Source organism: Talpa occidentalis, unplaced genomic scaffold, assembly GCF_014898055.3.
Source record: "Talpa occidentalis isolate TD23 unplaced genomic scaffold, MPIMG_talOcc4v2.1 talOcc4.3, whole genome shotgun sequence".
Taxonomy (NCBI): domain Eukaryota; kingdom Metazoa; phylum Chordata; class Mammalia; order Eulipotyphla; family Talpidae; genus Talpa; species Talpa occidentalis.
This window is the reverse complement of record NW_023603184.1, coordinates 49,964,952-50,109,130: the sequence shown is the minus strand read 5'-3', so window position 1 is coordinate 50,109,130 and position 144,179 is coordinate 49,964,952. Positions and strand designations below refer to the sequence as shown.

General features: G+C 38.6%; 3 protein-coding genes across 9 annotated transcripts in view; all 3 read right to left on the bottom strand.

The window, feature by feature from the left end:
* Positions 1-5,894, bottom strand: part of CCDC81 (coiled-coil domain containing 81) — a 78,171-nt gene extending 72,277 nt beyond the window's left edge. The window contains exon 1 of the mRNA XM_054699586.1: positions 5,854-5,894. The gene's annotated coding sequence lies outside the window, so the exon portion shown is untranslated. The remainder of the gene's footprint in view (positions 1-5,853) is intronic.
* A 26,250-nt stretch (positions 5,895-32,144) lies between these two features.
* Positions 32,145-81,909, bottom strand: HIKESHI (heat shock protein nuclear import factor hikeshi). Of its 4 annotated transcripts, none has more exons than XM_037523104.1 (5): positions 81,731-81,909; positions 76,866-77,103; positions 42,379-42,530; positions 33,139-33,257; positions 32,145-32,224 (listed from the first exon to the last, which is right to left on the bottom strand). In XM_037523104.1, the coding sequence occupies exons 1-5, from the start codon at positions 81,758-81,760 to the stop codon at positions 32,170-32,172; spliced, it is 594 nt and encodes a 197-aa protein (XP_037379001.1). In that variant the 5' UTR covers positions 81,761-81,909; the 3' UTR covers positions 32,145-32,169. The 4 variants fall into 4 exon arrangements, with proteins under 4 accessions (XP_037379001.1, XP_054555560.1, XP_054555559.1 ...); XM_054699585.1 differs by lacking the exon at positions 81,731-81,909 and adding an exon at positions 81,066-81,191; XM_054699584.1 differs by lacking the exons at positions 76,866-77,103; positions 81,731-81,909 and adding exons at positions 57,133-57,269; positions 58,822-59,682.
* A 13,443-nt stretch (positions 81,910-95,352) lies between these two features.
* Positions 95,353-130,783, bottom strand: EED (embryonic ectoderm development). Of its 4 annotated transcripts, none has more exons than XM_037523103.2 (13): positions 130,426-130,783; positions 125,758-125,910; positions 123,955-124,047; positions 113,999-114,064; positions 112,501-112,626; positions 111,809-111,890; positions 109,169-109,260; positions 107,051-107,184; positions 104,754-104,859; positions 103,538-103,612; positions 97,217-97,375; positions 96,082-96,155; positions 95,353-95,687 (listed from the first exon to the last, which is right to left on the bottom strand). In XM_037523103.2, the coding sequence occupies exons 1-13, from the start codon at positions 130,537-130,539 to the stop codon at positions 95,561-95,563; spliced, it is 1,401 nt and encodes a 466-aa protein (XP_037379000.1). In that variant the 5' UTR covers positions 130,540-130,783; the 3' UTR covers positions 95,353-95,560. The 4 variants fall into 4 exon arrangements, with proteins under 4 accessions (XP_037379000.1, XP_054555558.1, XP_037378999.1 ...); XM_054699583.1 differs by lacking the exon at positions 130,426-130,783 and adding an exon at positions 129,556-129,641; XM_037523102.2 differs by lacking the exon at positions 103,538-103,612.
* Between the last annotated feature and the right edge of the window lie 13,396 nt (positions 130,784-144,179).

The window sequence follows — 144,179 nt, the reverse complement described above, 5'->3', positions numbered from 1 at the left end:
TTTTTTTTTAATCTTAAATTTTATTTTATAATTCCCCATACAATTGCAAACGCCCCATTCTGACCCCAATCCTTCCCTCCCCCCCCCCCACCCCCACCAAAAGTGTCTCTGGTTCATAGTTTTTTGTATTTTGATTTTCATTTCACTTTCTTATATTCATTTTCCTGGTCCCTTATTTAAGTTTTCTAGATTCCTGCTATGAGTGAGACCATCTGGTATTTTTTCTTTTCTTTTGGCTTACTTCCGCTGAGCATGATCCCTTCCAGCGCCATCCATGTTGCTGCAAATTGCATGTGTTTATCTTTTGAAATGCTGAGTATATTCCATGGTATATATGTACCACATCTTCTTGATCCAGTCATCTACCTTTGGGCATTTGGGTTGTTTCCAAAGCTTAGCTATTGTAAACAGTGCTGCTATAAACATAGGGTGCAGGTGCTTCTTTGGAATTGATGTTTCTGTTCATTTGGGTAAATACCTAGGAGTGGAATTGCTGGATCATATGGAAGCTCTATGTTTAGTAGGTCCAGAAATCTCCACACAGCTCTCCATAGTGGTTGGACCAGTTGCACTCCCACCAACAGTGCAGAAGAGTTCCTCTTTCTCCACATCCTCGCCAACATTTTGTTGTTGCTAGTTTTTTTAATATGTGCCATTCTCACTGGTGTGAGATGGTATCTCATGGTAGTTTTTGATTTGCATTCCCCTGATTGCAGTAATGTTGAACATTTTTCATATGTCTGTTGGCCATTTGCATTTCTTCTTCAGAGAAGTCAGCTCTTCTGCCCATTTTTTGACTGGATTATTTTCTTTGTTGTTGCTGAGTCATCATCAGCTCTTTGCAGATTTTGTGATCAGTCCTTTATCATTAGTGTTGGGTGCAAAAATGTTCTCCCAGTTGGTGGGGTTTCTCTTTGTTTTTTATTGTCTCTTTTGCTGTGCAGAAGCTCTTTAATTTGATGTAGTCCCAGCTGTTTATCTTGTCTTCACTATCACTGCTTTGGGTGATGTGTCTGTAAAGATGTCTTTGATATGCAAATCCCTAGTGTTTCGCCTATATTCCTTCTATGTATTTTATGGTTTCAGGTCTTATGTCTAGTTCTTTAATCCATTTTGAGTTGATTTTTGTGTATGGTGTGAGGTAGTGGTCAAGCTTCATTCTTTTGCATGTAGCGACCCAGTTTTCCCAGCACCATTTATTGAACAAACTTTCTTTGCTCCAATGCATAGTCTTTGCTCCTTTATCAAAGATTAGTTGACCATAAATCTGTGGGTTTATTTCTGGATTTTCTATTCGATTCCATTGGTCTGTATGTCTGTTCTTGTTCCAATACCATGCAGTTTTGATGATTATGGCTTTGTAGTATAGTTTGAAGTCTGGGAGTTTGATGCCTCCATTTCCTTCTTTTTTTTTCAGTAGAGCTTTGGCTATTCGGGGTTTTTGGTGATTCCATATGAATTTCATAAATAATTGTTCTATTTCTTTGAAGAATGCCATTGAGATTTTGATTGGAATAGCAATGAATCTGTATATCGCTTTTGGTAGGATGGCCATTTTAATAATGTTTATTCTCCCAATCCATGAGCAGGGGATGTCTTTCCATTTCTTTGTGTCTTCTTCTATTTCTTTTAACAGTGTTTTATAGTTTTCTTTGTATAGGTCCTTTACCTCTTTTGTTAGATTTATTCCCAAATATTTGATTTTTTTTGTTTCAATAATAAAGAGTGGTTTTTTTGATTTCTTCTTCTTCAGATTTATTGTTTTGTGTATAGGAAGGCTACTGACTTTTGCGTGTTGATTTTGTATCCTGCCACTTTACTGCACTGACTGATGAGTTGAATTAGTTTTTCTGTGGAGATTTTGGGGTTCTCTATGTATATTATCATATCATCTGCAAATAGTGACAGTTTGACTTCTTCTTTTCCTATTTGGATTCCTTGGATGTCTTTCTCTTGTCTTATTGCTCTGGCTAGGACTTCCAGTATTATATTGAAAAGCAGTGGTGAGAGTGGACATCCTTGTCTTGTTCCAGATCTTAATGGAATTGCTTTCAGCTTCTCACCATTGAGAATGATACTGGCTGTTGGCTTGTCATAGATGGCCTTTATGATGTTGAGGTATGTTCCTTGTATCCCAAGAATTTCAAGGGCTTTTATCATGAATGGGTGTTGCACTTTGTCGAAAGCTTTCTCAGCATCTATTGATATTATCATATGGTTTTTATATTTCTTTTTGTTGATGTGTTGGATAATGTTGATTGATTTTCGGATGTTAAACCATCCTTGTGCCCCTGGAATGAATCCAACTTGGTCGTGGTGAATTATCTTATGGATACATTGTTGGATTCTGATAGCTAAAATTTTATTGAGGATTTTTGCATCAGTGTTCATTAGGGAGATTGGCCTATAGTTTTTCCTTTTTTGTGTTGTCCTTATTCGGTTTGGTATTAGTGTAATATTGGCTTCATAGAACGTGTTTGGTATTGTCCCTTCCTTCTCAATTTTTTGGAAGAGTTTGTGAAGGATAGGCACTAATTCGTCTCTGAATGTTTGGTAGAATTCATTTGTAAATCCATCAGGTCCTGGGCTTTTGTTTTTGGGGAGGTTTTTGATTACCATTTCAATTTCGCTGCTTGTAATTGGTCTGTTTAGGTGTTCTATTTCTTCTTATCTAGCTGGTGGTGATTGTAGAGTTGTAGGAATTTGTCCGTCTCCTCTAGATTGTTGAACTTGTTTCCATATAACTGTTCATAGTAGTTACTGATTATTCTTTTGATTTCTGCTGTGTCCGTTGTGATTTCTCCTCTTTCATTTATGATCCTGTGTATTTGTGCTTTCTCCCTTTTTTCCTTTGTGAGCCTGGCTAGGGGTTTGTCTATTTTATTTATTTTTTCAAAGAACCAGCTCTTGGTTTCATTGATCTTTTGGATTGTTTTTTTAGTTTCAATTTCATTTATTTCTGCTTTGGTTTTTATTATTTCTTTTCTTCTACTGGATTTGGGGTTTTTTGTTGTTCTTTTTCTAGATCTTTGAGCTTCAAGATTAGGTTGTTTCTTTGAGTTCTTTCTTGTTTTTTGATGTGAGCTTCTATTGCTATATATTTTCCTCTTATTACTGCTTTTGCTGCATCCCATACATTTAGGATATTGGTGTCCTCCTTGTCATTCAATTCAAAGAATTTTTTAATTTCTTCTTGATCTCCTCATTAGTCCAGTGGTCTTCCAGTAGTGTGGCTTTTAATCTCCATGAGGTAGGATAGTTCCTTGCCTTCTTTTTATGATTTATTTCTAGTTTGATGCCTTCGTGGTCAGAAAAGATGGTTGGTATGATTTCAATCTTGGTGTATCTGTTGATGTTTGTCTTGTGCCCCAGTATGTGATCGATCCTGGAGAATGATCCGTGTGCGCTTGAGAAAAATGTGTACTCCGTTTTTTTTGGGTTTAGTGTTCTATAGATGTCTGTTAAGCCCAAATGCTCTAGGTCCTTATTTAGAGCTTTAGTTTCTTTACTTATTTTTTGTCTTGTTGATCTATCCATTGTTGATAGTGGTGTGTTGAAGTCTCCCACTACGTATGTGTTTTCTCTGATGTCTGTTTTCAGAGAGGACAACAGTTGTCTGATATATTTTGGTGCTCTTTCGTTTGGTGAGTATATGTTAATGAGTGTTATTTCTTCTTGAAGTATTGTCCCCTTAATCATAATGTAGTGACCATTGGGGTCTCTTTTTATTTTGAGTTTGAAGTCTGTTTTATCTGATATAAGTATAGCTGTTCCTGCTTTCTTTTTTGGCCCATTTGCTTGTAGGATTGTTTTCCATCCTTTGACTTTGAGCCTATTTTTATCTTTTGTAGCTAAATGTGTTTCCTGGAGACAGCAAAAGGTTGGGGTTTTGTTTCTTAATCCAGGCTGCAACTCTGTGTCTTTTTATTGAAGAGTTTAGTCCATTTACATTTAGAGTTAATATTGATATGTTAGCATCTGTATTTGCCATTATGTTTGTCTTTCCTTTGATTTTATTTATTCTTTTAATAACTTTTTTTTTTTTTGGTCTTCTTTCGTTGTTATTCGTCCCTCTGAGGTTCTGGCTTTAGGATTCCTTGTAGTATTTTTTTGGAGTGGGGGTTTATTCGTAATGAAATTCCGGAGTTTCTCTTTGTCTGGGAAGGTCCATATTCTTTCTTCATGGAGGAAAGAGAGCTTTGCGGGATAGAGTATTCTTGGTTGGCATCTGTTTTCTTGGAGTCTGTTGACTATGTCCCTCCACTCTCTCCTTGCCCGTAGTGTTTCTTCAGAGAAGTCTGATGTCAGCCTGATTGGTTTTCCTTTGAATGTTATCTGTTTCCTCCCTCTTGTCAGCTTCATTATTTTTTCCTTGTCCTGGATTCTTGGGAGCTTTACTATTATGTGTCTTGCTGTGTTTTTCCTTTCGTCGTGGAAGTTTGGTGTTCTTCTTGCTTCTTGTATATCAATTTTCAGCTCCTTCTTCTCATTTGGGAAGTTCTCTTCAATTATATCCATGAATATTTTCTCTGTTCCTACATCTCTCTCCTCTCCTTCTGGAATTCCTATAACTCTTATATTTCCTTTCCTCATGGAGTCAGATAGTTCCCGAAGTCTTTCTTCATTCTTTTTCCTTCGTACTTCTCTTTCCTTTTCTGTTTTGGTTCTTTTTATTTCTGTGTCTTCAAGATTACTTATTCGTTCTTCCATTTCATCTATTCTGCTTTCATTGCTTTTCCTAGAGTTCTTTAGTTCCTCCATTAATTCTTTGATCTCCTGCATTTCTCTTACTTCCCTCTTTAGGGACTCAATTTCCTTCTTCTGATCTATCACTTTTTTAATCATGGCAATTTTAAATTCTCTTTCTGGAAGGCTCAGAAGTTCTTCCAAGTTGCTGTCGTTGCAATCTGCGGAGTGGTTTTCTTTTTGTGGTGTGCTTCTTTCCTGAGGAGTTGTTAGGTTGCGTGTGGTTCTTCTACTCCCTACTGTCTGTTTTCTAATTTGTCGTATGCGTTGGGACACTGTGATGCTCGGACTGACTGGCATCTTGGGTGAACTTCTCCGCTCCCCTCTGGCTCTTCCAGGAGCCATCTCTGCCTTCTGGGGGAGCTTTCTGCTGGTTTTAGGCAGTTTTTACTGAAGAAATGTCCCTGTTCTCAAATGGCGAAGCGGGATGCAGTCCCTGCGCCTCCGGTTTCAGGCACACTCTTCTGCGCCCCCGGTCTGCCCCGGACGTGGGTGCCTGCTCCCTCTGTGGGCTCAGACTGCTGGTCGGAAGGGGCCTGGCGTGGAATAACTTCCCGGCTGGCCACTGCAGAAGCCTTCTGCCCTTTTCAAGCAGTCTTAAGAAATTTCCTGTTCTATGGGGTGTTAGTGACTTTTTTTTTCCTGGTCACTAGGTGGCGCCAGAGATCTCTCCTATTGTCCTTGGGGGGCTGTTTTTCGTCCCCCCCACCCCGTGGGACAGGGAACAGAGCGGGAATGGTAGGGTACACCTCAACAGCTTTGGGGTGCTGTGTCTGCCTTGTGCCCCACCGTCGTGGAGAACCCACGCCCCGAATTTTCGTGCCCCGGGTCTCAGTTCAAAGCCCTCAGGTCCAGGACGCGGGCTGTAGCCCAGTTCAGTGGCGCAGGAATGGCGCCTTTTGCCCCGCTCCCGTGCCCGGGTGCCTGGTTCCTGTTCACTCAGGGAGGGACCTTCACCTCAGTGAGGACCTCCGCGCGTCTCCCCGCAAGCCTAGGTCGTCTCCCCGCAAGCCTAGGTCGCAGGCGCGGGTACCTGGGCAGCCGCGATTCCGGTCTGCACTTGCTTTTCAAGCTCCCCGAGCGCGCCGCGTTTCCGCGCAAGCTTACCGGCAGCCCGGGCTGTGTGCGCGTCTCCCGGGGTCTTTGTTCTTCTCTAATGGCGCCCGGAGCCGTTCGCTCGCCGCGGCGAATCCTGCAGGGTTCGCCTCAGCTCCCGTTCACGGGGTGTGGTGGCTGCAATAGTTCCTTTCCACTCACGGTCCCGCTTGCTGCGTAGTTTGTTCTTGTTGGTCGTTTTGGTTTGTTGTTTCCCTCCTCTCTGCCGGTCGGAGAGTGCCGCCTCTGTGGGCGGGGGAGGGGAGCAGGGTTCTGCGCTTCCCTCCCTTCTGGTCCTCTTTTATGGCCACTTTCTTCTTCGGGTAGTTTGCTGGAGTCGTCCATTTATCTTCCGTGTCCCAGTTCTCACTGGGACCTGCCGCTTTTCCTCCCTATTAACTTTTTTTAATGGGAGATCTTACTCGCAGCGTCTCCTCGCCGCCATGTTGCTCCGCCCCCGAGGATTACTTTTTAAAAGAAAAAAACAACCCAAAGTTCAGGGGAAGCAAAGGTAAGTAAAATGATCATAAATAAATTTAAAAATAAAGAACTCATCGGATGACTCAAACAATAAACTGAAATAGCATTTTTAGGATTATTGAACTTTAACAAATCAGCCAAATAGAACTTCAAAGAAAAAAATATGTTTAATAAAAAAACCTAACAGAGTAAGAGAAATGTGAGATATATGAAGTTCCAGAAAGAGGAGAGAGAGGAGGGAGAATAAGAAGAAAAGAAAACAGTCATTTGAGAAACAATGCCTGAGAATTTAGCAAACACACGAAGGACTTGTAACCAGTTTCAAGATCAGCAAGTTCCAAAGAGGGTAAGTACAAAGGAAACCACACCTAGGTATCTCATATTCAAACTAAGGAAACTAAAGATAAAAAGACAATTTTAAACCCTCCAGAGAAAAAGAAAACAGCAAGAAATACTACTCACCACAAGAAAAACAGCAACGTGCAAGACAGTGGAGTGACAGCTTTAAAGGATTGAACGAAAAATCTGCCAAACTAGACATCTACACCGAGGAAACATACCCCTCAAAACCAAAGACAAAATTTTAAATTTTCTCACAAAAGCGAAATCTAAGAGATAAACTGAGGATTTTCTCAGACTGAAGGAAAATCATCCCAGATGGAACAGTGAAGACCCAGGAAAGAATGAACAACTCTAAAAAGGGTAAATAATGGATAAAAATGTAAGATTGTTGATTGTTGTGAGCAGCAATTAAAACTATAGCATCTGAAAGTTACAACATGTGTAAATGTAACAAACTATGTGACAATCAAATGAAACATCAGAAAACAAAGCAATAGCTGAGAGGTGGGAAACAAATGAAGTAAGTTCTATTGCCCCAAGCTGGGGCTTAGGGAAAGTTTTCAGATCACAGCAGCCAGGGAGAGAGCCGCAAAAAGAGAGACCCAGAGATTGTTAGAGTTTCCTCTGAAGTATTTGGTTCCGTCCTGATTATTGTGTGCACGTGAGGACGTAATTCAAGGTCAGGGAAAGAACTGTGACCGGGCAGGGTGAGCTGCACCCACCCAGAATAATCAAAGAGAATGATATCTGAAGCTCACGCAGATCCCCAAACAGTGTTTGTTACCAAACAGAGTAGAAAACCTGATAATTCATGGAGTGTTAGATAGAGTACTAAGAAGAATCTTGCCTTGATAGTGGGAAAAATCAATCCTCGGCTACATGATTCCCTGGTCCTCCACAGACTTCAAAGGAAGATCTAAAAGAGCCAACTTGATTCAAAGTAACTTGACTGCTCAATATAAAGAACAAAGCTCCATAATATTTATATGAGGACAAAGGTATCAGAAGTCAAAGTCACAATGTCTAACATTCAACAAGTAATATCGGACATGCAAGGAAACAGAGAAGAAATTCATTCAATTGAAATGAACCCATAAATGACAAAAATAATGGAATTTGTAGACAAGAACATTAAAGTGGTTATTACGTTACTATTTCATATGTACAAGAAGCAAAAGAAAGACTGGCTAAGTAGTAGGAGGCTAAGTAGTAACAAAACATTTTTTAAGATTTATTTTCTTATTTATGCATCCAAGAACTGGCGGGGAGGGGGTGAGAGGCTTCACCAGAGACAGAGCAGGGAACAGAATAGGTGGATTGACTGAAACACTGCTGAGGGGAGCAGCGGGTGAGTCAGGAGAGGTCTGCTGCACCATGTGGGTTGCTCCCTGGCTGGCCGGGCATGGAACTCGTGCTACAGAGGCTGCGGACAGCTTCATAGGGCTGTGCTTAACCCCTTGTGCCACCAGGGAGGCCCCTAGCTTTGCTTTGCTTTTGAGAACAATGGGAGTGCCCTGGGGCTAGCTGGTTCCTTCTTTGCAGACTTTTTGTGAGCAAAGGCAGAAGTTGAGAGCAGACCAGGATGGAAAGCAGTGAGCAAGACCTCACTCTCCGAGAAGTGTATTGTCTTAGCAACATGTCTAAGCAACGATATGCTCTGTGGCAGCCCTAAACTCGCCATCAAAGCAACCAAATTCTCTGTCACCTCCTGTATATTCCTACTAAGTAAGGACTGGAGGTTGTGAGAGTCAGGGAGGGGGTAAATAATTTCTTGGGCTCCCTGGGGCAGTAACAGACATTCCTGGGAATCAGATATGATATTGGGGTGACCACGTGACTCTCTCCAGAGCCAATCTAAGATCACCTGGGTGCTCCTTGTTGAACTGTGGAGCAGGCGTAGCTCTCGATGTGAGTTCTGCTCTTTCCAGATTGCTGGAGAGCCCGTGAGACTGTAGTGAAAAAGCCCAGAGACCCTTCTAAAAAACTAGCACCATTCTGACTGATTCTCAGTCTTTCCTTCTTTTTCTGATGGTTTCTGGTTCATCTTCTCAGTGGGACATGGATTCTCCAGAAATAGAGTTTAAATTTATTTTGAAATATTTGCCATATACAAGAAATTCATGTTTATGTTTCATATGACATTCATATCTCATTTTCAAGAAATTGGGGATAAATTAAGATCTTGGAAAATATCATCTCCTTGTGAAAACCAAAACCCTATTCACACCTTTTCTTTCTTTGACTCCTTCGGAACCCATCAAGTCGGAAACCACTAGGAATATAAGGTCATTTTTGTCAGGGAAGCACTTATTTCTCCACAAAGTACACTACCTTCATATCTTGTTTAGCCTTTCAAAACATCTTATTGAGCATCTTCTGTTTTCCAATCAAATTAAATGTCAGTTTAAAAGATAGTTCTTGATCTCAAGAAGTCTCTCACCTATCAGGCAATAACAATGTAGTGTAGGGTCCTCCCTGGCGGCACAAGGGTTAAGCGTCAGCACTCTCAAGTGATCTGCAGCTACTGCAGCACAAGTTAAATTCCCACAGGGGCCCGGCAGACCTCTCCTGTCCCACCCGCTGCTCCCCTCAGCAGTGTATTTCGTCAGTCTGCCTGTTCTGTTCCCCACTCTGTCTCTGCTGAATCCTCTCACCCTCCTGTGCCTCTGGCCTGTACCCCAGTTCTTGTATAAATAAATAAATAAATCTTTAAAAAAAAAAAAAAACCAACGTAGTACAGTAACATGCCACAGAATACTGTAGGAGAAAGAGTCTGTCTAGTTCTGGGGAGTCAGAAAAAGGTTCTTAGGGAAGTGAAATATATGCTGAGACCGACGAAGGATTCCCAAGGCAAAGGAAATGAAGAAGAGCATACCGAGCAGAGAAGAAAACATGTATAAGACACTTCTAGCTAAACACACATGGTCAAACATAAGCAAGCAGGGTTAGGGGATGGAAGCTGGAAGAAAGTGAGGTGTGAGTGTTAGGGGCTAAAGAGGTAAGGAGGACATGTAGTGATTCCCTACCTAATTCACAAGTCAATGAAAAATTATTGAAGGATATTAAGCAAGGAACTGACATGAAGACACTTACACAGTAGAAAGATCACTCTGGAATTAGTCAGTGAATTGGAGAAAGGAAGAATTAAAAGCAAGGAAACTTTTTAAAAATTTATTTTTCATCCTTACAATGTTTGTTTTCTTTTCTCAGGTGTAGTCCCCATAGAATTCCCACCACCAATTCACCCGTGCACCATCACCACAGTCCCTTGTGTTCTTCCTGCCCATATTTTAATCCCTTTCCCTCTCCCTCCCTCTCCCTTGTAGAATGTCTCTGATTTATAGTTGTCTGTTTATTTTTGTTTTGTTGTGTTGTTTTTTTTGTTGTTGTTATCATTTTTTCCTTGATCCCCTATATGCCTCCTATAAGTGAAACCATCTGATATTTTTCTTTTTCCTTCTGACTTATTTCACTGAGCATAATTCCTTCTAGCTCCATCCATGTTGCTGCAAATTGCATGTGTATATATTTTTTGATTGCTGAGTAATGTTCCATTGTGTATATGTACCACATCTTCTTTTTTTAATAGAGGCATGTTTTATTTATTTATTTGTTTGTTTGTTTGTTTTGTTTATACAAGCACTGGGTACAGTCAGAAGGGCAGAGGGTGAGAGAATTCACCAGAGCCAGAGCGGGAAGCAGAGCAGGCAGAAGGACCGAAGTACACTGCTGAGGGGAGCAGCGGGCAGCAGGAGAGGTCTGCGTGCCATGTGGGACCCTCCTCCGGTGGCTGGGGAGAAGCCGGGGATGGAACCGGTGCTGCAGAGGTCGTGGGCAGCTTCGCAACCCAATGCTCAACTGCTGCGCCACCGGGGAGGCCCATGTACCACATCTTCTTGATCCAGTCATCTATCTTGGGGCATTTGGGTTGATTCCAAGTCTTACCTATTGTAAATAGTGCTGTAATAAGCACAGGGGTGCATGTATTCTTTTGATTAATGTTTTTGTGTCCTTTGGGTAGATCCCTAGGAGTGGAATTGCTGGGTCGTATGGTAGCTCCATCTTTAGCAGGTTGAGGAAACTCCACACAGCTTTCCAGTTTGCACTCCCACCAGCAGTGCAGGGGAGTTCCTTTTTCTCCGCATCCTCACCAACATTTGTTGTTGCTAGTTTTTTTAATATGTGCCATTCTCACTGGTGTTAAGGTTAGGTATCTCATTGTGGTTTTAATTTAAAAGCAAATAAACTCTTGAAGAGACTCTCAAGGAAATTCTAAACCCCTTCTATTCAAAGTGTGGTAAATGGAACAGTAGCAACTTTGATGTCTGAAGCAGAATTTCCTAGAAGCTTGTTGGAAGTGCAAATCAATAACAGCCCAACAGAATCAGCATAAACATTTACAATGTCCCCAGATGGATGATTTGTTGGTACATCAGTTTATGAAGCACGGGTCTAAACTATAGTATATGTAGAATTAGAAATGTGACTAGATTTAAGAACATTTAGAGGAAGACATGACAGAACTTAGCATAATCATTAACTGGATAAGGTGAGGAGGAAGTAGAAAGCAATAATGGTATTCAAGCTTTGGGCAGCTAGTCTGATAGAAATTAATGTCCTTTTCCAAAATAAGAAATACTCAAGGGCAGAGAGGCTGAGGAGAGAAATGAGTTGCTTTGCATATTTGAATTTGAAACTGCTATAAGAGATGAGGCTTTTCAGGAGGCAGCTGGAAATAAGATTCTGGAGTTCAGGGAAGAGCTCTGGAGTAGTCAAAGTGCGCCAGAATTAATAAGAGCACTTTAGAACTATGCTTTCCAATATGGTAGTTTCTAGCCTTGTGTGGCTATTGGGCACATGAAATGGTGATCGATCAATGCAACTGAGAAGTGAATTTTCAAATTTTATTTGCTCTTAATTCAAATATAAAAGTTAAAGCAATGTAAAATGTTTTCTTAAAAAACAATACTTCATTATTTTTAATACTAGATGTCACTTTAATCTTTGAAAATTGACATCTGAATTATGATGAAATATAATTATAAAATAAATACAAGATTTTGAATACAAGACCAATAAAAGTGGAATATTTTATTATTTACTGGTTATAAGTTGAAATTATTATCTTTTGCACACATTGGATTAGATACCTATTATTAAAATAAGTTTTTTTTTACTTAATGTTGCTACAAGAAAAAATTTTAAGTTTATGCACAGCTCACATAATATTTACATTGGAAAATACTGGTTTAGAAGTATAGAGAAAGAAACTTTGAGGATCTAAGATAGTAGTCCATGGGTTTCCATAGAATGACATAAGTAGACAAGTCCTTGAATAGAGAAACATGAAAGAAATATGGCAGGTATTATGGGAATAAAGACAAAGTTCAGTCATTTCAAGGATATCATGAAACGTGCAATGTTGAGTAAAATAAAGCCTGACGTGTCCAGAGAGGCCCATGATGACTTTGTGGAGTAGTTCAATTAAATGCTCTGCCTTAAGTCAGATTGCAAAAGGTTGAGGAGTCAATGAGCTCTAAGGATGAGGAGACAGCAACTCTACAGAAATCTATAAAGGACAGCATGCCAAGTCAGGGCAGGGCTATGTCATAGGAGAACTTTTTAAGAGAGGAGAGACTTGAATCTGTTTCAACATTGTTGGGAAGGAGCCAAAGAGGGATTTTATTATTGTTGTTGTTATTATTATTATTATTATTATATTTCTTACATCGTTGTAGTCCCCAGAGTTCTCCCACCACCTTATCACCAGTGAACCATCACCACCTTCCCTTGTGTTCTTCCCTCCCTTGTTTTGCTCCCTCCCACCTCCTCCTTTGCTGTGTGTCTCCATTCTATGGTCTGCTTGCTAGTTTTGACTTTTCCTTGACCTTTGGCTTGGTTTCTCTATAGTCCACATATGAGTGAGAACATCTGGTATTTATCTTTTCCCATCTGACTTATTTCGGCTAGCACAATCCCTTCCAGCCCCATCCACATTGCCACAAAAGGCATGAGTTTGTCTTTTTTGATGGCTGAAGATCAAAAGAGGAATTAAATATTCAAGAGAAAGGAAATAGTAACAGGGAGATCCCTGAAGAGTTAAATCAGGATGGGGTTTAAAAAAAGATGAAACTTATGTAGGTGGAAAGAATATTCACCCACTGTGAAAGGAAGCATGGTGAAGGATACACACAGATGTTGGGCTCTAGGGAGCAGAAAGCACTTCCACCTGATAATGTCTACTCTCTCAAAAAATGATACGATACCAGTTGATGAGAGGGATATAATGGGTAGGAAACATAAAAAGAGAGTGCTGGGATTTTAAATCTGTTGTGGGAATTTTGGTTTCCTTTTAGGGATGTAGAAAGCTAGAGAGATGCTGTCAAATTTACAATGAGGAAAAATAAACAAGTCCACAGCATTCTTGAACCCATCCAAGTGCTGAGGTTGCCAGTCACTTAACATGGAGCTAGGTTGTGACACTGGTTTACCTGGAAAACATACAGGTGAAAAGGGGTAAGAGCTCAGCTAGGGTGACTGCCTAGAAAGGGAAAAGCCTCTGGGGAGTCTCCACCCTGTTTTGAGCTCTTTTCTCCATGAAGCCCACAGGACACTCAAAAAACATTTGGGGAGTGCAGGGTAAGTCGCCATGCTGTATAAACCTGGGGGAAAGGGAAAAGCAGCCCTTGCCAGGAGTAAACAATCCTTTGCTGGGACTCCTTACACCTAACCAGCCTAAGGAACAAAAGTCTTAATCTGTGACAAAACCTTTTGCTCATAGGGCACTGTTTAAAAACAACATTACAGGGCCTCCCCGGTGGCACAGCGGGTTGAGTGCCACACCATGAAACTGTCCGCAGCCTCTGCAGCACGGATTCAATTCCTGACAGGCCACAGAGATACCCACATGGTGCAGCAGACCTCTCCTGGCTCACCCGCTGCTCCCCTCAGCAGTGTATTTCACTCAGTCCTCCTGTTCTATTCCCCCTATTTATTTCGTCAGTCTGCCTATTCTGTTCCCTGCTCTGTCTCTGGTGGATCTTCTTACCCTCCCACGCATCTGGCCTGTACCCCGGTTCTTGTATAAAAAAAAAAAAAAAAGGATATATCTTAAAGGCAGCCAGAGAAGAAAAACAGCGTTATGAAGGATATGGAAGAGTTTATCAAAAATTGTAAGTTTGCTGGGCCTCCCTGGTGGCACAGGCGGTAGAGCGCAGCGCTGTGAAGCTTTCCTCAGCCTCTGCAGTGCGGGTTCCATCCCCGCTGGCCGCGGAGATACCCACATGGTGCAGCAGACCTCTCCTGTCTCACCTGCTGCTCCCCTCATTAGTGTATTTCGGTTAGCCTGCCTGTTCTGCTCCCCACTCTGTCTCAGGTGAATCCTCTCACCCTCCCACATCTGGCCTGTAGCCTGGTTCTTGTATAAAATAAATAAACCTTTAAAAAAAATTGTAAGCTTGCTGAGCAGCACAAACAGCAAAGTTGAAATTATTTAGATAGTGGTTACAGGATTTTCTTCTGTAACACTCAGTGGTCTTTTACAGCAACAAAAAAAGAAGTACGTTTGGACTTATTTAGAATTAAGATTGTTCTGGTCAAGGTGATAGAAAAGAGATGCGATAAAGGAACTAAGGTATTAGATATGCTAAATAATCAGTTGAAGTAAAGAATTTGAGAACGTGCAAATTTACAGGTTACAGTATAAAATTATATCATACTTTGCTTTTAAGAAACAATGTTCTGGGCCTCCCCCGGTGGCGCAGCGGTTGAGCACTTGGCTGCGAGGCTGCCCGCAGCCTCTGCAGTGCCAATTGGTTCCCCGGTGGCCGGCAAGGGTCCCACAAAAAAAAAAAGAAAAGAAAAAAAAAACTGTTCTTAGTGTAATTAATTTTCTGTACTGATTCCTTTTACTACTGAGCAACAAAGGATGCAATACACTATAAATTGTGGAAGATAACTTTGAGATTTTCCCAAAGACTAATCAAAGAGATTAGACTAACTTTAATATTATGTAATGAAAGAATTTTTTAAATCAATCAAAAATTGGTAAGCAGCAGACACTACTATTCCGCCAGCATACTTTTATAAAACTATTTTAAACTTAAACACTTTTGAATAATGGCCTTTCTCTCAATTTCGATTGATGTGCACCAGAAATCAAGGAGATAAATTTCATCAGCCCAACAATTTCACGGGTTTTTTTTAAGATTTACTTTATTTATGCATAGAGAACTGTGGTGCATGCCAGAGGCACAAGTAGGGGGAGGTGTGAGAGAATTCACCGGAGACAGAGTGGGGAGCAGATTGATTGAAATACACTGCTGAGGGGAGCAGCAGGAGAGACAGGAGAGGTCTGCTGCACCATGTGGGTAGATCCCTGGCTGGGGATCGAACTCGTGCTGCAGTGGCTACTGATAGCTTCATAGTGCTGAGACTTAACCCCTTGAGCCACAAGAGAGGCCCCTCACGTTTGGGTTTTTTTTGGTCTAGATTTAACACCTAATCACTATTGTAATGCCACAAAATATGTATGTATGTATATATGTATGTATAAATAATGATTTCTTATAACAAAACAAACCCATTTAAGAAAAATAGAAACTATAAAGGGATGTATTTAGAAAGCCAAGAGATATCCTCAAACGTCACAATTCCATGACCTGATACATTTTTAAGATAGAAAGAAAAAACTAAGGCAAAAATAATACCCCACAAAATATAAAACTTAAAGATCACCACCTGAACTTATGCATAAATGTATTAGAATATAGTTATTTTCTTTTTAAATAAATGGATATTTTCTTAAAGTATTAAGAATTGAAACAGAAACTCCAACCTGCAAAATGTACATGGCTTACAAAAGAGAGAAATTATATCAAATATTAACATACGTCTCTTGCCAAGATGATGCAAAACTAATCCAACTCCCAAAATGTTTCCCTAACTTCCCCTACTTGAGAGCCCCTATTGTTCTCCTCGTGTACATTTTTCCTTGTTGCATACTCTAAAAAATTTAACTTTGAGGGCATCCCTAGTGGAGCAAGGGGTTAAGTCTCAGCACTATAAAGCTATCCGCAGCCATTGCAGCCTGAGTTCAATCCCCGGCCCACCAGGGAGCAACCCATATGGCGCAGGAGACCTCTCCTGTCTCGCTCGCTGCTCCTGTCAGCCAGGTACTTTGGTCAATCTGTCTGTTCTGCTCCCCACTGTGTCTCTGGTGAATCCTCTCACCACACCACCCCCCCATACCTCTGGCTTACAGCCCAGCTCTTGTATGCATAAATGAATAAAACAAATCTTCAAAAAAAAAATTATCTTTGAGTAAGAGCTTGTTCCTAGTGGTTTTCACTTTGTGTATTGAACAGGGTTAGGACCCACTGAGAGCCCGGCTACACCGGCTTCTACCCACAATTCTATACTATACAGATCTAAAATCCTTTTAGTTTCCACCTGCTCAAAATGGCAGCAATCAAGAGATAAGAACTAGTGTTGTCAAGGATACCGAGAAATTGGAACCCTCATAAATAGCTGATGGAAATGCAAAATAATGCAATTCCCTTAGAAAACAGTTTAATAGTTCATCAAAATTTTAAATAGAGTTAGCATATAAACCAGTAACTCCACTCAGAGGTTCATAGCAAGGAGAAATGAACACATATACTCATTTAAAAACTTGCACATGAATGTCCATAGTATTATTGATAATAACCAAAAAGTGCAAACAACCCAAGTGCCTACCAACTAATATATGGATAAAATGCAGTATATTCATACAATGTAATATTATTAGCAATAAAGGAATGAAGTACTGATACATGCTATATAACCTGGAAGACTCCTGAAAACATTATGGTAAACAAAGGTCACTCATGAAAGCGCACACTGTTTGTTTCCACTTATGTAAAATAGCTCAAAAGGGCAACTCTATTATAGAGACAGAGAGTAGATTAGTAATTGGTTAGAACAACTGGAGGGTGTGGGGGTTGCAGGCTTGGAGTTAACTACTTGTGCTTTTAAGGAGAGTAAAAATGTTCTAAAATAAGATTATGATGAGGGTTGCTCAAATTTTTTAATATACTTAAAAACACTGAATTGTAGGCTTTGAATGAAATTGTTAGTATATAATGTCAATAAAACTTTTTTTTTTAAGATTTATTTATTTATTCAGAAGTGCAGGAGGGTGAGAGGACTCACCAGAGCCAGAGCGGGGAACAGAACAGGCAGACTGATGAAATACACTGCTGAGGGGAGCAGCAGGTGTGGCAGGAGAGGTCTGTGCACCATGTGGGACCCTGGCTGGCAGCCAGGGAGCGAACCAGTGCTGCAGAGGCTGCGGGCAGCTTCACAGCCCAGCGCTCAACACTGCGCCACCAGGGGAGGCCCGTCAGTAAAACATTTGTTTAAAAAATAGCTAAATATTGCGAGTTGGTGTGTATACAAAAATTATGGTAATTGGATTCAGACTGAAAATTTTTGATCTTTTTAATGGCAGCTATAAATCTAAATATAAAAATGTCTTATAACAATGAAAAAAGACAGCTTCAATAAAACTATTTTGTTGTCAGTTTTCAATTAATTCTTCCAGTGTTATATTCTGATGAGGCAAGAACAAAAACCAGAACATAATGATAGGGTATAAGTTATTAGAGATGTATTTGAAATTTAAAATCAGCATTTACAAGATGGATATATTTCAGTTTCATACATAAAAACAAATGTATGTTAATAATATTTAGAAGACAAACTTATCAGGTACAAATACCATCAATACTATGAAAATATGGAACACATACTTGGGTTCACTATTTTCTCACTATTTAAAATTTTAATGAAGTTGCTTATACTCATATCTCCTATTATATTTTCATTAGTATATATCTACTGCTAAATGACTTAAAAATATTTTTTCAATAGATTCATTGGGCACAGGTGGTAAATAGTGTTACTATTTTTCCACATATTATACCCATACATAGTATACCAAATAGATACAGAGACTATTTCTCCCATTTGTGTATTTTTCACTTATGTTAAAATTTTGTCTCTGACAACCCTTTGATTTTGCCTTTCCCAAATCCAGGCATAATAAAAATGTTAAGGGGCCTCCCTGGTGGTGCAAGGGTTAAGACACAGCCTATGAAGCAATCCACAGCCACTGCAGCACAACTTCGATCCCCAGCCAGCCAGGGAGCAACCCACATGGTGCAGCAGACCTCTCCTGTCGCGCCCGCTGCTCCCCTCAGCAGTGTATTTCAGTCAGTCTGCCTGTTCTGTTCCCCACTCTGTCTCTGGGGAGTCCTCTCACCCCCCACACCTCTGGCCTGTACCCCAGCTCTTGTATGCATAAATAAATAAATCTTAAAAAATATAAATAAAAATGTTAAGATGTCTCATTACAGTAATAAATACTTAACAAAGGAGGTGAAAGACTTATTCAATGAAAACTATAGACATTACTAAAAGAAATAAAAGGAAAGATATTCTATGCTACTGGACTGGAAGAATTAACATCGACAAAATGTCCGTTTTACAGACACTCCACCTACAGCATAGCAGAACAGAGGTGGGAATAATCCCACACCTTAAAAACAACTATAAAAAATTAGTATTTGTTCACAGGAAGATGTAAATGCTCTATGCTGTCATGGAGATTTCCCATGGAGAGAGCAAAATGAAGCTGGTGGCCCTTGAGTGGGGGAGGGAGAAAGCAAAGGCAGCTTGACTGGGCTGGGGGGAATGACCTGGGCCGTGGTGAGACCCACTGGAAGAACTGCTGACACACAAGGCGGTGCAAAGCCTACATGAGATACTGAGAACTCTGTGGGTACAGACTCAGAAAACAGGGACTCTGGATCAAAGAGTCCAAAGCTCCTGTCCTTCTACCTTCTCGGAAGATATCAAAGAGAAGCCAAAAAGCCAGGCTTGAGTCCATAAAAAGCCCAAGAGCAGAAAACACAAAACTCACAAATATTGTGGGAAAGTAAACAGCACAAAGATATTGAAGCCCTTCAGATGTGGCAGCAAAAGGCAGGGGCAGGTGAGCAGCCAAGTGACAATTCGCACATATGCCCCCCACACACAGCGCTGCCTTCTAGCCAAATGCAAACTGGTCCAGGAGCACTGGCCTGGCATTCCACACTTAGCTCCTCACATCAAAGATAAGCTTCATAGACCACAGTCCTAGAAAGAAATGTGCAGCTGGGAGGCAGGATGAGAAGTTTAGAGACCACCAAAGCACAGAGCACAGCTTGTTCCTGGGGATATTGTCTTGGTGCCCAGAGCTCCTGCTTGTCAGCGAGGTTAGGGTCATGCAGGGGGGCTCTCAACAAGGGCCAACGTCCTGGTATGAGGAACATACTGGGACATCAGTATCTGCTGAAAACAGCAGGCAGATATTAAAATAGAGATAATATGCTCTGACTAGCAGGAACAATGGAGCCCCCAAGCAATAGTCCCTGGTCACTCCACCCTAGTTCACATCCTGGATAACGCCTCCCTCACGAATGTAAACTCCCTATGTACTTGCCCCATTTTTGTACTAATAAATTCAAGACTGCCTTTGGATGGGGCCTGCACTTACTTCCGATGTAGCATCTCTAGGCTTCTCATTGCTCCATATGGACTTTCAGTTATCTTTCCCTCATCCTGTGCCGCTTCCAATGCTGCAGGTGACACTGGAATGAAAGAAGAGGAGGTATAGGACTCCTCAAACTGAGATCAACTAACCCCAGCTTCCCTCCTAATGCCCCCTTAAGCCAAGGTAAACTGAGAGAAACAAAACTAAATCCCCAGTACCACAAACACAAATTGAAAATAAAGCTCAACATATGTCAAAGAAGCAAGAAGCATCTGAACATAAGATGGGAAAGCAAAATGAGAAGAACAGAAGTCCCGGGGCAAATATAAAGGATACAGAAATAGAGGAACTATCAAACAAAGGCTTCAAAACAACAATATTAAAAATGCTAAATGAGCTACTGGAATACACAGGTGCATGATCTTAGAAAGAATACCCAGGAATAAAGAGAGTTCTTCATCAAAGAGATTGTATAAAAAGATCACAAAAAGAAATGAAATGCAGAGAAATTTAGAAAGTCCTTCAAAACTAAGCTGGCAGAAGAATTTCAGATGTAGAAGACGCAAACGAAAAAATCACCCATTTAGAGGAGACAATCAAGACAAAGGAAAAACTGAAGAAATTTGACATGAAGTATCAGACTTAATTAGAAGAGGAAACTTAAAAACAATTGGGATCCCAGAAGATAAACATAAAGAAATGGGAGCAGAAACCCCATTCAAAAAATAATAACTGAGAATTTCCTAAACCTAAAGAATGAATTAAACATGGATGTCAAGGAAGCAGAGAGAACACACACATTTTTAAATGCAAAAAGATCTATACCTACCCAGATACATCATTGTCAAACTATTAAAACTCAATGATAAATGAAAAAAATTGCAGAAAGGAAGAGAAATATAATAACTTACAAAGGTTCCCAAATTAGAATTTCCTTGGACTTCAGCCCAGACACTCTCCTGGTAAGAAGAGAGAAGCAGTCACAATCCTAAAAAACAAAAACTGCCAGCCAATATGATGATACACAGATTTTCCCAAACAGAAGCTAATGTCCCACCACCAGACCTGCCCTTCAAAAAAAATGTTGAAAGGAGTTCATCTACAAGAAAAGAAAAAAATGAAACACACACACCTAAGCAAAATGACAACAGCAACACAACTCCAGAAGTACAAAAAATTAATACTATGAGTCAACAACAAAACACAAAGGGCGGGCCAGAGGGGGAATGTGTTGAGAGGAAATAAACAGAACCTGTAAAGTTATATGTTGGAGAGCAGACACAAAGAACTGAATATATAGGGATTTAAGTAAAAACTCCAGTGGTGGTAACCACTAATCAAAACTCAAAATAGAGACCATAAGATGAAGAAACAAAAAAATTAATAAAATTACCAAGAAAGTCATCCAAAAGAACAAAAAGAAACAGAAAATAAGTCAAAATCAAAAAATAAGTTAACAGAAAAAGTATCAATTCATATTAAAAATCACCAAAATGGACTGAATTGACCAATAAAAATACAGAGGTTAAAAATGTGGGTGAAAAGTCTCTGTTATCGATACTTTGTTTGCAAGAGACCCATTAAAAATTGAAAGATAAAAACAAACTAAAATAATAGGTTAGAACAAAGTCAAACAGGGGGGCTTCCTGGTGGCCTAAGGACTAAATTTCAGTGCTATCACCACTAGGCTCTGAGTTCGATCCCTGGCCAAGGCTGTCTCACCCTCTGCTCCCCTCAGCAGTGTATTTCAGTAAATCCACCTGTTTTGCTCTCCACTCTGTCTCTAATGAATCCTCTCATCTTCCCCTCCCCCCACACACACCTCTGGCCTACAACACAGTTCTTCTATGCAATAAATAAATAATTTTTTTAAAAAAAGGACAAGGTCACACAGGCTAGTAACTCTAGGAGTAAAGCAGAAACTGCTATTTTCATCAGATAAACTAAAATTTCAACTAAAAAAGGTAATCAGGGACAAAGATGATAATTACATAATGGTCAAGGGAACAATTCACCAAGAAGATATAAAAAAAAACTATTAATATTTTTGCATCCAATAGAGGAGCACTTAGTTACATAAAAAAAACTATTAACAGATCTAAAACAACATACTGACAAAAATACAATACTTGTTGGAGACCTTAACACAACTGAAATGAAGAGATAGATTATCCAGACAGAAAACTAACAAAGAAATAAAGTCTTAAATGAAATGTTAAACAGATGTATCTATTGGACATTTATAGAGCTTTCCATCCCAAAGGAAATGAGTATATTTTCCCAAGTGCACATGAAACATTCTCAAGAGCATATAATAAAATAGATCATATACTGGGATATAAAACATGTCTCAGAAAATACATAATAGAAATTAGATCAAGCATCTTCATAGATCAATATGCCATATAGCTAGAAATTTATCACAAAGAATCCTGGAACAAATCAAAACATGTGGAGACTAAGCAAAATGCTTCTGAACAACTCCTCGATCAATGAAGAAATCAAAGAAAAGATCAAAAAGTATCTAGAGACAAATAAAAACAGAGACAAAATGAAGACAGATGTTATGGGATGCTTGAAAAGCAATATTATATGGGAAGTTTATAGAAACACAGACCCACATGAAAAAAGAGAAAAGTCCAAAATATCAGTGGAACAAAGAATTGGTTCTTTGAAAAAAGATACAAAATTGACAAGACATCAGCCATGCTTATGAAAAAAGTAAGGGAAATTCAAATTGAAATAAATCAGAAATAAAAGAGGCAAATTACAACACAAAAGGCAGAAATACATAGGATCATAAAATCTGTTACAAAAGTCTCTCTGCAAACAAAGTGAACAACATATAAGAAATGGGCATATTTTTATTCATCCAACATCCCAAGATTGAACAAGGATGAAATGGAGAGCATAGTCCAATCATAAGTGCTAAAATTAAGAGTAGGGCCTCCCTAGTGGCTCAGGTGTTTGAGTGCCGCACTGTGAAACTGTCTGCAGCCTCTGCAGCACGGGTTAGATCCCAGCCGGCCGGTGAGAATCTCACATGGTGCAGCAGACCTCTTCCTGACTCGCCCGCTGCTCCCCTCAGCAGTGTATTTCTTCAGTCTGCCTGTTCTGTTCCCAGCTGTCTCCATATGGACTTTCAGTGAATCCTCTCACTCTTCCCATGCATCTGGCCTGTACCCCGTTTCTTGTATAAAAATAATAAATCTTAAAAAAAATAAATTAAATTAAATTAAGAGTAATAAAAGGTCTCCCTAAGAACAAAAGCCCAGCACCAAATAGCTTCTCCAGTTCTATCAAACCTTCAAAGATGATTCAATACCTATCCTACTCATTCTTTCTTTTTTTAAAGATTTATTTATTTATGCATACAAAAGCTGGGGTATAGGCCAGATATGCAGGGCGTGAGAGGATCCACAAGAGACAGAGTGGAGAGCAGAAAAGGCAGACTGACTGAAATACACTACTTAGGGGAGCAGTGGGGAGACAGGAGAGGTCTGCCATGCCAGGTGGGTTGCTCCCTGGCCTGCCAGGGATCGAACTCAAGCTGCAGAGGCTGTGGATTGCTTCATAGTGCAATGCTTAACCCCTCGCCCCACCAAGGAGGCCCCCTACTCAAATTCTTTTAAAAAACTGAAGAGGGAGGAAAACTCCCCAATTCATTCTGTGAGGCCAATGTTACTCTAATTCCAAAACCAAAGACAGTATGGAAATAAAATTATACACCAACCTCTGATGAACATAGATGCAAAAGTCCTCAGCAAAATCTAGCAAACTGAAAATGGCAACATATTATGAGAATCATCCACCATGGTCACTTAGGCTTCCTCCAAGGGAGGCGAGGCTGGTTCAACATATGTAAATCAATCAATGTCATTTACCAGATTGACAAAAATGAAGATCAAAACCATGTGATCACCTCAATAGATGCTTTAAAAGTATTCAAAAAGATTCAATGGTCATTTATGATAAAAACACTAAAATCAAAGGTAATAAATGGAACAGCTAAACATAAAAAAGCCTTATGTGACAAATACACAGCCAACATCATATTCAATGGTGAAAAGCTACAAGCATTTTCACTAACATCGGGAACGGGACAGGGAGATGCACTATCACCGCTATTATTCAACATAGAATAGGATGTGCTAAGCAAAGCACTTAGACAAAAGGACATAAAAAGAATCCAAATTGGAAAATAAATTAAAGTATCACTACTTGCAGATGACATATACTTAGAAAAACCAAAGGACTCTAACAAAAAACACTTCTAAAAATAATAAGTACAATTAAGTGGCAGGATACAAAATCAATACACAAAAATCTGCTGCATTTCTATAGTCAAACAATGTATCAGAAGGAAAATAAGGAATACAATCCCATTCACAATTATGTCAAGAATGAGATACCTGAAAGTAAACTGAAACAAAGGCGGTGAAGGAACTATACACTGAAAACTATAAAAATCTGTTAAAAGAAGTAAAAAAAAAGGTACAAAGATATGGGAAGCTATCCTGTGCTCATGAATTAGAAGAATTAACATTATTTTAAAGATTTATTTATTTATGCATACAAGAACTGGGGTACAGGCCAGAGGTGTGGTGGTGAGAGGATTGACCAGAGACAGCGTGGGGAGCAAAACAGGCAGACTGACTGAAATACACTGCTGAGGGGAGCAGCGGGCAAGACAGGAGAGGTCTGCTGCGCCATGTGAGTTGCTCCCTGGCCAGCCGGGGATTGAACTCGTGCTGCAGAGGCTGCGGAGAGCTTCACAGATTGTGTCTTAACCCCTTGTGCCACCAGGGAGGTCCCAGAAGAATTAACATTATTAAAATGTCCATATACCTAACACAATTTACAAGAGTCAATGCAATACTTATCAAATACTTATCACTTTTGCAAGTAAAACAGCACAAATATATTAAATTTACTTGGAACCACAAAAGGCCCTGAATAGCTACAACAACCCTGAGAGAAAAGAAAAAAAGTATAAAAGCATCACACTTCCTGATTTCAAACTATATTACACAGCAACAGTAATCAAAACTAGTATGGTACTAGAACAAAAACAGAAACTCATACCAATGGAATAGAATTGAATAGAAATAAACCCTCATAAATATGGAGAGTTAGTTTCTCACATAGGAGCCATGGCCTTACAACGGAAAAAGGATTGCTTCTTTAATAAATGCTGTTGGGAAATATGGATAGCCTCTTGGGGAGAAAAAAAGAAACTCCACACACAAAAATTAATACAAAATGGATTACAGGTCTGTATATAAGAACCAATATTATAAAGGACTTGAAAGAAAATATAGGGGACACACTATATGACATCTACTATAAATATCTGGGGACTCAACACCAACAGCAGGGAAACCAAGAAGGAAAATAAACAACTAGGACTATATCAATCTTAAAAGATTTCCTACTTCAAAAGAAACTATCACCCAAAAAAAGGCAACCTACAGAATGGGGAAAATTTGTATACCACACATTTGACAAGGGACTAAACTTCAAAATTCACAAAATTCTTATACAATTCAACAACAAAGAAACTACCCAATCAAAAAATGGGTAAATGCTTCTTTTAGGCAAACAATCTGTTTGAATAAGAGGTAATTAAATACTATCCTATTTACAAGTATACCAGGAAAAAGAAAACAAAAAACCTGGGAATAAACCTACCTAAAGTGGTGAAAGGCCAATAAAAAGAAAATTAGAAAACAATGATAAAAGAAACAGAAGACAAATAAATGGAAAGACATTCCATGCTCATGCATCAGAACAATTAACATTATCAAAATGGCCATCTTAACAAAAGCAATTTACAAATTCAATGTAATTCCATTAAAAATCTAAATAGCGGGCCTCCCTGGTGGCACAAGCAGTTGAGTGCTGCACTGTGAAGCTGTCCGCAGCCTCTGCAGCGCGGGATTGATCCCGGCCGGCCGGTGAGAATCCCACATGGCGAAGCAGACCTCTCCTGTCTTGCCCACTGCTCCCCTCAGCAGTGTATTTCTTCAGTCTGCCTGTTCTGTTTCCCGCTCTGTCTCCGGTGAGTCCTCTCACCCTCCCGCGGATCTGGCTTGTACCCAGGTTCTTGTATAAAAATAAATAAATCTTTAAAAAAAAAATCTAAATAGCAGTCTTCATAGAAATAGAACAAATATTGCTGAAATTCATATGGAACCACAAAAAAACCTTGAATAGACAAAGCTCTCCTGACTAGAAAGAGGAAGAATGAAGATTTTATACTTCCAGGCTTCAAACTATACTACACAATCATAATACTTAACACAGCATGGTACTAGACCAAAACAGATACAAAGACCGATGGAACAGAATTGTAAACTCAGAAATAAAGCCACATGTGCATGGTCAACTAGCCTGTGACAAAGGAGCAAAGAATATGCACTGGAACAAGGAAAGTCTCTCAATAAATGGTGCTGAAAAAACTGGACTGTCACATGCAAGAGAATAAAACTACATTACTACCTCACACCGAGACAAAAACCAGCTAAAAATGGGTAAAAACCTGAATGTAAGACATGACACCATAAAATATATAGAAGAAAACATTGACAAAACACTCCATGACACATTATCTCAGAAACACCTTTGAGGACTCATCCCCAGAAGCAAAGAAAATGAAGGAAAAAATAAGCAGCTGGGACTACATCAAACTTAAAAGCTTCTGTATAGCAAAGGAGAAAAAAATAAAAAACAAAAGAGATACCCTACAGATGGGAAGAAAGTATGTGCACTCCATACAACTGATAAGAGGCGGATATTAAAGGTCAACAAAGAGTTAACAGAACTCAGCAAAAACAAACTAAACAACCCAGTCAAAAATGGACAGAAGAGCTAAAAGACACTTCTCCAAAGAAAAAATGCAAATGGCTAACAGGCATATGAAAACAATGCTAAATATCACTTATAATCAGGGAAATGCAAATCAAAACCATAAGATACCACCTCAAGCTGGTTAAATGGACTGTATTAAAAAAAAAAAAAACTGGCAACAATAAATGCTGGCAAGGACATGGTAAAAAAAGAAACCCTCTTACACTGCTGGTGGGAGTGCAAACTGGTCCAACCACTATGCAAAGCTGTGTGGAAGTTCCTCACACTACTAAAAATGGAGCTTCCATATGATCCAGCAATTCTACTCCTAGGAATCTACCCAAAGGACACATATACATTAATTTGAAAGGATATCTGCATTCCTAAGCTTATTGCAGCACTATTTACAATAGCTAAGATATGGAAACAACCTAAATGCTCAAAAATAAGTGAATGGATCAAGACTACTACTCAGTAAGCAAAAAAGACAAACTCATGCCATTTGCAGCAACATAGATGGAGCTGGAAAGGATTATGCTCAGTGAATTCTAAGTAAGGAAAAAGAAAAATATCAGATGGCATCACTTGTAAGAAGACTATAGGGAAGCAGAACAAAAGAAAAAATAGAGGTAAAATTTGCAGGCAAACTATAGATCTGAGGCATACAGCAGGGGAGGGAAATGGAGAGGGATCAAAACGGGGAACGGTAACACTTTGGAAACAACCCAAATGCCCAAAAATAGACGACTGGATCAAGAAGATGTGGTACATAAACACAATGGAATATTACTCAGCAATCAAAAAAGATAAACACATGCCATTTGCAGCAAACATGAATAGAGCTGGAAGGGATCATGCTCAGCAAAATAAGACAGAAAGAAAAAGAAAAGTACCAGATGGTCTCACTCATAGCAGGAATCTAGAAAACCTTAATAAGGGACCAGGAAAAAGAAAAACTGTAAGAAAAAATCAAAATCAACAAACCAGAGACACACTATGGGGGGAGAGTGGGGAAAGGAGAGATTGGGGTCAAAATAAGGGAGTTGCCCTCTGTTTATAGCAGCACTGTTTACAATAGCTAAGCTTTGGAAACAACCCAAATGCCCAAAAATAGATGACTGGATCAAGAAGATGTGGTACATATACACCATGGAATATTACTCAGCATTCAAAAAAGATAAACACATGCAATTTGCAGCAACATGGATGGAGCTGGAAGGGATCATGCTCAGCAAAATAAGCCAGAAAGAAAAAGAAAAATACCAGATGGTCTCACTCATAGCAGGAATCTAGAAAACTTAAATAAGGGACCAGGAAAATGAATAACTATAAGAAAGTGAAAATCAAAATCAACAAAAAACTATGAACCAGAGACACTCTATGGGAGGTGGGGGGTGGGGAGGGGAGGGATTGGGGTCAAAATAAGGGGGTTGCAATTGTATGGGAAATATAAAAATAAAATTTATTTTAAAAAAAAAAGAATTTCCATAGAAAAATAACATGGTAAACACTGGATCAAATAAAATAAGTTACTTGACCAAAAAAAAAAAAGGGGGGGGGTTGCAATTTGTATGGGGAATATAAAAATAAAATTAAAAAAAAAAAAAACAGGGAAGGGTAGAGCACAAAGGCCTATGGTGACGGTTAATGGGTGATAAAGTGTGGTAGGCTTATGGGGACTACACCTGAAGGAATTAATCAAATCTATATAAAAATAAACAATGAAGTAAGAAAATGTTAAAAGTTTAATGAAACAACAAAAAATAAAACAGAAAAAATTGGGCAAATGACCTTAATAGACACTTTCTAAGGAAGACAATCCAATGTCTTACAGACATAAAAAAACTGTTCAACATCACTAATTATAATGGAAATGCACATCAAAACCACACTGAGATACCGCCTCACGCCCACATGAAAATGGCCCATATAAAAAAGTATAGTATCAACAAATGATGAGGTTGCAGTGAAGGAGAAATTCTCATCCACTATTGGTAAAAATGTAAATTGTTGTAGACCCTGTGGAAAAAAGCATGGAAATTTAAAAAAAAAAAAAAAGTAAACTCCATATGACCCAGCAAACCTCTGCTAAGTATTTATCCAAATATGAGGACTCTAATACTAAATTTATCTATACCTATGTACACAGCAGCCTGTGCAGAACTGCAAAGTCATGGAACAAACCAAGTGCCCTTCAACAGACAAGCAGATAAAAAAATTATGGAGTATATACTCAATGGAGTACTACATAGCTCTGAAAAAAGATGAGTGTCATTTGGAACAAAATGGATGGACCTTGAAGTGATTAAGTGAAATAAGACTGAAAGGCAGATACTGGATGGTGTCACTCATCCAAGGAATATAAATAACAACAACAACAACAAAAAAAACCACACACTACAGGCAAAGTATAGTAAGAGTAAATATGTATTCAGTGGTAGAATATAATGGTTACTAGACAGAACAACAGGGAGGGATTAGGGTATGAGGGAAGGAAGCAGAGGGTATGGACACAGGTGATTTGGTGGAGGGTAAGTAGAACATGTGCACATATGGAAAAGCAAAATGCATAACCCCAAAATTAAAAAAAAGTTCATCATACCCAGATCAATTTATAGATTCAATGTAATCCCTATCAAAATTCCAGTGAAGTTCTTCAAAGAAACAGGACAGAATTTATATGGAATTTATATGGAAGCTGAACAGCCACAGTGATTTTGAGAGTAAAGAAGAATGGAGGTACCACAGGCTATATTACAAGGCCATAGAAATCAAAACAATACGGTACTGGAATACAGACACACAGGCCAACAAAATATCTGTGGAGAGTTAACCTACGGCAAAGGAGCCAAGAATATGCAATGGAGAAAGAAAAGTCTCTTCAACAAATGGTGTTGGGAAAACTGGTCAGCAATATGCAGGGAAATGAAACTAGACCACTCTAATACACAAAAATTAAGTCCAAATGGATTAAAGCTTTGGATGTAAGACCAGAATCCATAAAATACATAGAAAAAAACATAAGCAACACACTCCAGGGCATTGGCTTCAATTATTTCTTTGAAAACAAATTCTAATGGCAAGGAAAATAAAAACAAAAACAAAAATGTGGAACTACATTAAACTAAAAAATATCTGCACAGCAAATAAACTATCAGTTAAAAATAAAACAAACAGGGACTTCCTGGTGGCATGGGGTTAAAATATGAGCCTATCAAGCTATTGCCAACCACTGTGGCATGAGTTTGATCCCCAGCCAGGGAGCTGACCCACATGGTGCAGCAGACCTCTCCTGTCTCGCCCGCTGCTCCCCTCAGCAATGTGTTTCAGTAGATCTTCCTGTTCTGTTCCCCACACTATCTCTGGTGAATCCTCTCACTCCCCACACCTCTGGCCAACACACCCCCCAGTCTTGTGTGTATAAATAAATACATTTAAAAAAAAAAAAACCTACAGAATGGGAGAAAATACTTGCACATCGTACATCCCATAAAGAGCTAATATCCAAGATCTACTGAAACTCATACAACTAAATAACGAAGTTAAGAAAAGAATTAGGCAAAAGAACTAAGTACAAATGGCCTAAAAGCATACAAAGACATACAAATGGCCTAAAAGCACATGAAAAAATGCCCAACATCATTTGTTATGAGGGAAATGCAAATCAAAACCACTAAGATACCACCTCACTTCCTTGAGAATGGCCCATATCAAAAAACAAAACAAAACAAAACAAAACCAGAAACAACAAATATTACTGATCAGGTATAGAAGATGGAATCCTATACACTGTTGGTGGGAGTGTAGACTGGCCCAGCCCCTACAGAAAATAGCATGGAGGTTATTTTAAAAATAGATCTACCATATGCCCAGGAATTCCACTCAGGTATCTACCCAAAGAATATAAAATCACTGATTCAAAGGGATATGTGCACTCCTATATTCATTGCAGCACTTTTTACAATAGCTAAATTAAGCAAACAACCTAAATGACAGAGCAGTGGATTAAGAAGCTGCGTTATATATACACAATGGAGTAGTACCCAGTTATAAAAAAAGATAAACTCTTGTCATTTGTGACAACATAGATGAACTGAAAGGGATAATGCTACATGAAGTGAGTCAGAAGAAAAAAGATAAACATCATATTTCACTCATATGTGGAATACAGAGAAAGAAAAACAAAAGAATGGATAAAACTAAACCAAAACAAACCCTAGAAATATGGCTGCAGAATTAAGGGTGCTAAAAGGGGAGAGGATTATTGTGGGAACAAGGGAGGCCCAATGGTCTAGAGTAGTCTAGAGTAAAGGACTATGGGTGATTTATGGTTGGAGTGTTGTGTTAACATTCATGTATAGTGTTGCAAACCAATGTTAGCTCAATAAAGAAAAATTAGAAGAAAAACGAATTAATTCCCTCCCCAAGACTGTCACGGACAATATCAGGGTCTTTTACTTCCTCTTGTCAAGCCAAAGCGCGGTCTGTATTTAGCTAATGCTTCTTCTTGTACCTCTATAAAGATCATGGGACAGACAGAACAGTCTCTTAGTTAAAAGCAGAGGTTATTTCACTCTTCTCTAGAATAGACCCAACTGGATTTCTTTTGCTGCTTGGTTTTGATAAATTAGGTTCTTCTTTATATTCTAGTATAATAATAACCATTTTGCTTATTCTGACTATAGTTATCTTATTACAGTTAGTCGATGTTTTCTGTCTAGAATCTTAAATGCTGTTGTGACTCTCAAGTCACAGAATTCAACAATAATCAATTACTAATGGTTGAAGACCTGAGGCTTTTGACTACCACTGAATAATTGGTGCATATATTTTTCCAAAAATAAAATAAAAAATGATTTAGTATGATACATACAAAAAAAACTTGATACACAAAAAGCCATTAAGTAACAATACAAACCTAGATTGATCACTCCACAAAATAAGCATCCTAACGTTCAATTTAAATTGAAGTACAGAAGAAGAGAAATGAGAATTAAAAGGGAAACCACAATTTGCAGAAGTATACAATTTGCAAAAGTCATAAGCCTACAAAACTTTTACAATGCAAGAAATTACATTATGTTCAAACTTTTAACACCAGTACAACCTGATCTGTTTCAAGATAAGACCACAAACTGAATCAACAATAATTCTGATCTGTTCATGTGCTCTAAAAACACTGACTGGTGCAGCAACAATCTAGTTTCCAAATTTCATCAATTCCTGGATGGATCATCAAGGTGATCAAAAACTCGATACTCCTATATGTACCCTTCATTTGAAGATACCCCCTGGTTACTCTGGTGTACATACTCCCTTGATGCAGCAAACTAACAATCCTAGTTTTGATTAGAGGTGAGGTCCTGATGGTTTTGGTTGATGAGTGTCACCAGCAAAATTATATCAAAGGGTTCCCTTTGAGTAAGACATGGCTTTATCTTCATACACAAAGGAAATGAATCCTATATTCTATACACTAATGCCTAGCAGTCCTACCAGTATTATATAAAACCTCACCAGTGTTAATCATGGCAATTTTATTAAACAAAATTAAATGCATGTATTTGCAGATATAAAAACTGACAGGCAAACTGTGTTTATTGAAAAAATTTGTAATCTTAAGAAACACTAACTGAAAATAGTTTTATCCATACATAAAAATGCTATTTGGTATATTTTTCAAAAAGTACCCCCAATTTTGACATGCTTGATTGTAAGTTACCTACTCTAGTAAACCACTGTAAAAGTAAATCAAAGATTATAAATGCGATGGCACTTGGCATACTATTACTGTGAAAATGCACTATAATGCGCTATTTTAAGTAAAAAGTGAATCTTATCAAAACAAAATATTATGCTTCTGTATAATACCTTATGCTTAAGGGACAAAAAGTCACTCACTAATAAGGAACATGTTTTCATTATTCAATATTTTTAATATTTCATAAGAATTTTAATTTTTAAACTTAGGCTTAAACTTAAGCTTCATGATCCATTTTACTTCATACTTTTTTACATGGAGTCATTTATCTTCAAAACATGACAAATTTCAGAATCCATTAAAAATTATTTTATTCAAATTATGTTTTCCAAAAGAGAGGGTTCTGTGCTAGTCGCCTTTGAAAGTTTTCATACCTACAAAAGAAAAAACATTTGAGAAAATTAAAATAGCACCTTTCATAAAATGCCAAATGACTTATCAAAAACCAAGCAACTTTACATATCACATACAAAAAGATATGATAAAAATTTCCCAAAAAACTAAGAAGTTAATCTGGGAATTTATTCTTATTTTAAAAAAAAAAGCAAAAAAAAAAAAAAAAAGGGATTTAAGTATGACTGGCTCGCATTAAAGAGCACAAATCATAATAAATTTATCATTTATCTTCTGGAAATCTGAGAGCTAAAAGAAACCCAGGAAAAAAATCAAATCTAACTCCTCTTTCTTTATTTCACATGACACAGTGCAGTGTAACAAAGTACAAATCTAAAACATTACATCCCTGCTGCACCACGCTGCCAGTGCTCAACAAGCTCCATGTATATCCTATGACAGACATTAAAAGCCAGAAACAGAAACATGAGGATGTTGGGGAAACAGATTTACTAATAATCATGTGCAATGTAAAATACCCGATGCCTTCCTTACACATGTTAAATTTAGATCAAGACTTTCCAAACTTACAAAAAAAAAAAACTTTGATTGCTATTTCAAAACCTATAAAGTACTTAAACTCAAATATATAAAAAATTAATAGTACTTAATTACAGTCTCCCTAAAATACAGGTAAATTTATTTTCCTTTCTTTATAAATTTAAAATAGCTGCCATGCAACAGAATATTTAGGGTTAAGAACTATTCCTGGTCTGAACTCTTATCTTCAGTACATACTTTTTAATGGAATGCAAATATTAATGTATGCTGATGTCAGCAATAAAAGAATATGCTTAAATGTCAAAAAAATACATATTCACAGGTAATATATATATAAAAATACATATATGGTTGCTAAGAATTATTAATATTACAGATACAAAATGTTCCATACCATTTCAGAACCACATTTGCCGGAATGAACATTTCAGATGGACTTGGTGTCATCTGAGCCTGAGAAACAGCAAATGATGAAGCGAAATTGTAGAAGTTGTCCAGCATCTTTTGTGTGAACTGAAAAGTCAATAATGAATAATTAATGGATTAAACTAAATACTCCATTTAGGCTTTAACTTTTTTTTTAAGATTTATTTATATAAGAACTGGGGTACAGGTCAGAGGCACAGGAGGGCAAGAGGCTTCACCAGAGACAGAGCAGGGAGCAGAACAGGCAGAATGACCGAAACACACTGCTGAGGGGACCAGCGGACGAGACAGGAGAGGTCTGCTGCGCCATGTGGGTTGCTCTGAGGCCGGCAGGGATCAAACCAGCACTGCAGAAGCTGTGGACAGCCTCACAGAGCTGCGCTCAACCCCCTGGACCACTGGGGAGGCCCTAGGCCTTAACATTTTTAATTTTAATTTAAAATGTTCCTGTATGGGAAAAAGACAACACTTGCAAGCTGACCACAGATTAGAAGCAAACAGCAATAAGGGGAGGGAGAGGGGTGAAAAGAGGGGACTAAGGTGATGATGCACAGGTGCTATGATGGTGGGAGAACTATAGGGGAAAAAAAAACCTATGGGGACTACACCTGAGGGGAGAATAATGATGTAAGAAAATAAATAAAAAAAGTTCCTGCATTAACTTGGCTTTGAGGACTGTGAATTCTAAGACAGTCTAATGATGAAAGTTAAAGGAAATCATAAAATGACATTATGGCGCAAACTTACAATAATCTTCATTTAATATTTTATATCTCAAAGAATTTCTATGACTATTAAATATTTTAAGACCCTATCATTTGTCTTTGGAGAAAAAAGAAAAATATTTCCCTTCAAAGTAACAGCTCCTTAACTCTATCTCTGAATCACTATTCCATCCTCAAAAAACCTATTTTCTCATTTAAAATAGTAATCATTTCTAAGAAGTCTTTTGCCATCAATTATAAAGATAAAAGTAGCATTATTTCATTTTCTCTATTTCCTGGCCTGTTTCTTCTCATTGAGCCTTAAATGAAGAAATCTAATAAAACTTTCCAAGCTTCGTTGGTGGAAGCTAGATGTAAACTGATTCATATTTCCTGAGACTTAAATGGGTTTGAGCACTAAACTCAAAAGTAAATGAAGTACTAAAGATAATACTGCCTTCAATTCACTCTAATATTCCCAACATCACTTTCTCAGAAATATAAAACTACCCTTGAAGAAGCTTGCTGTGTCTTTTCTACACAAAAAGAAACATTAAGGGTTTTATTTTTGTTAAATAATATCATGGAAATTTAATCCAAGAGAATCACCATCAAGGTACTTGAGCTAATATCAAATTCAGTAAAATCACTAACTAAATAACCAAGCGCTGGGTTACGAAGCTGCCCGCAGCCTCTGCAGCGCCGGTTCGATCCCCGGCTGCTCCCCGGTCACCAGAGGAGGGGTCCCGCATGGCGCACAGACCTCTCCTGCCGCCCGCTGCTCCCCTCAGCAGTGTACTTCGGTCCTTCTGCCTGCTCTGCTCCCCGCTCTGGCTCTGGTGAATTCTCTCACCCTCCCGCGCTTCTGACTGTACCCAGTGCGCTTCTGACTGTACCCAGTGCATGTATAAACAAACAAACAAACAAATAAATAAATAAATAAAACATGCCTCTATTAAAAAAAAAAAAAACACATGGAGACCAATGAAAACGAAGACACCACCTTTCAGAACCTCTGGGACACAGTAAAAGCAGTGCTGAGAGGGAAGCATATAGCTAGCACTATAGACTTCTCTCAAGAAACAAGAAAGAGCTCAAAGAAAAAAATAATAGCTCTTACATCAAAGTACTAGGAAAAAATTAAAAAGCCAAAAGTCAATATAAGAAAGGAAATATTAAAAAAATAGAATAAAATAAATGAAATTGAAACCAAAAAGTTCAATGGCTCGATGAAACCCAAAACTGATTTTTGTTTTTTTTAAAAAGTCAACAATGTAGTTAAACATTTAGGTAGACTGACTAAGGGAAAATGGAGAAAATTCTAATAAAGAAAATAATAAACCAAAGAGCAAACATTACAGCAGACATTTCAGAAATACAGAGATCTTAAGCAAATACTATGAACATCGACATGCCAGCAATTCATCAGTTTGATGAAACTCAAACTCCTCCAAAAAAATGAAAAAGAGAGAATGCTTCCAAACACATTCTATAAGGTCAACATCACTGATACTGAAACACTACAAAGATAACACACAAAAAAAATTACAAGCCAATAACCCTCATGAAGATAAATGCAAAAAATTCTCAATAAATTCTTAGCAAACCAAATTCAGCAAAATGTCAAAGATGTCACAGATCGTGACTGTGTGGAATTTATTACAGGGACACAGGACAGGTCTATCATCTTAAATCAATCAATGTAATTCACCACATCAACAAAAGGAAACATATGATAATATCAACAGAGGCTAAGAAATCATTGATAAGATTCATCACCCACTTATGATAAAAACCCTCAATAAACTAGGGATGGATATAACATACCTCAACATACTAAAGGCCATTTATGACAAATCCACAAACAACATCACACTCAATCATGAAAGACTAAATCTTTTCCTCTAAGATCTGGTACAAGACAAGAATGTCTATTTTCACCACTACTATTCAACATAGTATTGAAAGTCCTACCTAGAGCAATCAAGCAAGAAAAAGATATAAAACGAATCCAAAACAGAAAAGAAAATTATCATTGTTTTCAGATGACATGATAATACACACAGGAAAACCTAAGCTAGAAGAGAAAGAAACCAAGAAAACAATCCCATTCACATTATGAAAAAATTCAATATCTAAGAGTACACTAAACAAAGAAGGTAAAGGACCTATACAATGAAAACTGTAAGACATTACTAAAAGGGCCCACTGATTTGGAGAAAATTTTTGCACACAATACTAATGATAAGGGACTGATCACAATGATCTACAAAGAACTAACAAAACTCAACAAAAATAAAATAAACTATGCAGTCAAAAAATGGGCGAAAGGACACTTCTCCAAAGAGGAAATGCAAATGGCCAACAGGCATATGAAAAAATGTTCGACATCACTTGTAATCAGGGAAATGCAAATCAAAACTACCATGAGATACCATCTTACACCAGTGAGAATGGCACATATTAAAAAAACTAGCAACAACAAATGTTGGCGAGGGTGTGGAGAAAAAGGAACTCTTCTGCACCGTTGGTAGGAGTGCAAACTGGTCCAAACACTATGGAGAGCTGTGTGGAGATTTCTGGACCTACTAAACATGGAGCTTCCATATGATCCAGCAATTCCACTCCTAGGTATTTACCCAAAGGACACAGAAACATCAATTCCAAAGAACACCTGCACCCCTATGTTTATAGCAGCACTATTTACAATAACTAAGCTTTGGAAATAGCCCAAATGCCCAAAAATAGATGACTGGATCAAGAAGATGTGGTACATATATACCATGGAATATTACTCAGCATTCAAAAAAGATAAACACATGCAATTTGCAGCAACATGGATGGAGCTGGAAGGGATCATGCTCAGCGAAATAAGCCAGAAAGAAAAAGAAAAATACCGGATGGTCTCACTCATAGCAGGAATCTAGAGAACTTAAATAAGGGACCAGGAAAATGAATAACTATAAGAAAGTGAAAATCAAAATCAACAAAAAACTATGAACCAGAGACAGTTTTTGGGGGGTGGGGGGCGGGAGGGGAGGGACTGGGGTCAGAATGGGGGTTGCAAATGTATGGGGAATATAAAAATAAAATTTATTATTTAAAAAAAATTATAAAAAATTTAACTTTCTATTTTAAGATTAAAAAAATAAAATACTAGGAATATAAAAATGGAAGACAATTTCAGATATGTAGTCTATGTGTTAAAAGGAATAAAATTGCTTTATTCATCAAAATGAGCAATGTAAAAAAAAAAAAAGGAAGGTCAACAGGCAACAATAGACCAGAGACATTCTGCAGGGGAAGAGGAGGGAGAAGAATCAGGACAGGGTAGAAAGAGCACAAGGGTCTATGGTGATGGTGCATGGATGAACTGATGGTGGGCATTTCATGGGAAATCATACATTGTACAAAAATGCAGGATGATGTTTATATATATATATATATATATATATATATGTATATATATAAAGACAATACTAAAGAAAATAGAATACAGAAAGAAATGGAAAGATAAGTTATCTGCTCATGAATTAGAAGAATAAACATTGTTAAAATGCCATCTTACCCCAAGCAACAAAGATTGAATACAATCTCTATCAAGGTTCAATAGCATTCTTCAAAGAAATGAAACAAACTTTACTGAAATTCATATGAAACCACAGATTACAATAACAAGTCAAAATAATTCTGAGAAAAAGTGGTGACATACTCCCCACTTCATACCATACTACAAAGCTATAGTAAGCAAAACTGGAGAAAAAACAGACACACAGACCAGTGGAAAGAATTGAGAGGCCAAAAATAAAATTGCACATCTATGGCGAGTTAATCCCTGACTAAAGAGCTAAAAGTATACACTGGAGCAAGGAGAGTCATTTCTCTTTGTGTATGGTTGGGAAAACTGGACAGACGTATGCAAAAAATGAAACTAGGTCACCAGCTCACACAGTTTTATTACATAAAAACTAACTCAATATGGATTAAAGACATGGATAGAAAACCCAAAGTCATTAAATACACTGAAGAAAACATAGGCAAAATACTCCAAGAGACTGGTTTCAGTGATGTGTTTGGGGATTTATCTCCAACAGCATGATAAACAAAAGTATATATAGGTAAATGTGACTACACCAAATTAAAATTATTCTGCATTGTAAAAGGAATATTAAAACAAAAGGTCACCCAATTCAATGGAAGAAATATTTGCACAGCATATATCTGACAAAGATCTACAAAGAATACTTACCACTCAACAAAAAGTAAAGAACCTATCTTTTGCAGGTTGAGGAATATCCACACAGCTCTCCATAGTGGTTGGACCAGTTTACACTCCCACCAACAGTGCAGGAGAGTTCCTTTCTCTCCACATCCTCGCCAACATTTGCTGTAGCTAGTTTTTTTTTAATATGTGCCATTCTCACTGGTGTAAGATGGTATCTCATGGTAGTTTTGATTTGCATTTCCCTGATTACAAGTGATATCGAACATTTTTTCATATGCCTGTTGGCCATTTGCATTTCCTCTCTGGAGAAGTGACTTTTTAGCTCTTCTGCCCATTTTTTGACTGGATTATTTACTTTGTTTTTGTTGAGTCTCTTCTGCTCTTTGTAGATTTTTGTGATCAGTCCTTTATAATTAGTGTTCTGTGCAAAAATTTTCTCCCAGTCAGTGGGGTGTCTGTTTTGGTTACTCTCTCTTTTGCTGTACAGAAGCTCTTTAATTCGCTAAAGATGGAGCTTCCATATGATCCAGCAATTCCATTCCTAGGTATTTACTCAAAGGATACAGAATCATTAATTCAAAAGGGCACTTGCACCCCTGTTTATTGCAGCACTATTTGCAATAGCTAAGCTATAGAAGCAACCCAAATGCCCAAACACTGATGACTGGATCAAGAAGATGTGGTACATAGACACAATGGGATATTACTCAGCAATCAAAAAAAGATAAACTCATGCAATTTGCAGCAACATGGATGGCGCTGGAAGGGATCATGCTCAGCGAAATAAGCCAGAAAAAAAGAGAAAAATACCAGACGGTCTCACTCATACTAGGAATTTAGAAAACCTATATAAGGGACCAGGGAAAAAAGCCAATTATAATAAAGAAAAAATTGGGCCTCCCGGGTGGCGCAGCGGTTGAGCGCTGGGTTGCGAAGCTGCCCGCAGCCTCTGCAGCATGGGTTCAATCCGGGATGGACAGCGAGAATCCCACATGGAGTGCAGACCTCTCCTGCCGCGCCCACTGCTCCCCTCAGCAGTGTATTTCGTTGGTCTGTCTGTTCCCCGCTCTGGCTCTGGTGAATTCTCTCACCCTCCTGCGCTTCTGACTGTACCCAGTGCTTGTATAAAATAAATAAGTAAATCTTTAAAAAAAAAAAAAGATCAAAACCAATAAATGCTGGTGCAGTTTTGGAGAAAAAAGAACCCTTTTATTTGTTGGTGGAAATGCAGACTGGTCTAGCTCCTATGGAAAACAGTATGAAGATTTCTCAAAATAGTAAAAACATCTATTATATGGATCCAGCAATTCCATTTTTAGGTTTTGGAAAGAATATGTGCACTTCAATGATCACTGCAGCAGTATTTACAATAACCATGTTATGGAAACAACCTAACTGCCTATGGACAGAGGAGTGGATCAGAAAAAATGGTATATATAGAATGGAATACTACTGAGTTATAAGAAAAAAAAAAAGACTTATCTTTTGTGACAATATGGATGGAACTAGAGGGGCTAAAGCTAAGCGAAGTAAGTAATGGTTTCAATTACAGGTGGAATATAGAAAAACAAAATAAAGATAAAACCAAGGCAGTAACAAGCCCTAGAAAACCGACTGTGAAATCCTGGTTACAAGTGTTAGAAGACTGTGGATGCTTTGGTGGTGGGTGTGGTGTGAGGACATGCATCTGAGGATGTGTGATCCCACGTCCCTGAATCACATATAATATTATATAACAATGTTACTTCAAAAAAAAAAAAAACCACTATGGCCTCCCTGGTGATGCAGGGTTTGTTGAAGTTTCAGTACTATCAAGCTATCAAGCTATCATCAGTCACTGTGACATGAGTTCAATTCCCAGCCAGGGAGCTAACGCACATGGAACAGCAGACCTCTCCTTTCTCCCCGCTGCTCCCCTCAGCAGTGTATTTCAGTCAATTCGCCTGTTCTGTTCCCCTCTCTGTCTCTGGTGAATCCTTTCACCCTCCCGCACATCCCGTTCTTGCATGCATAAATAAATAAATCTTTTTTTTTTTTAAACAAAAACAAAAACGAGAAAAAAAAATTCTTCCTCCCAGAGCAGCTTCAAGCAACCAAACCAAGAGTAATTTGTCAAGTGTCATCTATATATACTGCTTCAGGTTTCTCCTCTAATTCACTCAAACTCACTTCAAACTCCCTTTCCACCTCTCTGAACTTATCAGCCTGTAATGATTTCTATCTTGCAGAATTAAATGGTTAATTCTTAACTCTAATCTCACTAGAAACATTAGCAATATGGTATTACTGATTACGTCTTCCTTCTTAAAAAGCAGTCTTTGCTCTCTTTCCCAAACACCTCTTTTGGGGTCTTTTCTAGCACTTCTTTTCTTTTATATTTCTTCATCTCTATACTTTCTCAAGTTAGAAAGGGTCCCAACCTCAGTCATTGGCCAACTTTTCTATTTACGGTTACTTCTCTGGTGATCACAACCCTCCTATAACTTTAACTACCATCTCTACATTGATGGCTCCCAATTGTTTATCTCTAACCATACCTTTCTCTTAAAACTTAAATTTGTCATCTTTGCTCATATATCTAGGAAGCATCACAAACATAGCACAACAAAAATAAAACCTCTCATTCCACTCCCAATATATACCTATTCTTTTCACAATATTCTTGTGTTCCAGTTCTTCAAGCCAACATTTTTGGAGCCACCAGTGATGTCTCTCTGTCTCGCACTTCACATGTGATCCATGCCACACAACTCTACTAAGTCTATCTTCAAGTTATCTCCATAAATCAACTAGTTTTCATCACCTCCACTTCTGCCTCTTCACACCATCTAGATTTTCATCTCTCATCTAGATTTTCACAAGAGTCTCCTGATTTTTTTCTTTTCCATCTTTGTCCCACTGCAGTTTCTCCCCAAAGATACAAAAGTGACCAATTTAAAATGTTAGACCTTATTTTCTTTTGTTCAAAATACTCTTGTTTTCCCTTTCAAACAGAATATAAGCCAAAATTCTCATGAAAGTAAATGCATTCCTTGAATCCCAAGAATCTTTATGTCTGCTTTACCTCTAGGTCAAATCCCTGCACATTAACCTGAGGAGAGAGAGCAATCTGCCAGTCAGGTTAAGGATAGGTAAATGCAGACTGACAGCAGGAACTGCCAATTGCATTAGAGAAAGCAATTCATAAATCACAATGATGGAAACTAAAGAATTTAGTAAGAACAAAACCAAATTAAGCAATTATCCTCAGCCTTCTTCCCCAAAGACCCTTTCCTGGCCACCACTGCTTGTTCACTTTTTAAACATGTATTGGAAGATTGTAACTGTAGCTTTCTCCTAACTGCCCTTTGTCACTGGAGGAATTTCCCTTCTAGGCCTAGTTTGCTCAAAGTTTTGTTTTGCCTTTGCTTTTATTTTTGAAATCAAATGAATGTTGGGTTGTTGTGAAATGCTAAAAAAAAAAAAAGAAAAAAAAAAGAAAGTAAATGCATTCCCATATGATTTACCCTGCAGATATAATGCCCAATTCGTTTTCTCCCAGCCTTGCTCACTCTACTCAAAGCCCTTCATGTCATTCTTCAAAAATGAAACTTCTAGAGCCTCCCTGGTGGCACAAGAGATTAAGACGCAACCTATGAAGCTATTCGCAGCGTGAGTTCGATCCCTGGCCAGGGAGCTACCCACATGACACAGCAGACTGCTGCTGACTTGCCCGCTGCTCCCCTCAGCAGTGTGCTTCAGTCAATTCGCCTGTTCTGTTCCCTGCTCTGTCTATGGTGAATCCTCTCACCCTCTGCATTTCTGGCCTATGCCCCAGTTCTTGTATGCATAAATAAATCTTTAAAAAAATTAAAAATTTAAAAAATAAAACCTCTACTTCAAGGCCTTTGAAGTAAACAATAGCTCTGCCATGATCATTTTTCCTTTCAGATCTACCAAATAGAAGTTAAAAGTCAAATCTATAGAATTAAGTTACTTTAAGCTCTGTAAGGACAAAGATCTTGTTTATCATGTTCACAACCTGTACCCACAGCCTAGCGAGGAAAAAAGGAAAAGTTAATACTTAAACCCATTTTTTAAAATAACTTTATGCTATTTTATAACTATATAACAGAAGTCTTATCAAAACAATTTCATAAAGATATACCTAGAAAGCAAGCAAACTTAAAATATCCCAGAAGCCAAAAACTTGTAAGTTATCCTTCATTTTTACATGTTTCCTAACACCATTTCAAAATATAGAAAATAATTTTTTATAATGAAATGCACACCGCATTACCTGAGTGAAAGAGTCAACCGAGGATACAGCAGCATTGCCTACAGGAGTCTGCTGAGCCAGGCTGTCCAATAATTCCACTGAAATTCCAATCTGAGCAACAGATGGAGTTCTTACAATATTCATGGCTCCAAAAGGGTGCTGGCTTCCCTCTCCTGAAGGAAATTAACATGAACCACATGTTTAACTTATTTCCATGCAAATTCCTTTAAAAATATATTTAGAAAAATATATGAAGAACTGCTAATCTATATGTACTAAAATAAAAAGTCTGTCTCTATTAAGATAAACATAAAAGAGGCTACTTATTTTTTATTGCAGCAACAAAAAACAAGAAAATTAAAATGTTCCACACAAGAAAAATAGCTGCTACTTTCCTAACACTTATTAAAATTACTGTAGTTAGAAATAGAAATTAACAGAATGAGAAAAATTAATGAATGAACATTAACTGGATAAAACATTCTGAATTCTAACTCTAAGAGGATATTTTTTAAAGGTTTTAGAACTTCTTTTGACATTTTCTGATAATTCCACTAAAGAAAGACCTTTACATTGCCATGAGTAGCAATAAATGATACAGCATATTTTACTAAAGGTCATGGACTACCCCACTCAACACTTGATCTGTTACCAAATAGGCAATATGCAACTTACTTATGAAAAATATTTAGTGACTTTTGCCCTTTATATCATTGAGCATCCATAGGAGCCGCTAAGTGTCAGCTAACTTATCCTTGGGAAATGTAAGCCAAAAGTATAAATCCATGAAACACTTTTTTATCAAAAAGTTACTTTGATAAAGAGGGAAAAAATCATACACTGAAAAGAATTTTATGTGACCTGAGGTATTTATATGACTATAAAATTTGTAGTCCAATGCTAAAAAACATATCCTGGACAACACATATTTCTAGTAATCAGAACATTCACTGTGACTATCAAAACTCTTAAATTTTTAAGTATATGCACAAAAGTGTATAAATGTATTCTTCATTAAAATACACACTCATTAAACATGACTAGATTAAGACTCTCAGTATTTTTTAATCATAGGTTTTAATTTCCACATATTTGTGAATTTTTCATATTTAACAAGTTATTTCTATCAATGTGGTCAGAGAGCATACTTTGTATGACTTCAGTCTTTCACAATATACTGAGACTTGTTTTGAGGCCTAATATATGGAATATCCAAGAAAATGTGACATGTGCACTAGAATGAGTATTCTGTTCTTGGTGGTGGGCAGAATGATATATTTATGTCTGTTAGGTGCAACTGGGTTTAGTGTTGAAGTATTAAAATTTATGGATTATCTGTCCATGTGTTTTATCCACTATTAAAAGGAGAGTATTGACATTCCCAGCAATTATTGCTGAATTGTCTATTACTCCCTTCAATTCTGTCCATTTTTTGCTTCCTGCATCTGCAGCTTTTTTTAAGTACATATAAATTTATAGCTATTTCTAACTCAAATCATTATATAAAGCCCTTCTTTATCTCTTGTAACAATTTCATATAGCATGATTTTAGTATAGGCATTCCAGCTCTTTTTGCTGTTTACATATATCTTTTCTCATCCTTTGCTTTAACCAATTTGTATATTTGAATCAACAGCTGAATCATTTGTTTTTTCAATACATGTATACGGTTTTAATGCCCTTATTTCTTTTGATATATATTTTCTTAGTGATTGCACTTGGTATTACAATTTCTTGAAACAACCTAGTTTATTTTCATTACTGTACAAAAATTTTGTTCCTCTTTAGTATCTCTCCCTTGTTGTTAATGTCACACTTACAGTTTTGTTTTATGCAATTGTCTTTTACATTGGATGGGGGGAAAGGAGTGACGAAGTGTATATTAGCACTTCTGTAGAGACTTCCACACAATATGGTAGTATAGGGAGATTCTAATAAACTTCTCCCCTAAATAAAACCCTAGATAGGCCTCCCCTGGTGGCGCAGGTGGTTGAGCTCAGTGCTGTTAAGCTGTCCACAGCCTCTGCAGCGCTGGTTCGATCCTGGCCAGCCGGCGAGGGTCCCACATGACGCACCAGACCTCTCCTATCTCGCCCGCTGCTCCCCTTAACAGTGTATTTCAGTCAGTCTGCCTGTTCTGTTCCTCGCTGTCTCTGGTGAATTCCCTCACCCTCCCATGAATCTGGCCTGTACCCCGGTTCTTGTATAAATAAATATCTTTAAAAAGTGAAGTAAAATAAAATAAAATAAAACCTTTGATAAACTCAATTATGATCTCAGGAAATTTTCCCAGGTCATCACTGTCAACAGATATCTTTCAGATTGGCACTTGCTATTGGGACAATGCAGAGAGAAAGCAAGAGAGTTGAAGACAGGTTGCAGGACTTATCAGTCAGCTGAAAAAACTGGAACCAAGCATAGATTGTTTCATGTGTGGGGATTTTGTATAGAAAGGAAGGACTACAGACCTACTAGCACATGGGTGCCGAGACTGCTGGTTCAGTTGTGGAGGATCTGGCTGCTGGCAGCATCAGCAATGGCGCACCCTTTGACAGAAAGTAGAGAGAGAGAAAGACCTATTGTGCAGTGTACCTCATACCACTCTGCTATGTGGCAGAGTAGCAAAGAAGCAGGCCCTGAAATTTAGGCTCTGTGAAGCAGTGAACAGTTTGCTTTGAGACCAAGAGAATAAGAGGTAGTATAAATCCTTCTGCCAGAAATAATCCACCCTTTCTCCTCGCCAAAACTGAGTCTTTACCTCCCCCAATCACTAGCTGACATGTGAAACAAAAAAGACAAACAGAGGCCTCCCTGGTGGCGCAAGGATTGAGACACTACCTATGAAGCAAGCAGCAGCCAATGCAGCACGAGTTCGATTCCCGGCCAGCCAGGGAGCTACCCACATGGCACAGCAGACCTCTCCTGACTCGCCCACTGCTCCCCTCAGCAGTGTACTTCAGTCAATCTGCCTGTTCTGTTGCCCACTCTGTCTCTGGTGAATCCTCTCACCCCCCGCCCCCACACCTCTGGTCTGTACCCCAACTCTTGAATGCATAAATAAATAAATCTTTAAAAAAAGGATAAGCAAATTAAAGTCACAGTACCCCAGCTAGTAAAAGTAAATAAGGCCAAGCACATGCCTAGGAGTATCTGAATAGCTGAAAGAGAAGAAAAGAAATGAATAGACCTTTATAAAAGACACAGAATTGGCAGACCTAACAAAGATTGTAGAATAACATTTTGTATTTAAAAAACTCAACAGTGTTCTAGCAGTTCAATCAAATACGCACAGGTACAAACTCAGGAAAGTGATCCTGGAGCAAAATGAGTTCTTCCTGGGACTCCCTGGTGGCACAGGTTAAAGACACAGCACTATCAAGCTAGCACCAGCCAATGAATGCAGCATGAGTTCGATCCCCGGCCTGTCTCGCCTGCTGCTCCCCTCAGCAGTGTATTTCAGTAGATCTGACTGTTCTACTCCCCACTCTGTGGTGAATCCTCTCACCCCCCACAATTCTAGCCTACACCCCAGTTCTTGTATGCATAAATAATCTTTGAAACAAATTTTTAAAAAGGGAAGTACAAAGCAATACAGCCCTACATCAATAAGCAAGAAAACTCTAAAATAATGTAATATCACATCTTAAGGAACTAGAAAATAAACAAAACCAAAAATCTCCAGAAGGATATAATAAAAAGATTACAGCAGATATAGATGACACAGAAACCGGAAGGATGATACAAAAGTTCAATGAAACCAACAGATGGTTCTTTGAAAGGATAAAGAAAACTGATAAAACCCTTAGCTAGGCTCACTAAGTAGAGAGCAGAGAGAAAAAAAAAAAGCAAAAATCACAAAAGGAACCACATAAAAACAAAGGATCATAAGCTACAACTCTGAACATCTATATGCAAACAAACAGGACATCCTAAAAGGAATGGACAATTTTTTAGAATCACACAACTTTCCAAAAGAGAACCAGCATGAATCACACAGCTAGGGTAGGCCAATCACCACCACAAAAATTGAAAGAGTAATCAAGTCTCTACAAGAACAAAAGCCTAGGGCCTCCCCTGGTGGCGCAGCGGTTGAGCACTGGGCTGCGGGGTTGCCCGCAGCCTCTGCAGTGCCGGTTCGATCCCCGGCCACCGGCAAGGGTCCCACATGGCATGCAGACCTCTCCTGCTGCGCCCGTTGCTCCCCTCAGCAGTGTACTTCGTCAGTCTGCCCGTTCTGTTCCCCACTCTGGCTCTGGTGAATTCACTCACCCTCTCGTGCTTCTGACTGTACTCAGTGCTTGTGTAAATAAATAAATAAATCTTTAAAAAAAAAAAAAAAAAAAAAGAGCCTAAGACCTAAGACCACCCAATTTCATTTTTTTTAAAAGATATATTTATTTATGCGTACAAGAGCTGGGGTACAGGCCAGAGGTGTGGGGCATGAGATGATTCACCAAAGACAGAGTGGGGAACAGAACAGGCAGACTGACTGAAATACTCTGCTATGGGGAGCAGTGGGCGAGACAGGAGAGGTCTGCCACACCATGTGGGTATCCCCCTGGCCAGGGATCAAATTCATGCTGCAGTGGCCGCGGATAGCTTCATAGTTTGCGTCTTAACCCCTTGCACCACCAGGGAGGCCCTAATCACACGATTTCATTACTGAATTCTACCAAACTTTCAAAGAATATCTAATATTAATCCTTCTCAAATTCTTCAAAGAAAATTAAGGAGAGTGGGAATCTCCTCAACACATTTCATGAGACCAGCATTATCTTGATTCCAAAACCAAACAAGGTCAAAAAATATAACTATAGACTGATACCTCTGATGAAAACCCTCAATAAAATCTCAGTAAATCAACTCCAGCAATACAAGTCATTCATTGTGACCAAGGGAATTCACTTCAGGGATGCAAGGTTAGTTTAACATACACAAATCAATCAGCGACATTTATGACTTCAATAAAGAGAAAGATAAATAAACATCATATGATCATTTCAATAGATGCTAAAAAAACTCTTGATAAGATTCCACAACTATTTAGAATTTTAAATTTTTCAATCAAAGGGGAATAAAAGAAACATATAAACATAATAAGGTCCATATATGACAAACTTATCACTAACATACTCAAATGGTGAAAGCATTTTGCCCAATATCAGGAACACGACAAGGATGTCTACTTTCACCATGACTGTTAAAGATAGCATTGAAACTCCTAACCAGAGCAATCAGGCATGACAGAAAAGGAATCCAAATTGGAAAAGAAGTAAAACTATCATTATTCACAGATGATAAAATATACACAGAAAATCCAAAGCAATTTATGAATAATTTGCTAGAAATAATAAATGAATACAGCAAAGTGCAGGATTCAGAATCAATGCACAAAAGTCTGTTCCATTTTCTTTTTCAGACAAGGAGTTAGAAATTAAAAAAAAAAAAATCCCTTTAGAGTAGCACCAACAATAATGAAATACCTGAGAGTAAACTTAACAAAGATGACCTATACACTGAAAACTATAAGACACTGTCAAAGGAAACAGAAGAAAATACAAAGAAATGGAAAGATACTTTACTTTATGCCATGAATTGGAAAAATACGCATTGTTAAAATGACCATGTAACCCAAATTAATGTACATATTCAATTCAATCCCTACCATATTTCCAGTGTTTTTCAAGGGAACAGAGAAAACAATTATAAAATGTGTATGGGGACCACAAAAGGCCCCAAGGGCCAAAGCAAATTTGAGAGAAAAGAAAAAAAATCAGTCCCTCACTTCAAACTATCCCACAGAGGAATAATAATCAAAACAGTATGGTTTAGAAAACAGAAACACAGACCAATGAACTAGACAGATGTTCCCAGAAACACAGCCAAACAAATGCGACATGTAACCCCTGACAAAAGAGCCATGACCATAAAATGGAGATAGCAGAACCTCGTCAACAAATGGCACTGGGAGCCATGGACAGCTGCACACAAACAGAGAGGAGAAAGAGAAACTAGATTAATAGTTAACTCCACACACCACAAATTAATTCAAAATGCACTGAAGACTTAGATAAGAACAGAAGTCATAAGATACATAAAAGAAAATATATGTGATACATATTTAAGGACACAAATCCAAACACAAGGAAAACAAATGCAACTACATCAAATGAAAACTCTTTTTTTTTAAAAAGGTCATGTTAATATTTATTTTTTTAATTTTATTTTTATATTCCCCATACAATTACAACCCCCTTATTTTGACCCCAAGCCCTTCTTTCCCCGTAGAGTGTCTCTGGTTCATAGTTGTTTGTTGATTTTGATATTTTCAAATGAAATTTTTTTTTTGCAAGAATAAACCATAAAACAAAAGGAAACACATGGAGTGAGAAAAGATAACTGCACAATGCAAGTCCAACAAGGGATTAACTTTCCAGATATATAAAGAATTTATACAGCTTAGTAACAAAACAGCAAGCAATCCGATCAAAAAAATGGGCAAAAGACCTAAAAAGGATGGTGGTGCAAGGAGTTAAGCATCGGCACTGTGAAGCTATCCACAGCCACTGCAGCGCGAGTTCAATCCCCATCCAGGACGGTGACCCACATGGCGCAGTAGACCTCTCCTGGCTCGCCCGCTGCTCCCCTCAGCAGTGTTATTTCGTCAGTCTGCCTGTTCTGTTCCCCACTCTGTCTCTGGTGAAGACTCTCACCCCCCCTGCACCTCTGCCTTGCACCCCAGCTCTTGAACACATAAACAAATAACTCTTTAAAAAAAGAAAGACCTAAATAGCGCTTCTCCAAAGATAGCCTGAAGGTTCATGAAAATAAATGTTCAACATCAATCACATGAGAAAAGCAAATCAAAACCACAATGAGATAGCACCTCACCCTTTGAAAATGTTGTATATCAAAAACAATGGATAAAACAAATGTTGGCAAGGATGAGGACAAAAAGAAACATTCACCCAGTTAGTGGGAAAGCAATTTGGGGCAGCCTCTGTGAGAAATGATATGGAGATTCCATATACACCCAAAAGGAAATATTGTATGATCCAGCAATACCACAGGTATTTACCCAAGGAATATGAGACTACTAATAGATTTATGCACTCCTATGTTTATAATACCATTAAACACAATAGCCATGTTGTGGAAACAATTAAATATCCATTGACAACTGAATGTAAGTTATTATGATATTCAGTGGAATACTACTCCACCATTAAAAGATGAATTAGTGCATTTAGGGAAAAAAATGGATGGATCTTGAAATTATGCTAAGTGAAAGTGAAGGACAGTTAAGGATACGGTTTCGCTTCTTTTTGGAATATAAATAACCAAGAAAACAAACTGGCTGAACAAGAATAAGTCTCAGAATCTGTGAAAAAATATACTAGTTACCAGGAGGAATAGGGATTATGGAAGTAGGGAAAGGAAAGTGAAGGTGATACGGATGTGGCAATGGAGATTTGGTAGGTGAGACATGTATACATACAGAGATGTGAAGTTGGACTCCCAACATATATAGCTATTTAAACAAATGGCAAATAGAGAGGAAAAAATAATTTAATCACTTATTAGTTACCTTTACTTGTATCCTTTTTTTCTTCATTTGAATTCTAATTACTATCTCATGACCTCTCATTTCAGCCAGATTCCCTGTAATACTTGTGGTAAGATAGTTTTCTAACAACTCTCTCCATTTTTGTTAATTTGGGACTGTCCTTCATTTCTAAGGAACAGTTTTGATAGAAAATTCTTGATTGCAAGGTTTTTACCCCAATACTTTATTCACTGCCTTCTGGACTTCATGGTTCCTGATGAGAAATCAGCTACTAATCTTACTAAGGATCTTTGCATGTGTTGAGTTGCTCCTTTTGCTATTTTCAAGATTTTGGGTGTTTTGTATTGGTTTTGTTTTGCCTTCTTTAGAAAAATGTCTATTCATATCCTCCATCTATTTTTTTAAAAAATGGACTGTTTTCCTGCTATTGAGTTTAGTAAGCTATTTATATATTTTGGGTATTAATCAGTTATCAGAGCTATGATTTGCAAATATTTTCTCCCATTCAGTAGGTTGCCCTTTTTTTGTTTCCTTTGCTGTGCAGCTTCTTGATGAGCCAGCCTCGTGTATTTTTACTCATGTTGCTTCTACTTTTGGTATCAGATTCAAAAATTTAAGACCAATGTCAAGTAGCTGACTGCCTTTGTCTTCTTTGATGAGTTTTATGACTTCAGTGCTTAAGTTCTAGTGTTTCATCCACTCAGTTAACGTTTGTGTATGGTGTAAGAGAGTGGTCCCGTTTCATTCTTTCATTCACAGGAGAGCATGTGGTTATTCCATTTTTCCATCTTTTAAGAAATGGTTCTTTACCATTGTAGACTTCCCTCTACTGTCATAAATTGACCATTAATTTGTGGACTTATTTCTGGGCTCTCCATTCTGATCCACTGCCATTATCTCTTCAAATATTCTTTCAACCTCATTTTTCTTTTATCCTTCTGGAATTATTCATATGCTGATATGCTGATATGCGTTATGGTGTCTCACAGCTAAAGCTCTGTTCATGTTTATAATTTTTTTTTCTTTCTACTCTTCACATTAAATTTAACTGGCCTATCTCTTCAAGTTTGCTCCCTTGCTTCTGCCTAATCAATTTTGCTACTGAAACTCTCCAGTAAATTTTCCATTTCAATTATTGTACTTTTTAGTCCCAAAATGAGTTTAATTCCTTTTTTAATTTCTGATATTCTCTATTTGATGGTATATCATTGTCCTGGCTCCCTATTAACTGTCTGAGCATATCTGAGATTGCTTACTGATAGCCTTTGGCTGCTAAGTGCAAAGTCTATGCTTTCCAGGGATCATTTCTATAGAAAAAGCATCATAACTTTCTTTTGAAACTTAAACATTATTATAATCTGGCAACTCTAGCAATCATAGTACCCTACCTGAGTCTGCTGTTACTATTTATCACAGTTGTTTCCTTGCTCAATGACTTTTCTGAGCCAATAATATCGTCTGCTTTTGTCACATGTGACCACAGACATTTCTATTCTACTAGCTTAGTGACTAGTGACTAGAAACAAAAATTTTCCATTTTCCCAAATGGATTCTGTTAGGATGTGCAAATGGGTTCTGTCTGCTTAGATGTATAAAACTCTTGTTTTAGTCTTTACTTCCTGCTTATGTAGAGCCTCAAGATCAGCAGAAGTGAGAGCTTGGACCTTCAAAGATCTAACATGGAACAGTCCTGGACATGTGTGGGATCCTTTAGAGTCCCAAGAATTTGACCAAGGAGTTTCAAAATCCTTATTCTCCAAAGTGTCTTATTCCCAGGTTTTCATGTCAAGCTTTTTGGTAAACCTATTTGTTTGCTAAAACTGTTGCCACTGGCAACAGTAGTGACCAATACATTTGCCTGTAAATTTTGGTTTTTTTGGCCCATAAATGTTTCTGACAAATACTTTCAGGGTAGCAATGAAGCGTTCCAAATTAGGTGAGATAAAGGCAAGTCTCTTGAAGTATTTTTCCAGAGAGCCACCAGGTATAAAAACAACTATAATTCATTGTGAATGAGATCTACTTAGTTCTCTGTGATACCAATACAGAGTTACAAGAACATGAGCTGGTATTTTCAGGGTTACCATCAAATCGAGCAGAGATTGGGAACAGGGTAAACTGAACTCATGGTTCTTATCAAGATACAGTGTTTTTTCCTAGATTAAATATTCCCCTGGTTGCTAGAAGCTTTTGGTTAGTTTCCCAAAATCCTGAAAAAGTTAGCTGACAGCTTCTGCCAATTTTGTTGTTGCTGCTGTTGTGGATGAATGGACTTGTGGCATGCCTTAATTACCATTTTGCTTTAAAACTATAATTAAGCTAAGTCCAGAAAATGTACTGCTATTTGCATGCATAATAAGCTCCAACAATTGATAAAGAGATTCCATACAACCTTTATATTGCCTTAGCAATAACTACCTAGAAGTGATCTGACAGGCATAAAGAAAACCTTCACTTTAAAATGCCATCACTTATCACACATTAGTTCTTAGCAAATGAATAAATTCCCTACTTGAAGCTAGCTACAACTCATTTTAGGAAATGGAACTAAGGAAATATTCTATTTCTTCATTTTAAAGTTCTCTGATCAAGGCAACTTAAAAGATTCAAAAGTGTCTGATGATCTTAATCTAGATCTTCAAAGAGATTCACTATGCAAATTTACTTATTCCTTTAGTCATTCTTATTTTCAAAATGGGTTTCACACAATAGTTGACACCCTTCAAATACAAAAGTCCTTGTTTACAAGCCATAAAAACAAAACAATGGAAGAAACACTGGAAAACAATACTCAATTACTGTTTAATTTTGGATCTAAATTCATAACAAAGTAAAAGAAAAACAGCATCAGTTACAATGCCTTTTTATCAAAAAGTAAAATAGCAAAGAAAGCAAAATATCTAACATAGTCTTAAAAAAAATTACATAAAATTTTCAACATCATTTCAATAGTAAATGCAGCAGCCAACTTTTTAATGCCATTTCTGCAAGTTTCCCTTTGCAAGAACCTAACATAATGCACAATTAAAGGACTATCCTCTAGGAAAATAGTACTTTATTCTAGGTATAAGAAGCAAGAAGAGTCATCATCTTTTATTATCTGGCCCTAATGGACTGTACTTAATGTATTTTTAAGTCATTTTACCAAAAACAATGTACAGAAGAAAAAATAGACATTGAAAAACAACTTTATTAGAAGTTTAATAAGCAGTGAAGCACAGCAAACCCAAATACTCATTCCACATTTCCCTGGTTTTTAAGTTACAAATTACCAAAATGGGCTACACTCTGAATACAACTGTTAACCAGCTGTCACTGATGAATGTGGAACATATCCATCTTTTAAATCTGAGTCTCTAATAGTTCCTAGTTTATCATTATTTCTGATTCTTTTTCTCGCAATTTCATTGTCAAAAACCAGACTCAAAACCTTGAAATTTTTGAACTTTTAATGGCTCATAATTTGTTGGAGAAACAAACTATTTGTTTGCAAGAACAATTTCAGTTTTAGACTTAAACACTTTATTTAAAATGGTCAGTCCAATTCACTTATTTCTATGCCTACTGCCTTCCAAAATCTCCTTTGCATATAGATCCACCTTCAGCAATATCCATTTACAAACTGCATCAAATTAAAAAGCACAACTACAAAAAAAGCAATAGAGGCATACATTCTTTTAACATGTTGAAGATTTTGTTACAAAATATTGTTATTAATTCTTCCTTATTGAGTGGCTAAATGGGTTATACTTTCCTTGAGCCTTAGAAATAATACGGTTCGATCAACTTTTTAGTTTGAGAAATTCACTTAAGAGAGTATCTGAAGTTTCAGTTTGAGATTTTGTTTATAAAATCAACTTCACCATAATCAGAGTTTTTAATTCTACTATCTGTCTCTTTGCACTCAGTTTTGGATTCTTCCATTAATTATGAAACTTATCCCTCCCTCAATATTCTTTGTCATTAGGACAATAAATGAAAAATTATGCATTACCAATTCCTTTCAATAAAAGCAAAAAGTTAACCATAAAGATGGGGCCTTCAGTCTCCCTTTACAGTTGTTGAAAAATAATCTCTTGGATAATGTAATATGAAAACTGCAGGATAATACAATTGCAATCGAGGATGCACAGGGCAATTCTGGCCCACAACCTATTTTTGTATGATCTGGAAGCTAAAAATGATTTTTACATTTTTAAAGAGTTGTTTAAATATGTCATAAAAACCATATGCAGCCCTCAATCAGCCCTTACTATCTTACCCTTCATAAAAAGTTTCCAACCTTGGGGCCTCCCTGGTGGCACAGGCAGTTGCGTGCAGCGCTGTGAAGCTGTACACAGCCTCTGCAGCACTGGTTCGATCCCCGCTCTGCGGAGCAGCCCACATGGCACGGCAGACCTCTCCTGGATCGCCCACTGCTCCCATCAGCACCATATTTTGTCAGTCTGCCTATTCTGCTCCCTGCTCTGTCTCTGGTGAATCTTCTCACCCTCCCGCGCATCTGGCCTGTACCCCAGTTCTTGTATAAATAAATCAATCTTCAAAAAAAAGTTTCCAACCTTGGCTTAGAACAATTCTATCACTCTTCCATTTCTTGTTTCAGCCTTTTTTATTTTCAAAGTTGATAATAACTGATGAGTAATGATGAAATAATTCCTTGGTGGAAATAACAAAATATGTGAAGATACAGGAAAAATAATATCACTAACACTTTCAAATGTATCACAGATTTCTAAAACAGTCAAACAGCCAATATGGTAATTGTAAAACAGAGTTTTAAAAATACGTAAGTGTTCTCTTTTATTCTTTGGAAGACCTCTACAAAAATTTAAGAACTCATGAAATATCAATCTTTATAATTGTTACTAGTGCCCCAAAAAGGAAACTGACAATGTAAAAGTGAATTAACCAGTTAAAATATTTTAGGTGTGCATGGCAGCAAAGGGCTAAAATACCAAAAATAATTCACTATGAAGGGCATTTGGCTATGATGACATATGCTAAAAAGCTCCATAGAAACAGTTTAAGAATTATGCCTGCTTAATCTTCTTAGTATTGAATATATTTACAGATCATCTATATATTTCTAAAAGTTTTTTTTTTTTGCTACCAAATTGAGTTTTATTTGCCATAAGTACACTAAATAGTGGCTATCATCTTTATTATGATATTACAATTTTTTAGCAGTTACAATGGTGAGGAATCTGACTATATTGGTAATGTAAGTACTTTTAGGTCAGAAATATGATTAGTATTTGTTTAAATGTAGACAACATATTGGGTACATATACCAAAATTGTCTAAGTACCTACACTGTATATTTTTAACTGTATAGTTCTAAAAGTTTTTTGCTTCATTTCTACTGATATCCAATAAGCCTAAAATTACACTTTTTTACTAATAAATATTCTACAAGCTGTGACTCAAACATTTATCAAAAAGAAATATCTTAAATCAATAAAAATGATTTATCTGACACTGTAATATGTCTAGAAAAGGGATAACTACTATGTACTTAAATAATATTTACCAAGAATCTAAAGTTCATCAGAGTGCTCTATAGACTCTAAAGAATATAAAATCAGGAAGCTTATACCTCAATGGTGCAAGTAACCTTTCTGAACTGATTTCATTATCTGGATGATTTTAAATATCGCTTCTAGAGCTGTTTGTCTGGAGCTTTACAAATGTAGTGACCATTTCTTAAGCACCAACTATGTGTCAGGCACCATAAAGTATAATGCATTTTCCATACTTTATCTCTAATACTCCCAAAAGTACTTGCACTGTAGGTATTATCGTACCCATTCTACCTGAATTCTTAGGTTAAATATCTGGGTCAAGGTTACACAGCGAATAACAAATATCACTGAGATTCAAGTCTCTCAAGCTGCCAAAGTCAATGCTCAGTCCAGTTCTTTTTCTTATGATATGAATCGTAACTGATGTTTTTATCCATTACTTCACAATACACCATTCAAGAAAGCAAGTCAAGATAGTAAAATGTCCCTATTCTGGCTCACTATCTCCACTTTGTGTAAGTAGACTAATAGCAACATATTGAGCTTTTGCTGTGCTTTCTAATCCCCTTGACAAGTTTAATTCAAGTTTATAGTGAAAACTAGAGTAAGTTTAAAAGTTTCTTCCTGTCTGGCAACTGAGCTTGATGAAAACATGAAGAGACATTATGTCACGTGCAGAAAAAAATTAAAACTATGACATTAATATATGGCAGCACACACAAATAATATATGAGCAGAATTGTAAAGATAGTCAAATGATAATTTATAACAAATGCTAACATTCTTAAAAATTCTTCCTCGGTGCTAAGACTTTTTTTAATGGGTAAGTTAACATCACTGTCAGAAGACAGAAGGGCTAAGCAACTATGCCAGATTAGACACTAAATAAGCATTATGACAATGCAATGCATGATGTTGAGTGGATGCTAGTAGAGGGAGGGGAAACTATTACAAAGGGCATTATTGGGATGATTGGCAAAACTTTAATGCAGACTGTATATCAGACAGGAGTATTGTTAATGTTAAATTTGCTGAATTTGATAATTATATTATGATTAAGTAAAAGAATATCCTTCTTCTATAAAATATATACTTATGTATTTAGGAGTAAAGGAGCATTATAAATCTGTGTTTCTCCAAAGTTTTAGGGGAAAAAATTTGTATCTCCAGGAAATAACAAAATGTGGCAAAATTGATGAATGTGGTAAAAAATATATAAGGACATCTTTATATAATTCTTGTATTTTTTCTCTAATTTTAAAATCATTTCAAATAAAGTGGTTTAAAATACCTAATGCAAAAGTAATTGTTAAATGTCACAACTGCTACTTTAAGAATTTCATTCCAAATTTAACACTACCTTACAGTAGGGCCTTGGCCAAAAAATAAAATAAGGTAGGACCTCACCATAAGGTACCTGGTGTACTCTAAAGGCCTGAAGTAAAAAACAATAGTCTTTTTTATAACAAAAGTACTCTAGAAAACTCTACCACATTCATTATTCCCCTTTATTCACATAAATATATATGATCCTTCTTTCTTATACCAGTTGATTTGAACAACAACTTCTTAATTCTCCTATTGAAATCAATCACATATCAAAGAGCTACAGACATAATAAAAAATATTTGTAAAGTTCCACATTTGTGTCTTTACTATATCTGACCTAATGTCCTACTCCCCCACCTGCTCTTCCATTCTTGGCCTCTTCTGTTTCCCATTCTCCACATAATTCTCCACTGTAGATGTCACAGGAATTCTCCCTGACTGAGGCATTGAGCCATTTCCTCATTGTCTCTTGAAACACTTTACAAATAGTTAACCTACAGAGAAAAGGAAGGTTTTAAGATGAACTTTGTGTGTGGGAAGGGGTATGTGGATGTGGCTTAAACAAACTCTTCAAATAGTATATGAATTTTTGAAATATTTCCCTTTAACAGATATATGCACATGCATAATTCTTCCAGTTACACATTTCTGGTAAGAGAACTTGCTTCAACCTTCCAAATTCCGAATCAAAATGATATAACTTAATTTAAAAGATGCTGTACTCATGTTCTTTATATAACATGAACCAAAATTTCTTAAGCTACTATTATAACATGGCCATCTTATTATTCACAACTATTAAGATTTTAACAGATGTTTAATTTATTATGCCTGGACACCAGCACTCAGTTGACCTACTATATGAATGCTGAAAAGATTTTGAAGTTTTCTTATGCATCTTACAGTTTAATGACACAACTCAGGTAAGACATTTTACTCTAAAATTTCAGAAAGTACTGTGAAAAAACTAAAAAAGTACTGAGAGCAAACAAGCACAAAAACAAAGCACTAAGAGATCTGACATTACAGAACAAGAACAAAATGGATTCTAATTCTAATTACAGATAACTTTTAGATGAATGAAATGAACACACAGAGATTAGTATCTCTCAATTAAAACAATTAAAGATGCAATCCATTGAGAAAATTGCCAGTTCTAACTGGACCTAATCATGAAATGCTTCTCTGCACCAGGTTAAGTTAAAAAAGTTTGAGTAAATAATTACTCAAAGAGATAAATATCTTTCATTCAAAATAAATCACCATAATGTGAATTCTGCCCTTCAGGTTTTTGTTAAATTAAATTCAGAATTTCATTAAGTGGACTGACATACCAAGGAAAACTAGAAATGAGGCCTATAAAAATGACCAAATCCAGTTTTGTGTTTGTCAAAAATAGATGTTTACTTTGTTAAAATTAATTTATAGTACACTATGAGAAGTTAATGATGCATATCACAATCCCTAAAGGAACCACTAAAAATCTAATGGAGGTAGTACGAAACTAATAGTCAACTAAAGAAACATGGAATTAAAAAAAAAAAATCCAGAAGAGGCCCCTTCCCCAAAATAAAAAAGCATGATAAAAATTTAAACCTATCCACATCAATAACATTAACATAGAAACACTTCATTTAAAAGGCAGAGGCTACGAGGTTTTTTTTTTTTTTAAAGGCAACAAACTATATTCTGTTTGTATATCGTACAAAAGATATACAGATTTATGTTTATATAGAAAAAAATAGAGCCCGAGGATACTAACCCTAAGAAAGCTAGAGAAACAATATAAAATTTAGGAAAAAAATTTCAAAACAGGAGCATTACCAGAGGTAAAGGCATTTCTTACTAAGAAAGGGCCAATTCATCACTCCTGCACATTCACAAATAAAGAGAAAACAACTGTTAGGCTTTTTATTTTCTTTTTGCTGAACTGCACTCTTACTACTTCTATTCAAAGTGATAGGAAGTTTATCAAATATTCAATATATGTTACCCATTCCACACAAAATCAATATACAAACGGATGTAGAGAAGAGACTGTCATACGTTTCTGGTGGGAATGCAAAAATGGTACAGCCACTTTGGAAGACAGTTCGACAGTTTCTCAGAAACATCCAGCAAGCAGGCGCCTGAGCATTTACCCAAAGGACTTGACAGTACCTGAACACACAAAAACTGCACATAGATATTTACAGCAGTTTTATTCATAATTGCCAAAACTTGAGCATAACCAAGATGTCTTTCAGTATGTGAATGGATAAATAAAATGTGGTACAGCCTCTCAATGGAACATTATTCAGCCAGCAAGTTCAAAAAGAAATGAGCTAGCAAGTCATGAAAAGACATGGAGGAAATATCAAGTGAAAGAAGCCACTCTGGAATGGCTAAATATTGTACAATTCCAATTATATAACATTCTGGAAAAGGCAAAATTAGAGAGACAACAAAAAATCAGTGGCTGCCTTGGGGTAAGGGTATGAATAGGCAACTACACAGAATAAAGGAGATTTGGGGGGCAGTGAAAATACTTTGTATGATACTACAATTTTGGATCTATATCACAGATTTGTCCAAAACCACTGAATGTACACCACTGAGAGTGACCCCTGAGGTAAACTGAACTTCGAGTTGTTATGATGTGCAATGAAGGTTAAAGAGTTATGACAAATGTAGCACTCTGGTGAGCGAGGCTGAGAATGGGGAAAGCAATGCACATGTGAGAAACTGATGTACTTTCCTTTCAATTTTGTAATCTAAAACTGTTCTTAAAAAAAATTTAGTACTAAAAAATATAATTGTTCTTATATATACTAGCCAAAAGGCGGTGGGGGGGGGGGAGCTGGAATAAGGAATAGGTAATCAAGCTGTAACTTATAAGCAAAATGAATACTATACTGTCATTCAAAACAAACAGAAAAAAAGTACCATATCCTTCACATCAGTGTTTCTGAAAGAAAACTGTCAACTTTTCCTTTTAAATAAATATAAAAATTTCATCTTCTATTCCCCATCCAGTCCATCTGAAGATCAGACTGTGTCTCACTTTACCTGATTAATAGGAAAAGAAGGAAGGAAAAGAAGGGAAAAACTAAACATTAATATTCTTTAAACACAGCAAAATTTCACAATCCATTAAAAAATGACTAGCTAAAAATGTCTAAAAAATAGCTGTTACAAACACATTAATTATATATATTATATATAAAATAATAGGAAGGAATTTGACCTTAGTTTTCACCCTAAATTTACTTTGGAAGGGGAAAAAATCCATTATACTTAGAACAGTGAACTAAAAATCAGAGTATCGAGATTGCAATCCCTGTTCTATCTTAGGAACATTCAAACTTTTTAGCTCTCAAGAGTCTCAATAGTAAAATTAAGGAGATTATTTTTAGGGCCTTCGAGTCTAATATTCCATAGTTTATTCTGTTGTCATACTTGGCAAGAATATGTTCTACTTGTTTTTCATATAGTACCAAGTACACTGTACCTTTATCATGACTCTCTAAACACTGCCATGACAATCATGATCCATTATCCACATTCAGTACCCTTTGTCCAGGCCTCCTATACCATTTGTTCTAAAGGCCATTTTAATCCAGGAATTCAGTTCCACTTCTAGGAGATTCTTCTACAGAAATACAGTGCTAGAAAATATGTACAAAGATTTGTGTAAGAATATTGTAGCATTGCTAATAAAACAATAAAAAAAAGGAAACAACCCAAATTTCCATTGATAAGGGTTAGCTAAGTAAATTATGGTATTGCATACAACATAAAACTGTTTAAAAGAGGCAGATCTATAAACACTGCCTGAAAGTTAGCCAATTGTCTTCTCTGAGCAAAATATTAAACTTCTCTGAAACCCAGTCTCTTGAAAACCAGAGGCTGGTAATACCTACCTCAAGTGTTTTTTAACGATCAGGTAGATTAGATAAACGTGAAGCCTTGCACCTAGCCCGGCATCAGCAGATATTTAATGTGGGTCTTTCTGTGTTTCCTTTGCCCTTCAGTCACTATAAAATCTTTCCAACTGGCTTTCTGACTCTAATCTCTAGATTCTTCAAGCAATCTCAGACAATAATTTTCCCAAATCATTATTTTAAATCTATGTTCTTGCTCAAACACTTGTCGACCCGAAAAAATGTACACCCCACATGACAATCACGCAACAGCGCTACCTGACCTGTAAAACCTGACCCCGCATACCTCCCAAATAGATGCTTATCAAGCCACTCTTCGAAGTTTCCTTCGCACTGTTGTAGACACAACGAACACAACCACTTGTGACTTTAACACTCTGAATGAAAGTCCCTGCTCCCACTTCTGTCCCATCCACGCTATTCACGCCCTAAGTTCATGCTCCGGTCTAATTTTCCACAGAGCCATTTTCAATTCTCTCAGCTCACTAACCAGCTTCCTCTGAACGCTGTCCTAGAGAGATTGTAATATTCAACACATACAGATCCTAACTGAGAGCAGTCATCACTCTGAAGAACAGGTGCTAAGAATGAAGTAGACATTCACAATTACTTGAGAAATGAGGAATAAAGCGACATCTTAAAGTAATTACTGGTATAGCTGCCAAGATTTCCCAATGTAAACAGATTTTGACCTAAACATCATGGTATAGTACCTAAACCACAGTACCTACAGCTGCCCAAATTTTCTAATAGGAGTTCCATTAAAAAAATTTCAATTTGTTGATATTCCTTCATAGGTGCTCATTTGAGTTTGCATACACTCCCTGTAAAAAACCTTATACAGAACTCCCAGCATTTTACAATTTTTACTACAATTTAGGTTAAATCTCTTCCTTATTGTGAAGACCAAGGGCAGTATCTAAAGATAAAATTGCAAAAGACTGATTTAAACTTTCAAAATTCTCTAAGGACCAAGTCTTATCATCTAAGCATGTGCATTTCTTAAGGATTTATAGATCTGACATGCATACATAAGTAAAAAAGGGAAGTTTATTCTTATTTTTTAATATAAAACCCTTCATTTTATATTTTCAAGCTTAGTACTATCCTAATTCTTAACCATCACCTGGCCCAGATTGTTTCAACATCAATATAAAAATGTAATTAACAATATAACTGCTTTTAATAACCCAACTAACAAATCTTCTCTGAATCAAAATAAACTCGCAATAACTGATTTCAAGACCCCATACAAACTGCAGCTCTCTTACACTTCCTCAACCAATACTATTCTTTTTTTATATATGTAAAGATATTAACAAGTTTTATGTCACATATAAAAATTTATATAGAAAATATAATGGAAGAATATACTGCATTCATACTGGCATCACAAAACAAAAAGTAGTGTGAAACAGAAATAAAAAAGATAAAGGACAGGGCATCCCTGTGGCATAAGGGGTTAAGTCTCAGTACTATGAAGCCATGAGCCACATAAGTTGGATACCTGGCCAGGGAGCAACCCACATGGCGCAGCGACCTGTCCTATCTCACCCGCTGCTCCCCTCAGCAGTGTATTTCAGTGGGTCCACCTGTTTTGTTCCCCACTTTGTCTCTGGTGAATCCTCTCATAACCCACCGCCCCCCAATCCTACAACTCTGCCTACAACCCAGCTCTTTGTATGCATAAATAAACAAATCTTTTAAAAAAAGATAAAGGAACTTTTGAAAGAAAACTATGAAACTGTCATGAAAGAAGTCTTGAGTAAATGATTTGCTTTGAGATACAATTATCTCTCATACTTTAATCTTTTCCAAGACAACAGATGAGTTACTACAGTCCTTTTATTATTTGCACAGAACCGTACTGAATGGGGACACCCTAACTATGCCAGCTGCAAATGGTAGATATTAGACTGCTGCTAATTTTTCTGTATTGAAAACAATGGTACAAAAGCTGCTCATACATACATTTCTTTATATTCAACGTACTTAATACCTTTCTAGAAATGTAATGTCTAGCTCAAAAAGTCTAACATGGAAATATTTTGGCAAATACTGTCAAAATTGTCTTCCAAGAAAGGTTGACCAATATATACTCCTACCAACCATGCTACAGCTTATTTTTTCCACATTCCCACCAACACTGAGTTATTGGTCTCTTAAAATTTTTTTTCCCAATCTACTAGATTCCTCCCCAATATATTTTCCCCAAAATATCTGCTTTTCCTTCCACATACTAGTTTGTCTTTATTAAAAAATTAATAAAAAGCCTCGTAGACAATGTTTATATATTCCGGACACTGACCTTTTGTTACTACACTGCAAATAATTTGGTCCAGTTTTTTTTCTTTTTCTTTCGTGGCTTGTATAGACATTTTACTTCTGGGTTTCACTCCTAATTTTAAAAAGACTGACTCCTACTCTTGTGCCTAGAAGTCAAATTCTCAATCTAAATGTAGCAACCCATGACTCCAATGCCAATCAATACTATTCTATGCAAAGTTCAGTAATCTTCATCATTCAGGAGAGAACCCACAAACACTGCTAAATTTTTAACATGACATTTGCTACAGTGAACTAACTTTCTAAATTCCCTGCTCCCATAAAATTTTTCTAGATTTGTAGCAAATTTACAATTAATTATTTAGTAAATTCTCAGTTCAATCTTACTGCCTGTAGTTACCTTAATAAGCCCTTCTCCCCAAAATGTTCTAGTTACCTGGGTTTGCCCAATATAATCAACCTTATGCCCCTAAGATTAAAAGGATACCTCAAAAGTTCAAAAATATAAACCCATTACAAGTCTTCTTTTTTATATTTTAACAATGCATCATTCCTTAGTACAAATAACAAGTTCAACTTCTCACATATAAGAATTCTAATACTTTAAGCACCCAAAAAGTGCTTTTACAAAACAAATAACAAAAGGACTGACTAAAACACTTTACCAGCATTTTATCATCCATTTAATGTTGATGAAATAAAGTATCTAAATATTTTAAGCTGCTTTATTTTTTATTTATTAAAGAATTGTATTTTACCCATCACAAATACTGCCTTAAAATTGTATTTTCATGGGTAAAACTATTAATAATCATATTATAATGAAAATTAAAACATTTTTTAAGGAAGGAGAATGAAAAAACTAGTCTTATTATTATAATGGAAATAAATTCATTTTCCCACACAAGATAAAGTATTACTCTGGGATTTGGACGAGGCTGTTTTATCTAACTCCACAATAGAGAACAAATCTCACTGAATAAATAGTATTGTTAAAATTTTGGTTTGAGCACATAGACAAAACTCATTTTTGATTGCTGAATTTTCTCCAGATGAGATAAATAACTCAATGAAGAAATGTCTGGGTTCTTATGATCCCACAATGCACCCCAACTGGAGCTGTCACAAGAGAAAAAGAAACAGATAGTCAAAGACCATTATGCAAAAAGAACAGGAGACAAGACTTTTCACTATTCCCAAAGCATCTCCTGTAGGGACTACAGTGAGGACCTTAAATTACGAAGGTCTACACCTTCCCAACTCAAAATGCTGGCAAACCTGGGGCAATGAAAAGGATTGGGATGGGAATAATTAAATGGACAATTTAATTGGTATGTCTCCAAAACAACCAATAGGTCCTAGTCTACTGACTGGTGATCAATATTCACCTTAATTAATGCTTATGAGTTTGAGGACAAAATAAGCCTACACTTTCCAACTATGCAAAAGGCAAACAGCTGGTTACTAGCCTATTGCTATAAAAACAAAGCCTACCATTTTTTTAAGGCGGTTTACCATGTCCCACAGGTTCCTCAATCCTCAACCAAAAACATCCTTCCTCTCTTTCCCCAATCAGTTGCTGCTCCTCCTGGATTGATTACTACAAAACTTTACCAATACTCATCTAATCTTCCAACATGTTTTCTAACTAGTGATTCACTATTAAAAACAAACCAACAGCATCTTTCCATTTCTTTCCTTCCTTTTTAAATTGGTAGATAGTCATTTATGTATGTTTCTATTTTACTTTAAAATGGAGCAATCTGAGAGCTTCCAAATGAATATCAAGGGAAAATGCTTAACGAGGGAAGCAAAAAAAAATGTGTCATTACTTCAATCTTTTCAATAAATGGTACTGTAACAGTTGGATATCCACTTACAAAATTTTTTAATGTCTATCTGTATAATGCACTGAACACAAAAATTAATTTAAATTGGGTCTCAGCAATAAATGTAAAATCTAAAACTAAAAAATTTTCAGAAAACCTTTGTGACTTTGGGTTAGGCCAAGATTTCCTAGACACAACACCAAAAGCACAATCTAAAAGGAACAAATTGAAATACTGAACTTCACAAAATTGAAAGCTTCTGATATACAAGAGGCATTGTGAAGAAGATAAGTCAAAGAGCCAGAAAAATATTTTCAAATCACATCTCCTTTAAAGAACTGGTATCAAGACTGTATAAAAACTCTCAAAACTCAGTAAGAAAACAGCCTACTAAAAAACTCAAGCAAAAGATTTGAACATAGACTTTACCAAGAAAGGTATAGATAGATAATAAGCATATGAAAAAAACGCTCAATATCATTAGTTAGTAGGGAAATTCAAATTAAAAACAGCATGGGGGGCCTCCCCTGCAGCTCAGCAAGTTGAGCAGCGGGTTGAGCACAGCATTGTGAAGCTGTCCACACAGCCTCTGCAGCACGGGATGGATTCCAGGCCAGCCAGGGAGAAACCCACATGGCACAGCAGACCTATCCTGTCTCGCCCGCTGCTCCCCTCAGCAGTGTGTTTGAGTCAGTCTGCCCGTTCTGTTCCCCACTCTGTCTCTGATGAGTCCAAACCCCCCCATCCCAGCCCGGCATCTCTGGCCTATACCCCAGCTCTTGTATGCAAAAATAAGAGTTATAATTTATTGAGTTATAATTGATATATTAAGACTGTTGATAGCAAAAAAATTAACTTCTGTGTTGTTTGGAAGATTTCTTAAGAATGGATAATTTGGGCCTCCCCGGTGACGCAAGGGGTTAAGATGCAACCTATGAAGCTGTCTGCAACCACTGCAGCACGAGTTTGATCCCCAACCAGCCAGGGAGCTACCCACATGGCTCAGCAGACCTCTTCTGACTAGCACGCTGCTCCCCTCTGCAATGTATTTCAGTCAGTCTGCCTGTTCTGCTCCCTACTCTGTCTCTGGTGAATCCTCTCACCCCCACACCTCTGACCTGTACCCCAGTTCTTGTATGAATACATAAATTTAAAAAAAAAAATGGATAAATTAGAAAATGTTATCTCCCAAAAAATAAACTGGAAAATTAAACTTAGATTCAATTAATTATGATAAACCAACAGTTACAACACATCAAATATACATACAAACACATATCTACAAATTCATAATGCTTTTAAAAAATAGTTATTTTGAGGATGTTAGAAAATCTACTCATTTTTTGAACACTGTTATGTATGTAAAAAGAATTAAGCATTTACCCTGCCTATGATTCTACCCCTGTGTAGCAAAAAGATATCAAACATCTCTTTGCAGTAAATAAATGAAAACGATAGAAATAGAATATCATCACTTTGAATCCTTATTGAATAAACAAATCCACACACTGCATAGAAATGACTGCTAATTTTATAAAAGCGATAACCATAATTGTACCACAAATTCCTACCACTACCTATTTTAGTAAAAATAAACTCAAGTTTGATCAGACCTATAAACCTAAGTAATTTACTAGAAATAGAGAATGCAATTAATCCTTGATTTTTATAAATGATACTTGAGATTTCTATGAGTCAACTGCAATGTACGAACCTTATACAGACACTAGATAAAAGTATTTGTAAACTTTATATATAAACATAAAACTTCTGAGACCTTTGGAAATCTTCACAATTGAACATACTCAATCCAGTATGAAGGTAATATTTGTTTTAGGTGGGGCAGCAATATTATGTTTAAAAAAGGAAAGATACTGTTTTTTCGAGATGGGTACGATATAGTTACAGATTACATATTGTGATTAAGGAATCTACTTCCCAATAGTATGTGAAAGGTGGAGGGAGTGGAAATAACATCCATGAGTGTGTAATTTTTCAAGCCAGTTGATAAGGGGCTTAATATCAATATTCCATTTGGCCTACTTTTCAATATGCTTAAATTTTCCATAACAAAAAGTTTTTAAAAATAAGATACCTTCAAAGGCTGTTGAAGGTCACCAACCTGCCTCCCCCTTTTGGAACTGAGTAAAGGCAGAGGGAGGGCCCCACAAACAAAGGTGGGCAGGCGGCCTCAGGGAAGCAGCTGCTGGTTCACAGGGCTACTGGAGGCCAGTGTCTACCAAGCACCCTTCTGGAACCAAGTAAAGGCAAAGGGAGACCCAAGCAAACAAAGGTAAGCAGTGAGATCTAGGAAAGTGTCCTTCCTCCCCTCAACACATGACTGTGGGAGGCCGGCGACACCCCTGTACCCTATCCAGAACAGCAATTAAAGCCAGGAAGGCACAGGCAGAGCCCAGCCCCCACAGGGAGCAGCAACTGCTTGGAAAGTGCCTTTTGGACCAAACACAGCAGTACGTCTACATGCACCCCTATTGCCTGCACAGACACACGGGCCATTTTAGGTCAGAACTCACATGGAGGGGAAGAGGCCAGTAACATACAGAGACTCGGTGATCTTTAGGGATAGCACACATCAACCCACCCACAGCATCACTGCCCTAATGAAGTCTGGCGTAACAGCACCGGACTCGTTCTGGCCCCTAGTCCCCGATGTGCCAGTAGGAGCACCATGAAGAGAGGCCCACCAGTATCAGTGGCACAGCAGCCCAGCACATAGAACAAATTCAAAAACAAAGGGAGAAAGAAATGCACAAATAATCAAGCAAGCCTTCTGGGAAAGAACACACCACAAAAAGAAAATCAGCCCCAGAACTCAACAACTATGACATGGAAGAACTTCTGTCCCAGGCAGACAGAGAATTTAGAATTGCCATGATTAAAAAAAAATAAAGGAGACAAAAAGGAAAAGAATGATATGAGAAATACAATTTGTAAACTGAAGAATGAAACTGAGTCTTTAAAGGAAATGAAGGAAACACAGGATATTGGAAGATTAATGGAAGAGCTAAAGAACTCTGAGAAAAGTAACAAAAACAGAATTGATGACATGGAAGAACGAATCAGTACTCTCAAAGATACAGATATAAAAAGAACCAACAAAGAAAAAGAAAGAGAAGTACAAAGAAAAAAAAATAAACACTTCAAGAACTATCTGACACTATGAGGAAAGGAAATATAAGAGTTAAAGGAAGCCCAGAAGGTAAGGAGAGAAACAAAGGAACTGAGAAACTATTCAAGGAGATAACTGAAGAGAACTCCCCAAGCATCAAGGAGATGAAAACAGACATACAGGAAGCTAGAAGAACACCAAATTGCCACAATAAAAGGAAAGCTACTGCAAGACACATATAGTAAAGCTTCCAAGAGTCCAAGACAAGGAAAAAATTATCAAGCTGACGGGAAACCAACCAGGCTGACATCAGACTTCTCCAAAGAAACACAAGGGGCAAGAAGAGAATGGAGGGCCTCCCTAGTGGCGCAGCCTATGAAGCTATCCACAGCCATTGCAGCACGAGTTCAGTCCCCTGCCAGGGAGCTACCCACATGGCACAGCAGACCTCTCCTGTCTCACCCGCTGTTCCCCTCAGCAGTGTATTTTGGTCAGTCTGTTCTGCTCCCCATTCTCTCTCTAGTGAATCCTCTCACACACACCCTACCCGCCCCCCCCCCCACACACACACCCCTCTGGCCTGTACTCCAATTCTTGTAGGCATAAATAAATAAATCTTAAAAAAAATTAAACATTGCCAAAATTCTTTAAAAAAAAAAAAAAAAAGAATGGAGTAACATATTCAACAAATTCCAAGTCAACAAATGCAAACCAAGAATACCTTACCCTACAAAGCTCTCCACCCTCTATGAAGGAAAAATAAAGACCTTCTCAAACAGAATTTCCAGAAATTCATTACTACTAAACCCCCATTCCAAAAAATACTACAAGAAGTCCTACAACCAAAACCAACAGGGGAATGAACAGGAAGAATAAAAAAAAAAAAAAAAGGCAAGGAATAGAATCACAAAAGGACAGACAAAATGGCAAATACAGACCCTAATGTATCAATATTAACACTAAGTGTAAATGGACTAAACTAAAAATACAAAGACAGAGTAGCAGACAGGTTTAAAAAACAAAACCCAATTATCTGCTGTCTCCAAGAAACACATTTAACTACAAAAGATAAACACAGATGTAAAGTAAAAGGTTGGAAAACAGTATTACAAGCAAATGGACCAAAAAAGAAGGCAGGAATAGCTATACTTACATAAGATAAAACAGGCTTCAAACTAGAAAAGGTAAAAAAGAGACACACGGTCACTACATTATGATTAAAGGGACAATACACCAGTAAGATTTAACATTCATCAACATATACTCACCACATGAAGGAGCACCAAAATATATCAGGAAATTATTATCATCTCTGAAAAAAGGTATTAGAAAAATACATATGTAGTAGAGGCTTCAATAGCCCACTCTCAACAATGGACAGATTAATGAGACAAAAAATAAACAGGACACTCAAGCTCTAAATAAAGATCTAGACCTCATAGGCTTAACAGACATCCATAGGACATTACACCCAAAAAAACCCTAGTACACATTTTTCTCAAGTGCTCAGGGATCATTCTCTTGTCATTGATCACATACTGGGCCACAAGACATACATCAACAGATACATGAAGATCAAAATCATTCCAACCATCTTCTCTGATCATAAAGGCATCAAACTAGAAATGAACCATGAAAAGAAACCAAAGGAACCCTCCCACTTCACGGAGACTGAAACCCACACTATGGAAATACCACTGGATTAAAGAGGCGATCAAAGAAGAAATTAAAAAATACTTTGAGTTGAATGACAATGAGGACACCACTTTCCAGAATGTATGGGACACAGCAAAAGCAGTAATAAAAGGAAAATATATAGCAATACAGGCTCACATCATGAAACAAGAAAGAGGAGCCTCCCTGGTGGCACAGTGGTTGAGCGCTGGGTTGCGAAGCTGCCCGCAGCCTCTGCAGCGCCGGTTCGATCCCCGGCTGCTCCCCGGCCACTGGAGGAGGGTCCCACATGGCGCGCAGACCTCTCCTGCCACCCGCTGCTCCCCTCAGCAGTGTGCTTCGGTCCTTCTGCCTGCTCTGCTCCCTGGCTCTATTGGGTTCTCTCACCCTCCCGCGCTTCTGACTGTACCCAGTGCTTGTATAAATAAATAAATCTTTAAAAAAAAAAAAAAAAAAAGAAACAAGAAAGAACTCAAAGAAACAACCTAATCTCCCATCTCAAAGAACTAGAAAAAGAACAACAACAACAACAAAAGAGTCAGTTGAAGGAAACAATAAAAATCAAAACAGAAATAAATAGAATAAATAGAATAGAAATTAAAAAACAATCCTAAAGATCAAAGAAACCAAAAGTTGGTTCTTTGAAAAAATAGACAAAGCAGACAAACCTCTAGCCAAGCTCATGAAGTAAAAACAGGAGAAAATACAAATAGGATCATAAACAAAAGAGGAGAAATTATAAGAGACTCAGCAGAAATCAAAAGAATCATCAGAGACTACTATGAAAAGTTATATGCAAACAAGTTCAATAATCTAGAAGAGATGAACAAATTCCTAGAACAGTATAATTATCCAAAGCTAGATAAAGAGGAAATAGAACACCTAAACAGACCAATTACAAGCAGTGAAACTGAAACAGTAATTAAAACCCTCCCCAAACAAAAGCCCAGGACCAGATGGCTTCACAGATGAATTCTACCAAACATTCAGAAATGAACTAGTGCCTATCCTACACAAACTCTTTCAAAAAAGTAAAAAGGAAGGAATACTACCAAATATGTTTTATGAAGCAAATATTACACTAATACCAAAACCAAAGACAACACACAAAAAATAAAACTACAGGCCAATCTCCCTAATGAACACTGAGGCAAAATTCCTAAATAAAATCCTAGCCAACTGAATCCAACAATGCATCAAAAGATAATACACGATGACCAAACAGGATTTACTCCAGGGGCACGAGGATGGTTCAACATACGAAAATCGATCATTGTAATCCAACACATCAACAAAAAGAAAAATAAAAACCATACGATCTTGGGCCTCCCCTGGTGGAGCAGTGGTTGAGCGCTGGGCTGCGAAGCTGCCCGCAGCCTCTGCAGCGCCAGTATGATCCCCAGCCACCGGGGAGGGTCCCACATGGCGCAACAGACCTCTCCTGCCGCACCCGCTGCTCCCCTCAGCAGTGTATTTCGTCAGTCTGCCTGTTCCGTTCCCCGCTCTGGTGAATTCTCTCACCCTGTCACACTTCTGACTGTACACAGTGCTTGTATAAATATATAAATAAATCTTAAAAAAAAAAATATATCAACAGGTTCTGAGAAAGCATTTGACAAAGTTCAACATGAAGGAAGGCCCTTGAAATTCTCAGTATAGAGGGAACATACCTTAACATAATAAAAGCCATATCTGACAAAGCCACAGCCAATATTATTCTCAATGGTGAAAAGCTGAAAGTCTCTCCTTTAAGATCAGAAACAAGACAAGGATGTCCACTCTTGTCACTGCTTTTCAATATAATACTGAAGTCCCACAGCAATAAGACAAGAGAAAGACAAATGAGGAATCCAAAGAAAGAAAGAAGTAAAACTATCACTATTTGCAGATGATATAATATAGAGAACCAAAAAACTTCACAGAAAAAGTAATTAAAATAACGAATCAGTTCAGTAAAGTAGCAAGATACAAAATCAACACACAAAAATCAGTAGCCTTCCATACAGGCAAACCATCAATCTGAAGAAGAAATTAAGAAAACCATCCCAGGGCCTCCCTGGTGGCACAGTGGTTGAGCACTGGGTTGCGAAGCTGCCCACAGCCTCTGCAGGGCAGGTTGGACCCCCGGCCACCGGGAGAGGGTCCCATATGGCGCGCAGACCTCTCCTGCCACCCGCTGCTCCCCTCAGCAGTGGGATTCGTCAGTCTGACTGTTCTGTTCCCAGCACTGGCTCTGGTGAATTCTCTCACCCTCCCGTGCTTCTGACTGTACCCAGTGCTTGTATAAATAAATAAATAAATCTTTAAAAAAAAAAAGGAAAAAAGAAAACTATCCCATTTACAATTGAAACAAGAAAAATCAAATACCTGGGAATAAACCTAACCCTGGAGGTGAGTACTAAAAAGATAATTCTCCAGAGAGGAAATACAAATGGCCAACAGGTATACAAGTTCAATATCACTTACAATCAAGGAAATGCAAATCAAAACCACAATGAGATACCAGCTTTCACCAGTGAGAACTGCACATATGAAAAAACTAGCAATTATAATAAATGTTGGTGACTATGCAGAAAAAAAGGAACTCTCCTACTTCTGGTGGAATCTACCCAAAGGACACAAAAACATTAATTCAAAAGGATACCTGTACCCCTATATTTACTTCAGCACTATTTACAATAAGTAAGCTATGGAAATAACCCAAATGCCCAAAAATAGATGACTGGATCAAGCAGATATGGTATATATACACAATGGAATACTATTCAGCAATCAAAAAAGATAAACTCGTGCCATTCACAGCAACTTGAATGGAGCTGGAAGTGATCATAATCAGTGAAGTCAGACAGGAGGAAAAAGAAAAATATTAGCTTGTTTCACTTATAGGAGGAATACAAGGGAACCAAATAAGGGATCAGGAAGAAAATAATAATAATGAATAAAAAACGAAAATTAACAGGCAACTATAAATTAAAGACATTCTGCAGGAAAGGGGTAGGGAGAGGGAGCAAAACAGAGAAGACTCTAATTAGGGGACTAAGGTGATGGTGCACGGGTGAATTGGTGGTGGAAATTTATGGGAACTACACCTGAGAGGAGAAAGCAAATATTATACAAAAATGAACAATGATGTAAAATATGTATTTAAATTTAAAAAAATAAGGTACCTTCTTGAATTCATTTTACTACTTTATGTATACAGATTAAAAATTCTAAATAAAAAAAATTTGACACAGGCCAAATTTCTGTCTTTCAATAGCAATGACGGTTCAATTAGCTTCAATATATAAAGTAGGTAACTGCCTCTTTGCCCGTTTTCTTAGTTTATATAGATCAGAACAGTTTTTCATAACGTTTTAAACTTTGTAAAACAATGTGACTGATAGTTGTATGTGCAGGGAAAAGGTATTTTTTTAATTACTGATTTTAATTTCTTTATTGATAGTAAAACTATTCAGGATCTCAATTTATTCTTTAGTTTTGTTTAGTGTACTTTCCCAGAAAAGTTAAATTTATGTTCGTTATTCTCAAATGTATTGTCATGAAACGACTCATAAAATCGGCTTATAGTTATGTCTCCATTTTCACATTTTTAATATTTGTGTTTTTTCTCTTTTTCCTCAACACAGCGGTAGAGTGGTTCAATACTAATCCTTTACAAAGAATCAAATTTTTGGTTAACCAAATCCCTCTATTATTTCTTTGCTTTCTGTCATTAATTTCTCTTCGTAACATTATCATATTCTTTCTTCTTTGGATTGCACATGTTAAATACTTCATTCCCTGTACTTTCTCTTCATATAAACACATCTAAGCCTATCAATTAAACTCTTTAGTACAATCTGACCAGAATTCAAAAAGTTTGAGATGTGATGTTTTTATTTTGTTTCACTTTCTGTAGAAATGTAATTACCATGACCATTTCTTTTCTGAATTTCTAAATGACAATGTTTTATCATTTATCATTTTAAACATACTTTATATATTCTGAAGTTATGTTACATAAATTTATCACCTTTAACTCTCAGAAACACTTCAGTCTTCTAGTAAATTGTCTTACTCCAGAATAGCAATCTCTTAATCCTTGATAATGCTTTTGCCTTAGTCAAATTTTTGTTTAGGTTAGTATCACTATGACTTTTTTTTCTTTTTGGTTCCTTGTTTTAGAACCATTACTCATAAATAGCAACCTTGATTCCCTGAAAAAAAAAAAAAAAAAAAAAAAAAAAACCACCATACCAGAGCCTACATGTTTTTTCCCTATTAAGTTCAAACTGTCTGCACTATTTTGATAAATGACATCGTCAAAATTATTTCCACCACCTTATTTTATGTTTAATATAATATTATGACTTTGGATTTATTTGGGTTTTTGGTGTTTTTTTTTGCTTTTCCCTTCTCTTTTTAATTTTTCTTAAATTTTTACTAGGATTAAACTGCAAGGAGAATGAGTATGTTACTTTCCCTAAATAACAGGACCTCAGAGTTTTATTCAGATCACTAACCACTCCTCTTGCGCACTGTTTTCTAGTACAATATTTAGTACTTGTGCATTTATTCATTAGGTTATCTAGATTTGTCTACATGTTTACCAATTTCTTTACAAACTTTGCATCCTCTTCTACAGTCTTTGTTCAATTTCCTCCTAGAAAGTACAATGACCTTCAAAGGTTCATTCAGCAATGGTCTATGACTTTTTCTACTTTCTGGTTCCTTTATTACTTACTCTCCAGTAATTTTACTTTAATGTAAATGTAATATAATATAATGAATCATCTAATTTTTCTACTTAAAGAATTCCTAGTTTAGGGCCTCCCCGGTGGCGCAGCGGTTGAGCGCTGGGTTGCGAAGCTGCCCGCGGCCTCTGCGGCGCCGGTTCGATCCCCAGCTGCTCCCGGCCACTGGAGGAAGGTCCCACATGGCGCGCAGACCTCTCCTGTCACCCGCTGCTCCCCTCAGCAGTGTACTTCGGTCCTTCTGCCTGCTCTGCTCCCCGCTCTGGCTCTGGTGAATTCTCTCACCCTCCCGCGCTTCTGACTGTACCCAGTGCATGTGTAAACAAAACAAACAAACAAACAAATAAATAAATAAATAAATAAATAAAAACATGCCTCTATTAAAAAAAAAAAACTTTAAAAAAAAAAAAGAATTCCTAGTTTACCTATTACCTTATTTTAAGGTAGAGTCACAGCAAAGAAAAATTATCTGCGTCTTCTTCTGAACTAATCATTCTATATGTGTAAGATATTAATTCATTACATACATTGGATACCCTAGGACAGTGGTTCTCAAATCTTACAACTTAACACAAACACCTATGGAACTTATTTAAACACAGAACTACTGCACTCCACCCTTGGTTTCCCATTCAGTAGACAGGAGATTCTACCATGATGATGTACTTCTAACAAGTTGCCAGATGATACTGATACTGCTGCTCAGCAGTTTAAGAACGTTAAGGATCAGGGATAATTATCTCATGGTAAGGATTTTTCCTGCTTCTTAAATCTAGAGATTAGTATTTATTATCAATTCTAAGCAATTTTTAGTTTTAATATTGCTCTCTCCCATTTCTTCCTGTAGAATTCCAACTACATAAAATAATAGCAACTAACAGTGCATCATCTGGCCAGAATTGCTCCAGGTTATTTTTCACATGTGTCAGCTAAAAACAAAATCCCCTCAAATCATTCTCCTACGGACACTGTTCACTTCTTCCTCTATACGTACAACAGTTCTTTATGAGGAGGTACACATGGATGGGCTTCAAAATATATGCAAATTTTGGGGAGTATTTGTGAACTCACATAATGTGTGACTTTAATGTGTAATATGATCAACTAGATAAGTACATTAAAAATTGCTGATCTATTAAATGCCAACAATTCAGTGTATACACAAAGTTTTTTTCATGATCCACGCCTTCCTAAGTACACTATACTTTCAGACTTTCATAATTATATCTGTATTACTTTCCCCTAGAAAAGAATGTCCAATAGTCCTCTCATAAGTCTTGACAAGCCTCTACTTAGAGACTCAAGAAGACCAATATCACCTCCTCCAAGAAAGCTTCCCTAACCCACTTAAGAGTTAATTATTCCCGGGCCTCCCTGGTGGCGCAGCGGTAGAGCGCTGGGTTGCAAAGCTGCCTGCAGCCTCTGCAGCGCCTGTTCGATCCCCGGCTGCTCCCCGGCCACCGGAGGAGGGTCCCACATGGCGCGCAGACCTCTCCTGCTGCCCGCTGCTCCCCTCAGCAGTGTACTTCGGTCCTTCTGCCTGCTCTGCTCCCCGCTCTGGCTCTGGTGAATTCTCTCACCCTCCCGCGCCTCTGACTGTACCCAGTGCTTGTATAAATAAATAAATAAACAAACAAACAAACAAATAAAAATAAATCTTTAAAAAAAAAAAAAAAAGAGTTAATTATTCCCTTTCCTACTCTCTTAGCACTTTGTACAAACACCCACTATTACTTTTCACTCTTCTAATTACTAGTCCACAGAACTATCTTCCTTTATAAGGATATAAATTATCTCAAGCAAGAACTTAATCATTAAGTGTCCATAGTAGATAACTATATGTTTCTTAAATTAACATGTTGCTTAAATATAATTTTTCTCTGGGCTCTATAGAAAGTTCTATTTATAGATTCTAAGAAATTTCCTGTCCATCTTCACCTTGATTTTCAAGGGAAACAGAGATTCAAGATATGTAAATATTACCTAGTTTAGTTCTCACTTTTCTTCATAAAATACCTCAAGGCAACAAAGCAAGGATTATGTCCCTGTACTATCTAACATCTACAATGTCAATACAAACAACAGAACACTGAAGAGGTGGTAATCAAATCTAAGAGTTCAAAAAGCTTTATTTAAAAAAGGACTCATTTTATTTCCTCTGCAAGTCTAGTTAGTTTTTGTTTATTTAAAACACAGATGTTCATATTACAAATGAGATTTTTTTATTATTATTAAAACAATAACTAATTCAGAAAAATCCCTTCACTAAAGTAGGTACCATACAAAAAGAACATTAGTGAGTGGTTCTCTCTGAAGGGAAAACACAAAGGTTGTCTTTCACTTACTTCTTTTCAAATGTTTCCATATCATCTAATTTTTTTTCATGTTATATATCACTTTACCAACCAAAAAACCATAATGAAAAATCTGAAATACCATAAGCTAGTTTATGCTAGTTAGGAAAAATATTTGATTAATTTTGAGACTATTTTAATATGTTTATTATTCTTACCAGATTTAAGACCTGAAATTTTGAAGATGGCACTTGGTTTTCCATTCGTGACAAATCCTAGGAGTTGCCATACTGGCATTCCATTTGAATCAGGATAGGAAAAGTAGACAGATCCTCCCATCCCCTCAGGAAATGGGATGGTTCCCAGCATAAAGACCACTACATGGTTGATATTTTCATAATCAGGCAAGTCAAAAACAAATTTATCCTCTGCCACTTGCTGTGCTGCTGTTTGCACCTAAAAAATAAAAAACTCTTCTTAGTTCAATGTTTTGATGAGTTCCTATAACCCATGTATGACTGTGGTTATATTACTTCAGAAATGCCCTGAAGGAATTCTAAATATATAAACAAATCATAACAGCTTCAGAATATTATGAAAAGTTGCTCAAGACAACACACCACCAAAGCTTTATGCTTTAGTTTAAGGGTAAATATTCTTAGGTAATTAAAATAGGTAAGCAATCCAGAAGTAGGTGCAATCAATCCTCAATATTTGCAGAACCTATATTTGCTATCTTGCCTACCTAGTAAAATTTATTTTTAACTCCAAAATCAATATTCACTGAGATTTTGCACTCATTCACAGACATGTCCATGCGCAGAGTAGCAAAAAAATTGAGTTACCTTATATGCATGTCACCAGCTGAGGTAGAACAAAGCTATTCTATGCCTATTAGTTTCAGCTCTCATACTATAAACAAATGTCCTAAGTCTACTTAGTGCCAGGTTTGTTCGCATTTTTCGTTGACTTTCCTGTTTAAAATATCCAACCTGAAAAGCTGACTACTGCTCCTAAGCCCAGAAAGGGTGTTATGTGACTTACTAAAAAATGTGTTATGAATTGTTCAGACAATTATAGTGTTTTTGGCTGTGAGTTCAAAGTTAAGGAATCAACAATACAGTTTAAAAAGGTATTTTTAAACAGAAAGATTATGTAATGGTAGATTGCTAAAAATGAGATCATAGGTTCACTCTATAAAACCTTCCACTATGGGCAATGATTTGGCATTTACCAATGAAGCACTCAGTATGACTTTATAAAACAGAATTACTGTGAATGAGTTACAGCAATCAAAGAAGATAAACTCGTACCATTTGCAACAACATGGATGGAGCTGGAAAGGATTACTATAAGCAAAACAGTCAGAAGGGAAAAGGTAAATATCAGATGGTTTGACTTTTGGTGGACTATAGAGAAACTGAACGAAGGGTCAGGAAAAAGACAAAACTTGTTAGTTGACAAGTTGATAATAGATCTGAGGCCTACAGTCAGGGAGGGAAGAGCACAGAGATTATGGATCACAGGTGCTGTGGTGATGGGAGAAATACAGGAGTTATACCTGAGGGGAGAAAATAAAACAAAATAAACAATGGTGTGGGCCTCCCTGGTGACACAAGTCTCAGCGCTATCAAGCTATGCCCAGCCACTGCGGCATGAGTTTGATCCCTGGCCTCCCAGGGAGCTACCCACATGGCGCAGCAGACCTCCTCTTGACTCGCCTGCTGCTCCCCTCAGTAGTGTACTTCCGTCATTCTGCCTGTTCTGCTCCCCACTCTGTCTCTGGTGAAACCTCTCACCCCCCACACTTCTGGCCTATACCCCAGTTCTTGTATGCATAAATAAAAATAAATGTTTAAGAAAGAAGAGTCAACTGTACATAAAATGCAAAATTTATATTTTGAATATACTAAATTGGAACTTACTCTTCCTGTTCATTTCATAATCTAATTTCCTGTTCCATAATCAAATGTCAATTTATAGAATGAGATCTTGTTTTGGAGTCTGAGAAATATACTTCACAAGAAAATTCCTTTTTATACTTTTAGGAAGTAATTGATAATTACTAAGTCACATCCATTAACAAAGAGAAATGATAGTTTTAAGAGCACTTAGGTCGACTGGCTGTCAACAGTTTACCTTATAGAAGGTGTTTTGGTTTTGCTTTTCAGTTGCTATTACCACTCTAATTCAACAAGCTAACAATTCTAAATTCTGAATAGTATATTTGAAGACTCTAAATGGACAATTCTTACTTACCTAGAAACTTAATTTTCTTTGCTATATTCTTTGTAAAATGCTTCCTTTTTTCCTCTATAGTATCCTATCTACAGGTACAAAAGACACATAGACCGCTATATGTAACTGCATCTATTTATTGGCAATAAAGCAATATGAACTCCCCAAAATTTATTCCCAAGAGAATAAGAATAAATATTATTTAAAACAAGATTTGATTTCCTCTTCTGAAGTTTTTGATACAATAAAAAATGCTTCAGTAGGGGTCTCCCTGGTGGCGCAGGGGTTAAACACAGCACTATCAAGCTATTGCCAGCCACTGCACAGTTCAATCCTGTGCTGGCCAGGGAGCTACCCACATGGCACAGCAGACCTCTCCTGTGACTCCCACTGCTCCCCTCAACAGTGTATTTCAGTCAGTCTGCCTATTCTGCTCCCCACTCTGTCTCTGGTGAATCCGCTCACCTCCAGCACCTCTGTCTTACACCCCAGTTCTTGTATGCATAAATAAATCTTTACCCAAAAAAAAAAGAGAAAATGCTTCACAATAGTGAGCAAAACAAAGGGTGAACACAAACATAAATCAAACTGCCTATAAAAGTATTAAATTTAATGTCAACAGTTTTGGGCACACATTTAATCTTAAAATATGAAAAATTATGGTATTTATAAGTCTTGAAGTAATCAGGCAAAATAAATATTTCTTTTAGCTCTGTACAAGGCACCAAACATTCTGCAAATGTGTATTAGAACATTCTAAACCCTGACCTTTGAAACAAAAAAGAGCTTAAGAAAAAATTTCACGGAATGAAAACTGAGTCCTGGGCCTCCCTGGTGGCGCAGCGGTTGAGCGCTGGGTTGCAAAGCTGCCCGCAGCCTCTGCGGCGCCGGTTCGATCCCCGGCTGCTCCCCGGCCACCGGAGGAGGGTCCCACATGGCGCGCAGACCTCTCCTGCCGCCCGCTGCTCCCCTCAGCAGTGTACTTCGGTCCTTCTGCCTGTTCTGCTCCCCGCTCTGGCTGTGGTGAATTCTCTCACCCTCCCGCGCTTCTGACTGTACCCAGTGCTTGTATAAATAAATAAATAAATAAATAAATAAATAAATCTTTAAAAAATAAAAAAAAAAAAAAAAAAAAAGAAAACTGAGTCCTAACTTTGTCGAATGGATTTTTCTAATAGGAGAATGTTAAGTTCTGAGATGTTGCTGGGTCTATCTGCCCTTCGTTTTGATTAGTGTTTTCCAATACTCCAGAATTAAAGTCAAATGTCTCCCCAAAAAAACTCTTGTCTAAAAGCATGCTCTACTGGATATCCACTGGAGAGGCTAAACGTTGGCTCAATGCACACAGGTAATACTGTAACTAAATTTCTTTGTACATTTTTTAACGACATGAGAGCTATATAGAGTCCATATGGTTTTTTGGTTAAAAAATACATTTTAGGGCCTCTCCGGTGGCGCAGCGGCTGAGCGCTGGATTGCAAAGCTGTCCGCAGCCTCAGCAGCGCCGGTTCGATCCCCGGCTGCTCCCCGGTCACCGGAGGAGGGTCCCACATGGCGCGCAGACCTCTCCTGCCGCCCGCTGCTCCCCTCAGCAGTGTACTTCGGTCCTTCTGCCTGCTCTGCTGCCCGCTCCGGCTCTGGTGAATTCTCCCACCCTCCCGCGCTTCTGACTGTACCCAGTGCTTGTATAAATAAATAAATAAATCTTTTTTTAAAAAATTTTAAAAAATACATTTTAAATGTTTTTCGTTAATGATGAGATCAGCTCATTCCAAGCTGTCTGTCCATTTTCCCTATCAAGTGTTCCCAATCAACACCGTTAGCAACAAGGGCTTCCAGTCATTCAAGAGACAGAAAATAAACTTTCTGAAGCTAGTCGTATCCAATTTATCTTTGTGGTACCTTAGAACTGTGCACAGACTACAACACATTATCAAAAGTTGATGAAAAACTTGGGAGTCCAATAAAGGGGCTACAACAGCTAAACAAAGCTGTGAGAAAAAAGAAGTCTAGATGCAGGCGTTGGGTCCGAAAGGGGTTTTCGGATGGTTTCCAAGCAAGGCAAGCCATGTTCATCCTCCAAGTTTACTGCTGAACAACTTCAGGCGCTGAATTCTTTCTAGGAATCTTGCAAGGGGCATTGTCACCTCTTGTGCCCAAACAAGGAAATCGCTACTCACAGCCTCGTGGGGTCCTCTCGGACGCGGCGTCCCTGCCAGCCCAGCTCCCACACCCGCACGTTCTCAGTGGGGTGTGTGCCCGAAAAGAGCCCGCAGCTACGCGTGGCCCGGGCGCCCTGGCCGCGGAGGAGAGGACGCCACAGGCCAGGCTCCACCGCCCATTTGCCCGAGCTCCCTGCATGACTTCAGGAGGAAGTCTCCACTGCAGCGTGGGCTTTGGCTCCGCGACTGCAAAACGGGAATGAGGACCATCTCACAGCGAGCGGGGCTGAGTCAGAGCTGCCCAGCGGGCGCCACGGAGAGGGCCCCAGCAACGCGCAGGCAACCCGGGCACGCGCTGCCGGCCCCCGAAGCGCGACCAGGCACCGGGGCTGACTGTGCGCCCGCCGCTCAAGGGTGCAAGGAGCTGAGGGCCAGGGAGAAGCCCCCAGCGCCCCACTCTCCATCCAAACACCCGCAGCCAGGAAGACCGGGGCGGGGGGGGCCCGTGCCCCTGCCCCCGCCCCCTGTCCCCGCCCCCTGCGCCCCTGCTCCCCCGCCCCCTGTGCCCCCGCCCCCGCGCCCCGCCGCCCCCCGGACTGGCCCCGCGCCCCGCCCCCGCCGCCCCCGGGCTGGCCCCGCGTCCGGCCACGCGTCCGCCCCCGCCGCCCCCCGGGCCTCCTCACCAGCCTCCCGGCCACCAGGCAGCCGAACATGGCGGCAGCTGCGCTCAGCCCGCGGACGACCCGAAGTCCAGGGGCTGTCGCCCTCGGCGAGCGCAAGACCCTTCCAGAAAATTCAGGAGGGCTCCGGCCCCTCCACTACATAGCGACCGGGCCAGCGGCAGGAACGCCCACTGCCCCCGCGACCTCCGACCCCCTTGCAAACCCTCCGCTCCAGCCACAAGTACTTCCGGGGCGTAGGGCCAGCTCCTCCAACCACAGGAGAAAAGCGGACCAGAGAGAGTGCCAGACTACAAGTCCCAGAGGGCCCCGCGGCTGTTTCCAGTACAAGCCTACAAGTTCCAGAGGGCCCTGCGGCTGTGTCCGGTTGAGGAGGAAGCGGGATGTGCCTGTTGAGGTTGTTGGTTGGATCCCGAATGCGGAACCCAGTCGCTGAGATGCATTTCAAATAACTTACCAGCCTCCTTACAATACTCAATGAGGTACTATAATCTCTCTTTGAGGATGAGAAATGAGCCTGAATGACCAGCCCCAAATCTTCACGCAACCCTAAGCCTTGGCGCCTGAATCCTCCTCTTGCAGCAGACACGGGGTTTCCTGTGCGCGAGCGTTGCTGCATTGTCTTAGAGGTGCTCATCGTTAATTCTGTTTTGTCCTTATTGGCAACTTTACTGTAGTTCCTCCAGCCTCACCGAACTCCATTTGCCGTAAAACCGTAAGCAAGTTACCTAATAACTGAGCTTCAGTGTCCCCCTGTGTGAAATAAGCATGAAAATGTGCCTGGGGTGGCCATGAGGGGTAAGTGAATTAACATATAAAACAGACTGGAGCTTGACAGTGCACAACTAACTGGAGTTTTAGTGTAAAATGGTCTTTTTTTTCTGGATGCATTTGCAGAAAAGGTTCATAGGAAATAAAGGACACACACAATGAACTTGCCTCAAATGCTGCTTGCCTTCTATACACGCTCTCCATTTTAGGCTTCAGTTTCCTTCCTGTAGGACAGATATCCCCTCCCCAGGAATCTCTGCCCATCTTAAAACATAACAGCTGAGCCCACCCTCCAGCAACACATCTGTCCTTCCAGCCCAGGTTATACGTGGAGGATCAAAGTGCCTGGAACAATCCTCTGGCCTCTACATTGACCCCTTAATCTAGAACCACATATTTTATTTCAGATACTACTTTGGGATAGCCAAACCAGAGACAAACAGGCATTTCTACCTATGTCTCCAACTGCTACTTAAGAAGGAACTTCAGGGCCTCCTTGGTGGTGCAGGGGGTTACTTCTCAGCACTATGAAGCTGTCCACAGCCACTGCAGCACAAGTTGGATCACTGCCAGGGAGCTACCCACATGGCACAGCAGACCTTGCCTGTCTCTCCAGCTGCTCACCTTAGCAGTGTGTTTCAGTGGTTCTGCTCCCCGCTTTGTCTCTGGTGAACCCTTTCACCCCACACACACACCTCTGGCCTACACCCGAGTTCTTGTATGCATAAATAAATAAAATCTTTAACAAAAAAAAAGAAAAAGGAAGGAGGCACAAAGGAGCAGTGAGATATGTGAAGTAGCTGTGCTTGCTTTTCCATCTTGGTCTTGTACCAAGGACTTGGGGGACCTGGAAGGAAACACGTGAAACAGACAGAGGTACTCCAAGGTCATTAACTCTCCAGCACTTCCCATGGCCATACACAGTGGTTTACAGTGTTCCTGAAGCCAGAAAGATCCCTCTGACATAGGTGAGTCTGCACAAGAAATGATAAGAGAAATAAAGTCCCTTTTTTGTTTTCCTGGAGAATATTGCCTAATGAAGAAGAAAGCAGGTCTCAAGTAAATACATAATAAAGTAATTACAAAGTATAATGTGTATGAAGGAAATAACAACAACCAAAAAAAAAAAAAAAAAGAATGAAAAGGTGCTAAAATAGCGTCTCCAACTCGCCATTTTATTTTATTTTATTTTAAAGATTTATTTATTTATACAAAACTGGGTATAGTCAGAAGTGTGGGAGGGTGAGAGAATTCACCAGAGCCAAAGCGGGGAACAGAACAGGCAGACAGACAGAGGACACTGTTGAGGGGAGAAGCGGGCGCGATAGGAAAGGTCTGCGCCATGTGAGACCCTCGCCCAGAGGCCAGGTATTGAACCTGCGCTGCCGAGACTGCGGGAAGATTCGCAGCCCAGCGCTCAACCGCTGCGCCACTGGGGAGGCTCCGACTCGCAATTTTAGAACAGGGGCCTTTCTTCAATAAAGACTGCTTGAAACCGGAATAAGGCTCCCTGCAGAGCTAGAGGTGAGCTGAAGGCCCCCACAAGCCTGGTCCCCCCTGGCAGGGAGTGGAGCCCAGAAGAGCATCCAGCATTTTGGAGCCCAGAGTGTAATCAAGCAGCCCCACCTCCAGGGAGGTCTGTGGGACTTCAAGACACACATTTGGAATTAAACACCAAAGGAGGAGAAATTCTGTGACAGTGACCATTAACATACTCAAAGTACCACTGTCTCACTGGACTTCTGGAATAACAATATTTGACTCGTTTGGACCACCAGTTTCCGAAATCCCAGAAAGAGCACATCAAAAAGATGCCAGCCAATACTAGCGACACAGTGTCCCAACGCATAGGGCAAATTAGAAAACAGGCAGCAGGTAGAAGAAAAACTACATGCAACCTAGCAACTCCTCCTGAAAAAGACACACCACCAAAAGAAAACCACCCACCAGATTGCAACAACAGTGACTTGGAAGAACTTCTGAGCCTTCCAGAAAGAGAATTTAAAATTGCCGTGATTAAAAAACTGAAGGAGTCAAAAATGATATGGGAAAAATAATCAACAATCAGAAGAACAAAATTGAGTCCCTAAAGAGGGAAGTAAAAGAAACGCAGGAGATGAAAGAATTAATGGAGGAGCTAAAGAACGCTGGGAAAAAGCAGTGAAAGCAGAATAGATGAAATGGAAGAAGGAATAAGTACTCTTGAAGACACAGAAATAAAAAGAACCAAAACAGAAAAGGAAAGAGAAGTATGAAGGAAAATGACTGAAGAAAGACTTCGGGAACTATCTGACTCCATGAGGAAAGGAAATATAAGAGTTATAGGAATCCAACAAGGAGAGGAGAGAGATGTAGGAACAGAGAAAATAGTCAAGGAAATAATTGAAGAGAACTTCCCAAACATGAAGGAGCTGCTAATAGACAGCTATTAGCAGCAAGAAGCAAGAAGAACACCAAACTTTTTGACAAAAGGAAAAATACAGCAAGACACATAATAGTAAAGCTCCCAAGAATCCAAGACAAGGAAAAAATAATGAAGCTGACGAGGGAAGACACAGATAACATCCAAAGGAAAACCAATCACGCTGACATCAGACTTCTCCAAAGAAACACTATGGGCAAGGAGAGAGTGGAGGGACATAGTCAACAGACTCCAAGAAAACAGATGCCAACCAAGAATATCCTGCAAAGCTTTCCTTCCTCTATGAAGAAAGAATAAGGACCTTCCCAGACAAAAAGAAACTCTGGAATTTCATTATGACTAAACCCCCACTCCAAAAAATACTGCAAGGAGTCCTAAAACCAGAACCAACAGAGGGATGAATAACAATGAAAGAAGGTCAAAAAAAAGTTATTAAAGGAATAAATAAATAAAATCAGAGGAAAGACAAACACAATGGCAAATACAGATGCTAACATATCAATATTAACTCTAAATGTAAATGAACTAAACTCTTCAGTAAAAGGACACAGAGTTGCAGGCTGGATTAAGAAACAAAACCCAACATTTTGCTGTCTCCAGGAAACACATTTAAGTACAAAAGATAAAAATAGACTCAAAGTTAAAGGATGGAAAACAATCCGACAAGCAAATGGACCAAAAAAGAAGGCAGGAACAGCTATACTTATATCAGATAAAACTTATATCAGAAACACATTTAACTACAAAAGATAAAAATAGACTCAAAGTTAAAGGATGGAAAACAATCTGACAAGCAAACGGGCCAAAAAAGAAGGCAGGAACAGCTATACTTATATCAGATAAAACAGATTTCAAACTCAAAAAGGTAAAAGGAGACCCCAACAGTCACTACATTATGATCAAGGGGACAATACTTCAAGAAGAAATAACACTCATTAACCTATACTCACCAAATGAAGGCACCCCAAAATATATCAGACAACTATTATCATCTCTGAAAACAGACATTAGAGAAAACACAAATGTAGTAGGAGATTTCAACACACCACTATTAACAACGGATAGATCAATGAGACAAAAAATAAGTAAGGACTTTAAAGCTCTAAATAAGGATCTAGAGTGCTTGGGCTTAACAGACATCTATAGAACACCAAACCCAAAAATATTTGAGTACACATTTTTCTCAAGTGCACATGGATCATTCTCCAGGATCGATCACATACTCGAACACAAGATAAACATCAACAGATACACCAAGATTGAAATCATACCAACCATCTTCTCTGACCATGCAAGCATCAAACTAGAAAAAAAAAAAAAACATAAAAAGAAGGCAAGGAACTCTCCTACCTCATGGAGATTGAAGCCCACACTACTGTAACACCACTGGACTAATGAGGAGATCAAAGGAGAAATTAAAAAATACTTTAAGTTGAATGACAAGGAGGACACCAATTTCCTAAATGTATGGGATGCAGCAAAAGCAGTAATAAGAGGAAAATATATAGCAATACAGGCTCATATCAAGAAACATGAAAGATCTCAAAGAAACAACCTAATCTCAAAGCTCAAATAACTAGAAAAAGAACAACAAAAAAACCCCAAAACCAGCAGAAGAAAAGAAATAATAAAAATGAAAGCAGAAATAAATGAAATCGAAACTAAAAAAAAATAATCCAAAAGATCAGTGAAACCAAAAGCTGGTTCTTCGAAAAATAAATAAAATAGACAACCCCCTAGCCAGGCTCACAAAGGAAAAAAGGGAGAAAGCACAAATAAATAGGATTGCTGCAGGGGGCCTAGCTGCCCCAGTCAGGTAAGACACTGGCAAGCAGCTAAGAAAAGGGCCTCACACCGTGGGGCTGAAGTATAAAGAGCCTCACACCTTGGGGCTGAAGAAAAAGGGCCTCACACCCTGGGGCCAAAGCTTAAAGAGCCTCACACCATGGGGCTGAAGATTTCTTGTGCCTCACATCCTGGGGCTGAAGATTAAACATCCCTTTGTTTTTTGTTCTTGGTCATAATAGAAATAATTTCTCGGGATATACATTGGGCAATAAATTATACATATAAGAATATTTTAAGTACATGGCATGGAAAATTACTTGCTTAAAAGTTAAACACTGAGGGCCTCCCCTGTGGCGTAGCGGTTGAGCGCTGGGTTGCGAAGCTGCCCGCGGCCTCTGCGGTGCCGGTTCCATCCCCGGCTGCTCCCCGGCCACCAGAAGAGGGTCCCACATGGTGCACAGAACTCTCCTGCTGCCCACTGCTCCCCTCAGCAGTGTATTTCATCAGTCTGCCTGTTCTGTTCCCTGCTCTGGCTCTGGTGAATTCTCTCACCCTCCCGCACTTCTGACTGTACCCAGTGCATGTACAAACAAACAAACAAACAAATAAATAAATAATACATGCCTCTTTAAAAAAAAATAAAAAAAAGTTAAACACTGAAAAAAGTTAAACACTGAATAATTTGGACTACTTGATAGTGGGAAATAATTATTGTGCAAGGGCATGTCTGATAAGCAACCCAGAGCGGGTCATAATAATATTCCTCATATGGAAGTTCTGTAGAGAAGACTTGTAATGAATCATGAAGTTGATTACGTTAGGAGTTTCTAGGTAGAAAAAACTTCTAACAACTGATTACCAGAAAGCAGCCGGTCTCTAGCTGTAAGCCATATAGATAGAGGAGTCTCCTGATATTGTAGCCTTGGCGACAGGGCTGGTACCAAGGACTGTTAGTTGACCTAGGTTGTTGTTTAGGCTGAAATAATGCGTCTGAGTTTTAATTATCTATTAACTTTTAAGGTCGTTTCTTCTCTTAAAAACACGTAGGCGACAAAATGTCTATGGGAAAGGAATGTACTGATTGTTATATTTTACTTCTATGCATACGATGATGTAATACCATCACTTTCCCTAAACGAATAAATAAAGACCTGCTGAGACCCTCAGCAGAAGATACTCGCACCTCATCAAGTGTCAGTGTCTCCTCACTACCTCATCCCCTTCCCTTCAGCCATTAAAGTTTTGCCTAGGCCGTCTCATCCTTTCAGGGACACCTGACACGACATTCTGCCGAAAGCTGGTCTTCGACATAGGATCACAAATGAAAGAGGAGATGTCACAACAGACACAGCAGAAATCAAAAGAATAATCAGAAACTATTATGAACAGTGATATGCAAACAAGTTTAACAATCTAGAGGAGATGGACAAATTCCTACAACTCTACAATCACCCAAAGCTAGATAAAGAAGAAATAGAATACCTAAACAGACCAATTACAGGAAATTGAAATGGTAATCAAAAACCTCCCCAAAAACAAAAGCCCAGGACCTGATGGATTTACAAAAGAATTCTACCAAACATTCAGAGATGAATAAGTGCCTATCCTTCACAAACTCTTCCAAAAAATTGAGAAGGAAGGAATAATACCAAACACGTTCTATGAAGCCAACATTACACTAATACCAAAACCGAACAAGGACAACACAAAAAAGGAAAACTACAGGCCAATCTCCCTAATGAACACTGATGCAAAAATCCTCAATAAAATTTTAGCTATTAGAATCCAACAATGTATCCATAAGATAATTCACCACGACCAAGTAGGTTTCATGCCAGGGACACGAGGATGGTTCAACATCGGAAAATCAATCAACGTTATCCAACACATCAACAAAAAGAAATATAAAAACCATATGATAATCGATGCTGAGAAAGCTTTCGACAAAGTGCAACACCCATTCATGATAAAAGCCCTTGAAATTCTCGGGATACAAGGAACATACCTCAACATCATAAAGGCCATATATGACAAGCCAACAGCCAGTATCATTCTCAATGGTGAAAAGTTGAAAGCATTTCCATTAAGATCTGGAACAAGACAAGGATATCTACTCTCACCACTTCTTTTCAATATAATACTGGAAGTCCTAGCCAGAGCAATAAGACAAGAGAAAGACATACAAGGAATCCAAATAGGAAAAGAAGAAGTCAAACAATCACTATTTGCAGATGATATGATAATATACATAGAGAACCCCAAAAACTCCACAGAAAAACTAATTCAACTCATCAGTCAGTTCAGTAAAGTGGCAGGATACAAAATCAACATGCAAAAGTCAGTAGCCTTCCTATACACAAACAATAAATCTGAAGAAGAAGAAATCCAAAAAACCATCCCTTTTATTATCGAAACAAAAAAAAAATCAAATACTTGGGAATTAATCTAACAAAAGAGGTAAAGGGCCTATGCCAAGAAAACTATAAAACACTGTTAAAAGAAATAGAAGGAGACACAAAGAAATGGAAAGACATCCCCTGCTCATGGATTGGAAGAATAAACATTATTAAAATGGCCATCCTACCAAAAGCAATATACAGATTCAATGCTATTCCAATCAAAATTTCAATGTCATTCTTCAAAGAAATAGAACAATTATTGATGAAATTCAAATGGAATCACCAAAAACCCCGAATAGCCAAAGTGCTCCTGAAAAAAAAGAGAAGGGAATGGAGGCATCACACTCCCAGACTTCAAACTATATGACAAAGCCATAATCATCAAAACTGCATGGTATTGGATCAAGAACAGACACACAGACCAATGGAATCGAATAGAAAATCCAGAAATAAACCCACAGATTATGGTCAACTAATCTTTAACAAAGGAGCAAAGACTTTGCATTGGAGCAAAGAAAGTTTGTTCAATAAATGGTGCTGGGAAAACTGGGTTGCTACATGCAAAAGAATGAAGCTTGACTACTACCTCACACCATGCACAAAAACCAACTCAGAATGGATTAAAGAGCTAGACATAAGACCTGAAACCATAAAATACATAGAAGAAAATACAGGTGAAACACTAAATGACATGCACCTCAAAGACATCTTTACAGACACATCGCCCAAAGCAGTGATAGTGAAGGCAAAGATAAACAGCTGGGACTACATCAAATTAAAGAGGTTCTGCACAGCAAAAGAGACAATAACAAAAAGAAAGAGAAACCCCCCGACTGAGAGAAAATTTTTGCACACAACACTAATGATAAAGGACTGATCACAAAAATCTACAAAGAGCCAAAGAGACTCAACAAAAACAAAGAAAATAATCCAGTCAAAAAATGGGCAGAAGAGCTAAAAAGAAACTTCTCCAAAGAGGAAATGCAAATGGCCAACAGGCATATGAAAAATGTTCAACATCACTTGCAATCAGGGAAATGCAAATCAAAACTACAATGAGATACCATCTTACACCAGTGAGAATGGCACATATTAAAAAAACTAGCAACAACAAATGTTGGCAAGGATGTGGTACTGGATGACTGGATAACTGGATCAAGAAGATGTGGTCCATATACACAATGGAATATTACTCAGCAATCAAAAAAGATAAACACATGCAGTTTGCAGCAACATGGATGGAGCTAGAAGGGATCCTGCTCAGCAAAATAAGTCAGAAAGAAAAAGAAAAATACCAGACGGTCTCACTCATAGCAGGAATTTAGAAAACTTAAATAAGAAACCAGGAAAAAAGACTAATCAATACAAAGTAAAAATCAAAATCAACAAGCAACTATAAACCAGAGACACACTATGGGGGAGGGGGGAGGGAGGGGCGGGGAGAGGAATGACTAGAGTCAAAATAAGAGGGGGTGCAATTGTATGGGGAACATAACCATAATGAAAATGCATACATTATGTAAAGATGAAAAATGATGTAAGAATTATATAAAATAAAATATTAAGAAAAAGAAGTACCTGCAGAATGAAAAGGTGATTTTTGATAAGACCCCTTCATTAAGGGCCGCCTCACTGCGAGCTCAGATCTCTACCATTTATTAGCTGTATAATCTTGGACTCGTTAACCTAACACTCGCCTGCCTCCTATTTCCCATCCGTAAAGCAGAATTGTAATAGTAGCTACATACATCATAAGGTTTTAGAAAGGTTCTTACATGTACAGTACTAATTTCTAGAATAATCCTATTAAAATGTTAGGGATGTCATTTTTGGAGTCAGTGGGTTTGGAGAGCGTGGTCCTTGGGTTCACTCTGGGAAAGGTGTCCCTAGAGCTCCCCTTTCAGGGGCACGTGGGGAGTTTCCAGGGGAGTTTCTCTGCGAGACAGAGACGATAGTTATATTTAAAGGGCAGGTTTATTAGGGAAAGGGACAAAAGAGTAAAAGACACTTGCATAGACACCAGCGAGCAGGAAGAGCTGTCCTGAAAGGACAGGTTTGCTGAGAGAGGCCTGCATGTTTGCAGGCGTGGGGCCTTGAGGAGAGTGGCCTTCGCTGAGGGAAGTCAGTGCAGAGAAGCCCCGGCCTGGTCGCAGGTCACGTGCAGGCAGGAGGCTGCTGCCCTGCGGAGGGGGAGAGTTGGTGAAAATGTTATTAGACAGGGAGAGGGGCAGCCCAAACCCCGCAAACCTGCCTATTCTAAATGGGTTCTGCCATCCGCCGCATCAGCACAAAACATAGGAGACTTTAATGGGAAGGAACTTTAATAAAAACTAGGAAACAATACAGGTAAGGCAAAGAGTCTAGTTTCTAAATGAAGCACCCAAAGTTACCCGTCCCCTCGTGGGTAAAACTCCATCCATATGGGATCGGCCCAGAGCAAGGCCCCAAAGCCTGCCACAAGTCTAAAGCATCTTCCAGTGGGGACCCACAGAAAAGAGTCAGAAACAACCAGACAAGCCCGGAAGGAAAAGAGCAAAATCAACATCAAGATAAAAGCTGCCATTGTCACCCCTCATGAGTCTCACCCACATCTGTGTCACCCCGTCCACGACCAAAAGACAAGCGCAGTTTCTTCACGTGTCTCTAGGCTCCATGCGCCTCCTCCAGGTCTCCTTCTGGCTCCATCCTGCTTCCTTCCTCAGTCTCTTCTTCAGCTTCTCCTCTTCCTGCTCAGCTCCACCCTCCCTTGGGTGGGGCAGGGAACCTCCCCCTTTCCTGGGGACCACCCTGTTACAAAAAGAGGCACCTGCGTCGTCACAGGTGGGCAGAAGAACTGCTGTCCCTCTGTGGCGCAGGGTTAGGTTTTATCACCTTCTTTGGTAGGGAGGGGCTCATCTTTGTGGGGGGATGGTTTGTTCCTTAATCTCTTGATCTTCACCTTCAGGTCTGTGCTCCTCACACTCCCTGCAGCATCTGATAGTTTCTATAGCTGGATTTATGGCTTAGTTAATCCCTTCTCCCCACCCCCCCCCCCACCAGCTCTTGTCATTGTATGAGTCAGGTTTCTTATCTTGTGGCACCTCCTTTCCAGTTTTTCTATTCCTTTTTTTTTTAAAAAGATTTATTTATTTATGCATACAAGAACTGGGGTACAGGCCAGAGGTGTGGGGGTGGGTGAGAGGATTCACCAGAGACAGAGCGGGGAATAGAACAGGAGGATCAACTGAAACACACTGCTGAGGGGAGCAGCGGGAGAGTCAAGAGAGGTCTGCTGCACCATGTGGGTAGCTCCCCTGCTGGCCGGGATCGAACCCATGCTTCAGAGGCTGTGGACATCTTCACAGCACTGCACTCAGCCACCTGCATCACCAGAGAGGCCCCAATACAGGCCCCTTAATGAGCTATGTTTAGTATAAAAGACCCTAGAAATAAGCATTTCACTCGTACCTATTCAGGTGCCCCCTCCCTGTCACTTTGGGAGGAGCTTTTCTGCTTTGCTATTGCTGAATAAACTTTCTAAAACTCATTCCTTGTGGTCCATGTCCTCAATTTTCGTGGTATCAGACAAGAACTCCTAGACACTGTGCAACAGTAACAGCTCCAGGAGGCCATGCATTCTGGTGTGAACACCAAAAGATGGGACAATTTGATCAACAAGAACAAGCAAGGAATCCTATTCTCACTTTTTTTTTTGTATTAACCAGCCATTTACACTGCAGATGATAACACAGAAGAAAAGGGAAATGTAAGGTGTTGCAGGGAAAATTGGGGTGTTGGCTGAAAGCTCAGGGCTGAAGGAAATCACCACAGACAGAATGAGGGCCAGAAATGGCAGCTTTGGGTCCTTCCTGGTGGTGCAAGGGGTCTTAACACAGCACTATGAAGCAATCCGCAGCCACTGCAGCACAAGTTCAATCCCTGGCCAGCCAGGGAGCAAACCACATGGCACAGCAGACCTCTCCTGTCTCGCCCGCTGCTCCCCTCAGCAGTATATTTCAGTCAATCCACCTGTTCTGCTCCCTGCTCTGTCTCTGGTGAATCCTCTCACCCCCCTCCCCTACCTCTGGCCTATACCCCAGTTCTTGTATGCATAAATAAATCTTTAAAAAAAAAAATGGCAGATTTATTCAATACCCTGCAAGGGGACAAGAAGGGAGAAGTCATCTGTGCAGGAAGAAGGGCTTGAGACTCTTAGGCTTCTTTCTCCAGGCTTTCACTAGTCATCTCCTGGGATGTCTGGTCTTGGGCCTTGACCTAGGACACAGAATGTGCCCTACTCTGCTTCTGCATTCCCCAGGTTCTGCTGGTCTTGGCCAAGGTGATTGGTCTGAGGGCTGGTTCCCATAGCAACCTCACAAATTTCCTTTATCTATTCAAGTCTTCTAAATTTGCCTGCTGTGCAAGGAGTGGGGCCTTACTTTTTATCCTTATAACGATATCCCAACACTGGGTAACTGTTTTCCTTTCAGTTTATCCTTCCACATCAGTAAGACAGAGAATGCTGGTAGAATGTGTGGTATCAAAAAGTGAAATAAAAGTCTCTTGCTGCAGCAATGTGAGTGGGAGCATCCAAGCCTGGGCTCAGATCAAACTGCATGGATTATTCTAGGAAAATGTCACACAGCTGGATGCTGGGGAAATCACCAACTTGGAAGCTGAAGAAAACAGATGCCAATAGAACATCCTTCCAACTGCCTATGGGTTTCAAAATGGCTGTCCTGGAGCCCCCTGCGCTTCATGGCACCCCCAGCCAGCAATTTGTAAAAGTGTAGAGTAGGGGCCTCCCTGGGGTTGGGATGGGTTTAAAACGCAGCAGTATGAAGCTATCCACAGCAGCACGAGTTCTATACCTGGCCAGGGAGCTACCCACATGGCGCAGCAGACCTCTCCTGGCTCACCCGCTGCTCCCCTCAGCAGCGTATTTGTCCGTCTGCCTGTTCTGCTCCCCACCCTGTCTCTGGTGAATCCTCTCACGTGGCTCCTTATAATCTAATAATTCTGGTATCTTTAGTCTCTGGTGATCTAAGTACATGGTGTATTGCCTAGCAGATCTTTGTGAGCTATTTGGTTGACCTAAATTTCCAGAAATCTTAGACGCCTCCCAGAGTCCTTCGGTTAGTGTTAATGCCTGGAGGCCACAGGATCAGCAAGTTACAGCTTGTGGGCAGAAGACGGCCTACTGCCTGTTTTTCACAATTAGTTTCACTGAACCCAGTCATGCCTATTTGTTTACACATCATCTGTGCTGCAGTCGCACTATAAAAGCAGAATTGTCTTCAATTCAGGTTAATCCAGATAGATCTTGAGATAAACTCTTGGAACTTTCTGGTCTTTTATTTCTCAATTTCATTTTTGTTGTTTCTCATGCATAAATATACATAAAACACCCTGTGTTGGGGATAAAACCACCACTAATCTTAACCCCAGGATATCCTCTTAATTTCTCTTAACCACATCCTTTAAATATGTGAACATTTTTAACCCTCTGCCCCTAAGCTTTCAATATCCTCTCCTTTTTGTTTTAGTAATACTCCCAGTAAGTTTACTAAAAGTCCTTCTACATATTGAATGACAGTATTTTTTAGAACTGCAAAGAAAGTTTAGTAAAATATAAACTTAAAACATAAACTTAGGGGCCTCCCCCGGTGGTGCAGCAGTTGAGTGCTGGGCAGCAAAGCTGCCCACAGCCTCTGCAGTGCCGGTTCAATCCCTGGCGGCCGGCGAGGGTCCCACATGGCATGACAGACCTCTCCTGCTGCCCACTGCTCCCCTCAGCAGTGTATTTCATCAGTCTGCCTGTTCTGTTCCCTGCTCTGGCTCTGGTGAATTCTCTCACCCTCCCGTGCTTCTGACTGTACCCAGTGCTTGTATAAATAAATCTTTAAAAACAAACAAACAAAAAAACAAACATAAACTTAGGGCTTTGTATACATCAAGTGCTGTTCTCGTCTCACTAGCCCCTTCACATGAATGAAATCACCTGATCATTAACAGAACCCCGTGAAGTAGGCATTGTTATCCCTTTTCACACATGAGGAAACTTTACAGAGAATGTTGTTTTTTAGCCAGGGTCTGTATTGGCAAACCAGGAGTTAAATTCTGTACTACAGTTTACATCTAATCAAGGCTTTATAGAGCTTTCTCCAGGTAAGTGAACAAAAACTGATCACTACAAAAAAGTAAGGCATAATTTTATTACTGTAACAGTTCTTTCCATCACAATGAAAATAAACTTAACACACAACTTTACAAAAATAAATTTTTATTAAAAGCAGTAAAGTCTGAGCAGAAGACAGTACAAAGAGTATAAACAATGTAAACATCACTACATTCAGCTCAGCTGATCGAATGCTGAAAGACAACTCTAAATGCTCTATGTGCCCTTACTAGCAAGATACATGAACTCTATTGTACACAGAAAACACACTCTAGTTTTGACAGGAAAAAAGCATTTTATCGAAGTCGGTCCCAGCGCCAAATGCTGGCATCATCACAAACAGCTATAAGAATGCTGCTGTCCCTGCTAAAACTTGTTTGTCGAATAGCAGCACCACACTTATGATGAGTCAGTGTTGTACATCTAGGGAGAAAACATAATAGGTTAAATAAATACCATTCAAACATAACGTTGCAGCTAACACAAAATAGTGAATTAGAAAATGAATATTCATGCTATATAGAAAGCATTTAAAACAGAATACATTTCACCAAGAGCTTGATTTCAAATTTAGAAAAATTTGGATGTATTTTAAATTCAAGAGGCACCATGCATGTTACATAAAGAGAAATATGTTACCAAGGAACTCATGAAGAACAATCATTAATTAGAATTAAAAAAAATATTTTAAAATAACTCTAAGACAAGTAAATGTTCCAAACGACTTGAGGATGGCACTGCAGGTACTACTTCTATACTAGCATGACATTTTGAAGAAAAAGGCAGAAATTACAAATAGGAATTTCTAAATACTTACTTGGCTTTATGAGGATCTTCTACTTCTAAATCCCACACATAAAGTTTGCCAACCTGATTGCCCAATGCAAGCATCTGTATAGAAATTTTTAAAAACATCAAGTTTTCAAAATATAGTATTCACAGGCCTTTCTGGTGGCGCAGGGGGTTAAGATGCAACCTATGAAGTAATCCGCAGTCTCTGCAGCACGAGTTCGATCCCTGGCCAGGGAGCTACCCACATGGCACGGCAGACCTCTCCTGCCTTGTCCGCTGCTCCCCTCAGCAGTGAATTTCAGTCAGTCTGCCTGTTCTGCTCCCCACTCTGGTGAGTCCTCTCACCCCCCGCATCTCTGGCCTATACCCCAGCTCTTGTATGCATACATAAATCTTAAAAAAACAAAAAACTAAGAACTAATATCTATATTAAAAAAAACACTATTCAAGTCATCCTAAAAAATCTTATTTCAGAAAAAGCTCTAGTCTATGGTTATGTTTTTGATTATTTGTATTTCTGATTCACAAATATAATTAAGAGCAACTAACACAGTAGTTCCCTCTTACCTACATTTTAATCCTGCTGTTTTAGTCAACTGCATTCCATAATTACATACAATAAGATAGTTTTTGAGAAACCATTCACATAACTTTTTTTACTATAGTATATTATTTTTGTGAAGGTTTTTAAAATTCACATTGTTAGTATTCTTTCTTTTGCTTTAAAGAAATGTACCAAAAGCTATTTAAAAACTTGCAATACTTTGCCATACAAATAAACTCCCAAGTAATTTGTTATTGCAAAATCCTAACAATCAAATTTCTTTAAAATTTTAGATAACTAGCATTTTGTCTCTATTTCCCATGATTTTCCTCAAAGTTTTTCTAGGAAAAAGCTACATAAAAAATTAACACTATAACCAACCGACTTTAAATCTCAGTAACAAATGTAAAGTAAACTAACTTTCACTGCTGACACCTGTCAATTTCATTTACCATGAGGGCATGCAAAGCCACAATGGTAGAATAAGTAACACCAAGGGCTAAAGCAATCAATACAAAACATCAATACAAATTCTTAAACAAGATGTATATCAAAGAAAACTAAAATTACAATGGTTTCAAATAAAATAATTTTAGAATGCAAAATATGTTGCTACCTTTTGCCAGAAATCCATAGAAAACCTCATGTACCAAATGTCACACTGGCTGTAATCAAATCGTCCAAGAATAGTCACATTGGACTCGCTGGGTTTAATTTTATCTATATCATCTTCCATTTTGCCAGGTTTCCAGCATACAATGGCATTTTCACAAGACTTTAAAAGAGAGAGAAATGAGAAAAAAGAAGTATTACTTGTAGAACTGAAGTCTAAATATTAAAAACAAAGTTCTTTCCCTATTATCATTTGTGAATTGTCAGCTCTAAAAACTTAGTCATCCATCTAAGCACAATGACATACATTCATTCATATTTACAGAGTCAGTGTCCACACTTAAAGACAGTAAGTTTGATTATCAACAGAATTTGACAACACAAAAGCATTACACCATCTGGAATATTCATTTTGGAAATCATGATTTCTCTTCCAGATCAAACCAAATTCGACTCCAGATTCTTTGGCATCCAGAGACAAAAGTGCTTTACAGCAAGATAAAAATACAAGCATTGCATTAGAAAACATGTTTCTTCAATGTGGCCACTTCTTACTTCATTGGTTTCATCTTTCTCCAGCCAACTGCCCATCCCACTCCTTTACCTAGATGACTATTAATCTTTTGTCTCCAGAATCTGTGCTACATTGTAGGTGTTTAACAGATATTGTAGGAAAGCTAATGAATTCACAGAAAGGGTCACAGAAATCAAATTATATAAGGCAATAAAAGCAGTGGTTTAACATCACAACACTAATATGGGGGTGGAAAGGAAGACTGAGATACACCTTCCTCTATCCTGTGACACCAAATCTTTGCACATGTGGTACTTAAGCAGCAAGCAGTAAAGAATGCAAAGGAAAAAAAATCACACAATACTGGGCACTCTCCATCTTACTGTGTAGATCGATGGTTTGTCTATTAAGGCTAGAGACCAGAGACTCTGCTGAGTATCTTACAATGCACAGGAGAGGCCCTCCATGAAAAAGAAACAGCTTGTCCAGCTTAATGGGTCAGGACTGAGAAGCCCTACTGTAGATGAAGAGTGGAAGACAGAATCTACTGGATCACATGTGACGTCCCTGTGGGGTCCAGTGGCATCTGGACGGCTTTACAATAGGGCTACAGGAAGATTAGGGAAGAGGCAACACTTTTTTTCTTTTCTCTGCATTTTTCAGACTTTATAAAATCCCAGGACTATATGTTTATACATATTCTCTTACTATAATGTACCTCAGAGATCACCCAGTCTGACAACTATTAAGTGTATGATGAGATCAACAGCTTGTAGATTTTTCTCAAAGGACTTCTCTTGGCCTCTACTCCACCAAAACAGAATGTCTGAGAGAGAGGCTAACACACAAAAATTGTAAAGCAGCTCTTCTAAGTGTTTCTTACTACACTGGCAAAGAATTCTTAATTAAGAGAGTCCCTTCATGGAGAACTAAAGCACAGGAAGATAAAAAGAATTTGCCCACGCTAATAGATGGCTGCATTGGGAAAATTATCTGGAAAGTTTTTTAAAATTACAAATTCCTAGGTCTTGTGCCAGATTTAGAATATCTGGGGGTGAGACATAAGACTCTATTTTCACAATATTCTCCCAATGATTCTGCTGCAGTAGGATTTGGTACTATCAATGACAATTCATTCAGTTCAACTTACCACCTAAAATGCAAAAATCCTTTCTTATAGTTTTAAAGCTACTGGCTTTTTACTTCAGCCTCTACTTGTCCTGCTAAATTTGGCTTAAAAGTCTGAGTAGCAAACATACAGCGAAACTCTAAGACTCTAAGGTACATATAGCAGAATGGTTAGGAGTCTCTGGACATGGAGACTGAATTCTCTGACTTTCTTTTGCCTCATTAATGTATTCCAGGCAGCAACTCAGCAATGCCAACAGGTGGATCTGGGAGAGGTGGGGTGGAAATAAACCCTAACAAAAGCCTACTCTGTCTAGATAAAAGATCCAGGAAAGTGGCAACCTCGCAAGAGAGGAAATTTTCACTCTACTCCAGCCAAACATCACAGAAACAAGTGGACTCACTACCACACAAACTAGCAAAGGCCCAGAAGTAACTTTCTCAGGTGTTCAAAAGTGCACATATACCTTACCCTCCACTACCCTTTATATTAATCAGGTCACACATTTCTTCCTCTCTGGCTGGGGTGGCATCAGCTGAGGCCTAGAGAATCAACATGTTCACAGTGCGCATGCCCACCATGTCAGTACAGACTACCTGGGGAGCAGAAATGGGGCACCCTAGGCCCTGCCAGCGAGGGCGGCATCAAAGTATGGAGACACCATGTTAAGGGATCCATGACTTGCCCTGCTACCCGCAAGCCACGAAGCTGTGCTCCCTCACCCAGCTGAATATTACCAGAGGAAACCTGCTGTGGAAGGTCTACATAAGAACCAGACTTGTGATGTCAATAACAAAATCACTCATGCCAAGTAACAAAAATCTCAACTTTAATGAAAAGACAGACAATAGACTACAACATGGAGACAACACAGGCGCTTAACTATTGACAAGGAATTCAGAGCTGTTATCATAAAAATGCTTCAATGAGCAATTACAGACACTTAAAACAAAAAAAAAGTCTCAGCAAAGAAAATACAAAGAATCAAATGGAAATATCAAAACTTAAAGAAACTAAAACAAAATTAAAAATTCAACTGAAGGACCCACCAGCAAAAGATACGAAAGAATCAGTAACTTTTAAGTTAGAACAACAGAAATTTCCCAAACTGAACAAGAGGAAACAGACTTTAAAAACGACAGTCTTGGTGATGAAAGAAAAGATCTGATATTCGAAACATCAGTTACAAAAAGAGGGGAGGACGATGATAGCAAAAAAGAATTTCAATAATGGCCGTAATTTGGGCTAAATGAAGTCCTCAAAAAATCATAAATGTACTACAGGTTCATCAAAGTGAATGAACCCAGAAAAGGTAAATTCAAAAAACCCCTACTGGGACACATCATAGTCAAACTTCTGAAAATTAAAGACAAAGCAGTGAAAACAGAAGTAACACCTTGTCTACAGGGGGAAAATTAACTCCAATGAAGGCAGTTTCTTGTTAGAAAGCAATAGACCATTTTCCAAATGTTTAAAGAAAACTGTCAACACAAAATTCTATACCAGGTGAATACAATATTCAGGAATGAAGGGGAAATAAGGACAATTTTCAGACAAAGGAAAACCGAGCAGACTTGTCTCCAACAGACTTAACCTAAAAGAATAGCTACAGGAAATTTTATAATAAGAAAGGAAATGATATCAGAAGAAATTTGTAACATCAGGAAGAAGAAAGAATGGAAAAGTAAAATGAATATGTATAATATTCTTTCCTTTCCTCTTGAATCATTAAATTATGTTTGATGGTTGATACAAAAATATACATATTTATAAATTTTATGTGTCTACTGTGCATAAACATTTTACCACTTCATGTAATAATCAATATATCAAGGTTCATTCATAAATGCTCTGAACAAAGTGAAAGACAGTTTGGTAAATGGATTAAGAAAACATGTGACCCAACCACATGCCATGGACAAGAAACCCCAGATGTAAGAATACATGTGGATTAAAAGTAAAAGGTTGGAAGAAGATATAGCATGCAAACATAATCAAAAGAAAACAGGAATGGTTTTATTACTATCAGATAAAGAAGACCTCAAAGCAAAGTACAAGACAGAGATGTACATTACTTAATGATAAAAGGATCAAGCCATATTCGTTATAGCAATACTAAGTATGTAGGTACCAACAGAGCTACAAAATGTCTTCGAACTGTAAAGAGAGAGAATTAAACCACAATTATAATTGGAGATGTCAACATCTGTCTCTCAAAAATTGATAAAACAAGTAGATAGAAAATCAACAGTTACTGAAGAATGCAACCACACCACCAACAGGATGTGACAGTTACAGAACACTCCATCTAACAGTTGAAGACAATCTTTTCACACTCCCATGAACACAACTAAAATAGGGTCATAAAACAAATCTTGAGAAATTTAAAAGAATCAAGTCACAAAAAGCATATTCCAGAAATCCATGAGAGATAATAAAAAAAAAAACCTCTCAACACTTAGAAACTCAACACACTATCTAAATTTATGAGCTGTAGCTATATCAGTGCTGAAAGGGAAATTTTAGCACCATTAGAAAAGTAAAGCATCAAATTCAATAATCTAAACTACCCCATTAAACCAGTAAAAGAACAGCAGACATAAACTACCAATTTCATGAATGGAACTGGCTCCCACCAGAAACCCTGCAGATTTCAAATGAATGAGGCAATACCACAAACAACTCTGTACACATAAACTTAACCTTACACGAAATGGAACAACTCTTCAAATAGCACAAACTACCACAACTCTTCTGAGCAAATCTGAACAGAGCTTTATTAAAGAAATTTGACTTGTAACTTAAAAACACCCTTCCTCCAAATATCTAGGTACAAATTATTTAACAGGAGAATTCTATCATTTACAGAAGAACTGACATATTATACATAATTATACATAAATTCCTGTAATTATACATAAATTCCTCCAGAAAAGAGGAGGGAAAACTTGCCAATTCATTTTATGAAGCCAGTATTGATACTGAAACCAGAGAGATAGTATACAAAAACAAAATTTCAGACCAATATCATACCTCACAGGTACAGACACAAAATTCTTTAACGAAATATAAGCAGGTAGAATTCTGCAAATATAAAAAGGATGATAAAGCATGACTTATTCCAGGGATACAAGCTGGATCAATACTTAAAAACCAACCAATGTATTCCACTCCAATAGAGGATCAAGAACAACACATGATCGTATCAACTGGTATGGAAAAAGCACTGATAAAATCCAACACCCATTCATGATAAAACTCTCCAAAAAGTTAGGAAGAGACAGCTCTCAATTTGATAGAGAATACCTAATAAAAAGCACACAGCCAATACACGTAACTGTAAAAGACTGACTTCTTTCCTTCCTAACATCAGAAACAGGTCAAGGATGTCTGCTCCTAACACTATTCAACACAGGACTGAAAGTTTTCAATATAATGAGGGAAGAAAAGGAAATAAAAAACATTCAATTTAGCCAACATAATGGTTAAATAGAAAAATCCCAAGAACTTGACAAAAATACCTTTAGAAAAATAAGTAGTTCAGCTAAGTCACAGGATGCAAAATTAATATGCAAAAGCAATTGTATTTCCATACACTTGCAATGAACACATGAATGAAAATTAGAAATAGCAGTTATAATCATTCAAAAAAAAGGACATACTTAGCTATATAAATCTAACAAAACATATATGGGGCTTAATGCTTAAAAGTAAAACACAGTAATAAAAATTGAAGATCTAAAATAAAAAGACATACCATGTTCATGGACTGGAGGACTAAGCAGAGTAGATATTAATCCTCCACCAAATTGATATATAAGCTTAACACAATTCCAATCAAAATTCTCCCTCCTGCCAAAAATGCAATCAAGGCTTTTCAAAAAATAAATATAGATAGTATTCAAAAATGCAAATGAAAATGCAAGGGAACTTACATAGCTAAAATACTTCTGAAAATGATTAATAAGGTAGAATTCCAATTCTAAGGCTTATAAAGCTACTCTATTTACAACTGTGTATTTGTACGGGTGAAGTAGCCAAAAAGAAAATCCAGAAATAGTCTCAAAGGACAATTTTTGACAAAGGTGCAAAAGCAATTCAAAGAAAAGATAGTAAGTCTTTCAAGCTGAAAACAACTGGATATCAATATGCAAAAAATAAACATCTACCTAAACTTCCCACATTTAATATAAAACATAAAACTTTTAGAAGAAAATGCAGAAGAAAATCTTTAGGATTTAGGGTTTGTTAAAGAGCTTTAAAAATATAACATCAAACTATGGTCCATAAAATAATTAAAAAAAAAAATCAATAAATTGAACTTTGTCAAAATTAAAAACATGTGCTCTGCAAAAAGACCCCTATTAAGAGGATGAGAAGACAAGCTACAGGTTGAAAGAAAGTATTTTCAAACTACACACATGACACAGGATTCATAGTTAGAATATATTAAGAACTCTCAAAACTCAACAGTGAAAAAATAAAGAAAAAAAAAAAAAACCCAATTAGAAAATGAGCAAAAGATATGAAAAGACATAATTGAAAAGGATATATGGATGGTAAATAAGCACATGAAAAAGATGTTCAACACCACTAGCCATCAGGGAAATGCAAATTAAGACCATGATGCGATATCACTACACACCTATCAGAACAGCTAAAATAAAAAATAGTGACAATACCAAATGCCGGCGAAGATTCGAAGACACTGGATCTTTCTTACATTGCTGCTGGGAATGTAAAATGGCACGGCCACTCTGGAAAATAGTTTGGCAGTTTCTTAAAAAACTAAACAAACTTAACCATGACCCAGCAATTGCCCTTCAAGGCATTTAACCCAGAGAAATGAAAACTTAAGTCCACACAAAAAGCACAACTGTTTATAAGCAGCTTTATTTGTAATAGACCAAAGTGGAAAGGACCAAAATGTCCCACAATAGATGACTGCTTAAATAAACTGTGGTACATCCATACCATGAAATACCACTCAGTAATAAAAGGGAGAGCTACTGATACACATGACAACTTAGATGGCATTGTACTGAGTGAAAAAAAACAATCTTAAAAAGGTTCTACATTCTAGAAATGACAAAATTCACATGTGATAGACGCAAAACTATAAACATACATTGTACAATGCTAATTTTTTGAATTTGATATTGTAGTCTAAGTTATAGAAGTTATATATGCATTAGACAAAATTCGGTGAAGGGCAATTTGGAACCTCTCTGCACTGTCATTGATACTTTCAGTGAATATAGTTATTTCAATATCAAAAGTTTTAAAAAGGGTGGGGTGGGGGTGTGTGTGAAACTATACCCATAAAGCCAAGAAAAAATAAATTAGGTGCTGTCCAAGAAAATATGAAATGTCCTAAAATCCACATCAAGAAAAGAAACTAGATAATGATTTCTCTAAGTGTGCCACTCCTAAATGTTCAGATGACATCAACAACTTCTCTCAATTATCAGCAAAAAATTTGTAAATATATATACACCAATGTACAGCAAGGGCTCGCAAACTCCAGCTCATGAGCCAACTCCAGCAATCTCTTTTTGTATGTATGACTGAAATGCACAAACACACACACACACAAACACACATGCTACTGGCTTTAGATATTGTTTATTTTACAACATGAGGTATCAGAGAACAGTATCACTTGACAAGTTAATACTTGTCATCTTATTGGACCACAAATTTTAATTCATCAGTATGTTTTATGCCTAAAATGTTTCCAATTCTAACAAAATATCATTACACACACAAAAAAACAACCCCCCCCCCAGCAATTTCCCATCTACCATCCAATTTACCAAACTGCACAAAAAAACTTTTCCCTGAAAAATTTCAACTCGTACAAACAATGGAAGTACAGCTTAACAACAGCTACCATACCTTGGAAAGTATCAAATCACCTAACCATCGCACACAATCGACATAATTCCTATGTATGTCTCTGGTAGAAAAGTCAGGAAAGTGAATTTTCTGAGAAATAAATGGCCTGAAATGAAAATGTCAGATGTTAAGTGGAAAAAGTATAGTAGAATCACACTAATTTTCATTTTTGGATTTATAAAACACTGAAAAGTAAAATACATCGACTATTAATTCTTCTGTCTTTGTAGAACTAGATTTCTCATCTATTTACTAAAGTCTCGATTCATTTTTAAATTTTTTGCCTGAAATGAAAATGTCAGATGTTAAGTGGAAAAAGTATAGTAGAATCACACTAATTTTCATTTTTGGATTTATAAAACACTGAAAAGTAAAATACATCGACTATTAATTCATCTGTCTTTGTAGAACTAGATTTCTCATCTATTTACTAAAGTCTCGATTCATTTTTAAATTTTTTTCCATCATCTGCCTCAAATTTGATTTATAAGAATTACAACTTCCCATCACAATTTTATAAACAGTATAAAATTAATCACTTAAATTCTGGCTATCCCACCAGTGATAAGCTATTACATTACCACACTGAATGGTTCTCACAGAAAAATTCTAAGCTACCTACTCAAATCCTTTAAAATTAAACAGTAATTGTCCACAAAAGTCAACATATCTAAATTATTTCAAAAGACAGTCATCTTTACAGGAACAATGATACATCATTCCAAAGGCTGCTAAAGATAAGAACAGATGAGAGTTTTGCTTTTAGCAACACTTTTAAAATGGTGTATGACAGACATTTGACTTTAGTTAGGGCTTTTCTTGTATTTAGGAAAGTATAGCATTACGTTTGCCTTAAAGATGCTTGTAAGAAAATTATAAAAATGAGTTGCCACCAATTCTGTATTTAATTAACAGCATATCTAACATTTCTGATCTAGTGATTCCATTTCTAAACTGAAATAACTATAGATGAATGATATGCCATGAATTAGAATTAGAAATGTCTTAGGCATCTTACATGTCCTCCTTTCCTCAGATATAAAAAGGATGTTGAATTGAATCATCTCTAACATACCTACCTAACATATCTTCCAATTCAAATCCTGCAATTTTTATTAAGTTATTAAAGCTTTGATAAAAATTTTTAATGCATCTATAATTATGTTGTTTTTCATTAACATACATAGATAAGGATAGTTGTAAAGAGGTATTAATAATAGCCTGATAAGATTTTGAAAGAAGTTACTGAACCAAGAATTAAGGCATTCAAAAAGATATTTAAAAAACTGCTAAGTTCCCACACACATTATCTATGGAGCAAGAATTCTGCATTGAATTTTCTTCATTTAATAAAGTAAGAGCATCATATAAAGCAAAATATTAAATTATCATGAGTTAAAATTAAGTACCCCAACTTAAAAATTATGATTTTCTGTCTTGAATTAGAATTTACAGTGTTGACAATGCTAACATAACATATTCTGAAGGGTCATTTAGTAACACAATAAGTTTAAACAACATTAAACATCTGTAACTCCACCATGTAACTTCTCATATGTGGTATACAGAGAAAACAAACAAATGGATGAAGGAAATAAAACAAACTTTTAAACCTGTAAGGTCAATTGGTGGTTATCAGAAGGGTAGACGGGTGGTTAAGCCAGATAAAAGGAGTCAACTGTATGAAGGACAGACCTGGACTTTTAGTGGCGAACTTAATGTAGTGTATATACATATACTGATTTTTATTTTTGCATAGAAGAACTGGGGTGAAGGTCAGAGGTGTGGGAAGGGATGAGAGGATTCACCAGAGACAGAGTGGGGAGCAGAACAGGTAGACTTCACTGAAATACACTGCTGAGGTGAGCAGCAGTCGAGACAGGAGACAGAAGAGACAGGTTGTGCCATATGTGGGTTAGCTCCTTGGCCAGGGATTGCACTCAGGCCTTCGCAATGATAGCTACAGCTCTGAGACTTACTAACCCCTAGGCCATGATGGAGGTCCCACATGTTGATTTTTAATGACACACACCTTAAACTTTAAGTGAAACGTGCTACAAAAACTACAAAATGAAAATCAGAACAGTTTAAAGTGGATTTTGAACAAGAACCACAGATTAAAAATAAAGGACTTCCATTAGAAAATTGGTCAATTTTATGTTAAGTTATACTCTATTTTTTAAAAATGGGGGCTTCTAAACGCAATGTTGAGGTTTCTGTAACAATTTGGGGAAAAATAAAACACATTCATTCAACAGCATGAGATAGCACACTGTCTTAAATATCACAACTGTTACCTGTTAGTTTTATTTGGGTTATAATCGTAAGATTCCTTAATTGCATTCATCATTCTCTTTGAATTGATCCTCCAAAGTTTAAGAGAGTGATCCATACCACAGGACATTATTTTTTCACCCAAAAGATCATAATCCTGTATGTAAAACAGAAAAAATAATGTAAACACATAAATTATTTTTTACAGATTAAACCATCCAATTTTCACCTGACATATAATATAGTAAAAATTGTACTTTAAACCCCAAGATTAACATTTTGGAATTTCACCTAAAATACAGGATTGCAACTGCTTTCAAACTTAGTTTAACTGATTTGTCACCACCATAGTATATGAGTTTAAACAGAAATAGAAGAAAGCAAAATCCTTTATTTTATCCAATTATCTTTAAATACTTCCTCTGCTTGATTATGAAGGTATTAAATCAAATGCTTAGATAAAACAATTATTCTGAAACAAAAAACCTTCAGCTACATTTTTCTTTATCTAATCCTGATCAAGCAATGAAACTGATTTCTGTATATGAAACTATGAGTCTTAACGGAAATTTTATCTGTATATCTGAGTGAAAACACTTTAGTTACAAAGGTTTTAGAGTACACTTTTAAATGTATAAAGAACAAGATGTCTAAGAAAGGAAATCACATATTTTAACATTTTCATGTGCTGTTTACCTTTAATAGGCACTTAATTGGTCATCTATTCTAACAACCTTATTCTATCTTACTTCACAGACAAAACACCGAGATACAGAGATGCTATTCCATGTAGCATAGATGGTACATGTGTTAGTGAAAATCTCAAACATCAGTTCTGCTAGCGGGAAACTCCTGCATTACAGACTTTACAGACTATCTTCCAATTTCACTTTAAGAGTTAACAGAAGAGAGTTCTACATAAGGAGGGCATTTTCCTTACTAATCTGGATATCCTATCTTAATCTAATCTAAACTGATCATGAGCACTGTTTTTACAAAAGCCTAAGAGCTGTAGGTTTGGTGTTCTGAATTCACAGTTCTAGTTGCTGTTTCTCCTAATTTACTCATTTTCAACAGCAGTAAGATTCCAACAGAGTCAGCAGGGTTTTTTTTTTTCTTTTTTAAAGATTTATTTATTTATTTATTCATACAAGCACTGGGTAGTCAGAAGCCCGGAAGGGTAGGAGGATTCACCAGAGAGAGAGAGCGGGAGCAGAACAGGCAGACTGACGAAATACACTACTGAGGGGAGCAGTGGGCACAGCAGGAGAGGTCTGTGTGCCATGTGGGACCCTTGCTGGCGGCCGGGGATCGAACCGGCGCTGCAGAGGCCGTGGGCAGCTTCGCAGCCCAGCGCTCAACCGCTGTGCCACTGGGGAGGCCCAGAGTCAGCAGGTTTAATTTATAATCTTAATACAGGATGGTAGAATTAGCTCTTACACATTTAAAGCCAGATGGAGAATGTTATTGCAACTTCCAGAAAATCCAGGTTGACAGGATATCATACAGTAGGTATGATTCTTACAAAAGCGTACAAATCCCAACTATAGGAATATTTAATAACTACAATTAAAATGCCATAGGCTTCAAAATATGGTACATCTTTACACAGTTTATTGAAAGATAAATGATATACTGTAAAATGACTACACAAGCTATAAATAAAACATTTAAGCCAAATAATATAAAAATATAAAACCTAACTTAAAGCATTTGTATCATATCATTATAATAGATTATAACACCTAAAAATAAAGATAACACCGTGACATTTAAACTTCAGTGCAAGTATAATAAACCACTTCCTAAAAATGGATGACTATATTTCAATTTCAAATAAAAGGCAAAATAAAAATTAACACAGTGACTTTAGATTAATAAAGGAAAAAAATCACAAGTCATTAGTATTCTTCAGGAGTCCTGGTGCTGGTGTAAAGGGCAAGAACAGAGATAAAGCACAGAGATTAACTTGCTTTTTTACTTCACCTCTAAGAAAAAAACCCTGTATGTCACATGCATGAAAAACTGCCTGGCAGGCTCTATGAAGCAAACCATGTATTTTATAATAAAGAAAGAGGAACATGGGAATTGTTCAAAACTTTGTACACATGAAGGTCTCTGCTCTGCAGCTTTCAACTTACAGCGCTTAGAACTTCATCCCTGTGCCCTTCCACACCTCCAAATATCGCCACCAACGTGTCCGTCTGGATATTCCATAAGCGTAAAGCATGATCTAGTACAGAAAAAAAATAAGATGAACTATTATGATTCAGTCACAGGACTTTCAAAACCTCTTTAAGTAAAAACTTTAGAAGCAACTTTATATAATTATGTAACATGTAGATTTATTAGAGACTAAGGTCAAACTTTCAAAATGAAATATTCATAAGATCTTAATATTTTTAGCTCACCTCAAATAATTTCCTTTAAATATCCTGATATAAAGGAAATATGCTTTTGAGATAAGAAAATATTTATGACAAAACTAGCTTATCCCTCCACTGAATCCAAATTTACAAATTAAAGGGGACCCATGAGATTTACAAGATTTCTAGAGTAAAATCAAAAGATAATTGAAAACTACATATTTTGTGATATGTTTTATAGTATTAGAGGACTTCTTGTTACTTTTCTGCTGAATTTATTTCTGGGCAGTAAGTTTTTGTTTCTTCAGTTTCTTCTGTGTAACCTGCTCTTCTGATTTAAGAAAAATGTTGTTTTTTCTGTAAAAATATTTTCAATGTGGCAGGGAGAGCTCATGTACAGGTGAATCTGACCATTAGCTTTGTAAGTTCTGCAACATATCATGGGGGACTTGTGCACCTGGATGTGCTCAATGGCCAGAGAATCTACATCTAAACTGCTAAGTTAGGCATTTCTCGCTGCATTTTTAAGCACATGAGCACTATTTTGGGGGCACCAATCCAAGCCCCAAAGATTCATTTAATTATGCATACAAGAACTGGGGTAGAGGACAGAGGTGCAGGGGGTGAGAGGATTCACCAGAGACAGAGTGGGGAACAAAACAGGCAGACTGACTGAAATACACTGCTGATGGGGGATAGGGGGCGAGTCAGGCGAGGTCTGCTGTGCCATTTCAGTCATCTCCCTGGCCGGGGGTCGAACTTGTGCTGGAGTAGCTGTCGATAGCTTCCTTTCATTAGGTACTGACTTTCAAACTTAAACCTTGGCTGTTAAAGGAAGATCACTCTGAAGCAGTTTTATGTAAAGGTTTTCACTTAAGGCTACTCTGATATGATCAGACCTTTAAGAACTTGACTAGAATAACAATGTAAGAAATAGAAAGAACATTATGTAGAAATAGGAACCCACCTCATTTCAGAAAACTCAGAAATGATTAAGAACAATTAAGAGGTGTGTCTAAACCCAGAACAAACTTATTATGCCAACAGAGACAAAGAACTATGTAATGCTTTCTCTTTACATGTATGGGAAATACTTCAAGGAGTTATCCTGGAAAATTTAGCACTTTTAACGAATTCTATAGGGAATCCTTCATGAAATGAAAGTTTACACACACACAGCTGCAGATATATATGCAAACAGACACATAAAAAGAGCAAATTGATTTTGTAGGTACATTATTCCTTACTATATGATTGGATAGCGCAAAGACAATTTGTAAAAATAACCTTAATTAAAACTCTTAAAAATGTCATAATTTTGGTGATATGCACATAAAATTAATAAAGTTCAATAGTTCAATTGAGAATGAAGTCATAGAACTATCATATAGCAATATGGTAAATAAGAAGGCTCATATATAGCTAATCCTCAGTACTAATTTTTTTTTACATCTGATGTTAACAGTGTTATTTATTTTTACTTTTTTTAAAAAAAAGATTTATTTACTTCTGCACACAAGGGCTGGGGTACAGGCCAGAGGGGTGTGTGTGTGTGGGAGGGGTGTGAGAGGATTCACCAGAGACAGAGTGGGGAACAGTACAGGCAGATTAACCGAAGTACTCTGCTGAGGGGAGCAGCGGACGAGTCAGGAGAGGTCTGCTGAACCACATGGGTTGCTCCCTGGCTGGCCGGGGATCTAACTGCAGAGGCTGCGGACCGCTTCACAGGTGTGTCCCAACCCTTTGCGCTACCAGGGAGGCCCTATTTTTACTTTTATTATTTTTTTGAAAGATTATTTATTTATTTATTTATGCATGTAAGAATGGGTGTCTAGGCCAGAGGTGTGGGGGGTGAGAGGATTCACCAGAGACAGAGTGGGCAGCAGAACAGGCAGATCTACTGAAATACACTGCTGAGGGGAAGAGTGGGCAAGAGAGGAGAGGTCTGCTGCGCCATGTGGATTAGCTCCCTGGCTGGGTATAGAACTCATGCTGCAGTGGCTGGCAATAGCTTGATGGCGCTGAGACTTTAACCTCTGCACCACCAGGGTGGTCATATTTTTACTGTAGACTTAATGTTTTATTTACTTACTTACATGTTTGTTAATTTGGGGATGGTCTCTGACTTCTCCCCACCAGGTGTGATTCCTGTAGTTCTCCCACCACTACAGCACTGTGACCTATCACCACAGTTCCTTGTGGTTTTCCCTCCCCTATTTAACAGTGTTATTCAGGGGTCCTTTCCCCAATGCTTGGTTTGTAAACCTGAGATTTTGTAAACCTGAGATTTTTCTACTGAAACTTAACTGCTGTAAATTCTTTTTGAACTTGGATTTCTTCCTTATGTGTTTGTCCCTTAAAAAGAAATTATCATTTCTAAATAAATGGGACCAAATGAAGGATTTCTTGTCTTACCTTTACTTACTGACAAGAGAAGATTGGGATCTCTTGGGTGGAATTTCAGCTCATTGATAGCATTTCCATGGCCAACATAGTGCTACAATTAAATTTCAAACATTTCAAGTTTCATATCTAAAAATCAATAAATTCTTTTTCATTAATCTTAGTTTTACTTAAAGTAGTATTTCTCAATTTTGACTGCTTATTAAAATCACCCAACAAACATGAAGGTAAAAAAATGCTCAAATCACATCTGTAGATGTTCTGGTTTGATTAGATTAGCTGAAGCACAAGCAAGTGCCTTTAAAAGATCCTTAGATAATTCCAATGTGTCCCCAGGGATTTGTAAAAGTTCTCTGAATACCAACTTTCAACTATTTCACCATTTTGATTTATTACAAGGGACTTTTGATTTGGGTATCTTAGAAAATGAACTCAGTATGTTACTGTTCATTTAGAACTTCTCAGAATAAGGAGGGAGGTAAATAATTTAAAGAGAAAATCTTGCAGATAAAATTTTCCCACTTATTCTTTAATATGCATTACCCAGATGTGACAGGCATCAAAAGACTTTTCTGAAACAATAAGCAAAGTACAAATCAAATTAAAAATTTTACACTGGATCCACTAGTTTAAAATCCAACATTAAAAAATTTTCAGATATGCATGAAAAAAAAGCAGAACTATAATTTAATCCGACAACCTACCTTTATGCACTGCATTGTTATGGGATTAATTATCCTAATTATGCCTCTAGATCCAGCCACAGCCAGTAGAGGATGGCTTGTATTGCTATCGTATGTCCATGCACAAGTATAAAAATTTTCATCAGCCTAAGAAATGTCAGTTAAGAAATATTGTTTGTAGAGGAGGCAGCGAGGGGAAGAGGTGGCGGCGCCGAGGAGAAAAAAAAAAAAAGAAAGTTTTTGAAAAGTAAACACACCAATGATTACAATAGTACATGGAAACCCATTTTGCTTTTATACTACCAGATTTAACCTCTAAAATCTATAACAAATAAACAAATCTAAGCCTTCACCTCAATTTTGATTACTTAGCTGTTTGTTTACCAACTAAATGCTATTATAGCAGCTACACGACAATAAGTGAATGGTGACAGTATACCAATAAAACTTCACTTATTAAAATAGGTGGTCAGCTCCAAGAGTTGTAATTTGCTGACTCTTGCTATATTTTAATACTTCTGACTACATGCCTCTTGATCAAGATTAGTAACTACTCAATTTTGCACTGTTTCCTATGCAAGACGTATCTCAATACGGCAACAAGTCATTTATTTCTATATCATCTAGGGGAGACTAATGTACCTCTCTTTTCTTGTGTGCTGTTTTACAAATGGATCTGGAACAAACATCTTCAAACTTGGACAGATGTCTAACCCTTTGCCTTTTTAAATCTTTTTCCTTATGAACCCACGTTGCAATACTTCATTTTCTAAACTGAACTTCTAATTTTTAAAAAAAAAGATTTATTTATTTATTTATTCATTCATACATACATACATACATACATACAAGCACTGGGTACAGTCAGAAGCGCGGGAGGGTGAGAGAATTCACCAGAGCCAGAGCGGGGAGCAGAGCAGGCAGAAGGACCGAAGTACACTGCTGAGGGGAGCAGCGGGCGGCAGGAGAGGTCTGCGCGCCATGTGGGACCCTCCTCCGGTGGCCGGGGAGCAGCCAGGGATCGAACCAGCACCTCAGAAGCCACGGGCAGCTTCACAACCCAGCGCTCAACCGCTGCGCCACCGGGGAGGCCCTGAACTTTTAATTTTTTTGCCTATAGGCTGTGTTGATCAAATACTTGGCAAGACTGCCAGTCACAGTTTCTGATTAACCCAAGTTATCAAAATACTATCCTAAATTGACAAAATTCTATTAAGTCAAAGAAACAGGAGCTTTTAGTTACTCTTTGCAACAACTGTCTATTACTGAACTTCAAATGCTCATCTTTAGCCACCTAAACCTTCCTATTACACCCACCCTACATGGATTCCTAGGGATCAGAAAACTACAAAAATTAGTTAGGAGAAATCTTTTGGGTGATGGTGATAGTTACGCAAGAGGATTCGGATAGACAGGACAATGTAATTTTAAAAAATTAATCAATTTAAACAAGTTTTGGTGTAGTTATTTAAAGTCAATTTCTTTAGCCAAAGATATTAAAAGCCCCAGAAAAGGATACATCAGCATCCACATAAGATTGCAACAACCGGATTTCTCCTTGTGAGTGACATTCATATAAGGTAACCTAATGAAAACAAAAATACAATAAATGTTATTTTAAACAAAAACACTCTCTTCAGCATTTAAAATTACTTTAGTCACAGATGTGCATTAATATACTATGGAGGGCTTCCCTGGGTGACACAAGAGGTTAAGCACAGCACTTCGTTTTTTGTTTTGAGATTTATTTATTTATATAAGCACTGGGTACAGTCAGAAGGGCGGGAGGGTGAGAGAATTCACCAGAGCCAGAGCGGGGAACAGAACAGGCAGACCAATGAAGTACACTGCTGAGGGGAGCAGCGGGTGCGGCAGGAGAGGTTTGAGCGCCCTTTGGGATGCTTGCCCGTGGCTGGCGCTGCAGAAGCTGCAGGCAGCTTCACAGCCCAGCGCTCAACCACTGTGCCACCAGGGGAGTTCCAAGCAAAGCACTCTGAAGCTATGCACAGCCTCTGCAGCACGAGTTCAATCCCTGGCCAGCCAGGAAGCTACCCACATGGAACAGCAGACCTCTCCTGTTTTGCCCACTGCTCCCCTCAGCAGTGTATTTTAGTCAGTCTGCCTGTTCTGCTCCCCACTCTGTCTCTCACCCCCCACACCTCTGGCCTGTACTGCAGCCCTTGTATGCATAAATAAATGAATCTTTAAAAAAAGATAAAAATACAACAGAAACTATTGCCTTAAAAAGCTCCTTTAGACTTAAGGAAGTCATAAAGTTTAACGCATTATATAATTTTCTAAGTAATAACAAAATGATTTCTATCTCCAATGCTTATAACATACCTTAATTGCAAAAGTTCTTCTAAATGAGTAATACTGAATACCTCAAAAGGTGAAAATACCTTATAAAGTATAAATACTTCCTAAATTTGTAGTTTATCATCCTTTAATTAGGTTCTTAAAGTCTTAGGGAAGGAGTGAGACAAAATGGCAGCAGTTAAGAAGATGAGCTCATCCCCTTGATATTGCACAACCAGATTGCAGCAGAACAAAGCCAAAACCACCTGAAGGAAAAATGGATGACCATACACATACTAGAAGCAACACCAGAAGAAAGAGGAAGGAAAAACTGTAAGTGACCTGTGTTTACAGTGAGGCTGGGGTACTACAACCTCCAAGAAATAGTACAACCCGTAAGAGGGAGAAACAGCTGCACTGCAGAACCCCTTACTGGCTCAGGGGCACATGCCAACATTAGGATCATCAGACCTGGCACTACGAAAAGGGTGTACTATTGGGGGAGAGCTACAGGCTCAGGAGTACAGAGTTAGGATTACTGGTCTGAGCCTGAGACTCAGGCCCAGAACAGCCTAAAGCCTGAAACAGTAGAAAGAAACAGGTTGGAACACCTGTCTCCTCACAGAAGAGGCTACTACTAAAGCCAAGACTGGGATAGTCAAAACACCTACCACCTCACACATCAGGGCTAAATCAAGAAAAATGACTATTTGCGTAAACCAGAATTTAAGCACCTTGTTAGTAGTAGAAGAAAAAGCTCCAGGATAAGTCCTTGTGCTGAAAAACAGAAGAAAGTAACTGCCAATCTACTGCACCTATCAACTACAATCTGTGCCTGTTGCATCTGGTGCTCAATAGTAGTCTAGAAGTGGAGGCTGACACATGACTATAATTGGCGCAAGGGGTTTAGATGCAGCACCATGAAGCTATCCACAGCCACTGCAACAGGAGTTCGATCCCCGGCCTGGGAGGTGGCCCACATGGCGCAGCAGACCACGCCTGACTCGCCCACTGCTCCCCTCAGTAGTCAATCTGCCTGTTCTGTTCCCAACTCTATCTCTGGTGAGTCCTCTCACCCTCGCCCCCGTACCTCTGGCCTGTACCCCAGTTCTTGTATGCATAAATAAATCTTAAAAAAAAAAAAAAGACACTAACACTGAGGAGTTGCCCTAGGGAAGGGGATCGCTATGGACCCACACATACAACTCCGGTACCCACAGCATAGTAAAGAGCTTGAATCCCTGATTCCCACTAATCCCTTGGGGCCCAACTACACTAGCCCTTTTTTATCTACGACTATGCTTTTTTTTTTTCTTTTTAAAAGATATGTTTATCCTTTACCAGAACCAATTCTTCCATTACGTCAACAGGTGCAAAGACAACAATCTAAAAAGTCTACCTCTATCACAAGCCACAAAAAGTAAAAATGAACAAACAGAAGAACACAGCACAAATGCAAGCTTCTCAGTGCAATACAACTGTAAAATATGACTGAAGAGGACATGAAGATAACAGTTACAACAGCACTTACAAAACACAAAACAATGGAGAAAACATCAAGACCAAATATGGGGCAGTTACAATTACATGTAAAGGAGCTAAGAAATATTATAACTGATTAAGAACAAAAACAATTGAGGGGCTTCAACAAGCGGACTAACACAAGTAAACAAAATGAGCTGAAAAGCACATTGTCCAAGAACACACATACAGGACAAAGAGAGAAAAAATAATAACAAGAATTGAGAACAGGTCTTTGAGATAACCTAAAAAGAAATAACATCTGCATCACGGTGGTCCAGCAGAAGAAAAAAAAGGCACAGAAAATTTATTTAAAGAAAGAATTGCTAAAAACCATCTCAATGTCAAAACCAAGCCACATAGGTATCATCCAAGAGGCCCAAAGGATTCCAAAGAAAATACTCAGACAGAGGCCTCCCTGGTGGCACAGGGGTTAAAGTCTCAGCACTATCAAGCTTATTGCCAGCCACTGCTGCATGAGTTCCATCCCCAGCCAGGGAGCTACCCACATGGTGCAACAGACCTCTCCTGTCTTGCCCGCTGCTCCCTTCAGCAGTGTATTTCAGTAGGTGTGCCTTTTCTGCTCCCCACTCTGTCTCCACACCTATATCTCTGACCCCCGCACCGCTGGCGTAGACCCCAGTTCTTGTATGCATAAATAAATACAATAAATCTTAAAAAAAAAAAAAAGAGAGAGAGAAAACACCCAGACAGACATACACATTACACTAATACTGCAGAAGTCAACAGCAAGGATAGAATACTAAAAATATCGAAAGACAAAAGGGTAGCCTATAAGGGAACATCAATCAGACTGTCAGTGACTTGGTCAGTAGAAACATCACAAGCACAAAGATATTGGCAAGAGACATTTGAAGTACTTAAAGAAAGATTTCCAAGACAGAATCCTTAACCCAGCAAGATTAAACATTCAAGATAGAAGATTTCAGGAACTTCACTGAAAAGCAAAAACTACAATTTATTAACACCAACCTACAAATGAAAGTAGTCTTATAGGGGTTCTTATAAAGCAAAACAACATATACAGAGTTAAGGGCCTCCCCAGTGGCGCAGCGGTTGAGCGATGGGTTGCGAAGTTGCCCGCAGCCTCTGTAGCGCCGGTTTGATCCCCGGCTGCTCCGCGGCCACTGGAGGAGGGTCCCACATGGCGCGCAGACCTCTCCTGCCGCCCGCTGCTCCCCTCAGCAGTGTACTTCGGTCCTTCTGCCTGCTCTGCTCCCCGCTCTGGCTCTGATGAATTCTCTCACCCTCCCGTGCTTCTGACTGTACCCAGTGCTTGTATGTATAAATAAATAAATAAATCTTTAAAACAAAAAACAAAACAAACAAAAAAAAACAACCAAAAAAAAAATACAGAGTTAAGAGATACATAAATCATGCAACCTGGAGGAGTAATGAGGCCCCATCTGAACAAGTTGGATACCAGATCATTGAAGAGATCACACATATAAGCCCATCAAATACTAATGTCAGCAGAACCTTCAAACAAAAACGAACAGAAATAGCACAGCAGACACATAGAAATGAAATTGAAAGAAACAAAACATATAAGACCTCAAAAAATTAAAAACACAAACCAAAAAAAAGGGCAATGAGCATCTATATCTCAATAACCTTAAATATAAGTGGCTTGACAGTTGCTAAAGTTCAATATCCATTTATGAGGAAAACCCTCAAAATACTTGGGACAAAAGGAACATACCATAACATTATAAAAGCCCTATGTGTGTGTGTGTGTGTGTGTGTATATATATCTCTCTATAAAATAAATCTTTAAAAACACATATATATTTAAATATTTACATGCATTTACACATATTTAAATATACATATATTTAAAATAAATATATGTATTTTTCAAAAGATTTATTTTATGGATACAAGAGCGGGGGTATTGGCCAGGGGTGCCAGGGGTGGGGGTTGAGAGGATTCACCAGAGACAGAGTGGGGAACAGAACAGGAGGATCTACTGAAATACTCTGTTGAGGGGAGCAATGGGAGAGAGAGGAGAGGTCTGCTGCGCCATGTGGGTTAACACCCTGGCTGGGGCTCGAACTCATGCTGTAGTGGCTGCTGATAGCGTCACAGTGGCGAGACTTAAACCCCTGTGCCATCAGGGAGGCTCCTAGCAACATTCTTAGTGGTGAAAAACTGAAATCCTTCCCTTTAAGGTCTGGATCAAGACAAGATGTCCACTCTCATCACTGCTTTTCAATATAATACCAGAAGTCTTTGCGAGAGCAAAAAGGCAAGAGAAAGACATATAAGGAATTCAAATAGGGAAAGAAGTAGTAAAACGACCACTGCTTGCAGATGATATGTTAACATATAAAGAAAATCCTAAACAATCCATGGAAAAATTAATTATAATAAACCAGTTTTTATCAAAGTAGCAGGTTACAAAATCAATAAACAAAAATCAGTAGCCTTCCTATTTGCAAGCAATCAATCTGAAGAGGAAGAAATTCAGAAAACCGTACCATTTACAATTATACCAAAAAATTAAATACCTGGGAATAACCTAACAAAGGAGGTGAGTGACCTATACAAGGAAAATTACAAAAACATTAAAGGATATAGATGAAGACACAGTGAGTGGAAAGATATCCTTCTGCTCATTGATTGGAAAAATTAACATTAGCAAAGTGGCCATCCTGTCAAAAGCAATTTATAGATCCAGTGTGATCCCAGTAAAAACCTCAATGGCACTCTTCAAAGAAATGGAACATATATTGTTGAAATTCATATGGAATCACAAAAACCTGAAATAGTCAAAGCTATCCTGACTAAAAGAGGTAAGACTAGAGCTATTATACTCCCAGACTATATTAAAAACATCATCGTACTGGAACAAAACCAGACATACAGACCAATGGAATTTAACCGAAAGTCCAGAAATAAAGTCACACATAGATCAACTAATCCTGGACAAAGGAACAAACAACATAAACTGGAACAAAGAAAGTCTCTTCAAAAAATGGTGCTAGGTGGGTCTCCCTGGTGGCGCAGGCAGTTAAGCATTGCACTGTGGAGCTGTCCGCAGCCTCTGCAGTGTGGGCTCGATCCCCGGGCAGGGAGCTACCCACATGGCACGGCAGACCTCTCCTGACTAGCCCGCTGCTCCCCCTCAACAGTGTATTTCGGTCAGTCTGCCTGTTCTGTTTCCCTGCTTTGTCTCTGGTGAATCCTCTCACCCTCCCACGCATTTGGCCTGTACACGGGTTCTTGTATAAATAAATAAATCTTAAAAAAAAATACTATTTAAAAAAAAAATGGTGCTATGAAAACTGGACCAACACATGTGAAAGAGGGAAACTAGACTACAATCTCACACCGTGCACAAAAAACAACTCAAAATGGATAAGACTTGAATGTAAGACTTGACACCATAAAATATATACACAAAAACATAGGCAAAAGAAACCATCACATACACCTCAGAAACATCTTTGAGGACTCATCTCCAGAAGTAAAGAAAATGAAGAAGATAAACAGCTGGGCCTACGTTAAACAAAAAAACAAAAAAACAAAAAAAAAAATCAAGGACTCTAAGAGTTGGCTCTTTCAGAAGATAAAACAAAATAGACAAATAATCACTAGCTAGGTTAACCAAAAGAGAAAACATTAATGAAAAAGAATCACAAACAACAAAGGATAAATTACCACAGATAATACAGAAAAACAAAGAATAAGAAGTTATTATTATGAACAATTATAATCAAAATAAATTCAACAATCTTGAAGAAACAAATGATTTCTAGATTAATATAATCTACCAAGACAAATCCAGGAAGAAACACATGAACTCAACAAACTGATCACAAGCATAGATTTGAAGCAGCAATAAAAAATACCCCCCAACAAAAAACATCCAGAAACAGAGCAGATGGCTTTACAACTGAACTTTATAAATTTTTTAGAGAAGAACTAATGCCTATCTTGCTCAAATTGTTTTTAAAAATACAAGAGGGAATACTCACTGATACACTTTCCAATGATAACATAACCCCGATACGGAAACCAAAGACAGCACAAGAAAAGATTATAGATCAACAAGTCTGATGAACATCAACGCAAAAAATCTTTAACAAGATACTAGCAAATCAAATGAAACAAAGTTATCAGAAGGATTATATACCATGATCAAGTGGGATTTATCCTAGGAATACAATAATGATTTAATACGCATAAATCAATGTAATACATCATTTGTTTTAATGCAACAAAGGTAAAGATAACAGTCATGATAATATCAAGATGGAGAGAAGGCTCCAATAATATTCAGTACCCCCTTATTATTAAAACTCTACACAAGACAGGAATCAAAGGAACCTACCTCAACACGATAAAAACCAAGTATCAGAAGCTATCAACCAATATAATACTCAACACTGAAAAACTGAAAGCTTTCCCTTTAAGACCAGAAACAAGGTAAGATGTCCACTGCCGTCACTTTTGCTTAACTTGGTATTAAAGGTTTGGGCCAGAATTATAAGGAAATAAAAGGACTCCAAGTCTGAAAAGAAGTGAAACTCACTACTCCAGTCATTACAGAAAATCCTAAAGATTCCTACTACAGAAAAAAACAGATGAATACAGCAAAGTGATAGATAACATAATCAACATACAACAATCCATTGCTTTTCTTTCTTTTTCTTTTTTTAAAAGATTTATTTATTTATGCATACAACAGCTGGGGTACAGGCCAGAGATGCGAAAGGTGTGAGGATTCTCCAGAGACAGAGTGGGGAACAGGACATACTGACTGAAACACACTGCTGAGGGGAGCAGCGGGCAAGGCTGGAGAAGTCTGCTGCCCCATGTGGGTTTCTCCCTGGCTGGCTGGGGATCAAACTCGTGCTGCAGAGGCGGTGGACTGCTTCATAGTGTGGTGCTTAAACCCTTGCGCCACCAGAGAGGCCCCACTGTAGCTTTTCTTAATGCACTTTATATACAATGAAAAATGAGCAAAAGACATTAAGATGACAACTCCACTTAAAATTCCTTCAGAAAGAATTAAATACATTCAGAATTAACCTAACTAAGGAGTTGAAAGACCTGTAAGACATTACTGACTTTAGTGACATGGGGGTAGGAAGGACATCTCATGCTCACAGATGAGGGAAATCAACATAATCAAAATGACTATTCCACCTATAAACTTTAAAGTTTATATACCATAATCCTCATTAAATCTTCATTAAAATACCAACAATATTTTTCAAAGAAACTGAATATTGAAATTAAAATGGAAGTACAAAAGATTTTGAATTGCAAAAACAATTCTGAGAAAAAGGAGAGAAATGGCGGTATCACGTTACGAAATTTCAAACTTTACTAAGAAGCAACAGTACTTGAAAACAGTACGGTATTGACACAAAAATGGATATGCGGATCTGTGGAACAGATGTGAAAGCCACAAATAAACCCACATGTAGGTGAACACCTAATCTGTGATGAAAAAGCAGTTATGGGGGCCTCCCTTGTGGGGCAGGCGGTTGAACGCAGCACTGTGAAGCCATCTGCAGCCTCTGCAGTGTGGGTTCGATCCCAGGCAGCCGGCAATATACCCACATGGTGCAGCAGACCTCCCCTGACTTGCCCGCTGCTCCCCTCAGCAGTGTATTTCGGTCAGTCTGCCTGTTCTGTTCCCCACTCTGTCTCTGGTGAATCCTCTCACACCTGGTGAAACCCTCTCACACCTCTGGCCTGTACCCCATTCTTGTAAAAAAAAAAAAAAAAACTATTTAAAAAAAAAAAAAAAAAGGCAGTTATGACCATACCATGGAGAAAGGACAGTTTCTTTAATAAAGGTGCTAAGAAAATCGTAAATCCACTGATAAAAGAATGAAGCTGGGTCACTTCCTAACTCCAAACACAAAAATAAATTCCAAATGGATTAAAAATTTAGATATAAGATCTGCAACAATAAAATACATAGAAGAAAACATTAGTGGTATTTTGCATGACTTCAGTGATTTTCTGGTAGCTCAACCACTATGGTAAGGGAACTAAAAATAAACAACTGGGATTACCTCAAGTTAAAAAGCACGTATACAGCAAAAGAAAATATGGAAAGACTAAAAAGAGACTGCAATGAAGAGAGTATCGTACAATACATATTTGATAAGGGGCTAATATCCAAGATACGAAACTCAGAATTTAACAATAAAAAGCAAACATTCGTATTAATAAATGGGCAGCAGATACAAGAGATAATTCACCAAAGAAGATAAAATAATACAATACACATGCGAAAATAATGCTCATTACTGTTTCCAATGAGAAAGATTCCAGTTAAAACAATGACCTACCATCTCAACCGGTGAGAATGGCACAATATTAAAAGACCACCAAGTGCTGGAGAGTGTAGAGAAAAAGAGGATGTCTATTATTCTGCTGGTAGGAATGTAAAATGGTAGAATCACTACAGAAAGAAATCTGTATTTACCTTAAAAAACTAAAAATGGAAGAAATGTACAACTGAGCTACCCCACCCTGGGCATCTATCCAAATATGAAACCCTCAACACAAAAAGCCACATGTTCCACAGTGTTCACAGCAGCATTATCTACAATAGGTAGGACACAGAAGCAGATTAAATTTCCATCAGTAGAGGACTGGATCAAGACAAGCTAGAGTATCTGTACTATGGATGAGTACACAGCCATAAGAAAGGATGAAATGATGCCATTTTCAACACAATGGAGGAAGTTTGAGAAAATTATTAGCAATAAAACAAATCAGAACGATAAAAACAAATACTGTATATTTAGCACTGTAAAGTCGAAGTTAAAAAGGAAGGGGTTAGGGAAAAGAAGAAGGGGTTAAAAGGGATGGTGATGGGGGGAAAAACAGTCTAAAAGTGAAATTTCTTTTCCAATGATACTACATGACTTAATAAAACATGAATGATTATGGAAAAAATAAAATAAATACATGATCTAACTGCTGGAAAGAAAAGAGCAGAGGAAAAGAAAAAAAAAATCTTACAGTAGTTATAAAGCATTTATGTATTAATTACATAAGAAAATATATTTTGCCTACTAATGACTACCTCATGGACACAGCTCAAATGTTAACTTTCTGAGGTATGGTGGTCCTTTTAATTTGCCACATAATCTAAAATGAATAATACAGATGATATATAGCATTTATGATTAACTAAATATAAATTTCTTTCCGCCTTTTTAATACCTATAATCATGTTAGCAATAGCCTGCTAAATAATCATAGAAGAACTGAGTGTCTGAATCATCTACCACTACATATTAATAATCTCATCTACATTAATATTTTTGAAAAGTATTCCTTACAGGACTGTTGACTAGGTTATAGTATATTTTTTCACTTTATTTTTTTAAAAAAGTCTAAACTTTTGGGGAAAAGTACAAAATATAAATAGAAACCTGTTTCATAAGCAACCGGGAGAAAAATATGAAATAAAGATGTATTTTAAGTCATTAATACTAGTTTTGATCTGACAATTTCTAGAAAGCTTTACTGTTATAACAAAGAATACTACTGTCAAAAGAGCTATATAAACTTTCTTTGAAAATCATTACATTTCAGTATTTATGAAACACCAGAATCTGATAATTTAGTCAAATGCCAAAGAAACCCTTTAATACTCACTCTGTTACTTCCCACAGTTGCAAACACTAACGGATCTCCTTCTTTACTATGCCAGTTAAACTGAACTCCAAACAATGGTTGGTTATGATCTTCCTATAAGCATGAAATCAATAAAAAAATTAATATATTTTAGAAATCAAAAAACAGTAAAACTGACCACCCCCCAATAGCTTTTTCCCAAAATGCAAGCTGCTCTTTTGTATACAAAAAGTTACCTTGACACTAAAAAGACATCTACTAATTTAGTTTCGACATTTTCAAATATCTGTATATAAGAGTTTTATAACAACTTATTTAACTGAAATCAGAAGTTAGGTAACAAGTACTCATCTATGAAAATATTTTGATATTTGTCTTCTACCTTCTTAAAATCAATGACAGACTTCTGAATCAAAATAAACAAGCAAGTTATGACACTATTTTCCTGAAATGGGAAACCAACAAATGACCTAAGAATTAATATAGCTTGGCTTGCACTCACTAAACTATTATGTTTATTTTTTCCCTGGTAAACTGATGCATTTCAGTTTACAAATTTTCAAATTACTACTTTATATTAGTTCTATAAAAAACAATTATAAATTAATTGTTTTATAATGAACTAGACTACTTGGGTATTGGGGCACATAAAAGTCAACAGATTATAACTTGACAGTTACCAGAAGTTGTAAAGAGGAATACAAAAACTCACTGTTATTCACAAAGCTATTTTTTTAGCTTTAGGATTTCACCAGCAATCTCTTGGTATTCAATAGCAGCTTTCATAGTCAGTTGAACACACTGTTTTCACTGTTTTTTAAAGATTTGTTTTTGCATACAAGAACTGGGGTATACGCTGGAGGTAGTAAGTGTGTGTGTGTGTGTGTGTGTGTATACAGAGAGAGAGAGAAGAGAGAGAGAGAGAGAGAGAGGGAGAGAGAGAGAGAGAGAGAGAGAGAAAGGATTCACCAGGAAGAGTAAGGAGCAGAACAGGCAGATCTACTGAAACACACTGCTGAGGGGAGCAGTGGGTAAGATAGGAGAGGTCTGCTGTGCCATGTGGGTAGCTTCCTGGCCAGGGATTGAACCCTGTGCTGCAGTGGCTGCTGATAGCTTGATAGTGCTGAAACTTAATCCTTTGTGCCATCAGGGAGGCCCTGCTTTCACTTTTAAAGTGCAACAACTTTTATTTCTATCCTTTGAAAAGTCACAGCTTTAGCTTTTTGAAATATTTAAACAGCAGTTAAAAACACCCATGGATATGCTACCTAAACATAGTTCATATAATTAAATATTGACACAAATGTTATTTTGCTGCGTTTTTTTTTTTTTAAATATCCTGAGATATTCCCTTTTTTTAAAGACACAGTGAGCAATGAATACTGCTCCACCACAGGAAAATAATTTCCACAGAAGCCATAGCTTTCTTGAACTTTCTGAAGACTACTTAAAATTTTTTTTACATCTATTTCAATGTATGCTGCTTCAAAGTTAACAGTTTTCAGTAACAGGTACCAGAAAGTGGGTTATATTTACAGGTTATTTCAAATTATGAAGAGTACCATTTCCCAAAGTCTTTTATAAGTAAAAGCATAAAAAAATTAACCAGGCGACTTTACTAGGTATTCCTCATTTAAATTAAAAGAACAAAACAAAACAAAAACTAACCAAATGTAGATTGGACTATAATCACTATGCAATCTGCATTGCAATAAAAACTTCAAAGTACTGTATTTTAAAACATTTAAAACTTGACAGAGTATCTTAATCACAATGTTTACCGCTGAGAAATAATTCTGCAGTCTACTAATGACTGCCACTTACCTTCAGACTATTGACACATTTGAAGGAGTATTTGCATTTCTTTGACTTCCATTTTCCCTTCCCCCAACTTTTTCTTCCGGGCGCGTTTGGTGTATTTGTAGGTGTATCAGGGCGCTCAGTGTTGGTACCACTTTCAATACTGACAGCATCATCCTGTGAACAGTAAATCAAGAAAAATTATATCAAACAGCAATAATGTATTTAGTAGCAAATGACTTTGTATTGGGTAGTTGCTGATTGAACAAAATGAACTTATTAATAAATTTTACAAGTAACAGAAACATGTACTTCTGTCTCCAAGTAATGATAAAAAGCACCTGCTAACATCAGAATTGCCAGTCACTTTGCCGCACTGGCTCACTAGTCTTCATGGCTTTTGACTGTCCCAAAAGGTTCTGCTAGATCACGAAGTGCTGCTTAGAGAGCCTATTTGGTCTCCTGCTGGTTAGGTTGCTGGGATTCAAACCCAAAACTCTGGCTCCCAAAACTCATATAGATGAAAATCAGATCTGCATAATTACTTTGCTGCTCAATTTGGAGCACAGCGGTGGGTGACTTTGAGGCTGGAGTATTAGCGCTCCCTACTTTAAATGCAATTCTGAAAACCCTGTTATTGTTCAAATTCTGCTATTTTTAACACTTTAGTCATTTAGAATTTTTTTTTAAGTTCTATATATTTTGTGCTACTTGTAAGTGAAATTTACCATACAGCTCTACGGTAAAAATGATATTCATAGTAGAACTTCAGTAACTCTCCCTCTCTAAAGTAAAATTCTCCTAAATGTTGGGCAGGATACTTTGAAAATCCACTGAATTTATACCCTCTCTCCAGTCCACCAGCTATATTAGTGGCCCTCAATCCTCAGAAGTGATTTCACAACCTCCTTTTATTACTTAGTCCTATAAATTCTTTGGGAAAAATATTTTGTTTTTAAATTTTATATATTTTTTTACATCATTTTCCATTTTTGCACAGTGTACGCATTTTCATCTTGTTATAGTCTCCGTACAATTCCCATCACCACCACCCTTGTTTTGATCCTACTCCCTCCCCTCCCCACCCAGTGTGTCTCTGGTTAATAACTGCTTGTTGATTTTGATTTTTACTTTATTATAATTGGTCTTTTTCCTGGAGGAAAAAAGATTTCTTTAGCGTAATCATTCCTAAATTCATTCTAGAGGAAGTCTTTTTCCAGAGAGCACCTATATTACCTGTTAGAATACAGCCTATGAACTACTTACTGCCTTATGGATTATTTCTAAATGACTATTTCTAAAGCTAGTTTTATATTACTGAAGGTTAAAAATTAATTGGAACGTCAAAAATATATTAAAAATTCATATTAAGTGGCTTAAAAACAATGTTATACAGCAGTTTCTTGAGAGTGATTTCTAAACCCTCAAATGGTTCCAACCAAAATGACATGCTTAAAAAAAAATAATCACAAAAGGGCCTCTCCTGTGGCGCAGCAGGTTGAGCGCAGCACTGTGAAGCTGTCCACAGCCTCTGCAACGTGGGTTCGATCCCGGCCATACAGTGAGAATCCCACATGGCACAGCAGACCTCTCCTGTCTAGCCCGCTGCTCCCCTCAGCAATGTATTTCAGTCAATCTGCCTGTTCTGTTCCCCACTCTATCTCTGGAGAATCCTTTCACCCCCTGCACCTGTGGCCTATACCCCAGTTCTTGTATAAATAATAAAAAAAAGTTTAAATATATGAACTGTAATTTAACATAATCAGTATAGAACTAGAATTATAAAATTTTGAAGTTCATTCCTACTTTGAAATAACTTTTTCTATTATCTTTCAACTGTGTTTATAGTTAAAATTTAGTGTAGAAAACTATTTTTTTCCTTTCATCAAACCACTGTAGCCTATATCCACATACCTGCAAATTTTGAAAACAGTTTTGTTTCCATGGAAAACCATACACTATAACTGTCTTCACCATCTTTGAGCATTCTTAAGACTCTTTAGAATATAGGTTAATAATGTCCCTGCAAATGTCTTTCCGACCATTAAGAAAAAAAGGTTTGTTTCCACCCGCAATTTCATCACTCCTTTCATTATTGATATACATGTGTACTGTTGGACACATCTGCCTGGATACCAACTAAGTAAAATAAAAATTTTAAATGTGTTCATTTATCATTTCCTAAAAAATTATCTTTCACTAGAGAAATAAAATAAAACTTTAAGACATTTGTATTCCAGCTCCCTTACATTTTGGTTAAAAGTCTACTGCTAATCAAGAAGCCATGCAGAGAGAATGCTACTAGGACATATTCCATGTTTTTATCTACTCTTGCCTACCTCCTCCAAGTGGAATCAAGAAGGAATCAAATGTAAATGCCACAGTCAAAATGTTTTCATTTAATCTAGAAATGTAATGAAAACTTTGCTTAATAGCTAGTATTGCATACAGGCCTATTCCCCCTTGGCCCCTCCTCACTGGAAGGACACGGTGCCCCAGACAGGGGACCACCGTCTTCCCTGCCAAACAAGGAAACAGACAGGGATGGTCATTTGTCTCTCTTATTTCTGCCACAGGGTTTACTTAAGCAAAAGTCTTTGGATTCAGCCCGCTACTCTTACCACCAGGCAACCTGGAGTACATGTCCAGCAGCTACTCTGCAGTTACAGGATCTTAAAAAGGCCAAAAACAGGGAGGTGGGGATATGCATACAATAATTTTTAACAGGCCCTTTCAGTGATGCGATTCACTTTAACAGCAGTCCCTGCGCAGGTGACCGCAGCTTAGCCTAAATAAAGGAAAAACGGTCCCAAAATGGGAGTTTGTGCCAAACCCCATCAGAGTTTAATAACTAACTTCATTGTAGTTTTGTTATAGGACAGCCCCGATATTGAACGGGTTGCCTGGCTGTGGGTCCTCACCCGCACGCTTAAAAGGGACTTATTAATACTCCACTACAGGCACACACAAGGTTAATAAAAGGTTTATTTACAAGGGAAAGGGAATTAAGGAAATGTACAACTCAGGGAGAAAATAGGGAAATAAAGTCTTTAATGCGTCCTACCCCATCCGAAGACCTGGAAACCCAAAGTCACTCTCAGAGCTGGCTGGACGCTGCGAGCTGGTGGAGAGCCAAAATGGGGGACCCCTCCAAAGCCCACGTGTCTGCCTTGTATCAACCTGGCTGTTTAACCCCACCCTCAGGTCCCAGCCACCTTCCCTTTGGTGGTGATGGGATTTGGAGTTTTCAGTGTCTTTGGCTTTGGCCTGGGGTCGGGGTGGAGTCCACAAAGCCTGTATGGAATTAACTTTAGGACATCCTTTTCCCCCTAACAGTTTCAGCTCCTCCCCAATGTGAAAATGTAAAGGAATCAAGGAAGAATTTCTCAGCCAGCACCGGAGAGATGGTTGGCCCGATAAGACCGGCCTTCCCCTAGGGAAGACGGCCCGCCGCTCCTCCCCCGCCCTCTCTTGAGAACCATCCATTTTGTGCAACTCCTGGGGCGCCTCTCCTGGGCCGCAGTGAGATGCTCTGGCTTCACGGAGCTGTCAGTTAGGCGTCTAGATTTACCCAGATTTTTTTCTTTTAATAACTCCAGCTCAGAACTACCACATCAGTCCCCACTGGCGTTCGGCCCTCACGTGCCCTTGGGCCCCGAAGGCTGGGGGCGCCCCCTCGGGGAGCAGCCGGGGAGAGCCGAGACCCGACACCTGGCGTCGGGCGCCCGCCGATCACACGCCCTCCGGGTCTCCGAAGAGAAAACTAGTTTCCAAAGTACTGAGACTTCTGCAGCTTCCCTAGTCTCGAGTCAGCGACCTTACCTGTGCCCCCATCACAATCTTCGTGGGGAAATTGAAGAAAATGCAAAAACAGGTCCCAAGACGGGGCCGGCGCGGGTCCCGGACGCAGCCCTGGGTTGAGGCGAGCGGGCAGGAGATGCAGCGCCCCAGAGCCTCCCCGGCGGCCCGCGCCGCCCCCAGCACCCCGCCATAGACCCCCTCCGGCACCCAGGCCCCCCCACCCCCGCGCCGGGGACACGGGGCTTCGGGCCGCGCGCACGAGGGTGGCGCTCACGCCTGAGGGGCCGGAGCGCGGAAGGCGCGACCTCGCGCCACTCCCCCGAACGCCCCGGGGATTTCACACGGCGGCGGCTGTCACAGCCGGGTACCGGGGCTCATGTTTGGGGCGCTCTCTCGAACGCGCGGCCGGAGTTCCCCGGCCCGGGGACGCCGAGATCCGCCCCGAGCCTCACAGGAAACCTGACCCCGAAGCCGCGCGCGCGGACCCCGCGCCGGGGACACCCCGCTCTTCCCGCGCCGCCGGGGGGTCCGGGCCGCCGCGTCCCTCCGCCAGACTCGGAGAGGAGCCAGCGCCCCTGTCCGCCCTCGCTCGGGGCCGCCGGCCTCCCCCGCTGGGGGTGCTGCTCCCGGCGGCGAGCGCGCCCCCCGGAAAGTGAGTCCCCGAGCCCCGCGTCCCGCGCTCGGCCGGCCGGCCCCGGGGTCGCGCCCCAGCAGGCGCGGCCGTCCCGGAGGACCCGCCGCGGGCCCTGCGCCCCCCGCCCCGCCGCGCCCCCCAGAGCGGCCGGGCCGGTCCCGCGGTCCCCGAGGGACGGGACCCCCCGCGCGCGCCGCCCTCGCCCTCGCGGGACGCAACTTCGCCCGGGCCCGCGCGCCGCCGCCCGCCGCACTCACGTTCTCGTCGCCGGAAAGGTCGGGGTTGCTGTTCTCGTCGCTGCTCAGCTTCTGCTTCTTGGCCGCGGGCATGTCCGCTCCCGCCGGCGCCGGCGCCGCGTCCCTCTCGGACATGCTCCGCCGCCTGCCCGCGGGCTCGGGGCCGGGGGCGGGGCCGCCGCCACACCGCCGTCAAGCACGCCCGGCCCGCGCCCGCCGCGCAGCCGCCCCCGCTGTCGCAAACCGCGCCCAGCCGCCGCGGCGGGCGAGCGTGCGGCCCCGCCACGCTGCTGAGAGAGGGGCGCGCGCGCGCCCGCCCGCCCGCGCCCGGCCCCCGCCCGGCCCGCGCCCGGCCCGCGCCCCCCGCCGCCCGCCCGGCGCCCCGCCGGCGCCCCGGGGCGCTGCCGCGCTCGTCCCCGGCCCCACCGCCGCCTCGGGCAGGGAGGGGCGCGGCTGGGGGCGCCCCCTTCACCCCTTCCTCCTCAGGGAGCTCCGGCCGCGGCGCCCAGCCCTGCGGTCCCGGCCGCCGCGAGGACTCCCGGCCCGCGGAGCGGACCGGACCACCGCGTCCCCGGGGACGGCGCGAGCGGCGCGCTGGCTCCTCCCGTCTCGGCGGCGCATGCCGGGGCCCCGCCTCCGGGGCTCGGGGGAGGACGCGCCTCCCCTGTTCGCGGGACTGTCCACGACTCCGTTTTTGGCGGAAAACGCGCAGTCCAAAGCCACACTGCGCCCGCTCCCCCCCCGGCCGCCCAGTGGAAGCGTCCCGTCGGCACTGCGCATGCGCGCAGCGTGTTCTCGCGCTGGGTCCTCGGGCGCGTCCTTCAAGCCCCGCCCCCTCAGCCAGGCCCCGCCCCTTCGGCCCGGCGGCGCGGCCAGGTGCGCGGCCGCGGGGTCCGGCCGGGGCTCTCCGCGTTGCCAGGACACGGCGTCTACGCGTGCTGGAAGCCCCGGGGGTGTTCTGACGGGCGCCGACAGCTATGGCGCAGGAGCCTCACCCCGTTGCTGCCAATACCGGGTAAAGTTTAAGTAGGAACATCCTAAAACTACGATATGATTCTAGGCTAGAAGAAGTTACCACTCAAAGCGCCCTTTTTCTTTTTTTCCTTTTATAGATTTTTTTACATCATTTTTCATTTTTGCACAATGTGTGCATTTTCATCTTGGTTAGAGTCCCCATACAATTCCCGCCCCCCTTGTTTTGATCCTACTCCCACCTCCCCACTTTCCCTACCCTCTCCCCGCGTGTGTCTCTGGTTTATAGTTACTTGTTGAGATTGATTTTTACTTTATTATAATTAGTGTTTTTCCTGGTCCCTTATTTAAGTTTTCTAGATTCCTGCTATGAGTGAGACCATCCGGGATTTTTCTTTTTCCCTCTGGCTTATTTCGCTGAGCATGATCCCTTCCAGCTCCATCCATGTTGCTGCAAATGGCATGAGTTTATCTTTTTTGATTGCTGAGTAATATTCTGTTGTGTATATGTACCACGTCTTCTTGATCCAGTCGTCTATATATTACTTCTCCAAAGAGGAAATGTGAATGGCCAACAGGCATATGAAAAAATGTTTAGCATGACTTGTCATCAGGGAAATGCAAATCAAAACTACAATGAGATGCCATCTTACACCAGTGAGAATGGCATATATTAAAAAAAACTAGCAACAACAAATGTTGGCGAGGGTGTGGAGAAAAAGGAACTCTCCTGCACTGTTGGTGGGAGTGCAAACTGGTCCAACCACTATGGAGAGCTGTGTGGAGATTCTCAACCTACTAAAGATAGAGTTTCCATATGATCCAGCAATTCCACTCCTAGGTATTTACCCAGAGGACACAGAATCATTAATTCCAAAGGGCACCTGCACCCCAATATTCATAGCAGCACTATTTACAATAGCTCAGCTATGGAAATCGCCCTTTTTAACCAGTAAAAGTTTATGAAGGCCCTGAATGAGGCTTAGGCCTAAAAATCAATGGTCCTTTCTCTGTATGACACTGTGAGACTTAAAATGATGGACAGTGTATTTTGACACACCAGATGCAATAAAATATGGAGGGCAGCAACAAAACTGTTAACACTTCACCAAAATGTTTGTTTCTATGTGTGTTAGCATATCTTGGGGCTTGATAGGTGCCAAATACAGCTTCATGAATTTGTTTAAAACACAAAAGCAAATGAGCAGCAGGGTAAGGAGAAGGATGGCACAAACAGAAGGCAGTCATGTAGCCCCCCTCCCCCCCATTCCTTTTAGAACTTAATTGTGCCTGCTTATCTTTCTGGGCCTCATTTGGTCATCTGTAAAAAGGAGATAGGAAGGGGCCTGCATTTCATGAGCACCTACTTGATCTCTATCTTTTCTCTTTTGCACTTCATTACATCACCCAATGGATAAACTTAGAGAGTTCTGCATCCACAAAATTCTAGTGTACTTGAATTACCTCTGTGTGATGGCTTTAGAAAGTATCAGTTTCATTCTCCAGATTGCAAGTCACTTCAACTTGGAGATAAGAAATTTGCTGAGTGATAAAAGGAAGGTAGGGCAGAATGAAGACTAGGGAAAAAGAAGGTAAAAACGTTAAAGTTTAGGCATTAATAAATTTGGGTCTTCTATGTGCCAGACACTGCTAAATACTCCTCCATTGGTGACAGAGAAATGAGACTAGAATGGAGTCAGCCAATGAAAAAGTAAGATGTGTTTTGTGTGACATTTCCATGGACAGAGATAAACATACTCCCCTAGTCAGTTAAGAATATTTGTAAAATATAGCTCTACAAATAAAGGATAACCAACTAAAGCATTTCCAATTCAAATTTCTCCGTGTGCCTGGGACCAGTGGGAGCTGATAAGTGGGCGTCAAAGCATAGTCATAAAATCAGAAAAGTGCTGAACCTTTCGAGAAAGGATACATATGGGAGGAAAATGCATGTCAATATGCTGTGTGCAACAAAGCTAAAATGTTTTTAAAAGTTTTATCAAAATTTTAATTATTTTAAAAATTATTTTAAAATTTTTTCACATGAGTCAGGTATAGTACATTGAAGCTAGTTAATATTCATTATTCATGTTAAACATGTATTCTGTCATTTGTTAAAACAGTAAGGAACTTGTTTCCCGGATTTTTGTAGTAGATGTCAAGACTATACTAATAAGAGAAAGAGGTAAGGCTCAGCTCTGACTACAGCAAGATCAAGTGGGGGTTTATTGTTAAGAAGCAGAGGTGAGGGGGGTGGTGAAGGAATTCAGGACATGCTACCCACATTATGCCACTTTGAAATAGTGATTATTTTGAACTCCAAGCATTTGAAAAACTGGTTTTCTCTGAAATCCCCTTGACTACTTACAGAGAGATCCTCCAAAGGGAATTTAGTTATCATAAATCCCTTCCCCAGGAGTTTCATCAACCAGGAAACTGACTAACTCTACCACCACAGAAAAGGAAACAAGAAATCTACCCCACAAATGGACAAATTTTGTCACATACTATCATACTTCCCATTTATGCTAAAGGTCCATTCATTTCTCAAAAAAATTATTCCCCGATATGGAATACACCCCCTGGCCCTTCCCTACTGAAATAGCGTAAGTGCGCAGATCTCACTGCTTTCCCCCTCTGCTATCCCCCTGTGCAACTATATTAAAAATTAATAAGTTTGTACACTTTTGTTGTCAGTTTATTTTCTAGACACAGGTCACCTACCTAGGAGGGTTTGATACCCTATGGGGCATAGTTGGTGGATGAAAAATTACTAAAAGGAAACATCAAGGATGGTGGGATTCAGGTGTAGTAGAGTGCACAGTGTTAGTATCACTTTCTATACTGACAACACACTGGATTGTGCCAGTCACTCACCGCATTGGATCATTAGTCTTCATGATTTCAATCTTCCCAAAAGGTACTGCTAGATCACGAAGTGTTGCTTAGAGAGCCTATCTGGTCTCCTGCTGGTTAGATTTGCTGGGATTCAAACCCATAGCTTTGGTTTCTAAATCTGAATGAAGTATAGATCGTCAATTTCCTTGACTGCTGCTCAATTTGGATCGTGGGGGTCGGTATTTTGAAGTTGGAGTGTTAGTGCTCCCTACTTTAGATGTACTTTCTGCAAACCCTGTTAGCCTTCAAATTCTGTTTATTTTTAATGCTTAAGTCGTTTAGAATGTTTTTTTAAGTCCTACATATTTTGTGCTACTTGCAAATGAAATTTACCTTATAGCTCGAGAGTAAAAATGATATTCATATTAGAACTTCAGTAACCATATTACCACGTGTTGCTTAATGATATTTTGTGTATAATGGATCATGTATGTGACAGTGGTTCCAACAGGCTACACCATATAGTTTAGGTGTGTAGTAGGCTATACCATTTACATTTGGGTAATTACACTCCACGACATTCACAAAGTCACCTAGCAATGCATTTTTCAGAGTATATTTCTGTCATAACTATAATTAAGTAAAATCAGAGTAGGGTGATCAGATATCAAGGGTGGGGATCCTCTCTAAAATACTTAGGATTCTTTCTTTATATTTTTTTAAAGATTTATTTATTTATTTATTTATTTATTTATATAAGCACTTGGTACAGTCGGAAGCGCGGGAGGGTGAGAGAATTCACCAGAGCCAGAGTGGAGAAGAGAACAGGCAGAGTGTCTAAGTACACTGCTGAGGGGAGCAGTGGGCGGCAGGAGAGGTCTGCGCACCATGTGGGACCCTCACCCAGCGGCCAGAGATCGAACCGGCCAGGGATCGAACCAGAGCTGCAGAGGCTTCGGGCAGCTTTGCAGCCCAGCGCTCAACTGCTGCGCCACCAGGGAGGCCCAATACTTGGGATTCTTTATACAAGAGGAGTAGGGAGCTCCAGACAGAGCTCAAGCGCAAGACTTAGTTGAGAAGGTGACTCAAAGGGGATTGACTACAGTTTGGTCAAGGAGAGAGTGTTTACACTAAGTGAACATAAGTAAAAACATCACAGATATTCTGTTTAGCGCACTATCTTTATGGTATTTATAGGTATATATTTTTAAGATTTATTATTTATTTATGCATACAAGAACTAGGGTGTAGGCTAGAGGTGTGGCGGGGGAGGTGAGAGGATTCACCAGAGAGAGAGTGGGGAGCAGAACAGTCAGATCTACTGAAATACACTGCTGAGAGGAGAAGCAGGCTAGTCAGGAGAGGTCTGCTGTACTCTTGGGGTTCGCTCCCTAGCAGGCTGGCCTGGGATCAAACTTGTGCTGCAGTGGCTGGCAATAGCTTGACAGCACTGTGTCATTAATCCCTGCACCACCAGGGTGGCCCATAATTTAATGAATATAAAAGAATACTTTCCTATTTAAAATCATAGTTTCTCAACATTTAATTTTACCCTGAAGGGTTTCAGGAAGAAGCACGGTTGGAGAGACCCTCAATTTACAAATATAGAAACTATGGCTTTGTGTTATTAAACAATTTGCACAAAGACACATCACTCTTCAAAGTGGACAAGCTAGGGGTCATATTCAGGTCTAATTGATTGGAAAGCCAAGATGAAGTACCCACTCAGCTCTAAACATATATAATTCTACTCAGAGCTTGATCTTTATACACACCCCCAAAATGTTGTACATTCACCAAAAAACATCAAAATGGGGGCCCCTCTCGTGGTGCAGGGGTTAAAGTCTCAGCACTATCAAGTGATCACCAGCCACTGCATGAGTTCCACCCCTGATCCCAGGCCAGGGAACTAACCCACATGGCAAAGCAGACCTCTCCTGTCTTGCTGGCTGCTCCCGTCAGCAGTGTATTTCAGTAAATCCACTTGTTCTGCTTCCCAATCTGTCTCAGGTGCATCCTCTCACCCCCCTGCCCTACAACCCAGATCTTCTATGCATAAAAAATAAAAATAAGGGCCTTCCTGGTGGCCCAAGGGGTTAAGACGCAACCTATGAAACTATCCGCAGCCACTGCAGCACGAATTCAATCCCCGGCCAGGGAGCAACCCACACGGTGCAGCCCACTGCTCCCATGTCTCACCCACTGCTCCCCTCAGCAGTGCATTTCAGTCAGTGTGCCTGTTCTGTTCCCCACTCTGTTTCTGGTGAATCTTCTCACCCCCTGTGCCTCTGGCCTGTGCCCCAGTTCTTGTATGAATAAATAAATAAATATTTAGAAAAAAAAATCTTAAAAAAAAAACATCAAAAGATTATCTCACTTAAGAGAGGAAAGAGGATATACCTGGAGAAACTGGAAAAATCCAAATAAAGTCTAGAGTTTAATAGCTGTATACCTATTTCAATTTCTTCATTTTGACAAATGTACCTTTGTAATGTAAGATGTTGGCAATGAGAAAAACTGGGTGAGGGGTATACAGGAATTCTTCATACTATCATTGTAATTTTTGTGAAAAAAAAATCCTTATTTTTTAAAAAGCTCTATCTCATATTAGACTTTGTAACTGTAGTCAAAAATACCCCTTAGTTTTAAAATAAGTAGTTGATATATCTTAGAAAACTTTCAAGTACCATTAACCTGTAGAAGAAAAGAAAATTCACTGACTCCTTGGTATTGTCTCCTAGTATCTTATAAGCTTCATATCAGAAAAAAGTGTTAAAAGCTAAATTAAATACTTCTCATTTCAATTGAAGTTTATTTCTCATTCATTCAACATTTTTGCCTCCTCTGCTTCATAAATAGCAGCTGTCCATCATCACTAATGCACTGTGTAGTCATATGCTTCCAGAATCAGTTTTCTTGAAAAGATCATCATAGGACTTTGAACAATTTAAAATCAAGCAGGAGGAATCTACTGAATGCCATTTATGTACAAAGCAGAATGTAATTGTGGAGGGAGGGGTCAAGGTGGAGATAAACAGGAAAATAATGTCTCTACCTCTAACGTAATAACTTCCAACATTAATGAAGGTAGCAGGTCAGATTGTGCAGACTCTCTTAAGATGACTATGTAAAAATCATCTCCTGAAGATGAGGTTTATACAAAAGGGCTTAGACATTTTTTTGTTATTGGTATATCACTTATATGCAGTAAAATGCATAGGTCTTAAGTATACGGCTTGAGACACACATATATGTAATCTACTTTTCATCAAAAGATAGACCCATACAGACCATTCATCAGGAACACGCCTTTTTCTTAAAAAAAATAAATAAATAAAGCAAGCAAGAAAAAAACAGAACTTCCCAATACTTCAGACAATTTCCTCATGCCTTTTTCTATTCAAACCTTTCCCCTCCCAAGGTAACTACTATCCTGTTTCCTTTCACCTTATATTAATTTTGTGAATTCTAGAAATTCGTGTAAATGAAATAATTCAGTGTATGCTCTTTTGTCTCGCACTTCTTTTGCTCAGATAACCATTCTTTGACATATAGAAAGTGGTGTTAACTTTTAAAGAAAAATACTATCTATGTCAATGTTTCTCAGATTGTAACTGGAGTAAGAATCACCTGGATAGCTTGTTAAATCTGTTTGCTGGACCCCATCCCCAGAGACTCTGGCATACAAGGTTGGGGTGCGGTCTCTCAACGTGTGTGTATAACAAACTCAAGATGATGCCTATACTGCTGATACAAGAACCACAATTTGAGAACCATCAGTCTACAAGATAAAATCAAAAATATTTTATAAACAGTTTCTAGGAATTAATTTGTTCAATAAACATATTTTTACATACCTACTAGGTGCCAAGGACTTATTTGGTGTGGAATGCCGACATAACCGAAACATCATGCTTTCGTATAACTTATATAATGATGAGAGAAGACAGAGGTAAACAATTAAGTATTTTTAGCTGTCTTAGAAAATCTGCCCACTAAATAATGGACAAAATCTTTTAAAAGAGAAATTGCTCTTGCTTTCCAAAATAAATAAACTATTAGCAATAAAAAATGAGGCTATTTAATGGAGTCCCTCCTAGACACAGGATTTCTCACCGCCAAGTTGGATACAAAGATCATCAGTAAGACCTATTTTATTGTTTTCCAAGTGTCCAATGCTTGTGCAAGGTGTTTTCCATGTCACTGGTCATTTAATCCACAAAATCCATACTTTGTAAGCCTGGCACCACATTGCTCACAATTTATGGATGAGGGAACTATAGTTCAGAGAGGTAAAGGGACTAGACAAGGTCACTCAATGAGTAAAAGGGAGAATCAGAAATCAAACCCAGATCTAGTCGAATCAAGTGTTGTCCTTTTAATCATTAACCCTTCCAATTTTCTAGATGAGAACAACCTTCACAAATCATTTTAGTGCTAAAAATGCTGTTATGGAAATAGTAAACCCAGATGCGGTTTTATAACAGAACAGGGATGGGAGTAAATAATTTTAACTGACTAGAAATATGAAGTTTATATGAGGTAGATATAAACTTGAAACTAAAATTTTCAGTGTTTTCCTAATAGTCCGAGTGGCAGCAACAATCCAGTGGATACAAACACTGTGCTATTGCGAATAAAGGGAAATCTATCCAGACCATAATTTATCTGAAAATTTATAGTCTGAATGAAATTTCCCTTGTGATTTTGCAATATCTCTGTTTACCAAGTACTACTTCACAATTGCTAGTTCATTTTTTTCCTTGAAAACAGGAAGAGAGTGCTCTAACGACAGGACATTTGTGTTTCAGTCACTGGAGCAGCATATTCCACACTGTAACTCTAATACTTGGGAATACTATTTATAAATAAGTATCTTGTTAGGGACCATGATTTTTTGCGCATGCATCGAAAAACTGGGGTGTAGGCCAGAGGTGTGTGGGCTGAGAGGGTTCACCAGAGACAGAGTGGGGCACAGAACAGGCAGATCTACTGAAATACACTTATAAGGGGAGAAGTGGATGAGACAGGAGAGGTCCACAGTGCCATATATGGGTTAGCTCCTTGGCTGGGGATCTAATTCAGGCACAGCTGTGATAGTGAAGAACTTCACCCCTAGGCAACCAGGGAGGCCCTGTTAGGGACCCTGAAAGGATCAAGACTCTCTGGTGGTGCAATGGGTTAAGCACAGCACTGTGAAGCTGTCTGCAGCCTCTACAGCACAAGTTCGATCCTCAGGCAGGGACCTACCTACATGGTGCAGCAGACCTCTCCTGTCTCGCCTGCTGCTCCCCTCAGCAGTGTATTTCAGTCAGTCTGCCTGTTCTGCTCCCCACTCTGTTTCTGGTGAATCCTCTCACCCTCCACACCTCTGGCTTGTACCCCAGTTCTTGTATGCATAAATAAATAAATCTTTAAAAAAAAAATAAAAGGATCAAGGGCCTTTCTGGTGGTACAAGGGGCTAAGCACTGCACACTGAAGCAATCCACAGCCTCTGCAGCAGGAGTTCGAACCCCGGCTGGCCAGGGAGCAACACAATTGGCACGGGTAGACCTCTCCTGTCTCGCCTGCTCCTCCCCTCAGCAGTGTATTTCAGTCGGTCTGCCTGTTCTGTTTCCCACTCTGTCTCTGAAGAATCCTCTCACCACCCCCCCCACATCTCTGGCCTGCACTCCAGCTCTTGAATGCATAAATAAATCTTTAGAAAAAAATAGGATCAAGAAAAGGAATTCCGAAGTCTTACAACAACAGTCTGTTAAATAGTGAGTGGTCAAAGAAGAATTTCCCTTTGGCAGTTTCTTAAGGGGTGAGACTAGAAGCAGGGAGATGAGTCCCAAGGCTACTGATTGCTACATTACACCTCAACTGAGTCAGTGCTAGTGAAAATGGAAAGAACAGGTGTTTCTAGAGATACATAAGAAATAGAGTTAACAGGTTTTAATAATTCATTGAATATGAGGGGGTGAAGGGAGAGGAACTGGATGACTCAGGTGAATAGTTTGGCTAATTTCCTGGATAGTGGTATCTCTAACCAAGACAGGGGAAATAGGAAGAGAAGCAGGTATAATTTTTAATTTTTAATGCTGAGCAGATAGATCTGATGTAATCTTATTTCTTTCCAAATCCAAGGGTAGTCTTCAAAGACAAATGCAAATAACAATGGTCTATCATTAATCTAAGAGAAGACGTAGATCCAGAAGGAGATAATTCTAATGTCTTGTTCATTCAGCTGAGTTCTGTGTGAGCACTACATGAGACAATATGTGTGGAAGAGATCAAAACGTTTGTGTTGCATGAAAATTATCGAATGATCGATTTATATTGATTTTGAAATAAAATGCTTGATCTTGCTTTTAAAATCATCAGATTGTAAAAAATATATATAAAATCATCAGATTGGTTTTAAGAGTAAGATTTTTAAATTTATTTAAAAAAATTATTTATAGATATTTTACATCATTTTTCAATTTTTACAATGTTTGCTTTCTTTTTTCAAGTGTAAAAATTTATTTATTTATACATATAAGAGCTGGGGTGCAGGCCAGAGATGCGGGGGTGGGTGGGTGAGAGGATTCACCAGAGACAGAGTAGGGAGCAGAACAGGCTGATTGACCGAAGTACACTGCTGAGGGGAGCAGCAGGAGAGGCAGGAGAAATCTGCTGCACCATGGGGGTTGCTCCCTGGCTGGCCAGGGGATCAAATTCATGCTGTAGAGGCTGTGTTTAGCTTCATAAGCTGTGTCTTAACTCCTTGCACCACCAGGGAGGCCCCAAGCTTCTCAACTTTAATGCTAGAATGTCAGCTTTCCCACATACCATCTGCTTATTGGTCTGTACCCCAAAGTCCATGGATAAACAACACAAAATACCTGTAGTTCAAGCTCTCAATGTAGATGTCAGCCTTAACCTAGCTAATTAGCCGTGCCACATCCATATACTAGGTTAAATTATTTGTAGGCAGAATCCATTTCTAATTCATTTGGATACCCACAGTGCTTCCCGCTTGATAAATGTTTTCAGAATGAATGTGATACTATCTCTGCATACCATAATTTATATTGACTTCTTTAGAAGATTCAAAGGAGGTAAGTTCCTGGAGTTGTTATTACAAGGATTAGAAGCAAGAACAAAACTGAAGCCACAGGATCTTCCAAATAGAAACCTCTTCCACAGACTCACTAATCCATATAAGTAGAAAGACCTTGAAATAATCTTGTTCAAACTTGCATTTGGAATCTATTCACTTGAAACATGCTTGTATAACTTGGTTTTACACTATACACATCTATTTTTTAAAATCCCTGTTCATATCAAAAGAAATGTACTCTTTCCACAAGATTAGTGTTGAAACTTGATGATCAGGTCATAATCTTTCAGGTCAAATTCTAGTAAAACGGGTTTTACTATCACAAGATGGATTATAGTGAAAATATTTCTAAGCTTTTGCAGACCTATAATAATTTTTGCTAATATCTTTATGTTAAAAAGCAACATGGGTTATATTCCACAGATAGAGAAGAAATTACAACCACTGCTCCAGAAATTCAGAGTATGATTAGAGACTACTATGAACCTTACAAATTCGGTAACCTAGAAGAGATGGACAAATTCTTAGAATTATATAATCATTCAAGGCTGAATAGGGAAGAAACAGATTTGCTGAAGATACCAATCACAAGTGAGGAAATTGAAATCAAAAGTCTCCCAAAATACAAGAGTCTAGAGACAGGTGGCTTCATAAATGTATTCTACCAAGACTTCAAAGATGAATTAATGCCTATTGTGCTCAAACTCGTCCCCAAAATTGAAAAAGAAAACACTTCCAAACATATTTTATGAAGCCAACAACTCTACGCAAAATCAAAAAAGGACAATACACTCGCACACAAAGAAATCCATAGATCAATTTCCCTTATGAACACAGATGCAAAAATCCTCAATAGAACCCTAGCAAACTAAATCCAACAATGCAGTAAATGGATCATACACCATGAATGAATGGAATTCATACCAGGGACACAACAGTGGTTTAACATCCAAAAATCAATCAACATATTTCATCACATAAAAAAAAGAGAAAGATAAAAACCATATAGTCATATTAATAGACACTGAGAAATCATTTGATGAGATCCAAATGGTTTATGATGAAAACCCTAAAAAAAATATACAATGACTGGAGATAAACAGAACATACCTTAACATAATAACAATCATTTACAACCAAACCAAAGTTGATACTCTCCATTGTGAAAAACTGAAAGCTTTTCTGCTAAGATCTTGTATAGGACAAGGATGTCCACTCTCACCATTATTAATCAACATAATATTGGAAGTCCTAGCTAGAGCCATGAGACAAGAGAAAGACATTAAAAGAATCCAAGTTGGGGGCCTCCCTGGTGGCACAAGGGATTGAGCTCAGCGCTGTGAGGTGGAGCAACATACATGGTGCAGCAGACCTCTCCTGTCTCACCCGCTGCGCCCCTCAGCAGTATATTTCGGTGCATCTGCTTGTTCTGCTCCCCTCTCTCTGGTGAATCTCCTCACCCCCCACAACTCTGACCTATACCCCACTTCTTAAAAATAAATAAATAAAAAATAAAAAGAGTCCAAGTTGGAAAAGAGATAAAACTGTCATAATTGAATACTATATTATATTCTATACATATACATCCCTAAAGATTCTATGGAAAAATTAATCAAAACAGTTTAGCAAAGTGGCAGGATATAAAATCAATACACAAAAATCAGTTGCTTTTCTGTATACAAACAATGAGATAGAAGAGGAATTTAAGGAAGCAATCCCAATCAAACCTGCCAAAATTAAATAACTAGGAATAAATCTAATGAAAGAGGAGAGCAAGCTATAAAAAGAAAACTATATATTGCTAAAAGAAATAAAAGAAGACACAAAGAAATAGGAAAATATTTCCTGCTCATGCATTGGTAGAATCAAAATTGTCAAAATTGTCATGATATCCCAAATAAAATACAGATTTAATGCAATCCCAATATAAAAAAACTATGGTATTTTTCAGAGAATTTAAACTAACACTATCAAAATTCATATAGTATCACAAAAGACCCCAAATAGCAAAACTATCTTGACAAAAAAAATTATACTATAAAGCCATTACAATTACAACAGCCAAAACAGACACACAGACCAGTGGGACAGAACTGAGAGCCTGGAAATTCACACCCAGATGGACAGTCACTCTATGACAAAGGAGCCAAGAACTTACACTGGAATAAGGATGACCTCTTTCGTAAGGATGACCTCTTTCCAGTTGGAAAAACTGGACTGCCACATGCAAAAGAGTGAAACTAGACCATGATCTCACACCATATGCAAAAATCAATTCAAAATGCATGAAAGATTTGGATGTAAGATCTGAAACCCTAAAATACATAAAAGAAAACAGGCAAAACATTTCATGACATAAGCTTCAGTGATGTATTTGGAGATTCATCCCCAACAGCAAGAAAAACAACAGAGACTATAAATAACTGGGACTACATCAAACTTAAAAGCTTCTCACAATGCAAGAAACCATAACAAAAATGAAAAGACCCCCTACTGAATGGGAGAAAATATTTGCATACCACACATCTGACAAGGGACTGATAACCAAGATCTGCTAAGAACTCATTCAACTCAACCAAAAGAAAAAAAATAACACAATAAAAAAATGATTAAAACTAAACAGAAACTTCTCCAAAAAAGATATAAAGACTTTTAAACAGGCACATGAAAAATGTTCACAATCACTTATTATCAGGAAAATGTAAATAATACCATAATAAGATACCATCTCAACCTGTGAGAATGGCCCACAACAAGTGCTGGGGAGTGTGTGGAGAAAAGGGAACTCTTCTGCACCACTGGTGGGAGCTCAGACTGGTCCAGCCTTTATGGGAAGTAGTAGGAAGGTGTCTGAAAATATTAAAAATGGATCTGTCA

Coding starts and splice junctions, on each gene's coding strand:
- HIKESHI (XM_054699584.1), bottom strand. CDS start 58,958: ATGTGCAGTTTTTGTGTGTTCAGGTACTGTCAAGTCCTTTGGGTAAAT. Junction 57,270..58,821: donor TTTGCATTCCCACCAGAAAC/GTATGACAGTCT, acceptor TTTTCTCTGTAG/GTTAACTATTTGTAAAGTGT. Junction 32,225..33,138: donor GCAAATGTGGTTCTGAAATG/GTATGGAACATT, acceptor TTTCTTTTGTAG/GTATGAAAACTTTCAAAGGC.
- EED (XM_037523103.2), bottom strand. CDS start 130,539: ATGTCCGAGAGGGACGCGGCGCCGGCGCCGGCGGGAGCGGACATGCCC. Junction 107,185..109,168: donor GGGATGAAGTTCTAAGCGCT/GTAAGTTGAAAG, acceptor TTTTACATACAG/GATTATGATCTTTTGGGTGA. Junction 95,688..96,081: donor GAAGATCCTCATAAAGCCAA/GTAAGTATTTAG, acceptor TTTTCTCCCTAG/ATGTACAACACTGACTCATC.